At 52.8% G+C, this 121,539-nt stretch overlaps 4 protein-coding genes across 10 annotated transcripts; 3 read left to right on the forward strand and 1 right to left on the reverse strand.

Moving 5' to 3' along the window:
• Positions 1–24,386: 24,386 nt before the first annotated feature.
• On the forward strand, positions 24,387–68,536 carry SEMA3B (semaphorin 3B). Of its 3 annotated transcripts, none has more exons than XM_030570697.1 (18): positions 24,387–24,541; positions 42,303–42,444; positions 49,206–49,363; positions 50,037–50,099; positions 55,079–55,198; positions 55,535–55,628; positions 56,204–56,323; positions 58,750–58,895; positions 59,308–59,422; positions 59,622–59,691; positions 60,274–60,418; positions 61,429–61,648; positions 62,244–62,335; positions 62,997–63,038; positions 63,899–64,056; positions 64,795–64,850; positions 65,277–65,419; positions 66,065–68,536. In XM_030570697.1, exons 2-18 carry the CDS (start codon positions 42,351–42,353, stop codon positions 66,497–66,499), a joined length of 2,271 nt encoding a protein of 756 aa, XP_030426557.1. In that variant the 5' UTR covers positions 24,387–24,541; positions 42,303–42,350; the 3' UTR covers positions 66,500–68,536. The 3 variants fall into 3 exon arrangements, with proteins under 3 accessions (XP_030426557.1, XP_030426558.1, XP_030426559.1); XM_030570698.1 differs by lacking the exon at positions 24,387–24,541 and adding an exon at positions 30,672–30,875; XM_030570699.1 differs by lacking the exons at positions 24,387–24,541; positions 42,303–42,444; positions 49,206–49,363; ... (4 more) ...; positions 58,750–58,895; positions 59,308–59,422 and having other exon boundaries at positions 59,604–59,691; positions 65,280–65,419.
• A 3,551-nt stretch (positions 68,537–72,087) lies between these two features.
• On the forward strand, positions 72,088–98,840 carry LOC115654316 (2'-5'-oligoadenylate synthase 1-like). Its single transcript, XM_030568407.1, has 6 exons — positions 72,088–72,300; positions 93,855–94,149; positions 94,373–94,548; positions 96,135–96,367; positions 97,210–97,354; positions 97,954–98,840. The coding sequence occupies exons 1-6, from the start codon at positions 72,136–72,138 to the stop codon at positions 98,437–98,439; spliced, it is 1,500 nt and encodes a 499-aa protein (XP_030424267.1). The 5' UTR covers positions 72,088–72,135; the 3' UTR covers positions 98,440–98,840.
• Positions 75,365–89,607, reverse strand: LOC115654319. 3 transcript variants are annotated; one of them, XM_030568412.1, is made up of 5 exons: positions 89,259–89,607; positions 89,113–89,167; positions 88,977–89,030; positions 88,562–88,660; positions 82,221–82,900 (listed from the first exon to the last, which is right to left on the reverse strand). In XM_030568412.1, the coding sequence occupies exons 1-5, from the start codon at positions 89,274–89,276 to the stop codon at positions 82,890–82,892; spliced, it is 237 nt and encodes a 78-aa protein (XP_030424272.1). In that variant the 5' UTR covers positions 89,277–89,607; the 3' UTR covers positions 82,221–82,889. The 3 variants fall into 3 exon arrangements, 2 of the variants coding, with proteins under 2 accessions (XP_030424272.1, XP_030424271.1); XR_004001164.1 differs by lacking the exons at positions 82,221–82,900; positions 88,562–88,660; positions 88,977–89,030 and adding exons at positions 75,365–75,582; positions 75,912–76,050 and having other exon boundaries at positions 89,259–89,349; XM_030568411.1 differs by lacking the exon at positions 82,221–82,900 and having other exon boundaries at positions 87,824–88,660; positions 89,259–89,311.
• Positions 76,154–77,953, forward strand: LOC115654317. 3 transcript variants are annotated; one of them, XM_030568410.1, is made up of 6 exons: positions 76,154–76,424; positions 76,505–76,624; positions 76,710–76,793; positions 76,935–77,021; positions 77,110–77,173; positions 77,270–77,358. In XM_030568410.1, exons 1-6 carry the CDS (start codon positions 76,185–76,187, stop codon positions 77,284–77,286), a joined length of 612 nt encoding a protein of 203 aa, XP_030424270.1. In that variant the 5' UTR covers positions 76,154–76,184; the 3' UTR covers positions 77,287–77,358. The 3 variants fall into 3 exon arrangements, with proteins under 3 accessions (XP_030424270.1, XP_030424268.1, XP_030424269.1); XM_030568408.1 differs by having other exon boundaries at positions 76,164–76,424; positions 77,110–77,184; positions 77,270–77,953; XM_030568409.1 differs by having other exon boundaries at positions 76,165–76,373; positions 77,110–77,184; positions 77,270–77,951.
• Positions 98,841–121,539: the final 22,699 nt, after the last annotated feature.

Raw genomic sequence — 121,539 nt, forward strand, 5'->3', positions numbered from 1 at the left:
AAGGCTGCATTGGGCCTGGGACAGGCTGGGACTGGACACCACTAGCACAGGCAGCAATGCCCATTGGATTCTGCCACAGAGAGGGATGGACACCTCAGCATCAGACCTGGGCTCTGAACATTAGGGACTTGCCTTTGGGTTGGCCCCATGATAAAGATGGAGGCCAAGATTTCTAGCTGGGGCCTGGCTTGGAATCCTTCAAATGGTTCTGAGGCTCAGAGAGCTGGTGTGCCCCAGTGGCTGAACAATTGGGCCCCTGGAAGGTGTCTCAGCTGGGGACCCCAAATCACTAGCCACTCTTGGAAATCTTGGCCGGCTGGAGTGACCCCTCTCCTCCGAGCTCAGCGGCTTTGGGTGGTGGGTTGGGGCAGGCCCAGCCCTGGTCACTTCTATGCTAGTTCCTAGATCGTCATTGGGATCGCCTGGTCTGACCTAGAAGGGGAGGGATCCAACTTACAAGGCTTGGAGTTTGTTCAGTGGCCAAAGCAAGTCCCCTAGAGCCACTCATGGCCACCCGGGGTGTCTGCAGCACGAATTGCTCCCAGCACCCTGTCTCCCACGGGGGTTCTTCATCACTAGGCCAGCCTTCCCCTCTGCCATGTGCTAGCTGGGTGTGGTCCCCTCCAGACACACATCCTCTAGGCTCAGAGCTTATGTATATATTCTGGTGCTTGTGTTCACATGGGTGGGGTGTGTGTGCATGCACATGAGTGGCTTGGAGCATGTGGTGCATGAAAGGGCCCTGGCCTGTGTCTCCTCACACACACACACACACACACCACACACACTCCCCAGCATTATTTTCCTCTCTTGGTGAACAAGCAGAACCTCCGCCCCTCGATTGTTCCCCGTCCCAGTACACACAGCACAGCAGCTGGAGACGGGCTGTCACTGCGCCTCTGGGGCATGTTGCCTCCTCCACTGATGAGCCAGGCGTGGGACGCTCTGCCCTTCCGCCTCTGTGTCACTCTAACTTTGCAAGGGACCAGCATGGAATAGCCCAGTCTGTCCTCAGGTAAGGATGGTGCTGTGTGACCAACATGCCGTAGGCCTGCTGGCTACCCAATGCTTGGTCTCTCTACCAGGGTAGCACCAGGGATTGGGTGCCAGTGGGCTCAGGACAGAGAGCTCCCAAACGCATTTTATGTGGACCACCAGGCAAGCCTCAGAGGGTTGTTTCTGCAGGTGCCCTCAGCTAGATTTAACTGGTAACTGGGAAACCTCCGTAGCTCGTTCCTAGCCCCATGAGCCCCCCAGTCCCCATGCAGCACTTGCTATCATGCTCCTGCATTGCAGAGTGGCTTTGACTGGCTGAGTTATACGGGGTCCTGTGCTGCCAGAGATCCTGACCATTTGTGATTATCAGAAAGCTCCAAGTGGAGGGGCCTTAACCACTGTGTTCCAGCCAAATCCCCTTTGAGGTAACTGTATTCAGCCTCCATGCATTCCCACTAAAGGTTTAGATGGACGCAGGATGCTTCTTCCCTTCCTGTCCTAAGTGGTTGTTGCTGTGCACTGCTAAACAGCTGCTGTTTTCCTCCCCAGCAGTGGATAAATTCCAGTAGTGGGAGAAAGGACCGTACTAGATAGTGTAGAAGGAAAAGGCTTTGGGATCCTATGGGGTGGGGACATGCTAGATGAACGCATGATGCTATGATGACGCCATTAGGCCATTGCACTCACTCTGCCTTCTGAGAGACGGAGTAGATCTCACTTTAACATAAGAATGGCCATACTGGGTCAGACCAAAGTTCCGTCCAGCCCAGTATCCTGTCTACCGACAGTGGCCAATGGCAGGTGCCCCAGAGGGAGTGAACCTAACAAGTAATGATCAAGTGATCCCTCTCCTGCCATCCATCACCACCCTCTGACAAACAGAGGCTAGGGACACCATTCCTTGCCCATCCTGGCTAATAGCCATTAATGGATTGAACATCCGTGAATTTATCCAATTCTCTTTTAAACCCTGTTATAGTCCCAGCCTTCACAACTCCTCAGGCAAGGAGTTCCACAAGTTGACAGTGTGCTGTGTGAAGAAGAACTTCCTTTTATTTGTTTTAAACCTGCAGCCCATTAATTTCATTTGGTGGCCCCTAGTTCTTATATTATGGGAACAAGTAAATAACTTTTTCTCATTCGCTCATGATTTTATATACCTCTATCATATGCCCCCTTAGTCTCCTCTTTTCCAAGCTGGAAAGTCCTAGCCTCTTTAATCTCTCCTCATATGGGACCCGTTCCAAACCCCTAATCATTGTAGTTGCACTTCTCTGAACCTTTTATAATGCCAGTATATCTTTTTTGAGATGAGGAGACAACATCTATAAGCAGTATTCAAGATGTGGGCATACCATGTGGGCATACAAGGGCAATAAGATATTCTCTGTCTTATTCTCTATCCCCTTTTTAAAGATTTCTAACATCCTGCTTGCTTTTTGACTGCCACTGCACACTGAGTGGATGTCTTGAGAGAACTATCGACGATGACTCCAAGATCTCTTTCCTGATTAGTTGTAGCTAAATTAGCCCCCATCATATTGTATGTATAGTTGGGGTTATTTTTCCCAATGTGCATTACTTTACATTTATCCACATTAAATTTCATTTGCCATTTTGTTGTCCAGTCACTTAGTTTTGTGAGATCTTTTTTAAGTTCTTCACAGTCTGCTTTGGTCTTAACTGTTTTGAGCAGTTTAGTATCATCTGCAAACTTTGCCACCTCACTGTTTACCCCTTTCTCCAGTTCATTTATGAATAGGATTGGTCCTAGGACTGACCCTTGGAGAACACCATTAGTTACCCCTCTCCATTATGAAAATTTTCCATTTATTCCTACCCTTTGTTCCCTGTCTTTTAACCAGTTCTCAGTCCATGAAAGGATCTTCCCTCTTATCCCATGACAACGTAATTTACATAAGAGCCTTTGGTGAGGGACCTTGTCAAAAGCTTTCTGTAAATCTAAGTACACTGGATCCCCCTTGTCCACATGTTTGTTGACCCCTTCAAAGAACTCAGATTAGTAAGACACAATTTCCCTTTACAGAAACCATGTTGACTTTTGCCCAACAATTTATGTTTTTCTATGTGTCTGACAATTTTATTCTTTACTATTGTTTCAACTAATTTGCCCGGTACTGACGTTAGACTTACCAGTCTGTAATTGCCAGAATCACCTCTAGAGCCCTTTTTAAATATTGGCGTTACGTTAGCTAACTTCCAGTTATTGGGTACCAAAGCCGATTTAAAGGACAGGTTACAAACCTTAGTTAATAGTTCCGCAATCTCACATTTGAGTTCTTGCAGAACTCTTGGGTGAATGCCATCTGGTCCCGGTGACTTGTTACTGTTAAGTTTATCAATTAATTCCAAAACCGCCTCTCATGACACCTCAATCTGTGACAATTCCTCAGATTTGTCACTTACAAAGGATGGGTCAGGTTTCAGAATCTCCCTAACATCCTCAGCCATGAAGACTGAAGCAAAGAATCCATTTAGTTTCTCCGCAATGACTTTATCGTCTTTAAGTGCTCCTTTTGTATCCCAATTGTCCAGGGGCCCCACTGGTTGTTCAGCAGGCTTCCTGCTTCTGATGTACTTAAAAAACATTTTGTTATTAGCTTTTGAGTTTTTGGCTAGCTGTTCTTCACACTCATTTTTGGCTTTTCTTATTACATTTTTACACTTAATTTGGCAGTGTTTTTGCTCCTTTCTATTTACCTTACTAGGATTTGACTTCCATTTTTTAAAAGATGCCTTTTTATCTCCCACTGGTTCTTTTACATGGTTTTTAAGCCACAGCTCTTTTTTAGTTCTTACAGTGTTTTTTAATGTGGGGTATACATTTAAGTTAGGCCTCTATTATGGTGTCTTTGAAAAGTTTCCATGCAGCTTGCAGGGATTTCACTCTATTCACTGTACCTTTTAATTTCTGTTTAACTAACCCCCTCATTTTTGCATAGTTCCCCTTTCTGAAGTTAAATGCCACAGTGTTGGGCTGTTGAGATGTTCTTCCCACCACAGGAATGTTAATAGATATTATATTATGGTCACTATTTCCAAGCGGTCCTGTTATAGTTACCTCTTGGACCAGATCTTGCACTCCACTCAAGACTAAAGTGAGAGTTGCGTCTCCCCTTGTGGGTTCCCGTACCAGCTGCTCCAGGAAGCAGTCATTTAAAGTATCGAGAAATTTTGTCTCTGAATTTCGTCCTGAGGTGACATGTTCCCAGTCAATATGGAGATAATTGAAATCCTCCACTATTAATGAGTTCTTAATTTTGATAGCCTCTCTAATCTTCCTTAGCATTTCATCATCACTATCACTGTCCTGGTCACGTGGTCAATAATAGACCCCCTAATGTTATATTCTTATTAGAGCATGAAATTACTATCCATAGAGATTCTATGAAATGTAACCCTTCTGCCCCTCTGAGTTGGCAGCAACAAGGGCCGGGTTCAGTATCCAGGGGTTCCGTTTCAGTAACACAATGCGTAACTGGCTCAAGCCCCCACCCAGTGACCTGGGACACTCACCTACCACACCCCCCTGGGCGCCTCTAGGAGGCAATACTTCCCCTCTCACAAGCACGGAGTCTGAGTGTAGCAACATCTTTTTAATAAAGGAAGGAATCAATGCGGCATCCCATTGGAGAAACACCACAAACAGGGTTATAATACAAACCATAAACAAAAACCCACCTCCAAGTACGTTTGGCACTGTCCTTTTTCCCCTTATGGTTTTAAGTCCAATCACCCCAAAGTCCAACAACCCAAAAGTCTCTGGTCAATGCCACCCCAGAGTTCGAGAGTTTATCTGTAGAGGTCCCTCCCCCCAGCCTGGATAGAAAGGGGCACCTTACATGGTCCGGGGCCAACTGCCCTGCCTCTCTGTGGGTTCTGCTTCCGCCTTCTCTGCGAACTGCTCCGCTTTACCAGCCGCTCCACGCTGCTCCTCCAGCCGTCCTCAGAAACTGCTCCGCTCCACCAGCTGCTCTGCTCCATGAGCTGCTCCAGTCCTCTCTGCAAACTGCTCGGCTCCACTCGCTCTGTGGGCCGCTCCACCCGTCCCACAGCTACTCCGCTCTGCCAGCCGCTCCGCTGCCACCAGCTGTCCCATGATCCGCTCCAGCTGTCCCCACAACTGCTCCACTCCGCCAGCTGCTGTGTTCCACAGTATAGCTTCAGGCTCCCCCACTGGTTAGCACGGTACTCAGTGCTCTCAGCTCAGTAATTTCAGCTCTTTAGTGATTTCAACTCTTAGTGAGCTCAGCTCTTAGTAGGGGAGCCCCAGTGCTAGTGCACCATTAACCCAAAGTGAATTCAGCTCAGTAACCTGTATTTAGATTCATGAGGGAATAAAAAAATCAACTCTGACATTCTACAGTGGAGGGGGGAGGAGGGAGAGAGAGAGGAGGAGGAACTGGTGCTTCTGGCTCTACAAGGCAACTGCACCACCAGACACAGATACCTGCCTCCAACCTCTCTCAATTCACTGGGTTTTGGAACCCATGTCCCTTGTCTAGCAAGTACCACCCAACTGAGGGTGAGTCATTTGTCACCAAGCAGTCCCACAGCTCAGCAGTCTGGGATAGGGTAGGCGTGCCTATGCAAATACACTCTCTGAAATTCTTTCCACCAGATGTCAGGGTAGAGCTTATCCTGACTCTGCTTACATATGGAACATGTGGATTCACTTAAGATTTTGACTTCATTTGATTCTACATTTTCTTTCACATATAGTGCCACTCCCCACCTGTTCTGTCCTTCCGATATATTTTGTACCCCAGAATGATTGTGTCGCATTGATTGCTCTCAGTCCACCAGGTTTCTGTGTTGCCTATTATATCAATATCCTCCTTTATCACAAGGCACTCTAGTTCACCCATCCTATTATTTAGACTTCTAGCATTTGTGTACAAGCACTTTAAAAACTTGTCCCTGTTTATTTGTCTGCCCTTTTCTGATGTGTCGGATTCTTTTTTATGTGAATGTTTCTTGTCTGATCTGGCCCTTACTTTATCCTCTTCCATCCTCTCCTCCTGACTAAAACCTACAGAATGTCTATCAATAGACTCTCCTCTAAGAGAAGTCCCTGTCCGATTCACATGCTCCTCTGCAGCAGTCGGCTTTCCCCCATCTCTTTATTTAAAAACTGCTCTGCAACCTTTTTAATGTTAAGTGCCAGCAGTCTGGTTCCACTTTGGTTTAGGTGGAGCCCATCCCTCCTGTATAGGCTCCCCCCATCCCAGAAGTTTCCCCAGTGTCTAATAAATCTAAACCCCTCCTCCCTACACCATCATCTCATCTACGCATTGAGACTCTGAAGCTCTGCCTGCCTACCTGGCCCTGCACGCGGAACTGGAAGCATTTCTGAGAATGCCACCATAGATGTCCTGGATTTCAGTCTCTTCCCTAGCAGCCTAAATTTAACTAGGATGTCTCTCCTACCCTTCCCTATGTCATTGGTACCTACATGTACCACGACCACCAGCTCCTCCCCAGCACTACACATAAGTCTATTCAGATGCCTCAAGAGATCCGCAATCTTCGCACCAGGCAGGCAAGTCAGCATACGGTTCTCCCAGTCATCACAAACGCAGCTATCTACATTTCTAATAATCGAATCTCTCACTACTAACAACTGCCTTTTCCTAGTGACTGGAGTTCCCTCCCCCAGAGAGGTAACCTCAGTGCGAGAGGATACCCTAATACCATCTGGAAGGAGAGTCCCAACTATGGGAAGGTTTCCCTCTGCTCACGTTGACTGCTCTGCTTCCCTGGGCCTTTCATCCTCCTTAACAGTGCAGGTGCTGTCTGACCAGAGGTGGGACAATTCTACAGTGTCCCGGAAAGCCTCATCAACATACTTCTCTGCCTCCCTTAGCTCCTCCAGCTCTGCCAACCTGGCCTCCAAAGCCCAAACGCAGTCTCTTAGGGCCAGGAGTTCCTTGCACGGAATGCACACATATGCCACCCGCCCACAGGGCAGGTAATCATACATGCTGCCTCGGCGCAATAAACTGGATAGCCTCCACTCTGCTGCTGGGCTTCTGCCTGCATTGTCTCCTGCAGCTAACTAGTTAATGAAAGGGTTTTGTTTAAATCAAAAAAATTTAACCGTGATTGGCTCAGATGAAAGTCCATGAAGTTTGTGCCAGGATCCACAGGCGGGGGACAGAAGGGCTCTGTTACCTGGCCTGGATTCCTGTATCCCCTGGAACTGGCTCTGGGTGCAGCCTGCATACCAGGAAGTACAATGCTTGGAAAAGTTTCCTGTTGATTTCCAATTCTAAGATGGATGCTGGCAAGTCGGGCGACCCAGATCTGGGCTAACATGGGCTGGGGTGATAGAGCCCCCTCAGGCCTGCCGCCACCACCAGCCCTTGTTTCTGCTGGCACTGGGGGCGGGATGGTGGAGGGAGGGGCAGGAAGTGGATCAGCCTTTGGGTTTTTATAACCAAGAAGAGGAGCCTATGAGTTCCTCGGCTAAGGCAGGCATGTCTGGCTAGTTACTGGACAAAGAGGCGACCCCTGGAACCTCAGCAAGAGGGAAAGGGGCTCTTCTTATAGGGACTGTGTCAAAACAGCCCCTCTCTCACCCCCCAGGCCTGCTCCTTGGGTGTGTCTCAAAGTCAGGTCTCCTGACTTTAGTGTTACTGACCAGAACATGATATTGCAGCCTTTTGGTAACAGTGGTCACGAAATGAAGGCTTTTTCCCCAAAAAATTTCATGTTTTCAGCAAAAAATTGAAATGCAAAACACTTCGGCCAAAAAGGTTCATTTGGGATTGCCACTGCAGTGCCTCATGGGAGCTGTAGTTTGGTTACCTCAGGCTCCCATTCTCCTCTACAGCGCCAGGCTCACTTGACCAACTACATCACCCATGCTGCACCTCAGTCTCCCCTCTTGGTGCAAGGAGCCAGTGCATCATGGGAGATGTAGTCTGGCTGGAGAGCCCAGAGAGGAGAGGAGAATGGGAGCACGAGGCAGCCAACCCACAACTCCCACAAGGCATCAGAACAGCATTGCAGCGTTAAAAGATTTTGGCTTTGAGGTTGGTTCAGTTCTTCAATGACAACTTGCGAATGTCATCTTTCGACCTATGAGCTGAGCCTGTCTGATCTGGGGTCCCCGAGAGACCCCAGCCGTGCAGCCCACATGCCGATCAGCCACGTCCACGGGCACAGTCACATTTTCACCACCAATCTTGTAGTGCAATGAGGTTTTGTCACCTGTCAGACTGGGCAGTGGCAGGGAATTGGGGGTCTGGGATTTGCTGCTCACAGAGCTGGTGGTGTGAAACAGAACAGCACTTTAAAAGCAATCCGCTGCGTTTCATGGGAGTGCGGGGAGCTGGCCAGACGGCTCTGGGGGCTGCCTGCATCCCCTCCTCTGTCCAAGTCAACTCATGGGGCTTAGCTGGGACATGAGCTCATGGAGGTGAATTTCACCTGCCTCCAGGTGTAACTTCTGCCACCTCCCCGGCTGCTACCACACCTCAGTGCTGACCCCGGGTGCCTGCTCCAGGGCCGGGCAGCCAGGTCACTCTCACAGACCACTTGGAACTTGGCCCCTTTGTTGCATCTGCCCAGCAGGCAGAGGTGAAAGTAAGCCGGTACAAGCTGCTACGGCGTACTGGCAAGAGCCAGTACGCCGTGCTGGACTGCACCGGCTTTCGCTGCGGGGATTTAAAGGGCTCTGGGCTCCCCACCGCAGCTGGCAGCCCAGAGCCCTTTAAACCCCCCACCCACGGCTCCAGCGGCCGGGCTGGGGCCAGATTTAAAGGGCTCTGGGCTTCTGCGGTGGCAGTCAGCCCAGAGCCCTTTAAACCCCCCCTACTGCAGCTGAGACATAAAGGGCTCAGAGCTCCCTGCCGCTGCGGGCAGCCCAGAGCCCTTTGAATCCCAGCCATGGCTCCGGTGGCCGGGCTGGGGCCAGGATTTAAAGGGCTTGGAGCACCCCTCAGTGGGGGGAGCTCTTGGCCCTTTAAATACCTGCTCCAGCCCCGCAAAGCTCAGGGTTCTCCCCGGCAGCTGGAGCCTTGGGCCCTTTAATTTGCCCCTGAGCTCTGGGGGCTTCCCAGCTACCTCTGCAGCTGGGAGGCCCTGGTTGATTTAAAGACCCTGGGTCTCCCAGCCACAGCTGGTGCCCCAGGGCCTTTAAATCTTGAGAGGCCACATCCCTTCCGGATGAGGCCACGCCCCCCTCAGGACTCCAGTAGTACCGGTAAGTCCTGTATGTTACTTTCACCTCTACCACCAGGGGGCAATTAGTGTCTGATGAACCAGTGGGCTCTGTGCCCACCACCTCCAAGAGTTTCTGTCTGTTGGTTAGGGTCAGAGCAATCACCCTTGGGCCTTGCCCTGCATTTTCCAGCCAGGAGGAGAAATGGGCTGTTGATATCTGTCTCCTAACTCACCAAAGACAGCTCTGTGGGGAGAGACAATCCCGGGGCTGTTTTATTTATTTCCCTCACACCCCAGCCTGCTCTTAGGTGCCAGAGAGCGAGGACAAAAGCCTGTTTCCTGCAATCCCACTGCTGCTGGCCCCGTTTTTTTTAAGGACAAAACACTGTTTGAAAAGCAGCCGTTGTGGATAATTAATGAGTTTTTCCCTCACCGCCACTATAGCAGGAGTAGGAAAGGACTAAAGACTGGCAAGACAGACAGACAGTTCAGGAGACATCAAAAAGATTGAGACAATTTAGTTAGAGATGAGCTGTGTAATGGGGGATACGGTGAAGACATGCAAAGTTGTGAGCAGTATGGAGGACAGAGCTCCTGTTTACCAGCTTGCAATACAAAAACAGGGGGATGGTCCATGCCAACACATTTAAAACAGATACCAGGAAATACATTGTTGTTAATCTGAGGGACTCCCTGCCACATGATATTATTGAACTTTTCAAAGGATTTCAATGGGAGTAAGGTGCCTAAAAACCTTTGACATCAAAGCTATATTTGTCAGGATTTACTTTAATCTTCCCCTTGCTAAGATTCTTTCAGGAGGATTAACGCCCCCTCTGGTCAACAGCTCTTGTCCCTTCCAGCATCCCCCCTTGGAAAAGAGTGTTGGATCCCAGCAGCAAAGGGAGGCATGTAGGTGTGGAAATGCCTCCCTGCCAGCAACACCAGGTGGACCCTCAATAGCAAGGGCTCCCTTGGGAGGTGAAGGTGCATTGATCGGGCCATTGCTGTCCAGCCCCCGGCACAGCCATTCTCTGTCCCTCCTGCGCCAGCCGAGGGGAGCTGAACAAAGGTTATTTCAATATTGTGCGAGTCATCAGTCAAGCGAGTATAAATCTGTCAGGGTGTCCGCTGGGTGCCTCCGAAAGGCAGCCTCTGATGGATTCCCCCTGCGGCAGGAGCCAGTGCACCAGGCTTGTCTTTAACCTCCTTCTCCGGGTGATGGATTGCATTTTTGCTGAGGAGCTCTCCAGAGTTTTGTTCTGGCACGGGGGACACATGACAGCAGAGATGGAGGAAGCCCGCATTGCTACAGTGCCCCCTGGCACAAGCTGTGCCCTAGGCAGGCCATCAGGTTGGAGTTCCAGCTGGCATTGTCAGGGCATTCACTAGCCTGCAGTCCCAGAAGCTCAGCCATAGAGATGCTTCTGTATAGCTGGCAAGAGCAGGGCACTGCAGTGAGAAAGGTCACACTGTTGGAGTCTGGGTGAGTGCTGGACCAGGGCACTGCTGTGAGGAAACCCACAGCATCTGAGTGATGGCACATGGCACCAGAGCCAATCGGGGGGGACCAGGAGGGCCATTTGGCCTGGGCCTCAAGCTCAAAGGGGGCTTCAAATTTAGACACTTGTTAGTTTTTTTCACATTTGATAAGATTCGCAACTTGGTTTTATGCACATCCCTTTCGGACCAAATGTGACACACTCTCAGCTTAGAGCTGCAAATTTAAGCAAATAAGAGAAATGTTCAAATTATGTCTCACTCTTTTTTTGGTGCCTTATTTTGTTTTCATGTGTGGTCATTTTTAATTTTTTTATGGCTAGGGGCCTCAAGAGCTGAAAGTGGCCCAGGCCTCTCTGGACCTCTGAAAGGGGCTGCATGGCACCACCTGGCCATCACTGTAGTCTCGGGAGCCTCACAAGCACCAATGTCTTTCTCCATACCCATGTGCAGCAGGGCAGCTCACAGCACCTGAGGGCAGGCTTGCATGGGCACATGGCACTGCCCTACCAGGGGCTGAGAGTAACAGAGGAGAAAGGGCCAGAGGGGGTTTGGTGGAGCAGGAGTGTAAAACCCAAAAGCTGCAGTGATGGATTTAGGGGAGGGGCCTGATTTCCGGATGTTGCAGGAGTGACTGATGAGCCCGCCAGAGGGGTTAAATGCACGTCCAAAAACTGCAAGTACCCGGCCCCTGAATCATTTATCAGCAAAAGTCTCCAGGAGGGGGGTTGGTGAGGAGCCAGCAATAATTGGCCCCTTCCTTGTGGTGCCAGGCGATCCCTCCAGTGAGAGGTAGCTCAGAGCTGCAGCCTCCCACCCAGACACAGTGGCTGCGGCACTCGTGGGAGCTGGGCTCTGTGCTGGGGGTTTTTCTCTCTGGCCCCGCAGCCGCCTCGCACTGCTACACATGTAGCTCTGCCGGTGCCCCTCATTCCCGACTTGCAGCCCCCTGCCACTCCTGCCCTGGGCCCCCCTACCCAGCTCTTCCATTCTAGCTTTAAGCCTCTCCCAAGCACTAGACCTGGAAAAGCCCCATTAAATCTCCTCTAATCTACTGCCTTGGGCCGGAAGGATTCTTTCCTAAAGCACAATCTTAATGCCTGTCCGAATTTAAATGTCCCAAATGAGGGAGCTTTTGCCCCTTCCCTGAGGGAGAGGAAGGAGGGCGTGTGATCAAGGTGCTAGCCCAGCACTTGGGAGTGCAATTCCTGCTTTGCCATAGACCTCTTGCAGGGTCTCAAGCAAGCTGCTTATGTCTTGGCTGCACAGCTCCAGCAGAGCCCACTAGAGGGCTGCGAATCGCAGAATGTTCTACCTGGCTTGCACAGACCCTGCTGGTGTGCTCTAATGGTACCTCATTCACATTCACATGGTCCTGTTTGAAACAGGCCAATGGGAGCCGGATACCTCTTAGCACATGCCACCATCTGGGTGGTATGAACACAGCACAGGGGCACGTTTCACAAATCACGCCCCTCTAGTGGGCTTTGCTGACGCAGCATGGATAAACCCCTTTGTCTCACCATGCCTCACATCCCCATCTGGGAATGACAGCCCTGCCCTGCCTCATTGGAGTGTGTGCAGATAAAAGGTTAAAGACAGGGAGGTGCCCAGATTCTAGGGTGAGGGAGGCCAGAGAAGCCCCTAGCTAGATTGGAGATGCTGCCACAACTTCATACATCCAGGAAGGTTTTCCTGATAGTCACCTATGCTGAATTTCAACCCATTCGTCCTAGCTACACCTCCTTGCCCCAGGCTGTCGTTGCCCAAGGGGCTGCTCACGGTTCAGGGTCCTGGGGCCGTTCCAGCTGGAAGGAGAAATTGTCGGAGTCTGGTGTTTCCTTTGGTGCTGGCTTGTTTATTTCCAAGGCCCTCTCTGACCACAGGAGGAACAAAGAACAAGAACATGCAGCTGCAGGCCTCAGGAGCTAGCAGACCCCAGAGCTCCCTTTCTAGCTTTTCCTTGCTCAGAAGTGACTGCTGGGCTGCCCTGCGGTTCGCCTCTGCCTCTCTCTGTTCTGGTCTGTTCTCGGTGTCCCTGCATTCTTCCTGTTTTCATACATCCACTTCCTTCCCCAAATCAATACCCAGCAAAGCCCACAGCCCTGGGGTTCCCATAACCTGCCTTAGGTGGGCGCTGGTGCCGAATACCATTTTGTTAATTGAAAGGGCAGTTCACTCAGGGCCTCTCAGCAGCTCAGAGAGGCCCAGGCCACTTCCAGCTTTTGAGGCTCCTAGCCATAATAAAGATAAAAAATGAGGACACATGAAAACAAAATAGGGCACCAAAAAAAGAATGAGACATAATTTGAATATTTTTTTATTTTACAAATGCTTTTCTAGACTTTTTCTGTGCAAATGCACTAATTATTGAGGAAAAATTTAGATTTCGTTCAATGTCACAGTTGATATTAAGCATGCCGAGCCCATTCAAATGCTCTTGTCCCCTAGTTGAACGGTCATAGTTTTTTACCTGCTTCAACACGTTGAAGGTGCGTTCACCTGAAGCCACTAATGCAGGAAAACTGACAAAAATACGCAATGCAATCGTGGTATTGGGAAACCACCCCAGAGAGTCCAAGTCTGAGTATTTCTTGAAGCAATTCCTTTGGCTTGCAATCCAATTTAAAGTTCATGGAATATATTTGTTTGAGGAAGATGACCTCGTCACTGAGCTCTTTTGAGATTGCTTTGTTGTACTGAATTTGTTCAGCTGCAGAAAGTAGATCTTCATCACTCAATCTGTTGAACTGCCAAAGAAACCCAGGAAGGGTACAAATTAGTTGCAGTGACTCAAATCGACCTGTAAGACCTGATTGAATAAAGTCAATGATGACAAGGAAGACATTGACCCTACAATGCTGCTCGGCATCGGATTCAGTAGGTAAATTGCAATTGGCGGGGAACTCAGATGAAATGCCAATATTCTGTGCTACTAATTTGGACTCAGTCAGGATCACATCCCATTGTTCACGATTCTGTTGAATGTCATTGATTAGACTTTCAATGTTATCCCTCTAGACATCAAGTGTAGCATTGCATGCTTCAATTACCAGATTAGTTCGGTGGATCATTATAAGTAGCTTCATTCACAAAGATGATGTCAGAATGCATTCAGATTTGGACATGTGCTTCTGAATAGACTGAAGTTCACTTCAAGCCTGTGCAGTGACATTGAGAGATTCAAAATCATTTAAAGCCTTTTTCACTGAATTCAAATGCTGTGCAACTGGTTGAACATGATCAGTCTGTGCAGACCATCTAGTTTTGGACATCCCATGCAGTGAAACAGGAAGATATTGCTTTAGAATTTCCCATCTTTGTGGACTGCTACTGAAGAGATTGTACATTTGCTGAACAGTTCCAAAGTAAGTAATTGCCTCCTTGAATGATTCAGCACAGTCAACACCTACAAGGTTTAGTGTGTTGTTTCCACAGCTGGAGAAAATACAGTCTGAATTATGCTCAAGCAGAACTGCTTGTACACCTTTGTACTTCCCAGCCATATTAGATTCATTCTCATAGGCTTGACCAATGCAGACTTGAAAATCTAACTTAAAACATTCTAGAATTGCTAGTACTCGAGCAGCAATTTCTTTTCCAGTTTTTCTCATAAAATTATCAAACAAAATAAACCTTTCTTCAATTGAAAATGTTGAGCTGTCTACAATCTTAATATATTGAATAACCATAGTAGTCTGTGCCTTGTGAGAACAATCTGGAGTGGCATCAACAATGGTTGAAAAATACTTGACATTTCGAATCTCATCAAGAATTGTTATTTGTACGAATGACCCACATAGCTCAATAAGTTCATTTTGCATGCATGTGGAGAGAGAATGGACTTCCATGTGCTTTTTACTCTCTTGTGATTCTCGAACACATTTAACATGCTCTGATAAGAGTGGGTCATATTTGCTGAGGAGCTCAACTATGCCTAGAAAGTTTCCATTTGCACGATCACCAGTACATTGACTGGAGCCAAAGAAAGCCAATCCCCTCTCAGAAAGAAAAAGGATGACGTTCAGGATGCACTCAAGAAGTTTTTTCCAGTTATTAGTTTCTGTAGAGAGTTCAGTCAAGAGTAAATTCTCAACTTACCTTTCAGCTGATGTTGCCCTATTGGCTGATTTCCATGCAACATAGTTTTCTTTGTGTGATGTTGAACTCTCATGTGATGGTATTGGCTCTTTCAACTTCCTCCAACCTCCGTTGATGCTCCATCCTGATTGATCAGAGAGAACTGATGTATTGCATCCAGTTTTGCATCCAGTTTTGGGGCCCCCACTACAGAAAGGATATGGACAAATTGGAGAGAGTCCAGCGGAGGGCAGAGAAAATGATCAGGGGACTGGGGCACATGACTTACTAGGAGAGGCTGGAGGAACTGGGATTGTTTAGTCTGCAGAAGAGAAGAGTGAGGGGGGATTTGATAGCAGCCTTCAACTACCTGAAGGGAGATTCCAAAGAGGATGGAGCTCGGCTGTTCTCAGTGGTGGCAGATGACAGAACAAGGAGCAAGGGTCTCAAGTTGCAGTGGGGGAGGTTTAGGTTGGATATTAGGAAAAACTTTTTCACTAGGAGGGTGGTGAAGCACTGGAATGGGTTACCTAGGGAGGTGGTGGAATCTCCTTAGAGGTTTTTAAGGTCCGGCTTGACAAAGCCCTAGCTGGGATGATTTAGTCGGTGTTGGTCCTGCTTTGAGCAGGAGGTTGGACTAGATGACCTCCTGAGGTCCCTTCCAACCCTAATATTCTATGATTCTATGATTTGCAGCACTTTTGTTCAAAATGAAGCAGGGTGCACAACACAGAGATTGTTTTTCCATACTCCAGCACAACAAGTCTCTTGAGCAGGTCTCTGCATCTGGAAGAGTTTTTGTCATCAGACGAGCAGGGAAAGCATGATTATCAGCATCTCGTGAAATGTTACCTGGAATTTCAAAACAACTAATTTGAAGAAAAGATTGCATTTGGGCAGCATTGCTCTTGTCAATAATTCCAATGTCTGTCACAGTCAAACCTGAAGTACTCATGAATTGTTCTTGCCGCGTAAGATCTACATCATGATCTTCCTGTTGCTGTTGAGTTTCTTGATCGTACACAGGATCTTCTGCTGCATCTGTTACTGTTGGCACATCTCCTTCTTCACTACTGTCCTCATGTTCAGGTATTGGCATTGAAATATCACAGACACGGATACAGACAGAGGGATAATGTCTCACAAAACTCACTGTACAAGGTTATCCTCACAAATTTTCACCTTGACTCTGGGCCTATAGATTATGATAGCCAGCTAAGGTTCAATCAACCAGCCAGTCACTTCTTTTAGCTACCATATGAAGATAATAATGAGGAATTCTCACAGATAAATAATTCCTTAGTCAACTAGACATAAAACTATAAAGACACTAACATGTGACAATTCTCTGCCTTTTAACACACACTTGATCCAGCACCAGCCACTAGTAGTGGTTTGTTTTTATAATCAGCTGATCTGAGAGGACACGTTCATCACGGTCTAATCTTGTGCCTCAGAACCGATATATTTCTATTAATATTTATGAACATTTTTAACTCTTTAATATGATAAAATCTATATCAGTTAACAAAAAAATTATGACTTTTACCAAATCACATCTCTTATTTGTTAAAATTTGCAGCTGTAAGCTGAGTGCGTGTGTCACATTTTGGTCTGATAGGGATGCGCATAAAAACAAGTTGCAAAACTTATCAAATGTCAAAAAATTAACAAGTGTCTAAATTTGAGGCCCCCTTTGAGCTTGAGGGCCAGGCCAAATGGCCCTCCTGCCCCCCCCCCATTGGCCCTGTTCACACCCTTCTAACTCAGTCAGTTTTGAACTTGACCCATGCCAGGGTTTCACCCAACTCATTACACTGTAATTCCTCTCTCTCAGGCATCCCCCTGACCCTTCGGGTCCCTCCACCATTCCTCCCCTCTGCATTGTCAGCATCATCCCAGTAAGGATCCCGAGCCCGATAGTCCAGATACAGCAGCTGGCGGTGTGGAGCCCGGCCCTTCTGTTGACTCCTCTTGGCTTCGTGCCGTGACCTGCTGCTGTGGGCTCGTTTCTCCTGCAGAACCCAGCCAAGTGCCCTCAGCCCCTCTGCTGCCTGATCACCTTCCCCTGCTGCAACGCCCCACTGCTGCCTTTAGATAGGGGCAAAAACATCTTTTCACAGCATGGAGGTACCAGGAGCCCCATGGCACATCTTATCCACCCTCCATACTCTGGCCGGCAGTGAGAGACGGCCTCTCCGAGCAGGCCCCGCCCAGGAGGGCACTCTGACAAGGCAGCTCAGATCCCTTGAGGAAGGCCCGTCAGACTGGGCCAATCCCCGTGAGGGGGAGTGATTTCCCATGCCAGCCATCTCTTGGGGCTCATGCCTGACTCTGGACAATACCCCATGTTTGTCAGACTCAGAGCAGCCACCAGAAACTCCACACAGTCTGCCCCATGGCAGCTGGCCCTTGCAAAGTAGATGGGGCTCTCTCTCACCTGGGACACAGTCCCCTCTCCTCCCCAGATGGGAAGAATGAAGAGGGGCCTCAGCCAAGCCTCTACCTTATCCAGCCCTGAGGACAGGGAAGGGAGGGGTGCTGATGGGTTGGCAGATGGCTGCCAGTGCTGCAGGGAGGAAACCAGCTCTTGCAGCAGACCCTGAGCAGCAGGAGAGGGAAGGACTCTGGCTAGGTAGGGCTGGGAGTGACCTGCCCAGGCAGGCAAGAGGCCAGCCACCAGGAAAAGCCCTGGGAGCCAACATGAGAGTTGCTGGGAGCTGAGCCTGGAGGGATGAAAAGCCTTTTGTTTATTTAGCTGGGGTCTCTTATCCAAGGTGGTGATGGAGATGTCCAAGGGACTGCGAGGGCTCTGAAAAGGGGCTGATTCTGAGCAACCCAGCCAGAGGCCTGAGCTGTGCGAATCCCAGGATGAGATGGAAAAACTTGGTGGGGGAAACTGAGGCAGGGGCTGCTGCAGAGCCCCTCCCCCATCCCAGGGCATGAGGGGGCAATCTGGAGCCCTGTGACAGGTGTAATTGTGTAGCTGGGCTGCAGCCCATACCAAAGGAGTGGACTGAAATAAAAGAACAACTGATATTTCCACCTCTTCTGGCCCCGCATCTGGCGAGTTGCTGCTGCATGTCTAGGAGCAGTGCTTGCAGCCAGGCTGCCAGCAGGAGGCCCGAGATCTGCACACAGGGGTGCAGAAAGCTCTCCAAGCCAGCGCAGCATGGTATGCAGGTGGACAAAGACGCTCCAGCCATGACGCAGCATCCGATTAGGCCTTTTATGATGGAGACAGACCCAGAGCCCTTTGTGGCTCCAGAGGATTCAAAGCCCTTTGTAACCTTCCACTCTGGACCTGCAGCTCTGACCGGCCGCGCCAGTTTCCTCTCTGCACCTCACACTCCTTAGGGAGGGCTCTCGGAGCACAAGGCTCTCTTTGGAGGTCAGACAGCCGCGAACAAGAGACGAACAAAACTGAAGTCTCTGGAAAAGGCAGCAATTCAAGTGCCTGGCGAAAGGAGGAGACTTGCCAGAAACATACGCAGCTCTGCCAGAGTGGACCTGAAATCCCACCAGACTTGCGCCATGTTACAGGGCTGCAGCCACCTCGCCAGGAGAGGATGATGGTGAAGGAGCGGTATATTCATATCCCTGTTCTGCTCTGGAAGGGGATTCTCTTCAAAACAGCCAGGGGCGGCTCTAGACATTTTGCCGCCCCAAGAACGGAGGGTCCGCTGGTCCTGCGGCTTCGGTGGACCTCCCGCAGGCTTGCCTGGGGGAGGTCCGCCGAAGCCGCGGGACCAGCAGACCCACCGCAGGCACGCCGCCAAAGGCAACATGGCTGCCGCCCTAGCGGCGACCAGCAGAGCGCCCCCCGCAGCTTGCCGCCCCAGGTATGCGCTTGGAGCGCTGGTGCCTGGAGCCACCCCTGAAAACAGCTGAGGGGCTCTGGGATATAAATGAGTCCTGGGCAGGAGGACGACAGTCCCTGAAATCAGCAGAGCTGATGGGTGTACAGGGCTGTGAAGATAGGGACAGACAAACACCCACCCCGCTCATTGCTCCCGACAGAGCTTGGCCATGTGCAGCGAGAGATTTCCTTTCCTGGACTTCAAGCTCAGCCGTCCTTGCCATCAATGACATCTCCTGATAGCGTGAGCTCTTGGCAATGCTCATCAACACGGGCCTCATTGCCGTGTACATTCAGGAGCCGTTCCCAAGGTCCTCGGGCGTGGCAGCAGCTCCCAATATCTGTCACAGAGTCCCAGGCTCGGTGCTCGGAACCGCTCGGAGTGAAGCCAGGCAGGACTCTGGGGCAGCATGTCCCCTCGGGGAGCACTCTCACCAGGGCAAGGAGCCTTCTTGACTTCAGCGCCTCCTGGGTCTGACCTCGGATATGGTCAGGGTTGGTGTTGTGGAAGGCGCTGTGCATTTGTGGGTGGGTCTGGGGGAGCCTCTGGCCATAGGGAATTGGGGGTGTTAGGCGAGGGAGGCTGTGTGGTATGGCATAGGCCCACACCTGAGGGGAACAGACATGCTGGCAGCACAGGGCCGGGCAGGCCACTGTGTGTCTGGCAACTGCCAGTTTGTAAATAGTGCCCTCGCATTGGGCGGAGCAGGGCTGCCCCTGCCACGCCATGCCCCATTGCCTCCATGAGGGCCCACAAATATGTTTGGCACTGGGCCCACAAAAGGTTAATCTGGCCCTGCCCATTGTCCTGGCCTTACCCAGCCTCTGCCATCCACCCCTGGCACCACTGGGGTGGGTCCAGGAGCCACAGTGAAGATCTGAGGGCCGCCAAAAGAGCAGAAGATTCTGGGCTGGGGCAGAGGAGGGGTGACCAAAAAATTGAGGAGCACCTGGCCTGCTCAGCCTCCGGATGGGCCAAGAGCTGGCAGCTGCGGGGGGGGGGAGGCAGCTGTGGGCACTGGGTGGGCTCTGAAGCTGGATGGGCCGGGTGGGCGACCTTGCCTGGGGAGGCTGTGCTGGGGCTCAGACTTAGCAGGTGGCACCAGCTGGGGGACCCACGGGGCACTCGCAAACCATCCAAGAATTCTTCCCATCACAATGACTGAAATGTGCTGATAGGCAGGGTAAGGAAAATGCTGCTTAAGAACCTCTTGGGGTTTAATTGAAGGAGATTTACTGTTAAGTTATGTCGACAATTTTTGTCTTAACTTTGCAGATCTCCCTGCCTGCTGTCATTAAATCATTTGTCTGATCCCCCCACTGTCCGACCCCCCCATAACTTCCTGCAACTGTGAAAATTTAAATCAATGAATTTTTTTTAAAAGGCTTAAAAACCACATTGATCTCCTCCATCCAAATTATTAACAAAATAAAAACTGAATCCCACCAAATCCACTGCTACGGGCCCCCAACGCTGCTTCGTGGAAACCAAAATACATTGATACAAATGAAATGAACGAAACCGCGGGAAGAACCTTCTTGCTGTTTTTGCCAGCTCACATCCTAGAAAATTGCATTTCCTAATGGAGAAACCATCAACAACTGGGGTTTCTGGCATCTCTTTGCCAGCCAATCAAATTTGAGGCTTTTGAACAAGAAGTAACCTTTGCTGGAGGAGTCAAGGATCCTTTTCTCCTTATGCTTTTACAGTCAGCCTGTTCCAGTGCTGATCTCAGTTAGATTCTGACTGATTAGTTTATTTATTTATTTATTTGTTTATTTATTATGGTTGGACGGTGTATCTTCAAATGACCGAGGAGCTTTCTCCTATTCCCTGAAGTATTCTTTAAACGTTTTTTTTTTAAGGCACAAACCAGATGTTGCTCTTAACTCAAATTTGCCTCACTTCCTCTTAGGGGATGGGTTTAATTTTTGGGGGACGGGGAGGGGAGAGGAAATTCATCCATTTCTGAGTTTGAACAACTTAGGGCCCATATGCTGCCCTCTGTGGCCGGAGCGGGAGGGCACTGATCTGAGAGTCAGGACTCTTGGGTTCTCTTCATGGATCTGGGCAAGGAGGAGAGGCTGATATAATGGTTAGAGCATGGTGGGCTTGGAGTTTGGACTCCTGAGTTCTGTTCTCAGGTCCAGGAAGGGAGAGTTCTCTCATGGCTACAGCATGGGCGGGGTGGGGGGCTGTTAATCGGGACTCCTGGCGTCTGTTCCCAGGGGTGGGAGAGAAGTGGGGGCTAGTGGTTAGACCAGGTAGGCTAGGAGTCAGGACTCCTGGGTTCTAGTCCCAGCTCCAGAGCAGGGAGTGGTGCCAGTGGCTAGCACATGCACGAATAGTCAAGACTCCTGGGTTCTGTTCTCAGCTCCGGAGAAGGGAGTGGGGTCTAGTAGTCAGCACCTGTGGGACTAGTCCAGACTCCTGGGTTCTAGTCCTGGCTCCAGAGCAGAGTCTAGTGGTTAGCGTGCTGGGAGTCAGGATTTCATGAATTCTGTCCCTAGCTCCCTCGATGACTTTGAGCAAGTTGCTTCCTTGCTCCCTGCCTCTATTTCCTCCTCTGTAAGAGGGTACAGGGGACCATTCCTCCCATGCAGGCTGCCAGGATGGGCCAAGCCCTGAGCTCCTCCCACGGCAGACAGGAGAGTGATTCCCCAGGAGTCATGCTGGAGCAGGAATGAGTTCTCAGTCCTACTTCTCCTACCCAGCTGGGGCACCACCAGAGCCCCTCTTCCAGGAGCAGGGGCCTGCAGCGGGAAACAGGCGGCTCTCTTCCAGGAGGCTGCAACATCATGGCCAGGCTCAAATTTCCTTCCTCCTCTAGCTAGTTTTGGAGTTTGTTTTTCTCCCCTGCAGCCCGGCACCCAGCCACCGGCCTGCACCCATCTGTGCGGGAAGAGAGGCTGGCGCAGGAGGAGTGGATGTGGCATGCACTCCCCTCCCCCGATGACCTAAGCAGAGAAGGAATCCAGGCGATTGCTGTGCCAGGTGTTTGCAAGAGGGCTGGGCCGCTGCTTGGGAATTGCAGCTGAGTGGGACTGGCACTGAGCATGTGCGGGAGGAGCGGGAGCCAGCTGTTCCAGGAGCCATAAATCCTGGGGAGGCCGTGTGCTGAACCCTGTTCTCGGTGGCAGTGCCAGGGACCCTGTGCTGACCCCTGTTTGCTGGTGGTGGTGCCAGGGACTCCGCACTGCCCTCTGTTCACTGGTGGCGGTGCCAGGGGCCCCGTGCTGATCCCTGTTGGCTGGTGGCAATGCCAGGGACTCGGTGCTGTCCCTGTTGGCTGGTGATGGTGCCAGGGACCCTGTGCTGCCCCTGTTGGCCTGTGGCAGTTCCAGGGACCCCGTGCTGCCCCCTGTTGTCTGGTGGCTGTGCCAGGACCCCACACTTCCCCCTGTTCACTGGTGGCAGTGCAAGGGACCACGTACTGCCCCCTGTTGACTGGCTGGGAGTCAGGAAAGGACACCTGGGTTCTTTTCCCAGCTCTGGGAGTGGAGTGGCATCTAACAGTCAGAGCAGAGGACTGGGCAGCAGGACTCTTGAGTTGTGTTCATAGTTACTGCTGATTCATTATGACACTGAACGAGTCACTTCCTCTCCTGGTGCCTCAGTTTCCCCCTCTGAATACTTTTACCTCCTCTGGGAGCTCCCGGAAAGTGAGAGTCAGGATTCAGAGTGCTGTGGTGATTGCTACTCACCCGTCCCTTCCTCTAGCATTGCCAAGGCCCCTGTGCTGACACGCCAGGCATTGTGTAACTCAGCACTGGAGGCAGATGGCCCGCAGATGTTCTCTCGGTACCTCTGGAGGAGCTGCAGCATCTGCTGGGTTCAGGGTGGAGCCCTTATCTTTACCCTCCATGCTGCACCCAGCTTGGTAGCAGAAATCCCCCCTCCATGCCCCTAGTGAAGGGGTCTCAGAAGGTCGCAGTGTCTGGACTTCCTGTGGCAAATTGCTGGAAGTTCCCAGGGGCTGAGCTGGACTATGCAGGAAGGAACATGTTGGCATCGCATGGGGCTGGATTACAGTCATGTCTCGGTCTTGTGGCTCATGGCTGCTGGGCTCTGTCTGCTACCATGGGAGGTGAGTCTGGTTCTGTCCCATCAACGCTTCCATCCCGCCTGGTACCGGAGCAGAAATGGCCCATTAGCCTGGAATAGCTGCTGGAGTGGTGGCCCTGGGCAATACCTGCAGGAGGAAGAACCTCTTTGGTTGGCACCAACCGAGGGCTGTCCTTAGGACTCAGTAGGCAGCAGGCAGGGCCATTTCAGCGGCCCATACAGCCTCCGTGAGCTCTGGAGCCTGGAGCACCCTGCTGAGGGAGGATTCAAGAAGAGCCCTGGACAGGCAGGCAGGGAAGGCAGAGCCGATGAAATGAGACATGGGCAAGCACCCAGGGAGCATCTGGGATGGTGCCCAGAGGAGATGCTCATGCCCGTCAATTTTGGCGGCTCTGGCTCTGCACACTAGGGGACAGGCCTGCTGGAGCCAGGAGAAGGCGCCCAGTGCACCAAGGAGGTTGAGGCGAGGAATCTCCAATGATGAGCAAGATGGGACCTTCCACAGAGATATCTTGTCTCAGGGACGAGCGTAGACAGGCTGCGCAGAGACCCCAGTCTGTGAGCCACACATGTGCTGTTTTCTTGGCCTTGGGTCAGTGCTCTCTGCTCGGGATGATGCCAGGCCACGGGATATTGCACCATCCAGGCCGTTGTCTGACAGCTGCTGCCCTATCTGCCCAGCCTCCCATGCCCTTGGCAGGACTCACTACTGCATCTACCTTGGCCGGCACGGCTGGATTGCTGCGGAAACCGCCATCTGCTGAGCAGTGCGAGTCTAGACACTGCTGCTGAGCAGCAGGAGCTGAGACGCTGAGGAGCCCCGGGTCTTAGGGCTTCTCTGAGAGAGGTGTTCCCAAAATCAGGGAGCCTAGCCAGCGCTGTCCAGCACATCCGTGGCGGGCATGGCCCCTGTGGGGGATAATCTGTGCCAGCGGGACCCAGATTAACCCGTGTGGGTTGCTGCCCCTCTCTAGTGGCTATAGAATCTGGGAGTCTCCTGCTGCACCCAAGATAATGGATGTGGCTGTTTAGCTCAAGAAGGAGAGACTTGTGCTTTGAGATCCTGCGATCTCAGGTCCAGTCCCTGCAGAAGTCCCAGTCAGTGCGGCCCTGGCATGTCTGGCGCTGGATGAAATGTACTGGATGCCATTATTATTTGCATGGCAGGAATACCCAGGAGCACCCTCCCAGACCAGGCCCCAACGTAGCGGGTGCTGGACACCACATATAACGAAGAGCTCACAACCTATGGCTGGAGTGAGCAGGAGCAGACAGGCAGGCGGACAGGGAGCACAGGGCACCGAGGAGAAGACACTGATCATGCAGGTTCTTTGCAGCAGCTGCTGGACAGAAAGAGCTGTGGTTCTCCTGGGCTCTCCTGCTCGCAGCCTGGGCTGCATGTTGTCACCACTAGGGGTCTCCCAGCACCTTTGCCCAGGCTGAGTAGTCGCAGAAGGGCCTGCAGTGGGCATGTCCCCAGTCAGAATGGGGCTGGGCCTGGGTCCCTGGTGGGTCCAGCATGCTCCCCGCTGGGCCAGCAGTGAAAGGGTTATGTGTCCGCACGCACCCTGGGAACTCCTTGTTTAAACAAACAAACCAGGGCGGGAGGGCGTGGGTGAGGAGAAGCGATAACGTCCCTCCCCTGCAGTGCCACCTGGGTATCCCGGCCATCTGACACAGGCAGCCAGCCATGGGCAACGCTGCCAGCACACCCCCCATATCCCCTGTCTGTGCCCGCTGCCGTGCCAGGCAGACACACACCAACCCTACTCCCTGATCGACTCCCGGACCTCCCCACCCAGCCATCCGGAAATGCTGCAGTGACAGGGCTGTGGACTTTCACTCGTGAGGTATGGCCGGCTTTGCTGCTGAGTAAAGCAGGCAGCTCTCTGGGCCAGATCACAGAGGGGCAGGGTGAGCACGTCCGGGCACCTCAGTCACATATCCGGTGGGCAGTGGGCACAGCTGGTACCAACATGGTGGCTTTCTTGTAGTCTTACAGGTGGTAAAAACCACTGGCGTGGCCTGTAATCTTCCCTCTCTTAAAGCCCCCTGATGCCAGAGCACCCTCCCTCACTTATAAACCACCAGCTCTCCGAGTCAGGCCAGGGCTAGCAGAACCGGTGGGGAAATGAGAATTGTTTACCTGCCAAAAAAACAAAAATCATCTGAAACACTTTGGAGGTTTTTTGGTCATTTTCTTTTTAAAATATTTTAGAAATGTTTCAAGTTTTTGTTGAAAACCCGGAAACCCCCAACTGTGCTTCAATTGCTACAACCTCAAACAGCTGCAGTTTGCAGGGGGAGAGGGACATGGAAGATTTGACAAAAATTAACAATTTTTGTGAAAATTTCTGGCTTTGCAAAAAAAAATGTTGTGTCAAAAAGTTTGGCTGGAGAATTTTTGCCCAGATCTAATGAACTTTCTCTTTCTTTCTTTCCCATGTGGCTCACGCTGAGTCCTGAGATTTTATTTTTTTTGGTGCAAGGACAATTGCAAAGCCCAGGCTGTTCCTTTCCTTAGTTTCTCAATTCAGATGCAAAATTTCCACAACCTGGTCAGACTTTTGATGGTGCATTTGGTCATGCTTTCCAGAGTCTTTTGCCCCCTGGAGGCGATGGGATGCATGACAGCCTGTGGATGTGGTGGGCAACGGGGGGATATAAAGAGACATCACCTTTCTTCCAAGCTGGTTTTGTCTTGTCTGGCTAGCTGGAGAGCTCTTTGGGCCAGGGGCTGGTGCAATGAGGCCCTGGCCGAGTTATTAGCTTGTATTGCTATAACACCAAGAAGCTCTGGAATCCCATTGTGCATGGAGCTGTACAAACCCGGACTGGGCACTGCCAGTTGCTATCGGGCTATTTGTGGGGTACTTTCTATGCAGAAGAAGCCTGAGGGAGGAAGGCAGATCCCGGGCTGTTTTGGAAGGTGGAAGAAGAGCTGTTGAGACGCGGGGTTATGACTGGGAGTGAGGGGATGGTGGGACAATGTGCAATGCATAGCTCTCTCTAATGGGGGGTTGGTCATGCTGTGGGGTCCCCAGGGGGACTGTTCTGGCCTGTGGAGGAGGTGCCATGAGGAACCAGCCTTGGGCATGGGGCTGATGGACCTTTGCGGGTGCTAGGGAGAAATCCAAGCAATGTGTTTGCTCAGTGCTGGCCTTGGCCTCTCCCCAGAGGAGCCTCTGCGACAGGCTGAGACCTTCAGCTGGGGACATGCCAGCCAGCAGCCAAAACACAGCTCAGCCAATGCTCACTGCTCCCACCGGGCCCAAAGCGCTGGCGAGAAGTGTTTACACCTTGCTCTGAACAACAGGACCCCAGCACTCAGCAAGCAGATATGCGGCAGCTCCCACCCCATTCTTCTCTCTGCTAGGGCAGGCTGGGAGCATGGGGCTCCAGGCAATGGGACGGTTCCCCAGGGGCTCCCGTCTGCCCTTCCTCTACCCCACAGCTACACCACCTCCCCCTGACTACCCAATTCCCTGGGCATCAGATAGCTTTCCTGGCTCCTGCGCAACCTAAAAGGCCTGACCAGCTGGCAGGTAGCACCATGGCTGGTGTCATTCTGGGAGCGACAGCAGGGCAAGCAGATGCCATGCCAGGAGCAGCTTGGGCATAGGCACTGCCATCATCCCATCACTTGGTTCTTGTTGAGCTCTGGGCCAGCGCCAGGTCTGGCAGCCTTGGAGACGGAGCCTGCTACATACCCCTTGAGCGCAAGGCCACCATCAGCTCCCCCCGCCTGGCTGGCCTGAGAGGACCCCTCTGTGGGTGGAAGGGGACCAGTGGCCTGGGAAAGGATGGACCAGGACTCCCGACTCGGGTCACCCAGGCCCCTGGAAGTTGGCATGTTGCAATGACTTCATGGCGACTGCTGAGCAGGGCTTAGATTTGAACCCCACTCCCCATCTTTGCTAGCCCCTTCCTGAGCATGCAAGGAACTGCCCCAATCCAGAGGACAGATCTGCCTGCACAGCTGCTTCCACCCTGCCCCCCATTCGTTGTTTTCCCATCCCCTAGCCCATGTTTCCCTTGGAGTGCAGCACCAGCTTGGCAATGCCAGTGGCCAAGGGGTGAGTGCAGAGGTATCGATGTGACCCGGCAGCCCCCAGCTGGCCGTGGGACATGCAGAAAGGTGGGAAGTGCACAGCACCATCCACTGCACGGCACTTGCTATTCTTGGCAGCGCCGGGTGGAAAATTAGAAGCATCAAAAGAATTTTGTTTTCCTTTGGCTGGGCCAAAGCCAGGCAGCTGGGCCACAGCTGAGCAAGGAGGAGGCTGACGGATTCCATCATCTACCTCTAAGCCAATGGCCAATGCCTTGGTCCGTGGAATCTGTGACACCCCTCCCCCATGAAATCATTGCACCTGAGCAGGCTCCTCCATGCATTCTATGTCGCCTTTGCGCATGCTGGCTCTGCTGCATACGTACCCCACTGGATATATAGGTGCTCTGCCGGGCCATCGCTGGGGGCCTTAGCTTGCCAGCTCATGTTGTAGTGACTGGAGGTTCCAGGTTCAATCCCCACTCTCCAAACCAGCCCTTGCAGGAGCCAACCAGAGGAAATGGGACCGAGCTCCTGGTGTCTCCCAACAAACAGGGACCATTTGCCTCCCATATTTCTGCACCTGCAGACGGGGTGGAGAGCCACAGAGCATCCTCCCAGCTCAATAGGACAATCTCTATCCTCTGCCATCGCTAGAGGGCTTCTCCCGCCTTCCTTCTTTGGCTCGGGAGAGCAATCAGGAGGCACTGAGCACCTTGGGCTCCTTGCCTGCGGACTCGGGGATGGAGGTGGACAGCTGCTGTGCCCCAGGATTGGGTGCACGGCATTGGGCACAGCCATACAGCCACTGGCATTGCAGGGGATCCTACAGGCAGCATGGAGCGTCCATGAGCTGAGAGGCCAATCTCCAGGGAAAATGTCCTCACTGCATCAGCCTATTCCCATCCTGGGCTTCTGCCCAGCTCTGCTGATGCTCCTGTGTCCTGCCAGCAGCCCCGTCTGCACAGCCTGCCCTGGGCTGAGACTGTGCAACAGATGGATTGGATGGACCTGAGCCCCCACCCCCATACACTCAGCCCCACCACTCAACAAATTCCTACCCTGCTGCTGAATCCCCAGTGCCCCCCAAGGGTGAACCCATGGAACAACAGCCCCAAAGGCCAGCGCCCCGCAGCCTGGGGAAAAGCCGTGTCTCGGAGAGGAAGGGAAACAGAAACCCACCAAGACGCTTACGCGGCATCTGCCTGTGAAGCCCAGATCTGCAGCTTCTCCAAAGATGGGGGTGTGGAGTCTCTGCCCCCCCCCCCCCCACACACACACATAGGGCAAAATGTCTGGCCCTAGATCAAGACCAGAGTTTGAGCGTTTTAATCCGACTCAGGCCTGTGCCTACCCCACATGGGAGCTGCAGTGAAGGGGACCAGGACTGAAGGAGGCATTCAGTGAGTGGCTGTGCAGTGGGGGTGGGATGGGGAAAGGGCAGAACTTAATTTGTAATGAAATAGGGGCTGGGGCTCAAGCAATTTTTTTACTTTCATAACTAACATAAGCCCAGAGGCGCCGGGGCTCTGACCCGCCAGGCCCTGAGGTGCCAGGGCGCTGACCTGCCAGGCTTGGAGGCGCCAGGGCTCTGACTTGCCAAGTCCAGAGGTGCTGGGGCTCTGACCTGCCAAGTCCAGGGGCGCCGGGGCTCTGTACTACCAGGCCCTGAGGTGCCGGGGCTCTGAATTACCAGGCCCTGAGGTGCCGGGGTTCTGACCTGCCAAGTCCAGGGGCGCCGGGGCTCTGACCTACCAGGCCCTGAGGTGCCGGGGCTCTGAACTACCAGGCCCTGAGGTGCCAGGGCTCTGAACTACCAGGCCCTGAGGTGCCGGGGCTCTGAACTGCCAGGCCCAGAGGCGCTGGGGCTTTGACCTGCCAGGCCTAAGGTGCTGGGGCTCAGGCTTGGCACAAATTAAGCACTGGGAAAAGGTGTCCTGTCCCTGCCCTGGATGGCTAGAGGTAGTGGCTCCAGGGCGGCCCCTCAACAGTCTGAAGGAGGGTGCAGGCAGGGAGAGGAGTGGGAAGAGGCCAAGGCGTGCGTGGGGAATAGAGATGTGCTTAAGGTCACCACACTTGGATGGCTCCGTCCCGCAGCTGCAGGCCTGCCAGAGCCATTTCGGCCCACACACATACCGGAAGATCCGGGGGAGGCGAGGACTCAGGGCGAAGGTGGCGCACAACCCAGGGGCCTGGCCATGCTCCAAGGAGTCTCTGGCCGCCACTCTGAAGTTCATGGGAGGAGACAAGACTGGGCCCCTCTCTTTGCCTGTCACCCCTTCCTTCCCCCAAGGATCACGCAGGGAGCCCCAGGCACAGCCGTGGGGCTTGGCCAAGGAGGGGGCTGGACCGTGGTGGCTCTGTGGGCAGCCGTGGCTGTGCGGAGGGGCGGCTGCCAGCCCCTGGGGCACCAGCAAACAACCGGTTCTGCAGGATGCTGTGGCAGGCAGGGTGGGGGAAGGTCAGCTCCCGCCTTGGGCAAAATGCTGGTTGCAGTGGTCAGGTGCTTCCCAGAGCCAAGGAGTGAGCCACTTGCAGCCCATGGGGTGGCAAATGGGCCCTGAGCCCCTTTCCCACCCCTCTCACTTCCCAAGATAAGGGCAGGAGCAAATGCAGGGGTCAGGGCCTTGGTGTGTGAGGGGCCCTGCTGGCGGGAGCATGGCTGTGCACAGGGGCTGGGGAGTGAGAGAGGTGGGAGGGTTGTGTGGGATGGAGTGTAGCAGGGGTGTGCAGGATCTGTGTCTGGGAGGAGCTGCATGCTGGGGATGTGTGGGGGGGAGGGCTATGTATGAGGTGGATAGGTCTTGGGAGTGCATGATGAGGGTGCAAGGAGGTGTTGGGGTGTAGGGTGTGTGGATGTGTATGATGATGAGCTATGTGTGCATGCTGGATGTGTGTATGAGGACAGGAGGTGCTCTGCAGGTACAGGAGGAGGGGTGTTAGGGGTGCACTGGGGGTACAATGTGGCATGTGGGGGTGCAGGAGGAGGTGTGCACTGAGGGTGCCTTGGGGGTGCACTGGGGGTCGATGAGGGTGTGGAGGTGCACTGGAGTACAGAGGTGTGTGCTGGGGGTTGCTGAGGAGTGTGAGAGTGTGCTGGGGTGCAGGAGGAGGGATGCACTGGGGGGTTCCATGGGGGTACAAGAGATGTGTGGTGCACTGGAGGGTTCCCTGGAGGTACGATGAGGGCTGTGGGGTATGCTGGGGTGCCCTGGGGGTGAAGGAGGGGGTATGATGAGGAATGTGGGGGTGTGCTGAGGGTACGATGAGGGGTGTGGGGGTGCAATGGGGTACAGCAGGAGGGATGCTGGGGGGAGCAGGGGTGCGACGAGAGTGTGGGGGTGCAACAGGGTACAGCAGAAGGGGGCGCTGGGGGGAGCAGGGGGTGCGATATGGGGTGTGGGGGTGCAATGGGGTACAGCAGGAGGGGCGCTGGGGGAAGCAGGGGGTGCAATGGGGTACAGCAGGAGGGGGCGCTAGGGGGTTGCGGGGGATGCGACGAGGGTGTGGGGGTGCAATGGGGTACAGCAGGAGGGGCGCTGGGGGCAGAAGGGGGTACAATGGGGTACAGCAGGAGGGGGCGCTAGGGGGTGCAAGGGGTGCGATGAGGGGTGTGGGGGTGCAATGGGGTACAGCAGGAGGGGCGCTGGGGGTGCAGGGGGTGCGATGAGGGTACGATGAGGGATGTGGGGGTGCAATGGGGTACAGCAGGAGGTGGCGCTAGGGGTGCCCTGGGACAGCAGGGAGGTGCGCACGCCCTAACTTTACAGCCCCGGTTCTTCGTCCGCGTAGCTCGGCGGGGCCGCAGCCCACTGCCCAGGGAGCGTTTCCCCCTCCGCCCCTGCAGCCTGCGGGCCGGGCAGCGCCCCCTTTAAGCGCCGGGAGGGAGCCGCCCTGCCTGTGGCTGCGCTGGGCGCTCCCCTCCCCTTGGCCCCGCCGGTCCCCGGGGTTGGAGCCAGCAGCAGCAGTCGCCGCGGAGGCGCAGGCCGGGTCCGAGGAGAGGCGCCGCGTGGTGCCGAGCGCAGGGCTGCCGGGGACTCCAGCTGCGTCCTGCCGGCTCAGTCCAGCGCCCCGAGCCGGAGCCCGCCTCTGCTCCCCTGAGTTCGGGCCCCCGGGGGCCCGCGGCGAGTCAGGTTGGTCTTCTCCTTCCCCGTCCACGCGGGCTTTGCAGCGCTGCCTGCCCGAGAGGTGGCCACAGGAGGGAGGCGCAGCCCCGATCCGGGGCGCCGGGGAGGGCCCGGGCCGGGCGTTCTCCCTTTGCTGCAGCCCTCTTGGGGTCCCGCAGGCGGGCGGTGGGTGCCGGCCGGCCAGCCCTGGCGCAGTAGGCAGCGCTCGGAGCAGGTCCTGCGGACAGAGCCTTTCCGCAGAGCCGCTGGTTTCCTACTCCTGCGGGGCCGTGGACGCTGCGGGGAGCATCGGACGTAGGGATCCTGGGGGGTGCAGGGGGAGCGACGGCGAGGCTGTGTGGTGCAGTGGTTAGAGGGGGGTTGGGCTGGACGTCAGGACTCCTGGGTTCTATTCCCGGCTCTTGAAGGCGGTGTGTGCGCAAGGGACAGAGACTGAGGAGACCTGGTTTGAATTTCCAGCTCTGTCCTGCTTCCTGTGTGAGCCTGGGCAGTCACTGCCCCACTCCATGTCTCAGTTTCCCTGGCTGCGCAATGCAAGTGCCCCATGCACAGCACTTTGAGTTGAGTGCCTGTTGCCTGGATGGGGTGTGTGTTGGGGCAGGGGCACAGAATCCAGGGTCAGACTGGGGCTACCAGGCCCTCCTGGGGGCTGAGACAGAGATGTCAGAGCCAGGTGCTCCAGCCTTCAGGGCTGTACAATGCAGTTAAGTCTCAGGAGAGTGACCGGCTTTCCCAGCGTCAGCACTTCCCTAGGCAGATCCTGAGCCGGGCTTGGGGGAATGGGACGGAGACAGGCCCAGGAGTGAGCTCTGTGATAGATACAGGCTCTGCTTGTTGCTCCCCCATCTCAGTGCCACCCCTCTCTCTGACAGTGCTGTAGTAATGAGGGGCTGGGATGGTGAGGGGGCTGGAGGGAACAGAGGGCCCCAGCACTCCCAGCCGTGATCTGGAATGTCCAGTTTGGAAAAGGCTGTTGAGGCAAGATAACTGGGTCCCCAGGGGCTGATTCCGGCAGATCTAGGGTCTGAGCAGGTGTGTGGGGGGAGGCGGAAGGGGAGTAGCTTAACTCCCTGCAACACCCCCTGCTGTCTACAGTGTCCCCCTGTCCCATCATTCTCCTTCCCCCATCTGGTGGCAGGCCCCTGGGGAAGGCAGAGATGGCTGGTCCTGAGGCTTTTGGGGCTGGGAGAGTGCAGAGTAGAGGCGGAGAAGGGGGCTGCAGGGGCAAAGCAGGAGGGGTAATGCTGTGGGGGTGGGGGCTAGATAGTGGGCAGGGCTTGTAGGGTAGAGCCAGGACACCTGCTGGGGAGACGGGTTGCCCCCCACCACAGCCATCGCCCGCAGTCTCCAACCTCCCATCTAGCAACGCCATGTACTGCCTTGCTGGCCTTGATACCCTTCCTTTTCTCCTGCTTCCCACTGCAGGAGGTTCATCGAGGGGTCTGTCCCAGGCCCAGAGGGAGGCATTTTTAAGCATGCTGGGTTCACAGTTGCACCCAGTGCTGGCCTTGACAACCAGCAGCTCGTGTGGGCTCTGGGGTGAGGGGGCAGGACTATAGCCTTCCCAGCTGACTTCTGTTTTGCCTGTCACCCGATCCCGTAAAACACTTTTACAGCCTTTCAAGTGTACAGCAGTTCGCCGGCTGGCAGCGGCCTGAGCCCCGCCAGCCAGCCACAGCCGCACTGGAGTTTGCTTTAAAGGGACAGCGTGCGTCCTTTGGCCAGTGGGGAGCAGAAAGCGCATCCTGTGGGAACAGCACTGTCTCGGAAAGGAGCAATGTCTCGGGGGTGTCCCACCACCTTCCAGGAAACCTGTGACTGGAATGAGAGGTGTGTGTGACGCCTCACTCCTCTGTTCTCATGGGAGAACAAGGGTCCCCTAGCTGGATTATTCTGCACTCTGCATTGCTGTGGTGCCCACACAGGCGTTACCTGCTCGATGGAATGCATGTTATTTTGGTCAATCAGTAATGAGACCTTCCATTTCTCTAGGGAATTATATCAAAGTCCATCTATCCATCCCCATACATACACCCTCATCCACCCAACCATCCATCCATCCCCATACACACACACCCATCCATCCCCATGCACACCACACATCCATCCATCCATATACACACATCCATCCATCCATCCACCCATTCATCCATCCCCCTACACACACACACACAGCCATCCATCCATCCCACTACACACACACCCATCCACCCATCCATCCCCCTACACACACACCTATACATCCCCGTACACACACACTCATCCACCCATCCCTCCCTGTACACACACACACACACACTTCCATCCATCTGTCCATCCCTATACATACCCTTCTATTTCGCTATCCCCCCACAGACCCACCTACCATCAAAATGTGGAACAACACTACTCAATGGAGAGGGGGCAAGTGGTTTTTTTTCATGGGGGAGGGGAGTGAAGAAAATCTTCCCCACCAAGGAGGCAGAACTGGAATGTGGTTTGACCGGGACACTGGGATTAGCACTTACAGGATCACAGAATTTTTTTAATGACTGCGATAGGCCATTAGTCTTGGCGGAGGGCTAATAAGTGCTCACAGATCTCGCAGCAGGGTTTCTTTGGGAATGGGCAGTGATTCTATCCTCTAGGGGCAGTTCAGTCACCCACCCAGCCACACATGGCATGCTGAGAAGCTGTTGACTCCTGTGACTAAGGACACAGCTGGGAACAGAGTGAGAAGCTGGCAGCATGCCCTGAGCCTTCCCTACCTGGCTAAGGACCAGTTATCAGGGAGTCCCTGGAAAATGCTTTGGAACTGCTCTCCACAAAGCCAGTCAGGAGCAGATTGTCTTCAGGGAAAGCAGCTCACACAGCTTCCACTTCCCTGGGTCTGACCTTGGAGCATTCAGCATCCTCTGCCACTCCATGCGCTTCCCACAGTGAGTCCGCCCAGGCGGGATCCTGGGGAAGCCACAGGGTCCTGCGCCCCAACTTCGCAGTCAGACATGACTCTCAGCCAGCCAGTAAAACAGAGTTTTATTAGATGACAGGAACATGGTCTAAAACAGAGCTTGTAGGTACAGAAAACAGGACCCCTCAGCCTGGTCCATTCTGTGGCCCAGCGAGCCACACAATCCCGTCTGCCCTCACTTCCCGTCCCCAGCCAGCTCCAAACTGAAACTCCCTCCAGCCCCTCATTTCTGGCCTTTGTCTCTTTCCTGGGCCAGGAGGTCACCTGATCTCTTTGTTCACCTTTAGCTATCCCCTTGTAGGGGGGAAGGGCCCTGGCCATTTGTTGTCAGGAGACACAGTGTCAGTGATTTATGCACACTGGCCTTTATCTCACCACCTAGAGACTTAAGAAATGCATAGGGGAAACTGAGGCACCCACACAGTATTCAGAGGAAACATTAAAAACAGTCCCACTTCGTCACAATGCGTCACCCAAGGCAGATCATGGCTCCCCGGCTTGGTCAACTGGTGGGGGGTGTACATTGCTCTGGGATGGGCAGCAAGCTGCGTCTCTTACCTACAGTCCACGGATCCTAGCCCTGCACCCCTGAGAGCAGCTTCCAGGCAGTGAGGGCACAGATTGATCTCCAGCATAGCAGAATGATGCAGCCACGGCTTCAGCCCAGGGCATGGAATGGCCTCCAGGTGGCAGGGGGTCGTGGCACGTGGCACAGATGGCATGATGGAGCATCGCGGTGCTGGGCCATGGTGCTTTGATTCCCTGAGCGAAAACCACGAGGTGGCCACCTGCCTGCCCAGCAGCCACTTCACTAGGCTCAGCCCTGCCTGGCAGAGGAGAAGGATGTTACATATGTGTAGATGTTATCTTCCTAAGTACTGGAACCAAGGAGTCCTGGTGCCCAGGCCCCTGCTGTAACCACTAGACTACACTCCCCAAGCAAGAGATGGGGATAGATCCCAGACTCCGAGGAATCCTGGCCCCCAGCCTCTCAAATCCCCTCCCCCTCCCAGAGCTGGGGAGAGAACCCAGGAAATCCTGGCTCCCAGCTCTCCCCCTACCCCAGCAGGCAGCCCCCGGCACTGCGGCCTGCCCAGTGCCTCCCCAGCCAGCTAACTGCACCTCCATATGGGAGCCCTGATGACTCGGGCTGCCCCCAGCACAGTCCAGGGGACTGATGCTATGGGGAAAGAGGCCGGGTTTTCTTGGCTTCATCTTCTCCTTCTCCTCCAGTCGAAGGAGGCAGCAGCTTCCAGGCAATCACATGGGGAATTTTCTGCTTTTTGATCTAAAGCGAAGAGAAAGCTGCTTTGGCTGGAGCAGCCCAGCCCGGCAGGGTGTGGGACAGCAAGCATGGGGGGAGCAGAATCCATTCCAGGGGGCTCAAGAGTTCGGATCCAGTGGTTTTTCTTGCACTCATTCCCCATGGACTCCCAGGGCAGAGAGCTCGCTATTTGCCTGATTCGAATGCAGACCCGTGGCCCCTGGAGTAGCTCCAGGAGATGCCCTGTGCTGGCTCCATAATTGCTTTGCGAAGTTGATGTCACTTAATCATAGCCAGTGTAGGGAAGCCATTGCACAGGCTGCTTTGGCTGTGATGCCACAGTCTGTTCCCCTGGCGGAGGAGCAAGACAGGACTGGGAAATAATTCCTCAGGTGTTGTGGGGGAGGGAAGCCAGGAGGAGCAAACTCAAAGGGGGATTCACTCCTAGGTGCGGGGGTGGGGCCTGGCAGCCCTGCTCTGCTGAGCTTCTGACTGGCAGAGGTTAGTGGGCCTCATTCTGCTCTCCTTTGCACCCACTGACCCTCATGGACTGCCCAGGGGCAGGATAGAGTAGCATTTAGCCTCTTCTGTGTCTAATCAAATGATATCGGACAGATATTCCAGCCGTGCTGGGGCTTGGGCACCAATCCAGCAAGCATTCTAAAGTCACTCACATAAGAACAACAGCCAGCCCTTCTTGTCCATAGCTCCCAAAGGTGGGGGAAACTGAGGCACAGAGCAGGGACGTGGCTTGCCCAGATCACATGGCCAGTCAGTGGTCAGACTGCCTCAGTCTGGTCTGCTCCTCATGCATGGGGCCGCAAGTCGCAATTCATTCCACAGGGCTCTTGGGGAGAGGAAGTATGTTCTAGTGTTTAGAGCACTAACAAACTGTGGGAGACGTGGGTTCAATTCCCAGCTCTGCCACAGACTTTCAGCTACTCTCTGTGCCTCTGTTTTCCCTCTGTGAAATGGGGCGTGAGCCCTACCCCGCCCTGCCCTGTTCAGTAGATCCGTAAAAGGTGGTGGGTTAAGCTGCTCAGATGCTGTGGTTGCTGAGGGTGGGGTCAGCCGGGCAAATAGCCCTGGGACTGAAATATTTCAAAATCATCTTTTTGTCCTGACATTGCATGTCATACGGATTATTGATATTCCCCAGGTTGTCTCATGAAACACACTCCTCAGTCACGTGCTGCTAACGGCGCCGAAGATCCTTCAGCCCAGGCAGACCTAGTTTGATCTCTTGCATAATGCAGCCAGAGAACTGAAGGGGTAATGAAATCCAGACAGGTTATTTTTCTGCTGGAGGCCACGGGGTGGTGCTGTATGTGTGGCTGGGGGTGAGCGGGGCATTTGCGGGAGGCAGACAAAGCAAACCTAGGGCAAGTGCTTCCAACCATAAAACTTTGCTCAAGAAAGAATTAAGGCTGGAAGTGTGGTTTGGGGGGCCCAGCAGACTCCCCAGTGCAATATTACTCTAAATTTGACACCATTATGCTAGAAACTCTGGAAATGAACAGCCAAGCCAGTGCCTGCCCCACCCAGCCCCCTCACCATCCAATCCCGTCCCCTCATTCATCCTACTCACATGACCTTAACTCTGCTCCCTGAAATTTGTGAAGATACATGCAAAGGTAGAAATAAACAGTGCCTGGAAGATCATTGAGACTTATATCCTATTCAAGGGAGCTGCTCCCAATAAGCTGTGGCCCACACCCTGCAAGCAATCTTCGTATGTTCACTTCCCCAGGCAAGGCCCATAAAGTTCCCTGCTAGCAAAAAAGTGACATGCAAGGGTTACTCTGCAATGTAGTTAAAAATACAGACTTGCAAGGTCAATGGGCGTGTACGTAAAACCTACATGACCATATAATCGACACACTTCGTAACAGCAAACAGCTCATTCACAGAAATATTCTCCATCCACACAGCAGCCTGTGACATGAGAGAGAACTCTGGCCAACAATGTGCGCCCACTATATTCCTTCTGAAATTAATACATGTTTATTAAGCAACATGTAACCCACTGCAGCGTATTGCAGTAATGGAACAGAGCAAGGGGGCAGGTTTCACCTCATTGAGCAGTGTGTGTTGGGGTACTGTGCAAACAATCGAGCATCGTCACTCTGCCTGAATCTCTTTATTGTGCATTTCCAGGTGTTGACATCTGAGGGCTTTTTCAGGGATAGGATCTGGGTAGAGAAAGTGTAAAGAGGTTTCAGGAGAACATTACAGCCTCTGGCTTCTGCTTAACCAAACTCGCTCAGTTTGAACGGAGGGTTGGGTTGGGGAATTTCACGTGGCTTGTCTTATTAGTGAGAACCAAAGATTAAAATCAAGTGCTCTTCCAACATTCACAGGCAAGCTCTGCACCAGTACCTCTGGGTCTGATGCCATGCAGAGGGGAGAGGCTGTTTGCTGGCCTCTTGTATGGGTTGTGCCTGGGTCCCCATGAGGGAGCTTGGGCTATTGCTGCAGTCCTAGGCAGGGCCGCCTGGGGGGGCGCAAGAGGGGCAATTTGCCCCAGGCCACGGGCTCCGCAGGGGCCCCCACGAGAGTTTTTCGGGGCCCCTGGAGCGGGGTCCTTCACTCGCTCGGGGGCCCCAGAAAACTCTTGCGGGGCCGGGCCCCGGCGCTTCTTCCGCTCCCGGTCTTCGCTGGCGGGGGAGTCCTTCCCCTCCGGGGCGGAAGGACCCCCGCCATCACATTATCACCGAAGCGGGACCTTCCGCCGAAGTGCAACCCGGTCTTCGGCGGTAATTCGGCGGCTGGGGGCCCTTCCATTCAGGGACTCGCTGCTGAAGTGCCCCGAAGACCCGCGGCGGGGCCCCCCCGCCACCGAATTACCGCCGAAGAGCGGGCTGCACTTCGGTGGCAGGTCCCGCTTCGGTGGTAATTTGCCGGCGAGGGGCCCCTGCCGCTGGTCTTCGGGGCACTTCAGTGGCGGGTCCCAGAACGGAAGAGCCCCCCGCCGCTGAACAGGGCCGGTTCTAGACATTTCGCCGCGCGAGGGGCCCCCTGCCGCTTGCCGGTCCCACAGCTCCGGTGGACCTCCCACAGGCATGGCTGTGGAGGGTCCGCTGGTCCCGCGGCTCCGGTGGACCTCCCACAGGCGTGCCTGCGGATGCTCCACCGGAGCCGCGTGACCAGTGGACCCTCCGCAGGCACGTCTGCGGGAGGTCCACCGGAGCCACCTGCCGCCAATGGCCCCAGACCCCCGGAATCCTCTGGGCGGCCCTGGTCCTAGGGGGTGTGGACTGGTGGATAGAGCATTTGGCTGGGACTCTGTAGACGTGGGTCAACCATTGACCTGCCCTGAGTGGGCAGGTCACGTCTTCTTGCTGGGCCTCAGTTTCCCTGCGCGTCCTTTATCTTGTCCCTTTAGATTGCTGGCTCTTTCTTGGCCCAGTGCCCAAATGTTCCAGGTTGCTGTATTGCTGTGATGCTCAGTTGATCTCAGCTTATCAGGGGAAGCTGCGTGTACTCAGACCAGAGAGGAATGTGTTCCTTCGCTATTTGCTTTATGGCCCCACATCACGCTGAGCTTAAAGTGGCTTTAGTGGGAGGCTGGGGAGCGCCAGCGGATTCCCAGATGCACGATGTGTTCTGGTTTCAGCACCGCTGCAGTCACGTATCAGAGCAGCCTCCAACCCTTCCTTCCCTTCTGCCCTCCAAGCCGCCCTCTGTGGTGTGTGGGGCGGGGGTAGGCTTTAATCCACACTGGAAACGTGGGGCTTTCAGCTTTCTCTCTAGAAGACCTTAAACATGTGGGGTGAAAGCTGGGGGCTGTGTGGCCAGGATTTCACCCTTAGCGTCTTTAATGTGGGTCAAGTTACGAGGAGGGGCTTACTCCTGACTTACAAGGAGAGGCTGAGGGAACTGAGGTTATTTGTCTGCAGAAGGGAAGAGTGAGGGGGGATTTGTTAGCAGCCTTCAACTACCTGAAGGGGGTTCCAAAGAGGATGGAGCTCGGCTGTTCAGTGGTGGCAGATGGCAGAACAAAGAGCAATGGTCTCAAGTTGCAGTGGGGGAGGTCTGGGTTGGATATTAGGAAACACTATTTCACTAGGAGGGTGGTGAAGCACTGGAATGGGTTACCCAGGGAAGTGGTGATGACAAAGCCCTTGCTGGGATGGTTTAGTTGGGGTTGGTCCTGCTCTGAGCAGAGTGTTGGACTAGATGACCTCCTGAGGTCTCTTCCAATCCTAATCATCTATGATAAATCCTCTCTCTTCCTTGTCCCCTCTGTGACCCCCAAAACACCCCACTTGCTCCCCTTTCATTCCCCCTCCACACTCCTCCAGTCTCCTGCTGTTCTAACCCCACTAGACCCTGGCCCTCTTTGCCTCTGCCACCATCTTTGTGACCCCCCTGCTTCACCAGCAGACCTCGGCCCCTCTGGATTTGTCCCCTAGCCTCTTGTTGTTTCCCCCCGCCCTCCACCCCCACACACACATGAGAGTGTAGCCAGGGGCAGCAGCAGCAGCTCAAGTTCTAATTTTAAATCCTACTGTGTAGACATCTTTGCTGATCTCTCTCCCCACCCCTCAACCTCCCTGTGGAATTCTATTGTGGAGAGGGATTTCAAGGGGATTGCTTTGTGTCAAATCAGAGCTGTGACAGGAAGCTCCTGGCTTTAGCTTGAATGATGTCGCAGCTCCATAATGCAGTAATGAAGAGGCTAATGCATATGTGCGCCATTGCCCTCTGCTGGATGACATCAGAATTGCACCCCTATATGTCATAAGCCCTAGATTGTGTGCCTTCAATGGCGATTCTCCATTAGCTCTGGGGGTCCCCACTGAGCTCAAAGTGGGTACAGAGGGGTCTTTCTGCTCTGATTCACTCCTTCCTTCCAGCCCATCTGCAGATGTGGCATTTCCCTTGGGGAATACAAAGGTTTCATCATCCCCTTTGGTTTTGCATGGCAGTTTTCCACTGTCCTTTGCATAGCCACTTCTGCAATGCAGATTTGCATTCCCGACTTGGTCTCTTTGTCTCTCGCTGCTTGGAATGCAAAGACCTTTTGTTGGCTGGTTTGCGTTTAGTCAGCACAAGGAGCAGCGCTGGCCATGGGGAACCAGCAGGGGGCACTCAACGACACAAAACCTGGCTGTTGTTGTAGGCCCTACTTCAAAGGAGACAGCTGAGAAGTGGCTGACATTCAAATATGTAAATAAATAAAAATAAACTCAGCCCAAGTCGCTAATACAAGGTCAGATGCTGGAGTTCTCAGTGCTGCTACGTTAATCCCGTTGCAATTTTGCCCTATTGTGTTAGGTGCTGTGCAAATGGGTCATGAGTGACTGCCCCTGGCCAAAGAACATACCGTCGAAACAGTTGAGGGCTAGGAATTGAAGTGACTTGCCTGGGCTCTCACAGTACGTCAATGGTAGAGCTGGGATTAGAACCAGGTGTCCTGACCCCTTGTCTCCTGCTCTGCCTGCTGGATGGCACTGCCTTGCTAATTGCTCTGTTGTAACTGAGCTGATCTTCGCAAGGGGGGTTCACAGCAGCTGGCCAGGAAGCAGTTTCCTCAACCCGCAAATAGTTTTGAGAGTTGACATTTTTCCCCCCAATCGAGTGAGGAGGAAAAGTGGAAATCTCGGAAATATTTGCAAATTGAAACACTGATTTTTTTATCTTTATTTTTTTCCATTTTGGGTCAATCGAAATGTTTTCTTTAAAATATTTCCTTGTCCCTCTCTACTTGGCACTGGTGAGGCCCCAGCGGGAGTACAGTGTCCAGTTCTGGCCCACAGGAGAGCAACAAAAATGATTAATGGGTTAGAAAACCTGACCTGTGAGGAAAGGTTAAAAAAACTGGACATGTTTAGTCTTGAGAAAAGAAGCCAGAGGGGAGAACCTGTTAATAGTCTTCCATTACGTTAAGGGCTGTTATAAGGAGAATGAGGATAGATTGTTCTCCGTTGCCACTGACAGTACAACAAAAAGTAATGGGCTTAAGCTGCAGCAAGTGCGATTTTGGGTTCGATATTAGGAAAAACTGTCTAACTATCACAGTAGTTCAGCTCTGGAACAGGCCTCGAAGGGAGGTTGTGGAATCCCTGTCACTGGAGGTTTTTAAGGACAGGTCAGACAAACCCCTGTCAGGGCTGGCCTAGGGTTACTTGGTCCTGCCTTAGCGCAGGGGGCTGGAGTTGACGGCTTCTCGAGGTCCCCTCCACTCCTGCATCCCTGTTTCCATCATTTTTAATCTTTGTTTTTAGTCTAGTTTGCTTCAATTTAGAAAGGAAAAGTGGTTTTGAACCAGCACATTGGAATTTTTCATTTCAAAACTGTCAAAACAACCCGATGGCAAGTTTTGAAACTTTTTTCCGAGCTGGGAGATTGGCTGAGCCCAGCCCTGCTTCGGGTACAGTTCCAGTTTCAATGAATCGGCATCTTCTGACAAAACACACTGAGTCACAAAATCCCCGCCCAGCCTTAGTGCTCAGCCTTGTCGGTTCCGCGTAAGCCCAGCTCAGCTGGGCTCCACATGTGCAGAACCCAAGGGGGGCTACCAGCCCAGATGAGGCAGTTCTCAGCAGGCCAGATGCAGATCCTGCCAGGAGGCCACATGGGCACGCTCCAGTGCCAGATCCGACCCACCTGCTGTCAGGGGCAGCTCTAGCTTTTTAGCTGCCCCAAGCATGGCAGTCAGGCAGCCTTTGGTGGCTTGCCTGCGGGAGGTCCCTGGTCCTGAGGCTTCGGCGTACCCACAGCCATATTGCCACCAAAGCCATGGAACCAGCACACCTCCCGCAGAAACGGCGCTGAAGGCTCCCTGAGTGTTGCCCTAACGATGGACGGCAGGCCGCCCCACCTCCCGGTTTGCCACCCCAGGCATGCACTTGCTGCGCTGGTGCCTGGAGCCGCTGCTGCCTGCTGTTTACCAAGCGAGTGCCAATGCACCCGGATCAGAGAGGGGCTGGCCTGGGTGTAAACAGCTGCACAAGGTGCAGGGTGAGCGAGTCTCCGTCTTGGCCCCTAATCCAGAACAGAAACCCCTCCAGCTGCTGGCTTTGGGTTGGATGGATCAGGCCCAAGTCCCTCCCGGCCACCTGCCCCACTCCAGGGAGAGCAGGAGGAATGTGTGTCTTGCCAAGGGTCATTCCTCCTCCCCTGAGGCGGACTCTGAAATCACCCTCCCCCCCACGCCTTGGGGAGGGGGCTGTAATCTGAGCTCACTGTCTCTCTCGCTCCTCTGCCTTTCCAGCTGTCTGAGGCTCAGAGTCCAGCCTGCGGAGGAGCTGGAAAAGTGACCATGATCCTCGCACTGCTGCTGCAGCTGCTCTGGATCCTGGGCGGATGGGGCAGGATGGCTGGCCCCCACCCAAGGCTCAGACTGTCTTTCCAAGGTAAGCGCAGTGTGGCCCAGGCGCTGTCTGGGGAAAGTGGTCCCGTCCGGAGCACGCGGATCCGTGGGATCCCCATCCTGCCACCAGGCCTCAGGGGGAGGGGAGGGTGAATGACCCAGTTGGATCAGTAGGTGTCTCTGGTGGGTTGCACCTCCCCGCACCCTGTGAGATGGGCGGTCGCGCTGAACCCTTTTGGCATATCTTATCCAAGCTGTATCCAGAAACGTGTGCCCAAGTTAAACAATACGGGACGCGGTGATGAATGACAGATCCTCGCAGGACAGTTTCTGCCATCAGCTGCCACTTGCATAAATCCTGTTGCTCCGCTGGCTGCCAAGAAGTAGAGGCCATATTCTGATCTCTGTTGCGTCAGCAGGTCCAAATCCTGAGCTAGCCAGTGGAATTACTCCGGATTTCGGTCAGGGTAACCAGGATCAGGTTCTGACTCCACGTTTTGTGAATATGGTATGTTAAAGCCTCCAGTCCCAGAGACAGAAGAAGGTATATTTTCCTGGAAACGAAAGCTGCCCTCTCATAGCTGTCCTGCCATGCCCTGCAGCATGTGGGGTGGCATTAGGGAGTGGCATTGTTGCAGGCTTTGGTGATCGGTATTCAGGCTGGATTCCTAGCAGCAGCCTCGGGAGCTAGATCCCCAACAGGCTGAGCCGGGGGTAACTGTACAGTGACTACAGCAGAGCTATGCCAGTTGGTGCCAGCTGGGGATCCGGCCCCCAGGGCTTGGCTGCAGCTTATGCGGGTGCCCCCGGCTCTGGGTGACCCCCAGCAGGCAGAGTTCTGGGAGGGATTATGGGGCTTTGGGCTGAGCTGTGTATGGCACTGGGAGGGCTTTCTTGTGGGGTTCTGTCTGGGATCAGAGCCAACCTACACGGAGCGAATGCTCTGTCCAACCTGGGCAGGTGGGGGCTTGCAATGAATTCTTATTACAGCCATGCCAGGCCGCCCGGCAGTGTGTTGTGCCCTTCACCCCTGCCAGGCTGACACTGGGCCGGCTCCATACCTGGGCCAGGGGCTCCAGCTGACGCTGCAGAGAGAGCATGGGGTGCAGAGATGCTGCATCCCCCTTGGTGGCCCAGGAATGCCGACGGGCAGGCAGCAAGTCATCCACAGCACTCTGTCCCCGCACGTGTGAACTCTGTCGGTGCTGCAGGCCAGTCCGGGAGTTGGATGTCTGCAGCCTGGCTGGAGGGCCTGGCCCGCCCCATTCATTGTGGATGGTTGATGTTGCTGGGGGAGCAGTTGCCTTCCTGTCTGGCGGTGGGGGCAGGGCTATAACTTGGGTCACCTCCCCCATTGTCCCCTCTCCCCCCCAGCTTCTCAGGTAGGATCCGGATTTCGTCTCAAGGAGATGAGAACTCCCCCTTTGCCCACACCCCAGCCTGTGATTGCCCCATCTTTGGAAGGTCTCAGGGTTACATTTTCAAAGCAAGAGGAACGGGAGTTACCCCCAGCCCAGCCTGTACACCCTGCCCTGCTGGGACATGTATATGTCTCGGTTGCTGGCTGGCTCGAGGAGGGGATCTGGACCTTTTCATCTCTGGGTCCCCAGTTCTGATCCAGCCCTGGAGCCGGGGGACTGGCTGGCCCCAGGTTTGGGAAGTGTAGTCCTGAGCCGCTGCTCTCTGATTCACCCAAGGTGCGAGTGACCCCCGGCATTTCCCAGGGGTTAATGACCATGTGACGTGGGTTCGGGGGTGGGAGGTAGCAGGTGTCCCCTAGCCCCTACCCTTTAGGCAGCCTTGTCCCCTTGCTGGAAGCCCCAAACCCAAGCAACTGTGGGGTGGAGACATCTTCCCCTCTTGCTCCTTATAGGACTCCCCTGGGGCAGGTGGGGGTGGGGCTGGCCCTGCTGCTCCAGCTCTCCGGGGAGGGGACTGGAGGGCTGGAGCCGGCTCCTCTCAGCAGCAGGAAGAAAGAGGCCTTCACGGGGGTGATGCTGTGGAATGAGTGGAAGCTGTGCAGCCTGCCTCCCACCCACCCCAGGCACAGCTCCCGACAGCCTCTTGCTGCCCCATGACAGCTGACCCCGGCTCCGCCAGGAGCCCAGGGTGCTTCAGGAGCTTGGGCACGGCAATGGGCTGGGCTGCAGCAGTGCCTGGCCTCAGTGCGGATCCCCCACGCAGCATGCCAAGGGGCCTGGTGCTCGCTGGCCTTGGCACTGAGGCGCCTCTTGGCTTCAGGGGCCAGTGCGGGCCCTGGTGCCCTTGGGGGCTGGGGAGGGCTCTGATGCCCTTGTGAACTGCTCTGATTTCCCCCTCCTCCCCGCACTGGGGGCTGCCAGGGAGGGTGGCATGAGGTCATTGTGCTAGGGAGCACCCCTCACCCCAGGGTACCCTGCCAGTGGGCAGATCAGTCCAGTTCTGACCCCTTCCCACGGCCAGGGCAGCACACAGGAGCTGGGGTGCAGCCCAAAACAGGGCTCTGTGTCCTCCCTCCTGGGAGATGAGGTGGCTGGGGCAATCGGTGGCAGGGTGCTGCTGCACTGAGAGCAGAGGCCTCCGAGAGGCCTTTGCCCTTTCCACTAATTTGTCCATCAGCCAGAAGCTCATTAAAGAGGTATGTGGGGGCGGGGAGGGAGCTGCCTTTTGAGCAGTTTCCAGAATAGTTGCTAAGCAGCAGCGTGAGGTTGCTGGGTTACCTCACGTGATGCCAGTCCTTGAATGCTCCCAGTCAAGTCCCTGAGCAGCCGGTGTCAGGCGGGATTGAACCAAAGGGGAAATGGCCAGCGTGGGATGGTGAAGGGTTCATTGTGAGATGGGGGGAGCTCCTGGCTTCTCCAGCCCCAGCCTCTCTCAGTCGGGGGCGCTGCAGGGAGTGGGGCAGGAGCACTGGCTGTGGGGCCTCAGTCTCTCCCAGCAGGGGGCGCTGTAGGATGCGGGCAGGGGTGCTGGCTGTCAGTGTCCCCAGTCCCACTGAAGTGTGTTTGCTCCCAGTTCCTGTATCCACTGCGTTACTTTCACACCAGGTTTCAGCAGCGTGTCACTGACCCCTGGATTGAACCCGCACCCCCATCCCCACTTCAGAAGTGGGCCCAGCTCGGGGAGCAGCAGTGCCTTGTTCCCAGGTGTCCCGCTGCTGGCCAGGGGCCATGGCGGCCAGGCTGAGGGTCCCTCATACTTGCAGCTGGGGCTGTGTCTCCCCACTGGGAGGAGACCTAGCTGGGCTAGCCCGTGGGCAGCCAGGCAGTGCGAGTCCATGCCTAGCCAGCAGTGCTGTGCTGGCCCCCAGCTCCAGAGCCTGGGGGTAGCTTGTGGTCCCTCCCAGCCATACTGACTAGAGAGGAATGTGAAACTGACCGGCCTGGCTTCGCTCTCCTGGCCAGTTAGCGCTGAGAGGCCGTGGGGCCAGTTAGCGCTGAGAGGCCCTCGTGTGCTGGCAGCAGCGGGAACCTGCCCACCTTGTGCAAAAGGTAAAGCCACGAGAGGCAGTGGGATCCTAGGCACAGGTTCCTCCCTGTGTGCCCTTCCTCGCCACTGCATTGAGTCCTCTCCTCCTTAGGCTGGCTCCAGGGTCCTGGACGGCAGGAGAGGCTGCGGGGGTGCAGGCAAGGCCTGGGCTGGTGCAGCAGCAAGAACGGGTTAGAGCGCAGGGAGGGATGTGCTGGCACAGTGGGGGAGGAGGCAGGAAGGGGTAGCCTGGGAGCAGGGGAGGGGACATGGAGTAGGGGGGATGGACGGACCGATGGGGGGGGGGTGGCCTGGCAGCGGGGGAGGGGCAGGGAGCCATGGGGGAAGGGGAGGGGCTGTTGCTGCAGGGGAGGAGGATATGGGGTGAGCTGGCTCAGTGAGGGAGGGGGAGAGAGCAGGTGGGCTGGTGCCGCAGGGGAGGCGGATGTGGGGTGAGCTGGCAGGGTGGGGGTGGGAGAGGGGGCAGAGAGGGGGTGAACTGGTGCTGCGGGGGAGAGGGCAGAGACCTGGCTAGGCTCTGGCCCCTGAGCCATGCTGGGCTGTGTGGTCCCTGCAGGCTCCTCTGGCACAGGCAGCCGGTCCCCTGCAAGCTGCTCTCCCTCGCCTCCCCACAATGGCCCTTTTGTTCCTGCGGTGGCCAGCAGACCAGGCACTGTGGGGCAGAGAAAGGGCCTCTTCTCTGGGGAACAGCCGGTTGTGCTGTGCTGCTGCTGACGTGGTGAAGCTGGCAGGGGGAGGGGGTGCCAGGACAGAGGATCCAGGGACGAGCCAGGGATGCAGAGGGAAGCAGCAGCCCCTGGGCACCCCCTTCACCCCATGCACCCTCTGCCCATTTCCTAGATTGCCCCAGCCAGGGCAGGCTGAGCAGGGCTGTGAGGTGCACAGCTGCCACACCCCATCTTCTGGGATCATGGCATCCAGCTGACTGCCCCCCCCACAGGGATCTGGGGGTTCTCTGTGCTGGGGTGCCCCATGCATTCAGAGCCACTGGTGTCCAGTCCTGCTCAGTGCCTCAGTTTCTCCTCCCCAGTCTATTTAGATTGTGAGTGCTGGGGACTGACTCTTGCTCAGGGTCTGGCACAATGGGGCCTCTAACTGCTTCCCTAAGGCACAGCACTGTGCCCAAGTGCCTGCTGGGCAGGGAAGCCCTCTCACCAATGCCGTGGTCCCTGGGTATCCTGACACCAGTCAGCATTACTTATGGGGCACCTGGCCCTGAAGGCTTAATTCCTTCTGCAGGAGACTTAGCTGGCTAGCGCTGGGGAACAGCAGTGCCAGTGTTGGCAGCACTGGGACCAAATCCAGGGCTAATTCCACAGCCTCTGCCTGCCCTGGCATTTAATCCTGCCAGGAGACAGCTGGCTTGGCCCTGTACTCCCTAATCCAGGACTCCAGCCTCTGTATTAACCTCTTCAGTGCTGCCTCAGGCATGGACTAAGTACAGCTCTGGGGCTGCGGGCCGGCCTGCAGACATTACCAGCCCCAGCGTGCCTGAGCTGCACACAGCCTGCGGTATGAGATCCTATGGAGAACAGCGGGGGCTAAATGGGAAACATTAACTCTTCGGGTGACATGAGTGTTGTTGGGTCTGCCCTCTGGGAAGGGAATGGGGTCTAGTGGTTAGAGCGTGGGGGTGGACGTTGGGAGGACTCCTGGATTCTATCTCTAGCATTGGGAGGGGAGTGGGATCTAGTAGTTAGAGCAGGGCAGCTGGAAGTCAGGACTCCTGGTTCTGTCCCTGGGAGGGAAATGGGGTCACCTTCCTAGTGGAGGAGAAATTAGTGACACGGAGCATTGGTTGTGTTGTTAGGGTGACTTGTTTACGTGCATGCCCCAGTCTTTGAACAGAGATGGTCATACAGCATGCAGGGCAGTCCCTTCTCCCAGCGATCTCAGCCCAAGGGCAGCGCTCGGCTCCCAAGAGCAGCTCAGCCTTTAGAAGTGACTCCAGTTAGAGCAGACCCTCTCTCTTCCTGCTCACACACTCTTCTGCTCAAGCTACCTCTACGCGGACCCCTGTATTACTACAACTCATGTCTTCCCAAGACTCAAAACTTGCTCGCACACTCAGAGAAAACAATCAGAAGCCTTGACATCAACACCTGCTGATGCCGACTCCAGCGGTGTGACAGTGTCACCTTCTGGTGGTGCACATATCGCTGGGGAGGTGGGCTCAGTGGGTTAATGTTCATTCCCGGGGAGCAATGTCCCCATATTCATTGCCAGTCAGAGGGTGCTGCCTGGCCCCATAGCAGCACAGTGCTCATTCCAAAGCTTCCAGAGGGCTGGTCTGGCTCCCACACAACTCATGTGCAAGAGACTTTTTTCCTGGGTCTCTTCCCCAATTGTCAGAGTTGGAAAAGCACCAGAAATGGGGGTGATGTCTCTGATCCCATTGGAACCCCCAGAACTTTGGGAGGGCAGCAGCCCTAATGGGCATCCGCCGTGTTTATTTCACTCCGAAGAGAGCAATCCACCAGTGGTTAGAGTAGGGGACTGGGGGTCAGGATTCCTGGGCTCTATTCCTGGGGGGGAAGGAGGTCTGATAGGATGGGTTAGAATGGGGGTGGGGGCTGAGGACCAGGACTCCTGGGTTCTATTCCTGGCTCAGGGAGGGGAGTAGTGTCTTGTGTTTAAAGCAGGGGACTGGAAGTCAGGATTCCTGGGTTCTTTTCCCACTTGTGACAGTGTCCTTGGCTATGTCCACACTGTGATAACTTAGAGCCCAGATCAGCTGGCTCAGGCTCACAGGACTAAAAGCAGTGTGACATTCAGGCTCCAGCTGGAGCCCAGTTTCTGAGATCCACCCCCTTGGTGGAGTCTCAGAGCCAGCCCAAATGCCTACACCGCAATTTTCCAGCCCCGCAGCCCAAGCCCAAGCCCAAACCAGCTGCCCCAGGCCAGCCCCGGCCGCAGTGCAACTCTTTTACTGCAGCGGAGGCACACCCCTGGTGGCCCAGCTCTCAGAGGGGCGGTGCCCATGGCTGCATGCTGGCTGCCCTGCTCTGAAAAATTGGGCCCCGAGCACTGTTCGAAACTGACCGTGGTGGCAACCAGGGCAAATCCTGTGTGGCAGGTGCCAGGAACCAGATGATGTGCGCATGGGGTTTGGGATGGCGCTGTTCTCTGGGCCTGTGCTGGCATCTCTGACACTGGCCATCTCCAAGGCTCAGATCCACAGGGGTGCCTAACTCTCATGGGAGGGTGGGAGTCTAAATACCTTTGAGGACCCAGGCCCAGGGTCTTTGCATTCCATTCCCTTGGCCTCTGATCCCTGAGAGAAGCTGAGAGCCAGGGCAGAGCGGGCCTGATCCCAGCCCCCATGTCTCCCCGCAGAGTTAAAAGTGCGTCATGGGCTGCGCACCTATGGGCTGGAGCGCTCCTGCTGCTATGAGGCACTGCTCCTGGACGAGGAGCGGGGTCGGCTCTTCGTTGGCGGCAAGAACCACCTGGCCTCCCTGAGCCTGGACAACATCAGCAAGCAGGACAAGAAGGTGACAGGGCTGCACAGCGGAGGGTGGAGGGATCCAGGCACCCACTGGGGGGAGGGGCAGTGGGCAGAGGCACCCACTTGGGAGGCAACATTGCCAGCATTCCAGCCACCTCGCCTCCCTTGTGAAATAGCCCATAGCAACCTTCCGGCTTGAACGCCGCGGGGGGGCGGCTGATGCCTTCGCTGCTGAGACCCTGCGTCCCCACAACAGCTGCTGGAGGAGCCCCTGCTCCCAGGACGCTGTGCAGCTTGCGTTACATGTCTTGAGTGTGCCGGTGCTCAGCTGGGCAGGCACAGCCCTGCCCAAAGAGACCCTGAGGACTGGCACGCTCGACCCATGTCCCCAGGCTGCTCTGGCTGCTGCTGTCCCAGGGCATGGGATAGAGTGGGGAATTGGGAGCCCCTCTGCATGGGGCATGATGGGGCACATTGTCAGGGCAGGGGCCTTGTTCCGCCTCCAGGGATGCTGCCCCTCAGTTCCTGGTGTGAACTGAGTTGGGAGGGTCTCGGCCTCATGCTCCGCAGGCTGATTCCCCCCCCACCCCCGAGCCCAGCACCACAGTTCATGCAGGAACTCGGGGCTGGGCTGGCAGGGGGCTGTGGGCTGGGATTGAGGGGTCCATGGGGGGAGAGGGAGATGCCTCTCCCTGATCTGTTCCGCTCTCTTCCCGCAGATCTACTGGCCAGCGCCTGTGGAGTGGAGGGAGGAATGCAACTGGGCCGGCAAAGACATCAATGTAAGTGCTCCAGCCTGGCTGAGCTAGGGGTGATTTAACTCGGGGGGTGGGCAGGCCTCCCCACTGACCCCGGAGTGCCCCTGCTGGCTGTGAAGGGGTTGCCAGCCCCCCATGCCCTGCAGGGGTTTCTAGCCTGGCCTTTGAGTTGGGCACCTTGGAGCGGCTCCCCACAGCGCCTTGTCGCAGCGATGGAGCCCTGCTCCAACCGCCCTTCCCTGCACTGGTCTGTTTGGGGGTATCCTGTGTGGTGCCCAGTGCAAAGAGTGGGCAGCCCAGCCCAGCACTGCCCCATGGGAGCCAAATGTGTTGGGGAGGGTCAAACCTGAAGTGTTTGGGGTCTGCCCACCATTCAGTGGAGACGGGACACCCTGTTCGTATCTCTCCTGCTCCGAGGCAGGGTGTGGGGCCTTGCGGAGCCCAGATCTCTTGGCCACAGGCTGCCTGGGGTCCCGTGACAGGCTGGGATGAGACCACATCTGACTCGCAGGGGGCTGGCCAAGGGGCACATGGACAGCATGGAGTGAGCAGGCTGCCACGGGCTGAGGCCACTGCCCTCAATGGTTCTGCAAGCCCCAACGGTGAAGGGCTTCAAAGACTGGGCGATGCCAAGGCACCCAAAGTGGCCCAGCCAGCGTGCTTTTGGGAGGGGCCCCTGTGGGGCTGAGAGTGACACGGCCCCCCTTCCACTGATCCCCACAAAGGGAGGTTCTTGGTCCCCATTGGGCAGGGGTGAGTCCCTGGGGGGCAAAATGGGTTTTTCCCTGCCCCCTTGCCTTGGCACTCGGAGGGCCAAGCCAGAAGCTGCCCACCAGCCTTTCTGTTCTTATTGGGCAGCATAGGCCTTGCCATCTGGGGACCTTGCCCCACTCTCACCGGGCCACTGCCCTCTCTGGAGATAGACAAGGCCTGGGTGCCAGGACCTGCCCCTGGCTCAGGTAGTGGGGGGTTCCCAGAGCCGCTAGCACACAGCAGCGGGGCCTGCAGGGGGTGTGGGGAGGCACAGCACTGCTGGGGGGCCAAGGTCTCTTTGGGGAGCCCCCTGGGCTGGAGGGAGGAGGGAAGAAACATCCTGGCAGGCTGCTGGGAACTGTCCGGGGGTTGGGAAGTAGTCCTGGCCAAAGGGGAGATCAGTGCACTGATGCAGGGGGGCAGCAGTGAGCAGTCAGCAGGCTGCGGGACACGTCATGGGTGTCGAGTCCCCCTGAGCTGAGAGATCCCCCAGGGGCCAATTGCTGCAAGGCTGGTCCCAGGCTGGATCGGGCCCAGGCAGGATCAGATCCAGGGAAGCCTGAGGTGGGAAGGCTGATCCAGGCAGCTGGGAAGATGCTGGGTGAAATCCCAGCCCCACAGCAGTTAGAGGCTGAGCTCCTATGGGGTGGGGATGGGGGGGGTGCGCAAGTGACTGTTTATTGAGCATTTAACCCCTTCCCAGCTGGACACCTGCCTGCCACTTTCCAGCACAAACTTTGCTCTTCAGAGCCTTGGCCATGCCCAGCAGAGGGGGAGGGGATCCCGGGATCCTCCCCAAGGCCCCAGTACCAGCTACTGACGAGTGCTACCCCTTCCTCCCCCCAGTTCATCAATCAAGTGGCTGGTAGAAACAAGGGCCGATTGTTTGCCTGGCTGGGCAAGTGCTGGGACTGTCTGCCGGGCTTGGGCGGGGGTGGCGTTCAGAGCAGATGTGCTGGTCTGAGGGTCCCCCGCCTGGAGCAGGGGTGTGGGTCACAGTCCCAGGCGCTCCCCGAGGGATGCTTTGTGTTTTCCTGCCCCAGTGCACTCTGGAATGCCTGGTGGCATTGTGCAGGCAGGATGTGTCCTCTGGATGGATGGGTGGGTGGGTGGCTGTCTCTGTGCTGAGCTGGGAGGGAGGTGAAGGAGATCGAGGAGTTTTTGCAGCCTAGGCTCCTCCCAGGGACCTTGGGCTAGTCGCTGCCTCCCTCTGGGCCTCAGTTTCCCACCGTGAAATGGGGATAATATTTCCCTAGCTCCCTCTGCTGGTGTCCCTCAATCCAACCAGGTGGGAGGCAAGAGGGCCCCGGGCAGGGGCAGGCTGAGGGCAGCCAGGTGGCAGGAGGGGCCCAGGCAGGGTGGGAAGGGGCAGGCAGGGCTAGGGGCAGGTGGCAGGAGGGGCCCAAGCAGGGTGGGAGCAGGAGGCAGGACTAGGGGCAGGAGGTGACCAGGCAGGGTTGAGGGCAGGCAGCAGGAGGGCCCGGGGCTGGGGGGCGGGCGGCAGGACGACTCAGGGCAGGTCTGCGGATGGGTGGCAGGAGGGGGCTGGACAGGGGCAGGCAGGTGGCAGGAGGGGCCTGGGCGGGGCTGGGGCCAGTTGTCACGGAGTCACCGGGCGATGCTCTGGAACTGCTCCCTACCAAGCCAGTCAGGACTTTGGGGAGCCTCCTCTCCCTTGGAGCAGACTTGTTCAGGGCAAGAAGCTCATGCGTCATCATCTCCTGGGTCTCTCCTTGGAGCATTCAGCATCCTCTGCCCTTCCGTGCGCTTCCCCCAGCGAGCCCGCCCCAGCGGGGTCCTGGGGAAGCCACAGAGTCCTGCATCCCCACTTTGCAGTCAGACGTGACTCTCAGCCAGCCAGTAAAACAGAGGTTTATTCGATGATAGGAACAGGGTTTAAAACAGAGCTTGCAGGTACCGCGAACCGGACCCCTCGGCTGGGTCCATTCTGGGGGGCAGTGAGCCAGACCCCCACGTCTGCACTTCACTCCTCGTCCCCAGCCAGCTCCAGCCTAACAACCCCCTCCAGCCCCTCCTCCTCTGCTCAGCTCCTTTCCAAGGCCAGGAGGTCACCTGATCTCTTTGTCTCCAACACCTTCAGTTGGCACCTTTGCAGGGGAGGGGCCCAGGCCATCAGTTGCTAGGAGACAGAGTGCCAGGCATTTAGGTGCACTGGCCCTTTGCTCTGCCAGATACTTAAGAACTGCCATGGGGACACTGAGGCACCAATACAGTACTCAGAGAAAACATTAAGAACATTCCCAGTTCGTCACACCAGGTGGCAGGAGGGGGCCAGGCGGGTGGCTGGAGGGACCAGGGCAGGGCAAGGCTGGGGGTGGGTGGCAGGAGGGGTAGGGTGGTGCTGCATGGCACACTGGTCTGGCTGGACATGGCCATGGCAACTTCACTCCCATCTGGTTTCCTATCGGCAGCACTGAGTCTGGCTCCTGCATTGGGGCGAAAGGGCAGCAAACAAGCAGCCTGAGGCTGTTTGTCTAGGGGCTTTGACTGGCCCCTGCTAGTCCTGGCCCCACTGTTTACCCAGTTGCTGCCCCTAGAGGAGATGCTGGACAGGAGTAGCCTTGCAAGTGCTTCTGCTCCCGCTCGGCTCTGCCTTCTGCCAGGGTCCCTGGGGCCAGATCCAGCTTCCGGGGCTGGCTGGGGCCCTGTGCTCCCCCACCCCCTGCAGCTGGGGATAGTTGTCGGAAGTGAGGAGCACCAGCAGAGCTGGGGGAGCCCAGGGCTAGGACAGCAGGGGGCTGTGGGTCGGGAGTGAGGAGCATCAGCAGGGCTGTGGGGGGAGCCAGGGGCTGCAGGTCAGGATTGAGGAGGAGCACGGCAGAGCTGTTGGCAGATCTCTGGACTGGGCAAGCTGGGGACTGCGGGTCAGGATTGAGGACACTGGCAGAGCTGGGGGGCAGCAGAGAAGGGGTCCAGGACTGCAATATCAGCTCAGCTCCAGACTGGAAGTGTAGAGTGGGGGTGCCCAGCCCAGGTGTTCCCTTCCCTTGTGTTCTCATTAGTGTTACTCATTTTCCAGGAGCTGTCAGACCCTCACTCTGAGTCATGTGAGGATCTCCTGACAGCGCCCTCTCCTGGCGCCACAGCCCTGCCCACGGCACCAACATGGCCATGATAAGTGGCAACTAGTGGAGGCTCAGACATATGTGCCCAGGCCCTGGGTGGCACCATCTGTGCCATGGCCTAGTGCCCTGATCTGTCCCGCCTGCAGCTATTAGCCAAGCAGGAGAGACTGGGGCAGCACCTGGTGCCCCCCCCCCGCTCCAGGAGCAGTGCCCTTCTCCCCCTGGCCTGGCTCGTGGGGGCTGGGGTCATGCCCCAGCCGGGCCAGTGCCTGCCTGAGATGGCAATTCCAGACGGGCAGGCCCTGCCGCTCACCAGGCACCAGGCCCAGGTGACTCAGGGCTGGGATGGAACATCCCTGTGCACACGCCTGGGAACAGTGAATCACTGCCCGGGCCAGGCCAGGGGGGCAGTGATACAGGCGAGGCCCCTCTTCCCTGGGGGCAGCTCCAGGGGACCTGGGGGGGACCAGCCTGGATCCTTGTGCCCCTGGAATGGCTCAGGGCAACCGCAGAGGGGAAGGACCAGCCTGGATTCCCATTGCCATTTGCCCTGGTGTATGAGTCCACGTGTGGGAGGCCTTGGCCTGGGGGCTTCTTGTGTGTGGCAGGAGCTCCCCCACAACCAGCATTCCTGCCCCACTCACCACAGTGCCCCTGCTAGGCAGGCTGGGGCTGCTGGGAATTCAGTGTGTTTCTGAGACAGGTGCCGGGGGTGAGCAGTCTTTGGGCCGTGCTGCAATGAGATCCTGTTGGCCAGGGACACTAGCACCCCCAGAGGCGAGGCAGGGAGCAAACATCCCAGCCTCCAACTCCTGGCCATGGATCCCAGCGCTTGGACCTTGCATTCCAGGGGCCAGAGCAGAGGGGCCAGGGGGCCGGCTGGAGCCCTGGGCTCAGACATGTTGTTGGCCAAACCCACCCAGAAACCCCAAGGGGTCTGTCGCTCTGGTCTCAGCCCTGTGAGCTGTATCCTGGGGGGGGCAGGGGGAGCAGTGGGTCCGGGGCAGCCGCTGCCCTGCCCAGAAGGACAGATAGCGGGGAGCCCACAGAGAGCTGGGCAAAGTGTGGACCAGGGTGGTGCCAGCTATGGGGGCACAGCAGGGAACACGCCCCCTGCCAGGCCCCACCCCCTCACTCCCAGCTCCCCACACCCCTGTCTTTCAGGCCGAGTGTATGAACTTCATTAAGATCCTGCACCTGTACAACCGCACCCACCTGTATGCCTGTGGCACAGGCGCCTTCCACCCCACCTGTGCCTTTGTGGAGGTCGGCCAGCGCATGGAGGTAGGGCCCGGCAGCACCCCTGCTAAGGGGCAAATGAGAGATGCTCTCCCAGCCCCAACACCCAGGGCTTCCCCTGCCTGCCACCTGCCCTGCAGGGGCCCCGTCTGGGGCAGATGGGACTGCTCCCCCTCATAGAATCATAGAATATCTGGATTGGAAGGGACCTCAGGAGGTCACCTAGTCCAACCCCCTGCTCAAAGCAGGACCAATCCCCAACTAAATCAACTAAATCGGGATGCGGGGGGGACTGGTTCTGTTAGCAGCCCTGGCCCCAAATGCCCCCTTCCCCCACACCCCGCCCCCCCATTGCTGACATGCTTTGTTCCCTCTCTCCAGGAGCCCGTCTTTAAGCTGGACCCTGCAGCCATGGAGGACGGCAAAGGGAAGAGCCCATACGACCCACGGCACGTGGCTGCCTCGGTGCTCGTGGGTAAGAGCCACGGCCCTGAGCTGGCACGTGGGGCCCTCCGTATCGACTGCTGGACCCTGCTGACTGCCACGTGCCCCTGCCTCTCCCCACAGCACCCCCTACTGGGAGAGGCTGGGGCCGGAGCAGCTGGGAGCTCCCCCCACAGCCAGCGCTCCTACCCAGCTCCCCACAGCGCTCCCTGTTGGAAGAGGCTGGGCTGGCTGAGATGCTGCTGGCTTGTGCCCTCTGGGGGGGGGGGGCGAGGACGAGATGCCAGTTCTGTGCAGAGCCAGGACATAAGAGCCCCTGTGGGTCACCGGGGACTGTCCCAGCAGAGGAATCTGAGCCTTGAACTCACCACTGAGCTGGGGGGGAGGGGTGAGCAGGGCCTTGTTAACCCCCTGATCTGCCGGGGGTGCCCCTGTAAATTCCCCCCCTCCAGTGACATCTGGTGAGGGGGGTGGAGCAGTTCCCTTGGCTGTCTGAGGAGCAGGGTGCTCAGCCTTTCCCCTGGCGATGGGGGGAGGTAGGCGGGGAGGACTGAGCAGGCCCGTGCCTGTGTTTAATGCCCCCCACCTCTTTGATCCCTGCCCTAGGGGAGGAGCTGTATTCCGGGGTGGCAACCGACCTGATGGGCCGTGACTTCACCATCTTCCGCAGCCTAGGGCTGCGCCCGTCCATTCGTACTGAGCAGCATGACTCCCGCTGGCTCAACGGTCAGTGCCAGGCCTAGGGGGGAGTCTGGGGAGGGGACTGCTGCCCAGGGGTGATCCCTCGGCTCGAGGATGCTGGGCCGCATCCTGAGTATGATGAGTTTGGCAGCCTCAGCCAAGCTCCTAGTGAATTTCACTCCCTGTCACAGACTCATCTGGGCCCAGCTCCGGCCCAGCCCCCTGCACCGTTGACAGGGGAGGCTCCCAGATCTGAGCATGCCAGTCTCTGGGCACAGGTGGGAACAGTGACATCAGGGGGAAGGCAGAGCCGGGCCCTGGGTGTCTGTCTCCGGGGGGAGATTTCAGAACTCAGGAGCAGGTGTGTGTTCTGTGTTCCTGCCTGATATTGGGGGCCCTGTGCCCCTGCTTGTCCCCTTGTGCATGCCTCTGATTGGGGGTCATTTCCCAAAGGCTGGGGGGCACTGGCAGGGCTGTGGGGGGGACCCCAGGGCTGGAATAGCTGGGGCTGCAGGTCGGGAGTGAGGAGCACCAGCAGGGCTGATGAAGACACTTTCCTGGCCCTAACCCTGTGGGCATCTGTGCTCCGTTCATCCCCTTTGGCATTTCACTGACTCACCCTCTGAATCCCACCACCTGTCATGCTGGGATAATGAACTCCTCGTCCTGCAAGAGCTTCTGGCCTCATTCACCTTTGGGGGGCCTCATTCCCACCCTTCCCCTGGCCATGCCTGACCCTGGGATTTGCTCTTGGTTCTCTCCCAGTGTCCCCATCCCTGCAGGCAGTGGCTGGGGGGCAGGGCTGGCTTTAGGCCTATTCCATCAATTCCCCCGAATCAGGCCCCGCGCCTAAGAGGGCCCCTCACCCTTCTCTGGCTAGAGGCACCTTTTTAAGTTTTACTCACCCAGCGGTGCTCCGGGTATTCGCGGCAGGTCCTTCACTCTCTCCGAGTCTTCGGCAGCACTTCCTTCAGTGCTGCTGAAGACCCGGAGTGAGTGAAGGACCCACCACCGAAGTCTCGGAGCACCGCCCAGTGAGTACAAGCCCCACATGTTTTTTTGCGTGTTTTTTTTTTAAGTCATCCTTGCTGGGGCCCCGTCGAAACTGTTCGAATTGGGCCCTGCACTTCCTAAAGCCGGCCCTGCTGGGGGAGCTGCCAGGCTGGGGCTGCCTATGGACCCAGCCCATGGTCATCCCCAGCCCTATTCTGCCCGGAGGGTGCCATCGCCTGGAAATGGGCAGCACCAAGAATAGCAGCGCCCCTGGGAGCGGCTCGAGATCACCCTGAGACAGTGCAGTGAGCTGGCACCCCCAGGCTCTGCCTCCAGGGCACCAGAGCTGGGCTGGACTGGGTGCAGGAATTGCTGGGCAGAGCTGTGGGGGGGAGCCCATGACTGGACTAGCAGGGGGTTTAGCTGGGGGTGGTGGGCTGGGAGGCTGTGGGTTGGAACTGAGGAGCATCACCCGTCTGCCCCGTACCAAGTATCCCTTCTCTCTGGCCCTGAACCTGCTCTCAATGGCTGGGCTGATGCTCCCTGTGGGAGCTGGTGGATCAAGGCTGCCACCTAGTGGCATGTGACTGCAGGGCCCTCTTTGAGTGCAGGGCAGTTGTGAGGCAATGGAGCTGGGATGAGGGGTGGTCCAGCTGCATGGGCATGGGGATCCCCTCAGCTGCACGTTCCAGGGGCAGGGGAATGAGAATGTCCAGGTGGTGCCCAATCGCAGCCTGGTCTGGTGCGGCTTGGACGAGGGGGGTGCTGGGGGAGCATGGAGTTGCCTGTGGCAAGGGAGGTGGGGGGTGCCCTCTGGCCTCCCCTGAACCTCCACCAGACAGGCAGGGGACCTGGGCTGCAGCTCCGACCCCAGGCCCCGTTCACCGCCAAGCCAGTTTCAGGCAGCACTGGCTGCAGGTGCTCTCTGACAGTCAGGGCAGGGCCTGGCTGATCTCCTGGCAGTGTGGAGCCCATGGGGCCTCTGGTCTGGCTTAGGCTGTTAGCTGCACTGCTGGGGAAGGGAGGGCCGGGGCTAGAGCAGCGAGTGTCAGGACTGCTGGGTCCTGTTTCCTGCCATGCCACTAATTAACATCCCTTCTTTGTACCTCCGTTTCCCCGTGTGGGTTGGCACGCAAATCAGATATCAAAGCACTGGCAGCCCTGACATAGAATCATAGGGTTGGAAGGGACCTCAGGAGGTCATCTAGTCCAACCCTCTGCTCAAAGCAGGACCAATTCCCAGATTTTTACCCCAGTTCCCCAAATAGCCCCCTCAAGGATTGAACTTACAACCCTCCGTTTAGCAGGCCAATGCTCAAACCACTGAGCTATCCCTCCCCCCGATAACATGGGCTGAGTGCAATTGTTACTCTACTTTCTGCCTGAGCGCCCGTGCTGGATGCCATGGGTGCCCCGTGCTCACCTCATGCCTCCCCCTGCCTGACCCTCCCTTCCTCCTCATGTTCTGCCTGGCCCAGAACCCAAGTTTGTGGACGTGTTCTGGATCCCGGAGAGTGAGAACCCGGACGATGACAAGATCTACTTCTTCTTCCGCGAGACGGCGGTGGAGGGGCAGCAGGGGCTGGGCAAGGCCAGCTTCGCCCGCATCGGCCAGATCTGCAGGGTGAGTGCTCACATGCCCACCTGTCCCAGCTGGCACAATGGGGCTGGTCCCTTTCACTGCACCCCTGGGGGGCCGGGAGGGATGGGTGTGATCCCCACCTGTGCTCCGCCTGCACAGCAGCTACACTGCGATTGGAGCCGAGCCCCCCTGGCATGTGGGCAGCGGCTCTGCCAGCCAGGCCTGTGTGATCGTTCCCCAGCTGCTCTGGCATGAGCCCCACTCTGGGGACAGCTCAGTCGGGCTCTCCCATGCCACTGCAGCAGGTCCAGCCCAGAGACGGAGAGTCCATTGTCTGTCGTGCCCTGGGACCTGGCAGTGCTGGCGTTCTGGTGGATGGAGAGGCTCCCTGGGGGTGGGCATCCTGCTGAGCCCCCTGCCCAGCCCCCGCTCAGCCTGTCTGCCCTCCCCACAGAACGACCTGGGTGGACAGCGGAGTCTGGTGAACAAGTGGACAACGTTCCTGAAGGCCAGGCTGGTGTGTTCAGTGCCAGGCAGCGACGGGGGCGACACCTTCTTTGACGAGCTCCGTGAGTGGCGTGGGGTGGGCACCAGCTGCAGGGCCACTGCCTGGGTTGGTGGGGGGCTCTGTGACAGGGCATGTGGGGAGGCTGCGTGCTGGGGGGGAAGGCTGGTCACATCAGGCGGGGGGAGGTATTGATGGGGAGGACTGTGTGCGGGGGGGGAGGGCTGATCAATGACATGCCCATCCCCCTCTGCCACTCACAGGTGACGTCTTCCTGCTGAGGACGAGGGACACACAGAACCCCCTGCTCTACGCCGTCTTCTCTACCTCCAGGTATGGCGAGGCCCCCCCAACACCCGCCCCCTCCCAGCTCCACGCTGCCCCCGCCCCGCATGCCCAGCCCCCCCCAGTTCCATGCTGCCCCCCAATGCCCAGCCCCCCAGCCAGCTCTGCACCGACCCCCAGCTCACCTGCCCTTCCCCTCAAGCACCTGCCTCCCCACATGTCCTCCCAGCTCGCTATCCTGCCAGCCAGCTCCGCACTGACCCCTCTGCTCACCCGGGCCCCACTTCAGTGCGCCCAGCCCCTTCAGCCAGTTCATCCAGCCTCCCTCAGCTCATCATTCCCCCCCCAACTCAGCCCCCCTAGCTCACCCAACCCCAGCTTGCCCATCGCCCCTCCCTCCCCGAGCCATCTCCACGCCACCCCTCCGCGACCCCTTCATCAGAGCACCCATAGGTTCTGTAGCTGGGCCTGGTGTACGGGGGTGCTCAGGGCCAGGGACCCCCAGTCCTTCCCTTCCTGCCCCATGCCCACTCTGACCCCTTCTCCCTGTGCCCCTTGCCCTTCCCCCACTCGATGCCCCCTTTGCTTCCAGTGCCCCCCTCATGCCCTTGCCTGTTGCTTTCCCCGCAGCTCGGTGTTTAGGGGCTCCGCCGTCTGCCTGTACAACATGCACGACATCCGCCGAGCCTTCCTGGGGCCCTTCGCTCACAAGGAGGGGCCCAACTACCAGTGGGTGTCGTACCAGGGCCGTGTGCCCTACCCTCGCCCGGGCATGGTATGTGCTGTGGTCCCCAGCTGGCCGGGAGGGACACAGGGCAGAGGGCTCCCCCTGCAGCCAGTGGGGATCAGGCACCTCCCCCAGCGTCGTCCCTCAGCAGGGCTATGCAGCTGCCCGAGCCTCTTGATACCTGCAGCCCTGCATCCTGCCCCCATCCTGGACCCCTTGAGCTTGGGGCCTTGTGCCTTGGTGCACACACACACACAGCTCTGCCAGCCTGACCTGGGGGGAAGAGTCCATCCTCCCCCCACCAAGAGGCCTGTGAGGACAGGAGGTGGCCAGCTGAGAGAGGGGCCTGGGCAGCAGGGAAGGCTCAGCTGCTGTCAGTGCTCTGCAGGAAGCAGCAGAGCCAGGGCTTTGTGCCAGGTCTCAGCACCAGTGGATTTGGTAGGGAGCTGGATGCCCAGCTCAGAGCTGGTCCATTGGCCAAAACAAGCCCCCACCCTCACCCAAAGGGAAATGACTGAATTAGCTCTGGCCAAGGGGCCCGGAAAGGATGAACCACAGGGGCTGCGGATCGGGATTGACAGGCACCAGCAGAGCTGGCGGGGGAGGAACCAAGGGCTGGGATAGCAGAAGGCTGTGGGTCAGGGTTGAGGGGCACTGGCAGAGCTGTGGGGAAGCCCAGGACTGGGATAGCAGGGGGCTGCAGGTCGGGAGTGACAGGCACTGGCAGGATTGTGGGGGAGCCCAAGGCTGGGCAAGCAGGGGGCTGTGGGTCAGGAGTGAGGGGCACCGGCAGAGCTATGGGAGGAATCCGGGGCTCGGAGGGAAGGGGGCTGAGGGTCAGGAGTGACAGGCACTGGCAGAGCTGTGGGGGAGCCCAGGATTGGGATAGCAGGGATCTGTGGGTCAGGAGTGAGGGGCACCAGCAGAGCTGTGAGGGGAACCCGGGGCTCGGAGAGCAGGGGGACAGTGGGTTGGGAGTGATGAGCAGCAGCATCTCATGTGCCGTGGCCCGTCCCCACATTTTCCCCAGCTGACTTCGCCCCTCTCTGCCCTCTCAGTGCCCCAGCAAAACCTTTGGCACCTTCAGCTCCACCAAAGATTTCCCCGACGATGTGATCCAGTTTGCCCGCAATCACCCACTCATGGCCAACCCCGTGCTGCCACACAACCAGCGGCCAGTTTTCCTGCAGACCAGCGGGGACTACACCTTCACCCGCATCGCCGTGGACCGGGTGATGGCCGCCGACGGGCACTACGACGTCCTCTTCATTGGCACAGGTGCACCCACTGCCCCTCCCAGACCCCGGTCACTCCTGCCAGCCCCAGATTTCCCTGGAGCTGTCGCAGGCGGAGCCCGGGACCTCTAATGTTCCGCCCACGCAGCACGTGCCCAGTGAGCGCCTCGGCTGCCCCAGCTGCCCTGAGGCCCTCCCACAGCGCAAGGAGCTGGGCGTGTGTAAGGACAAATAGGGGAGCGACAGTGGCTCAGTGACTGAGTTTCTGTTCCCTGCCATGGCACTGGCCTGCTGGATGAGTCCCTTGCCCGCTCTTGCCTCAGTTTCCCCTTGGTAAAATGGGGATAACGATACTGCCCTGGCCTGAGAGCTGTGGGGGCTGAGCGTAAGGGGGTTATGCTGTCCTTGCTCACACTAAGCCATGACTATGACCCCTTGGCTTCCCTGGGACTGCCTTTGCCAGTCAGGGCCCCCTTCTCTCGATGCCCACTTACAGATCTGGGAGGCTGACCCTGGGCAGTGGGGTCCTGGGCCTGCATCTCTTCCCAGCCGGGTGTGAGTGTGTGGGAGCTGCCCATGGGTGGGACATCTCCGCTGTGGATGTTGCCATACCGTCACCCCCTCCTTCCCCCCTGCAGACGTTGGCACGGTGCTGAAGGTGGTCTCGGTGCCCAAGGAGAACTGGCAGAACAAGGAGGAGCTGCTGCTGGAGGAGCTACAGGTGTTTAAGGTAGGACAGTGGGCAGGGCAGGGAGGTGCCAGGGGCCTGATTTCCCGCGCACACGCACATGCACACACCTGTCTTGTTGCAGGCTGGCGAAGTCATGCCCCCGCCTCTCCCCCCCCACCTTCTACCCCTCTTCCATGCTTGGGACCTGGCAAAAAGCAACCTGAGCCATGGGCTGGAGCTGCTTTGCCTGTGCGTATCCCTTTCCCCTTCTGAGTGGTAAAGGCTGGTGCCACATCCTAATGAGATGGGGCTGAGGGAGCGGTGGCCATGTGGTGACCAGCCCCCTCGGCAAGGTGTGTGACTGGGTGCCTGCCACATGGGCCCATCCTCCTCTATCCATGTTGGGTAGGGCCGGCGGTGCCGTGGGCAGGCAGCCTGCCACCCACGTTAACCAGCATCGCCAGCCTGACTCAGCAGCTGGAGCCAGGACTTCCGGGTTCTATCCATGGTCCTGTGCTCTCAGGTGCATCACTTGGCCTCTTGGCGCCTTGCCCATGGAGCGGGGCAATGGGGCTGATACCACCCCCAGAGAAGTGCAGTGAGACCCCCACAGGCATGGCCTGGACAGACGGGCAAAGCAGCAATGACTGGGCTGTGCTAGGAGCCTGGTGTTTGCCTGGACTCCCCCTTAATGTGCCTTGTGCTCTGTTTGTCTCGGCAGGATTCGTCCCCCATCACCAGCATGCAGATCTCATCCAAGCGGGTGAGGAGTCCGGCGGGCATGGGCAGCATCTGAGAGGGTTGGAGAGGAAGAGATGGGCATGGGGAAACAACTGTGGGATGTGCTGGCCATGGCACTGTGCCAGGTTGCTGGCTGAGGTGCCAGCCATGGCTCTGTGCTGGCATGCCAGTTATACCAGGGTGCCAGCTGTGGCACTGTGCCAGTCATGCTGGGGTGCTAGTCGTGGCTGGATCCAGGGGAGGCACTGGACTCATCTGTGTCTCTGAAGCCCCTGGCACTCAGTGCCCTGGAGCCAGCCATTGTAATAACAAGGGTAGGGCCTGCTGGGGATTAGCTCCGTATTCTGGCACAGCGTTGTCCTTGTGCCACTGGAGACCGAGGAAAAGTAGTCCTGGGTACAGGGGCTGGAGGAGGTGTAGGGAGACTGACCCACGTGTCGGCCCATTACTTGGAGAACTCAGGGCTGCCCTGGTGACATGTCCAGGGCAGCCAGTGCAGGTGGGCGCCGGCCTGGGCAGCCATCTGCCCCTCCCCCCAGCGGGCGTGCTGTGCCGGGGACCTCGCTGCAGTCCCCACAGCTCTCCCTTGGCCTCATCTCCTGCAGGAGAGCTAGGCTGGCCCTGACCTGCCGTGACCCAAATGCCCTCAGATGCCCTGGCACGGGCGCCCAGTGGATGAGGCTGGGCACTGTGGCCACCTCATTCCCAGGGGAAGATTCTCCCCTCCTTTCCCCAGGCTGGCACCTTCTGAGACACAGGCCCCATGGGGGCGGTGACCCCCTGGCCACATGCTGCGTGGGCACCTTCCCGGGGATGTGGTGCCGTGGCATGCGCCCGGGTGCTCGATCCGCCCCCGACCATCTGGCCTTGCCTCTCCAACAGCAACAACTCTATGTGGGCTCCCCGACGTCCCTCTCCCAGCTGCCCCTGCACCGCTGCGGGATCTATGGCAAGGGCTGTGCCGAGTGCTGCCTGGCCAGAGATCCCTACTGCGCCTGGAACGGCACCAGCTGCACCCGCTACATGCCCAACACCAAGAGGTATGGCCCCATCCACTCCAGCCACATGGGGCCCAGAGGCTCCTCGCTCAGATCATTTCCTCGCTGCTCCTAGAAGTGCTGAGCCATGGGGAGGATACCATGGGACCGGAGAGGAAACTGGGGGACCGGGGAGAGGCATGCAGGGGATGCCAGCTGCATCAGAGCTGCCCCCTACACTGCAAGGCTTGGGATGATGTCTGGGGTAGGGTTGGCGCTGTGGCGATCTTGTGCCAGCCTTATCCTGGGCCTAGCTGAAGTGGTAAGATCCAGCCCAGGGCAGGAGGCCCCTGTTCAGTGCCACAGGCTCCCAGGGTGACTTTGGCCTCAGTTTCCCCATCTGTGCAATGGGGAGAAGAGCCTTGCCCTGCCGCCCAGAGGCGTGTGAGGGGAGCGACATTAAAGAGCATGAGGCACCCAGATACTAGGGTGATGGGGGGCCTGGTAGGAATCTTGGTGCTGCCAGCAGTCAGCACAGCAACATCCTGTTCAGAACAGCGACAACTCCTCGCTAGGGACTGGCGGGAGAGACTCCTTGGCCCCATGTCACAGAACTGTGGGGTTCTGCACCCAGGGTCCAGCGGGTGCCTGACGTAGGGTGCTCCTGGCGGGTGTTGGGAGAAGGGGGCTCACTCCCCAGGTACGAGGAGAGGCTGCCAGAACTTCTGTGCTCCTCAGAAAATGTCTGTCAGTCCCCCGCTGTGTCCCAACCCTGACCCCTCTCCCTGCTCTTCCCTACAGGCGTTTTCGGCGACAGGACGTCCGGAACGGAGACCCCAACACGCTGTGCTCTGGAGGTCAGTGTGCCCACTCCCCACCCCTCGGGTACTAGCTCAGCCCTTAGCCCTCTGCATGCCCATCCTCCCAGAAAGAGACGTGCCCGGGCAGTGCCACTGCTGCCTGCTCATGTGCTGCAGGATGTGGAGCAGGGCACTCCCCCTCGTCACACGCCTGGCATGATGAGACATGGGCACAGGTCATGGCCGTGCCTCTGCCCGCTCAGCGCAGACACCTGATGGGTGATAGCTCATGCCTGCTGCATGGCCCATGGCTCTGGAACATGCCAGCCACACTCTTCCTGGCCCAGCCACCCTGATGCATTCACTTGTGCCTCCTCTGTGCCATGTGACCTAAAGGCTCGGGCATGTTTGCTTGTTCTGGCCCCATGGCACGGGTGCCCCGGTGTGTCTCCCATGCTCATGCTCTCTGTGGCCCATGCCCAGCAGATCCCCACCAGAGCAGCGTGCCAGAGAAGAAGCTGTACGGGGTGGAGGGCAGCAGTGCCTTCCTGGAGTGCGTGCCCAAGTCCCTGCAGGCCCGGGTGTTGTGGACCTACCAGAAAGCCAGCGACACCCCGAGGAAGGAGGTACAGGGTCCCTCATCCCTAGGAGCGGGGCTGCTTGTCCTGACCCACGTGCCGCACTGATACCGGGGCATCGGACTGGCTGTGCCCAGGCTGGTCAGAGCCAAAAGACACAGGCTGGCATCTATCATACCCTAGGCTCCTGGATCCCTGTGCCCTCCCGGCTGGGCTCCAGAGCCCCCCTCCAATCCTCTGCCCCTTCCCACCCCACTCACTGCTGTGTATGCATGACACATGGCCACCTCCAGCCAGACCCCTCCCAGTTACATAGACCCTCCAGCCCCACCACCTCACTCTCCCCTCCTGATCCCTCCCTGGCGCAAGTATACCCAATCCAGCCTGGCCCTGCCCTGCCCCGCCCTGCTCCAGCTGTCTGGGCCCATCCTTCCCTTATGCCAGCTCAGTCAGCTCCAGTTCTGAAGCGAGCTCTCAAAACCTATCAGGCATCACTGTGCTCTGATGCCCCTTCAGGCCATCCCAGCCCAGCAGCACTGGCGCAGCGCATGGCCTGCTAGCAACAAGCCCTGCCCCTGAGCTACCCAGCCCCACCTGGGAGGCCAGGGTGGTACACTGAGGCACTGCACTTTGGCCCTGGCGCTGGTCCTGCTCCTCCAGCTCCAGCTCTGCCTTGTCTCCCCGGGTCCGCAGGTGCAGCTGGACGAGCGGGTGCTGCTGACGGAGAGGGGCATCCTCCTCCGCAGCGTGACACGCAAGGATGCCGGGCTTTACCACTGCCAGGCCACAGAGCACGGCTTCACCCAGACCCTCCTCCGCCTCTCGCTGGAGGTGATCGGTGCCCGGGAGGAGGCACCCGCCGAGCCAGCCAGCAGCAAGTTGTGGTACCAGGACTTCCTGCAGCTGGTGGACCACCCCAACCTCAGCACCATGGATCAGGTCTGCCAGCAGTTGTGGGGCCGCACAAGCCACCAGCCCAAGAAGAAGCCTCCCCGGCCCCCCCCGCTGAGCATCCAGGTGAAGCCCCACAAATGGAAGCATGTGGAGGAGATGCGGAAAGCCCGCAAGCGACGCACACACGAGCTGCCCCGTGCTGAGAGGGGACCCCGCAGCGCCGCCGCCTGGTGACCCGCCGGACTCCTGCTAGGAGGCGGGGGGAGGGAGGGTGGGGTTGGGGGAGACCGGCGAGCTGAGCCGGCCATGGGTTCCCTCTGCACATAGCTAGGTGGGGGCAGCCGCATCCTTGAGACACCCTTCTCCCCAGCCAGGTGCGGGGGGAGCCCCCAGGGCCTGCCCCACAACCAGAGACGGGGGCCCAGGCCTCAGACCAAAGGCTTTGGGAGGCCAGCGGGAGAGGAGCAGGGGCCGTGCGCCATCCAGACACCGAAGAGGCCTCCTGGATCTGGCCGTGTCCCAGCCTGGATCATCCCCCGAGGGGCAGATCAGTCCAGCAGGGACTGGTTTTTTTCGATTGGCCCTTGGCCCCTGCCCGACATCCTGTAACCCAGCCCTCTCCAGAATCCAGAACCTCCCGGAGACAGTTCCCTGCACACCCGTTTGGCATGTGCTGGAGGGCAGGGAGGCTGGTACCTGGGTTCCCCCTTCTCCCCTGGGGACACGACCACTGATGTATTTATTAACGGACTGTTACTGATGAATGTAAACCCGCCTCAGGCTGCACCCCAGCTCCAAGTGGACTTGGGGGCAGTAGTCTGGTCCTAGGTACGTGAGCACATTCCTGGCTGCTGGCTTCTGGGACGGGCGTGTGTGGTCCCATGGTGCAATGGGGGGGCACAGCAGGCAGGAGATCAGAGCCCAAGCCTCTCCCCTCACTTGGGACGCTCCCTGATTGGAATTAGGGGCAGGGTGCCCACCTAATGAGGCAGCACAGAAGAGATCACCGTGTGGTGGGATGGCTCCAGATTCCTGCAGGGTGGGGGGAAGGAGGAGTGAGTGGTGGGGAGTGGGAGCATCTGTGTGACCCCAATGCCTCAAGTCTTCAACCCGATCCCAAACCCAGGGAGAACTGATCCATGGCCCATGGGAAGCATGGGGCGTGCCAGGCATTCAAGGCCAGGAGCCAGCTGGCCCTGAGGCCTGAGACACAGAGTGCTTCCCCACGACCGCCATCCCAAACCTGGCTCTGTGGGATGGGAATAACCGCAGGCCTTATGGAAGTGGGAGCTGGGTCCAGACCAGGCACTTTCAGCCTGGCTCTGGCAGTGCCTAGTGGCCGTCTCTGCTACTGGCCATTTGGGTGGCTGGCGCTAAACAAGCAAGCCCATCGCAACTGGCCTCCCTTGTTGGGTGTCACCACCGGAAGCCTGAGGCCTATCTGGGGATGGAGAGCAGCTCTCACCCGAGATGGGGGTCAGGGGAGGGAGCTGCCCTGGGGTGGGTGGAGGCGGCTTTCCTAGTTGCTCCTGGCCAGGGACAAGGCATTTCAGCTCCAGGCTGCATCCGTGCAGTACCTTTCACCAGCTGGGTGGCCCAGCGGGCTTCAGGTGACCAGGAGTCTGCCACTGCCCTGCCAGGGGACCTTGGCCAAGTGCCTTCACCTCTCTGGCTTCTCCTCCCCCTGGCCACGAGGCCCAGGGAACAGCCAGCGCATGGAGAGCAGTCACCGAAATGCTCCAGGTACGAGCTGCGTGTTATGACGTTAAGTCTGAGCCCTGGTTGGCCATGCCCACACAGAATGGAGTGCATGGCCCAGCAGGCACAGCAGCAGGTCATCAAAATGGGGCCTCTCTCCCAAAGATGAGATTTTAGCCCAGATCTGCAGAGGTATTTAGGCTCCTAACTCCTGTTGTAGTCAATGGAAGTTGGGCTCCTAAAGACCTTGGAGGATCTGGCCCTTGGGTGGATTTGTTGGTCGCATAGCCCCTTCGAAACCTATCAGTCTGGGTCTCTTGCCTTTCCTCTCTCCTTTGGGTGTGACGCCACTGACCCTGCTGTGGAGACGCAGGGGAGCGAAGAGGAAAGTGCCGCTTAGGTCTTCAGGAGCCAGCTCACGTGGATGCGACAGCGAGGCAGGAAAATAGGGGGTGGAAAGAGAAGGAAGGAGGCGGTCACAGGCCGGGCAGGCCAGTACAGCCCTGATGCAGGAGAAGGGAGCGTGGCACAGAACTGGATCCAGCCCAGCGGGACTATATTGTATTAACACAATAAAAGCAGTTGATGAACCCTTGTGCTGGTTTTCTGAAATGGGCTGCACCTGCTTGGGCAGTACTTTGCCCCTGCTACAGGTAGCTGAGCCACAGAGCCAGGCTGAGGAGCCTGGGCTACTGGAGCCATATGTAGCCAGGATCAAACCTGGGGCCTCGGGAGCTAAGAAGCCAGTGCCTTTGGTGGACGCTCCTGGGCTCAAACAGGCTCTGCTGCTCACTGCAGGCTGGACCAGCAGGCAACAGGTGTACAGTAGTGTATGTGTAGCAGAGGGCACTATTATAGTGTGCAGAATTGGCTGAAAAGGCTGGGAGCTGGGCAGGGGACAGGAAGCAAAGGGACACCCCAGGAGTGATGGCTGGCTGGATCCTGAAGCTCAGTGGGCATGGTGCCTGCATGTGGCCAGTCCCAGTGGCTCTAGCAGGCCCTGCTCTGACTGGGGATCCTCTCTAGCTGTCTCCCCACAGGACAGGGTCATCTAAGTATGCAGCCTCTCCAGGGTTGGGATCACACTGGGGGAAAGGAGTGGGTCGACTGGCACCCAGCTCCTCTGCCCATCAGCCTGGAGGGCTTTGGGGAGGCTGGAGGCACCCCTCACATTTGTCCCATCTCACCCCCCACATCCTTGTTGGACCTCCCATGGTACCCCTCACAGCTGCCCCTCTCCCCCCAGTGGCCCTCACAGCTGCCCCATCTCTAGCCATTCCCCTCACGGCTGCTCTCTCTTGCTGTGCCACCACCTTCCCCCTACAGCCCCATCAACCCCTCCCCAGTCCACTGCAGGTCCCCTCGCACACCCTGTCCATTAGCCCCTCGCCCCGGCCTTGCTGCCTGACCCTGCTCTGGCCTGGGCAGGGTGCCTGCATGGTGACCTTTGGGTGGAGGGTGGGATGGTGGCACCCAGTGGGTGGTTGGGTGACTCACAGGGCAGGCAAAGCCCTGTCACAGCGGTGCAGCCCAGCCCAGGGCTGCACCTTGGGCTCTGTTCAGTTCCCCATTCGCCCAGGCATGGCTGGGACAGCTGCACGGCCTCAGCGCCCTGCCGGCAGGACACGCCCCCCAGCTCACCTAGAGCACTAAGAGCTCTCCCCTTACCCCCCACAAGCTATCAGCCCTTTGATGCCTGTGTCTGGCTGCTTCCCCTGCTCCCTGGCTGTGAGAGCTGGCAGCGCCAAGGTCACCAGCTCGCAGCCATTAGAGGAGGGAGGAGCCGCCTGCAGCACTCATTGACCAGTGCTGAGCTTGGGCTGTGGCCAGGAGGCAGCCCAGGCCCCCTGCCCTTCCCCGGTGCCAGTGGGGGTGAGGGTCTGTGCCCCGACAAGCAGCCAGAACTGTCGCATGCATTGGAGGGAACTGGGGGCACGAGACACAAGGGTTGAGTCTCCTTTGCACTACAGCCCTTGTAGGCTCCTCTGGCAGCACTAGGAGCTGTTATTGCTCACCTCCCACTGGGGCTCCCTCAGCTACTGGCACCTCCTAGCCCTGGGGCAGGCAGCTCTAACTGGCAGGGGGACAGGTCCCCAAAGGGCCCCAGAATGGCCACCTCCTGTCAGTCCTGCGTGCCGGGACTCAGAGGATGGGACTGGGGGACTGGGGCCAGAGTGGGATTCTGAACTGGGGGTAGGAACCCAAGGGCTGGGCCTGGGGCAAAGGGAGGCACAAGGGCCCATTGCATGGGCACCACCTGAGAGCAGCAACAGGCCTGGGCACATGCTGCCTGGCACCACCCAAGGCCTGACTGACTGTGACAGCTTCCCATGCGCTAATCTCCGCGAGTCTCCTCGCCGGGCCAGGGGTGATGCCAGTGCAGGTACATCAGCCTGGAGCAGCGCCCTGCACTGTAGGAGGAGATTGTGGGAGCTCCATCACTGGCCAGTCTTACACCCAAATTGGCTGGTTTTCCACAAGCTCTGCCCTTGATGTTAGTGGGGGGCAGGGTTCTGGCCTGTGACAGGGGCTAGGGGTCAAACTAGCTGATAGCAATGGCTTCTTCTGGCCTTGCAGTCTTTGATTTGCCCCTCTCAGGGCCCCAGGACATTGCAGGGGTGAGGAATCACCGAGGGGCAGGTTTGCCCCAATCTGCCCCTTCCTGTCTCTTTGGCCCTTCACGCCCAATCAGCATCAAGCTACTAAAGGTAGCCCCCTCCCCCCACTCTACACATACATGAAATCCCCCATTTCGCTTGGGCTTTGTGTCTTCTGCTCTCCGGTGGGCAGCGCTGCTGGGAGCTTTCTGCTGCTCCTTGAGCTGGTGACATAATCTGCACCGCTCAGTTTCCACTTCCAAACAAAGCAGGCCAGGCTGCTTCCTTGTCACCTGCTGCGCCACCCCCTGCCCCAGGCCAGGCAGGCTGGGAACTTCCCACACAGGGAAGAGATGGAAACCGAATCCGATGCCCCTGCCCCAGTGCCAAGGAGTGATCCCCGGCTTCCAGCAGCAACCCACACTGGCCCCTCCCTTGTCACCCAGCTGGGCCTTTGCAGTTTCGTTTCTCTAGTGAATGGAAAATGAAACTTAGCAGATCAAAACCGGGGAAACCTTTAGCTCTGCTGCTGCCAGTTAAGGTTGCCTTAAGGGGCAGCTCCAAAGTGCTCACCTCGGTGCTCCTCTGCCCTGGCTCCCACACTGGGGTGCGATGTAGGTGCCCCCTCTCCCCCAAATCCTGCTGTTCTTCCTTCAGCCAGGCTTGAAGATGCCCCTCAGAAAGGGGGCGGGTAGTCACTGTCTGGGTCAAGGGGGAACCTCACTACCATTTAACAAGCCCTTTCATAAAGGAAGGGGCCGGCCTGGCAGGCTTGCTGCTGGGGACGAAGCGCAGCAGTGGGGAGGCTGCCGTGAGGCTGCAGACAGACGGCTCCAGGACCCCCTGGCACTCAGGGGTGTCAAGACAGCAGGCAGCGGAGTGACATTAACAAGACTCTGGGCTGTGGGTTCATGTCCCTGCCCACGGCTCTTCATTTGGTTCTCCCTGATTCCTAGATTCCAGGGCCAGAATGGACTCTGCCCTCCTGTGCAGCATAGGCCAGTGACCTGCCTCAAAATAACCCTGGGTGCAGCTCTGACAGCAAAGCATCGGGTCTTGCTTTAAAAATGGCCAGGGATGGAGAAGCTACCACCCCTCTTGGTACGTTGTTCCAATGGTTAATTGCCCTCCCTGTTAATTACCGTCCCTGGGGCAGTTACCAGAGGGTCCCTGTGTCACAGCCTGGGAGCATGAAACTGACACGGATGAGGTCAGTGTCACTCTTGGGTGGGGTGGGGGAGATAGACACTCAGGTTAGGGGCTGGCATGAAGGACAGCGCCCACAAGCAGGGCCTAGGGACAGCCCCCTCCTAGGAATCCCTGCAGCTGGGGATGGGGGAAGTGCATTGGGCTGCACCTGGAACTGGGGATGAGGACCAGCCCCCGGGCATCTCTCCTGGCCATGCCCAGCAGGCGTCTGGTGGACAGTTCTAGTCCTGGAGCCCAGGCCACCTTAACAAGCTCAGTCTGACGTCATCCACAGGGAGGAGATCAGCAGGGCTGGGCTTTGCCGGGGTTGCTTAAAAGCAGCAGCAGCAGCAGAGGAAGGCAGGGACAGGGAGCAAAGCAGCAGAGATGGAGCTGTACCAGGTGCCCGCAGGCTCGCTGGATGCCTGGATCGCGGAGCATCTCCAGCCCAGCAAGGAATTCCAGCTGCAGGTGAAAGACACTGTCCGGAGGATCTGTGATTTCCTGAAGGAGACGTGCTTTGACGACATCAAGGTGTTCAAGACGGTGAAGGTGAGTTTGTTCTGGACTAGCTTCCGGTCTGAAAGAGCTTGTCAGGGCTCCTTTAGTGCAGGTAAAAGCCTGGGTGCCTACACTGTGATCAGGGCAAGCTGAAACCACCAGCTGGATGGGCCAAGGGATGCCAAACAAGGCTCCCACTTACAGCTGGCAGCAGAGGGCATTATCCCATAACCACCCTCGCTTCCCAGTTGCCGGTGGGGTCAGCTAGGAACATAGGAGCTGCATTGTCAGGTCAGAGCAGTTTTAGCCCAGTAACCTATCTCTGACAGTGACCAACACCAACTGCTTCAGTGGAAGGCACAAGATTCCACCTTGTGGACAATTATAGAATTATTTGCCTATAGGGGAAGTTTCTTCCTGACCACAGGCTGTTTATGCTCTGAAGCATGAGAGTTTGTCTCCCTTGTACGGTGACATGTTTCAGAGTGGTAGCCGTACTTGTGGCACCTTAGAGACTAACAAATTTATTTGAGCATAAGCTTTCATGGGCTACAGCCCACTTCATTGGATGCATGCACTGGAAAACACAGTAGGAAGATATATATATACACAGAGGACATGAAAAAATGGGTGTTGCCATACCAGTTATAATTAGAGTAACCAGGTAAGGTGGGCTATTATAACCAGGATAAAAAAATACTTTTGTAGTGATAATCAGGATGGCCCATTTCCAACAGTTGACAAGAAGGTATGAATAACAGTATGAGGAAAATTAGCACAGGGAAATAGGTTTTACTTTGTGCAATGACCCATCCACTCCCAGTCTTCATTCAAACCTAATTTAATGATGTCCAGTTTGCAAATTAATTCCAATTCTGCAGTTTCTCGTTGGAGTCTGTTTTTCAAGTTGTTTTTTTGGAGTATTGTCACTTTGATGTCTGTAATTGAGTGAGCAGGGAGGTTGAAGTGTTCTCCGACTGGGTTTTAAATGTTATAATTCTTGATGTCTGATTTGTGTCCATTTATTCTTTTGCATAGAGACTGTCCGGTTTGGCCAATGTACATGGCAGAGGGGCATTGCTGTCACATGATGGCATGTATCACATTGGTAGATGTGCAGGTGAACGAGCCTCTGATGGTGTGGCTGATGTCATTAGGTCCTATGATAGTGTCCGTTGACTAGATATGTGTGGTGTGTGCTTGCTGTGAGTATTTGCTTCAGGTTGGGGGTTGTCTGTAAGCAAGGACGGGCCTGTCTCCCAAGGTCTGTGAGAGTGAGTGATCGTCCTTCAGGATAAGTGTAGATCCTTGATGATGCACTAGAGAGGCTTTAGTTGGGGGCTGAAGGTGATTGCTAGTTGCATTCTCTTACTTTCTTTGCATGCATCTGATGAAGTGGGCTGTAGCCCACAAAAGCTTATGTTCAAATAAATTTGTTAGTTTCTAAGGTGCCACAAGTACTCCTGATCTTTTCTCCCTTGTACATTTCCCTTTCTGCTGAAAACAAATAGGGATGTTCTAGTTATCCTTCGAATGTCTAATCCTGTGGAGAGGGCTGACAAGCTCATGGCCTCATTTGAGTGAGTTCCACAGGTTAACTATATGCTGTGTCACAAAAAAATACCTTTTCAGCTGTTTTAAATGTGTTACCTTGTAATCAGCACTCCCTTTACCAATAACAGGACAGGAAGTTTGCAAAACCTCTCCCCAGTCCCATTTATTATGTCCCGAAAAATTACACTGAAAAAGAGTTATTGAGATTGCAACTCAAACATAAGGATGTGCCAGAGGTAAGGTGGCCTGTTTAACCTCATTTTGGCCCCATTGTGCATATGTATTACAATACAGGCTTTAATGACATGATCACATATTATTTTTCCCATGGGACCCTGCCTCATTCAGTGCACAAGGTGGACTTGCTCTACGGCTGAATCAGGGCCAGGTAGTAAAGGAGACTGTTGTCTTCAGGACTTTGCAGCAGATGGAAGATGTGCAATGAATGGGGCAGAGGGTTCCAGAGAGAGAAAGGAAGGTCTCCTGGGTAAGACAGTTGAATGCTGCCCTGGAGAACTGGACTCTATCCCTGCCTCTGCTCTGGAGTTCCTGTGTGATGCTGGGCAAGTCACTTAACCCAAACTGTTCCCAAAGTGTGCATTCTTCATTTTTGGGGTGCCCAATTGGAGCCCCCAGGGTCTGATTTGCAGAATTGCTGAGAGTAGTAATAAGCTCGATAGTATTCATCACCATGCAATTTTGACAGGTTTCCACGCCCCTTTTAGGGCTTATGTCCCGCCTTCCCACTCCCCGTTTCGGTTGGCGCCGTCGGCCATTTTGAAAAAATGTGTGTGTATGTGTTTGACTAGGGGAAGTGTATTAAATATCAGGGTGGATTAAGAGAAAAGTTAAATAATATTGAAAACTAGGTTTATAAAGGGAATTTACTAAGGCAAAACCTGTTTGGTAAGCACAGGATAAAAAAGCATTGAAACTATTCAATACCAATGTAGGTTAAGAAAAAAACATTATAAACTAAGTTTAAAAGGATAATTAAGTGATGCAAAACCTGTTTTGTAAGGATGTGTGTGTGTGTTTGACTAGGGGAAGTGTATTAAATATCAGGGTGGATTAAGAGAAAAGTTAAATAATATTGAAAACTAGGTTTATAAAGGGAATTTACTACGTCAAAAACTGTTTGTTAAGCACAGGATAAAAAAGGGATTGAAACTATTCAATACCAATGTAGGTCAAGAGAAAAACATTATAAACTAAGTTTAAAAGGATAATTAAGTGATGCAAAACCTGTTTTGTAAGGACATAAGCAAAAACTATAAAGAAATACTTAAAAACTAGGTTTAAAAAAAATTAACCAAGGCAAATCCTGTTTGGGGTGCCCTGAGTAAAAAAGTGAATAAAAAGGGATTGAAACTATTGAATGCCAACATAGGTTAAGAAAAGCTTTTTAATATTAAAAGCAATACAGCTAGGTTTAAAAGGGGAATTGACTGAAGCAAAACCTGTTAAGTAAGCACATGGCCAAAAACTATAAAGGGGTACTAAGAAAAAGGCATTTAAAAACTAGGTTTAAAAGAAAATGTACTAAGGCAGTGTAATAAAAGTGAATAAAACGTATTAAAACCAGTCAATACCAATGTAGGTTAAGAAAAAACGAGGTTTAAAAGGAAAATTGACAAAGAGAAAGCCTGTTCGGTAAGCCCAGGGTAAAAACTCTATAAAAAAGTGGCTAAGAAAAATACAATAAAGCTCAGGGTAAAATTAAAAAATGTTTACCTTTGCAGTCTTTTTGTAAAACGAGGCAGCTTTTCCGGTTTAACCCTAGTAAATAAAACACATTAAAACTAGTTAATGCCAATGCAGGTTAAGAAAAAACGAGTTTTAAAAAGAAAATTGACCAAGGCAAAGCCTGTTTGGTAAGCCCGGGGTAAAAAAGCATTCAATATCAGTGTAGATTAAGAAAAAAGAGCAAAGATAGAGAGCACGCGGCGGAATCAGAATGAGACAGAGAGAGAAGCAGGCAGAGCGTGTTTAGTAAGCACAGGGTAAAAAAGCATTCAGGTTACAAGACAAGAAAGAGAGCTCCCTCTGCAAAGAGCAAAGATAGAGAGCACAGGGTAGGATTAAAGAGAAAGAGAGAGAATTGTTACCTTTGCCCGTCTTTCTGTAGAATGAGGGAGATTTCCTGCTTCTGACCCTCTCACACTCGTTATCAATTCCTTTGGATCGGCCCAATCGGAGGTGGTTTTACAGCAGCGTCATAGAATTCATTTCCCGAACCAACCAATCCTAGTGGTTCAAGAGTTTAAGCAAGAGCCTTTTAAAAACCGGTTATTGTCTACCAATCAGCATATGTTTTTGTGTATAAAAACACGTGATTTTGCGAGCAGGTTTTTCAACACAGAGAAACTAAACACAAAGTCATGTCCCTGTACAAAACACCTACAGATGCCAAGAAGCCGGAATTGCCCCTGGGTGCGCCAGACCGTGTTCAGAAAAGAAGGCTCCTGTACAGTTGTTTTGCCAGCGAGAAAGGGTTGTTGTCGAGCCCTGTGTTTTATTCTGAAAGAGAACTGAAAAAAGAGGAGCCACAGCCGTTTGTAAAAAATCAAGTGCGAAAAAATTTGTTGTCAGATTTGGAAAAAACAGAACTAAAGGCAGAAGTAAATCTTTTTTTTTTTTTTGGTAACAAATTACAAAATGTTTTATAAAAATAAAGGGTTAAATCTTTTTGTTTTTATAGGGGGGAATGGAAGAAGAACCTATATATGAGGACATGGCAACCGAGGAACAGCCGCAGGATAGCGATGTTGAAAACCAACCGATAGACCCCGAGTTGTGGAAAGATGGCGATATTGTTACGGTATAAGTTTTATTAGTTGTAAAAAAATATATATAAAAAATTATTGTATTTACACTTTTAAAAAATGACTTTTGATTTTTAACAGATAACCAAGCCTGGGCCGTACAAGATTACTGCTTTGGTGTGTAACAAACTGCCAACAGTTGCAGAGACAGAAACACCCGAGGAGGTAAAGACAGCTTAACTTATTTGAAATATATTTATATGTATGACACTATGTATATGTATATGTATGAAATATGTATATATGTATGCATATATATGTGCATGACACTAATTAAGCGTTAATATACGGTTGGTTTAATAATAGGCTGCTGAAACTATGATTGATGAAGATGATTCAGAAACAAAGGACACAAACGGGGTGTCAATGGTAAAACCCAAAGAACATGACAAGGTAAAAGTTAAATAATTTAAAATATATATAAATATAAACATATATAAGAGTGGTAAAATAAAACTATATGTTTTGTGTTTAATAACAGGAAGATGATATGGGGTTCAACGGTGCGTCAGTCGAGGATGATGATAATTCAGAATCAGACGAGGGTACGACCGAGGTAGCACAAATAAACTCTAGGCTTTTTTATTTTAAAATTTTTGCATCAAAAAACTTAAAATATGTTTTTACAATGTTTTTAACAGACATCTTCAGAGGATGAAAAGAGGCAGCCTCTAAGCAGAACAGTCGTAATATGTACCTGTTGTTTTTGTGTGAAGCAAGATGTTAAAAAAAAGTCTGTAAAAAGTGAAGAGAGTGACCAGAAAAGCGGTGAAGAAAAAGAGGATGCAGTTATGGTTGATATTGTTAGAGCGGTTGTAGTAAAAGCCTTTTACCACTGTTTGAAAAAACAACTTTTGGAAAACTGTGCAGCCTGCGCTGTAAATAAGTCCAACCCTTTTAGTCACCCTTGTATCTTTTGGGATCGCTCAGAAGTATTTTACCAGCTTAGACGTATTTCTTCTAAACTGAACGCAGCCCAGCTGGTAAATGTAATTATAGCTGAAGGCTACAAACTGAAAAAGCTTAACATAACCACTGAAACTATAACCAAAGTTGTTAAAATGATTAGGGAGGTTGGAAAATCATCTGACCCGGTGGCCTTGCTGGTAGACCTGTCAAAAGAGGTGGCCCCCTATATTGGCCGAGCGGTATGTAGCAGGGTTCGCCAAATGGATTATAAAACTTTTTACATGCAAGGTTGTGACCCTAGAGGCTTAAAAAATATATGTTAATTAAAATGCATTGTTAAAAATGTATTACAATTTTTATATTATTTTGCTTAACCGTTAAAAATGTATGTAATTGTATCGTATATTACTTTACTGCTGCTTTAAAAGTCAAATGTGTATAAACGTTGTTGTGTTAAATAAAAACAAAAGCAGAAACAAACTTTTGTGTATACAGTGTTTTAAAGCAAGACGGGGTAAGCATGGCAAAGCTGCTAAAGAAAATTTATTACTCACCCGAAAAAGTTGGCAGTTTTGGGGGCATAACACCCTTATTTCAGGCCGCTAAAAGACACCGTAAAAGCTTAAGCAAAAAGCAGGTTTCCGCCTGGCTTGCGGATCAAGATGCTTACGCTTTACATAAACCTGCAAGGCTTAAATTTAAAAGAAATAAAACAGTGGTGTCTAATGTGGATACGCAATGGCAGGCAGATTTGGTTGATATGGCCGCCTATTCTAAAGACAATGACAACCGTAAATATATTTTAACAGTGATAGATATTTTGTCTAAATACGCCTGGGCGGTAACCCTAAAAAATAAAACAGGAAAAGAGGTGGCAGAGGCGTTTAAAGCTATTTTTTCAAAGGGGCGCGTGCCTCAAAAATTACAAACAGACCGAGGAAAAGAGTTTTTAAACAAAGCTTTAAAAAATTTGTTTAAGCAATATGGAGTACACCATTTTGTTACCAATAACGAAGTTAAAGCGGGAATTGTGGAGAGGTTTAACAGAACTTTAAAATCAAAAATGTGGAGGTATTTTACCGCCCGTAACACCTTTCGCTACATTGATGTGCTGCAGGCCTTCATAGACGGTTACAACAGAAGTTATCACAGAACTATCAGAGGGCGCCCAATTGACGTGACACAAGCTAATGCGCTAAGCGTGTGGAAAACCGTCTACGGGGGTAGTTTTAAAATAAAGAGGCAACGTGTGGTTTTTAAAAAAGGGGATCACGTAAGAGTATCTAAAACGAAGGGCACTTTTGAAAAGGGGTATCAGCAAACCTTTACCGATGAAATATTTATCGTGTCACGGGTTTTATTAAGAGGACAAAGACCGGTGTATGCATTACAAGATTATGAAGGGGAGGAAGTTGCGGGGTCTTTTTATCCTGAAGAATTACAAAAAGTAAACCCTAACCAGGACCGCCTTTACAAGGTAGAAAAAATTTTAAAAAAAGAAGGTCGGGGAAGAAACAAATATTTCTTTGTAAAATGGAAAGGTTGGCCTAAAAAATTTAATAGTTGGGTTAAAGCGTCTCAAGTGCAGGACCTTTAATAAAAAATGACTGAACAAAGTTTTTACATGACATTACCAAGCAACGCCTCAGCGGGGGCTTTTCCTCAAAATACTAGTTCCAATTTTACAATACAACTAGCCAAGCCTTTAAATTTAACAGGGCGTTGGGATGTCGCTTTATCGGAAATTCATTATTGTCACTCTTGGAACACGCTTCTTTTCGATACCGCATTTACGTTAGCATCGGAAAAAAAAATTCGAACCTACTACTTGGATGCCGGCTATTATTCGAGCATTCACCATTTAATAGAAGTCATCAACAAGAATATAGACAAAGATGCCGAAAAACCAAATGCGTACGTTATTTACAACCCTGTGACTAGAAGGGTTCAGCTAAAACCAAACGATGGAAAGTACTTTTTTTCCACGGGTGGTAAATTGGCAACAATACTGGGAATGCTTTCAAATCATCCGTGTAGGATTGCACCGTACCCCGCAGACATTACGGGGGGTTTTAACTCTTTATATGTGTACACCGACATAGTGGAACATCAGTTAGTAGGGGACTACTATGTGCCGCTGTTGCGCTGTGTTCCCATCCGCGGTAGCAACAACGAATTTGTTACAATAACGTATGACAAACCGCATTACGTCCCCGTAAGTAAGCAGCACATCGGAACCATTACTATTGAAATAAAGACGGATCAAAATAAACACGTTTCATTTAGTTTTGGAAAGGTAATTGTTAAACTACATTTGCGTCCCAAAAAAGCTGAAGAATGGTAACTATGAAAAACTACGGGGACCCCTTTTTGTATAGAAACTACTACAAAGCCCAAGCTGGCTATGGCTTACCAGGATATCAAGGATTACCCGTTATGTACGGGGCAGGTTTAGGAGGAATATTTCGCAGCCTTTTTAGAAAAGCCGTGCCACTTTTAAAAAGAGGTTTTGACATTATTAAACCCCACATGAAAACAGCCGCGAAAAATATAACCAGAGACGTCGTAAACCACGTGTCTAGCGCAGTTATAAACAAAATAGGAGCACAGGAAGGTTCCGGTTTAGTGGTAATGAGAAGAAAAAGAGCAGCGTTGCGCCAGCCCTTTAAAGGCCCACCTAGACCCTTAAAAAAAAAAAAAGCTGTGAGAAGAGGTCTTAGCCATATACCAAAAAGGCGTCCTAAGAAGAGGAAGCGTCGCGTTACCCGCGATAAAAGGGATATATTTTAAAATGGCTTTTATTCATTGTGGCTCTGACGAATGCACCAAATCGGAGCTGGATTTATTTCAAATAGCCCCCACACAAACCAGTATTGAAAATAGCTTTTATGTAGAGGTGCCTCCTTTGGCCGCTTTAACGGTAAACGCCCCTCTTGAATTTTTTATTTCGGGACATGGGGATCATTACTTAGACCTTAACAACACGCTGCTGTACGTGTGCTGCAAGGTGATAAAAGAAGACGGATCAGACATTGATGATGATGCCCGGGTGGCCCTAACAAACTACCCCATCGCCACTCTTTTTAACCAGCTGGATGTTACTTTAGGCGATCGTCTTATTAGCCAGAGCAACAATTGTTACCCTTACAGAGCCTTAATAGAGCTAATTTTAAACTACAGCCACGACACCCTCGCTACGCAGTTTTCGACAGGCGGCTTTTATAAAGACACGGCAGGGGGCCACGAAAGCACCCTTTTGGTCGGCCAGGCCAATGAGGGGTTTATACGCAGGGCCGAACTAACGGCCGGCAGCAGGAAGCTGGATTTGTTGGGACCTTTACACAGCGATTTGTTTTTTCAAGAAAAACTACTGCTAAACGGCGTGGATTTAAAAATCAAACTAACACGTAGCAAAGATGTTTTTTGCCTCATGAGCGGCACTGCCAACGAGAATTATAAAGTACACATTATTTCGGCGTCCCTGTTTGTAAAACGTGTAAAAGTAACCCCGGGGGTTCGTTTGGGGCATGCTGAAGCTTTAATGACCGCCAACGCTAAGTATCCCGTAGACCGGGTAAGCATAAAGGTGTTTAGCATACCGGCCGGCAGTCGTGTCAGTAACCAGGAAAACCTTTTTTTGGGGCAGCTACCCAAGCAGCTAGTAATCGGTTTTATAGATAACGACGCCTTCAGCGGCAGCTACGTTAAAAACCCTTTTAACTTTAAACATTATAACATTAATTTTGTGGCCTTGTATGTGGATGGCGAACAGGTGCCAGCAAAACCCCTACAACCCGATTTTGAAAATGGAAACTGCGTGAGGGAGTATATGCAGCTCGTGCAGGCTACTGGAAAATATGTAAAAGATCGATCGCTCTTAATTAACCGCGATGAATTTGCCCAGGGCTATACGCTGTACGCCTTTGATTTGACCCCGGATCAGGAGTGCGCCGACCATTATTCTTTAATTAAAACTGGAAACCTGAGAGCGGAAATTCGGTTTGCAACGGCTTTGCCCTCTACGGTTAACATGATAGTGTATGGGGTTTTTGATAACGTGCTCGAAGTAAATCATAGAAGAAACGTTCTGTTTGACTATATGTAATCATGAACACTGTGCAGCTACGAGATATTTTATCAAAGGACCCTTCTTTTTTAGATGTTTTTTCTAGCGATTTGCTTCCGAAAAGTTTTGTGTCCGGAAGACCTTTGGGGCTTATTGTTAACACCCACCCCCATAAGTTACCCGGGGAACATTGGCTGGCCCTTTATTTACCGAAACGTGGGCCCGGCGAGTTTTTTGACTCCTACGGTTTTTCCCCAGACAGTAACTTTTTCCCTAAGTCTATTATGACTTTTTTAAACCGTAACTGTAATGAGGTTGTGTTTCATCAGAGACAACTACAGGACCCCCTAGCTGTAACCTGCGGTTATCATTGTATTTTTTTTTTAAAACAACGTAATAAGGGTTTATCTTTTGATTGTATTTTAAAATTGTACTCCGATGATTTACCAGAAAATGACCGCTTGGTGGTGCGATTTGTAAAAGGAAAAAGACCCGGCATGCCCAGACCTGTTTTAAGCATGTTTCAACATGTTCAAACGTGTTTATCTTGTCGTGTGTTTAAAGAGGTGCATCAATAAAACACAATTTTAAATTTTGTTTACGTCTTTTATTTTACATTGTTAGCCAGTCGATTTTTCGTTTTTTAACAGGGACGCTTTTAAAAGGGGCGGCGTTACTTATGGCCTTGACCGGCTTTAGCCCTATTTTTAGACGCTCTAAAAATTGTTTATTGGTAACATGCCCTACGACGGTCGTAGGCACGTTTAGCTCTGCCAAGGCTTTCATAAAAACATGCCACCCTTTAGGAGTCCTCTTGTTAGCGAAAGAATAAGAGCCGGTTACCCCTCTGACTAAATCAAGCATGTGAGACCCCTCAATCGCCTTCCCCCGGTACACAAAACGGCCGTTATCAGCCCAAGAAGACACATCTTTACGCTGTTTAAGCTTATTTAACAATATTTCAGCTTTTTTTTTATAGCGAGGATTTACCCCCTCCAACACCTCCTGAATAACAAAGTCCGATACATCCCCCTGAACGTTAGGAGGTTGAAGCTCCTCTTGCTCTTGCTCTTGCTCAGGGGAAAAAAAAAGGTTTATTTTAGTCTTTTCCATCTCACCACGCTTGGCCAATACCAGGTATCTTTGCAGGACCGCCTCGTAGAGTTTAGCCTTTTCGTAGTCGGATAAACCGGTTCTTTGAAGAATGTCTTTCATTTCTGAATCCAATTGGCGACTGGTTGTGGTTCTGATATTTTCTTCATCGCTAGAAGCCCGCTTTATTTGTTCTAACTGGTGGCTAGGAATAAGGTACATTTTTTCGGCGTGTTCCATTATCTGTTAATTAAAAGGCTTGACAGCAGGGGAAGTGCAAAGCTTAACAAAGGGCCAATAAAGCCACCGGTTTGTTTTACAATAACCTTTTTTCTTTTTAGGGATAGCTTTTTATCGCTTAGCTTTTTAATAATTTTTCGGTTTTTTTTAAGGATGCTTATTTGTCGAGGTTTTAGAGGAATGTTTCCTTTTAAAGTGTTAAGCGCTATTTCTGAGATGGCCGCTACTAGGTCGTCAGACGCCGTACAGAGAATAGCCTTTCTTTGAGGCGGCTTGGCTTTGATAAGAAATTTTAAAAGAGCCAGGTTTTTTTGCACACGGTAAGACATGTTTGTTCGGGTGGTGATTTTTTTAAAATGTAGGATTAATAAATAATAACTATTTTTTATGGGTTTTTTTTAAGGTGTATGCACAGGGCCAGTCTGGGGGGAAAAGACCTGTTCTTAACCTGAGGTTTTCGGGCGTTGAAGCGTTTAAATCCACCAGCAGATACCCGTAGGGGTTTTTGGTAGCGTCCTCAAAAGCCTCCAAAAAAAATTGTGTTTTACCAGGGTACATTTGCCGGGCCAAAGTGGTGACTTGTAGTTTATCGCGGGGGTTTTTAAAAAGAACCATATATTTAGTATTTAAATTAATTGTACGGCTTTTTTTCCCCTGACAAAACATATTTTGCACAATGTACATAATACTTAAGTTTTTGTGGTGTACGTATTTTGTAAAGGCTTTTTCAATTTCACCACTCTCAGAAGCAGACTCCATTAAATCATCTATAATAACCATATTCACTTTATTACTAGGAAATAAATGTTCATCATTAAAAGTATTAGGTAAACCTTCCAAAAATGTAATACATGAAAATTTTTGCAGCAACTCTGTATACAGCGGTTGCCAACAGCTATAACACCACACAATATTTTCAGGCATACATGATAACAGTTTATGACCATTTTCTAACAACTGTTTTATAAAATATGATTTTCCAGAATTTGAGGGCCCACAAAGCAAACAGGAAAAGGGATGAACAAACTGAACGTGGTTTTTCATAATAATTAATACCCGTACGGCAAAGTTTTAAAAGCCTCCTCGAGAGCTCTTTTGTCATAAATGACTTTTTGGGTTTTTTTAAGAGTTCTTGTTTCTATTAACCAGTGTTTTTTTACCCTTACGATTCCTGGCTGCTGTATTACGATTTCTTTTGGGTCCTCTCCCGCGGGGTAATCCCAGACGAGTTCTTTTAAGCTTTCAAAATTAATTTTTTCACTGTTTCCTGAGTTAAGTGTGATTCCTTTTAATTTCATAGAGGTTTTACCGCTGGACAGTTTGTACCCGTATGTTTTAGGCCCCGCGGACACAAACTCCACAATGTGTTCATCTGGGGGTATTTCGCTAGTTAAATCTCCTAAATAATCCCCTAGGGGTGGATTCCACTCCCCTTCTTTACTTACAAAAATTACAGAATCCGTATCATGATAAAGACACCGCTGCTGTAAACGATCTAACAAGCGGTAAAGCTCTAACCGAGCATAAGCGGTGGTAAAGCACGCTATAAACACGTTAGTGTTGCTGGAATGGGTGCAGTGTTCTTTTGCGTACTTCCAAGACACTACGGCTGTATCATCATCGATAAACTCGCACGATGACACATCGTAATAAGGTACAAAAACGTACTTAAAGAGCTCGTCCGGGTCCGTTACTATACTAGTGTTAGTCAAATTTGTTCGCTGACCAAATTTTCCCCACAAGGAATTTAAAAACAGCTTTGAAATTTGTCTTTTTGCGGGGTTTACCTTAATTTTGTTTAGACGCAGACACACACCTTCTTTTTCACGGTACTCTTTAACGTACTGTTCTTTTTTAAGCTTGTCCGTACACCAGTGAGGAAACCCCGAGGCCTCTTGTTTTTGTCTTAGGTGTGTTTTAATATAGTCTGAAAACAGGGCATCTGAAGAGCGGTTAAAATGCCAGACTTCATAAATTTCAGCGATTTTGTACCCTTTGTTTAAAGCCTCCACCAACTCTATTGTGCACCAAGTACCTGTTAAAGCCCTCTCCTCCTGACAGTGCCCGCAGGGATCCTTTTGTTTTGTTTCTGCACAAAGGGCGCACAGGGGAAACATTAGTTTACCATCAACCCTGTATGGTAACACGGGAAAATACAAACCTCTTGGAGGGTACACTTTAACCTTGGCTATGCCAAAGTACTGGCCGATATCCCCAAAACCCTCATACACAATAACGGGATGTCCCACGGGGTACTGTTTAGTTTTGTTAACAAATGGGTAGAGGCTGGTAAAATCGTAGTAATGAACCTGCTCCCCGGGCTGCGGTTTGTAATAAAGGCAAATGGCGTTTGTTCTACCACCGTAAAGGGCGTCTCTAGGAACCAAAGGCTGTGGCAGCTTTTTTTCTCGTAAAAAATTTTCCACCCGGTTATCGTTTGCTAGCATGGCCTGCCACTCGTGTTCCCACACGGTCCTTACCTCAAACCCCTGGCTTTTTAAAAATTCAGCCTTAATAATGGTTCGGTTGTACAGCTGTCCGTAGGTTGCCTTAAGCAACGGGTTGTAATCATTTTCGCAATAGCAAATGGGGCACCCGTGAAAAAAACACCCGTTGAATTCAAAGGCCGTGGGTTTACCAGCTATAACGGCGTAACCGTCCAAAAAATAGGACCCAGTTTTAAACTCGCCACCCTGCAAAGCGTGTTGAATGTATATATTTTCAGTGTGGGCTACGTACATCAACCACTGAATGGCCGGCGTGGAATATCTCTTCTGCTGTTTGTGGTAATTGTCTAACGGCAAAAGCGCTATGGTTTGCGGCTTTAAAAAATTAAACCGGTACATGGCCATGCAAACCGAGGCCAATGTGAGGTGCTGAAAGGGATCTATACACTTAGTAACCACTTCCTCATTATCCTTTCCGGGGTTTTTAACAATTTGCTTTTCTGTCATTTTTATAACTTCGTTTCTGAACCGGTCGCAAGCCTCTCGCAAAATTTCAACATCTTTTTGACAATAATAGCGTAGTTCTTTTTGAAGATCAAAGCTGTTTTGGCGGTTGTGTTGGTACCAGTTTAAAAATTCTTTTTTTTCTTCAGGCATCATGTAGTCTACTCCAAAGTACTCTATTTCGGGCATAGGTCCCACATAGTTTTGATTTTTAACGGTGTTAAAAAAGTGCGGAAAGTACCCCTTCGCTTCCTCAAACCCCATAGCTTTGGGTAACTTGCTAAGTTTCATGGGGAGAAAATTTAAAGAATCTATAAATTTAATGGCTAAGTTTACCACCGTCACGCAAATAAGTTTTCCCCCTTGCGTTACGGTGCTAACAGCCATTTTTTCTTTAATTAACTGCCTCAGAATAAAATAACTATCGTAACCTTTAGCGTTATGAGCAATAAAAGTGTATCCCTTAAAGCGCTTGTCTACAAAGGTTAAAACAAACTCGCTAATGCATTCTTCCCCCTTAAATTCCCAGCTAGTTTCTTTATTTAAATGCAAAGCATAAACATAATTTGGCACGTGTACCCCCGTTTCCTGCATACATTCAAAATCATAAAACACATAATCCTTTCCCTCTTCTGGAGACCAAATATTACGCATATAACACTCGTGACCCTCTATGTTGTCGGTTTTTTGATGGCACTGGGGACACTTTTTGCTTCTACACTGGTGATTTTTAACCATGTAGAAGCCGCATTTATCGCAAAAAATTCTGTTTTTACAATCAACTTTACCGCTGGTCGCCAAAGCGCTGTGCCTTTCTAAACAGTCGTCAGACCTGCAGAACAGCTTACATTTGGGGCATCTTTTTTTTTCACCGGCCACTTCGAGGCACTCGGCGCTATTACACGTACGGCAGTGGTTTTTACAGGCGTGCTGGTGTTTGTGGCTATAGGGAGCGTAACAGTAGTTGCACAAATACGGGGCGCCTATAAAGGCTTTAATATTTAAAATACCGTAAAAATGTTTGTTATGTAACAAAACAAAAACAGTTTGGGAACGCTGTACACCCCCAGTTGTAAAAAAACACCAATTTCCATTTTCATAATACAAAACGGTAATAGCTACCCCCAAGCGCTCTTCGAAAGAGCTCACGTCTGTCAAGCTAATCATTTTTTGGTCCGAAAACCCCAACTCCTGATGAAGGTGTTTGGCCCCCTCTAAAAGCTCTGCATCTGTAAGTTTTTTATCTGATAAAAGACCCAGCACGCTACCGGCAAAACATAAGTTGTTACCCTGATTATTTAAATCAATTAAATGTTTTCTTTTTTTTTCAATAATTTTACTGTACGTAATAGTTTTTAGGGGTCTTACAGACCCAACTCCACCAAGCCTGTTTCTAATTATTGTAACAACCAGGCGTAAAGTTCCGGACCCCACAATCTCTGCATTACTTTGCAACACATTAACGATGTTATTTAAAAAATCTATGGCGTTTAAATTTTCCCAAGGCCTCCGTAAAGAAAAGAGCGGGTGATTTAGCCCCGGGGCATCTAAGCGTAGCTGTACAAAATCTTCAGGACCCACCTGATTATTAATATCATCTAGCAAATTTTGAATAGCAAAGTCGATGGCCGCCATGGCTTCTGTGAACCCCGTTATTCTGTCCAAATTAGCAAAACGAAATTCCTGAAAATATTCATATGCGTTAAACTCTCTTCGGGGTCTTATCCAATGTCTTACACGCTCCAAATACACCTCTGGTGGTGTATCAGGAGCGGGGGAATCTGGACCTTCAGAAGAAGAAGAAGGGGTGGGAGGGTCTATTTCCCTTTCTTGGTTGGGGGGTTGTTTTTTTAAAATAGCTTTGGCTTTTTTTATTCTTTTTGCCAAAAGCCTTCTTAACATTTTAGATTTTTTCCATTTTTTTTTCCAATCCCTTTTTACATTTTTAGGTTTCATGTGTAGTCACCCTCTTCCTTCCCCCTTTAACGCGCTTTCCACCTTTTCAATTAGTGCCCGGGTGTCTGCTATTTTTTGGTCTAAAACAACCCTTTCTTCTGGAAAATTTTGTTTTTGAAATACCTCAAGAATTAGCTTTGAAAACTTTTTATCTATTAAACGCTTTAAAGATGAACAAACACTAAACAGCTCGTTACAAGCAGCAACTGATGCGGCCAGCCCCACAGGAAGATTATTTGTAGCAAGGGTTTTGCGGGTTTCGAGAGCTTGGGGGTTAACTTCTTCACCCTGCTCGAACCCACCCCTGGACACGGTTCCTTCTACAGAGTTGTTTATTTTTAAAGCTGATTGGGTCGGGGAGGCACAGGTCTGTTGAAAACGAGGGGCTTTACCGCCTCCGCCTCGCTTACCAAGGTTTTTGAAAGTTGTAGAGGTAGCTTTGGGCGGTTCAAAAGCGGGGTGTCTGAGCCCCTTTCCCCCCGCCCTGAGAACGGATGCTGTTTTAGAGGTAGACTTTTTGGCCTTTTTTAATGCCGGCTGGTTTTGTTCAATAAGGGATTTAGACGTACAGGGCTGTTCAAAATCGGTGTGCTTAATACCCTTGCTTCCGACTGCAGCTGCCTCAGAGGGAAATTTTTTGCCCCTCTTTAAAGGTTGCGGGCTTTGGGCAATAAGGGATTTGGACGTGCAGGGCTGTTCAAAATCGGTGTGCTTAATACCCTTGCTTCCGACTGCAGCTGCCTCAGATGGAAATTTCTTGGCCCCTTTAAGCGCTCTTCCCTTCAACATTTCTTCTTGAGGAATAACGCTTGATAAGTCTGCCGATACACATAAAAATGTTTTTTAGCACGGGGTTTGTTTTTTTTACTAACAACAACAAACATGTCCCCCAAATGTATATATATTTTAAAAACGTTTTTGCAATAAGGGGGCTAAAAACCGTGTTTAAGTATAATGTACAAAATAAAGCGCTCTTTTAGTTTACATTCCCCCTTGGGGCTGTACAACGGCAGTTTTTGTACAGTAAAACCTTTAAGGGTTTTTTTCCCTAACAATAACAAACAACCCACTAAAATGCACACTATTTCCAACGTCAATTTTAAAAAAACCACATATTTAAAAAACAGTTCACACCTTCGTCTGTAATTTCAGGAAAACCTATTGGGGGGTTTTGACTTCCATCTTGTTCTAAATTAAAAAAATAAAAATTTTTAAAACCTTTTTTTTCTTAAAAATAAATTATACTTGTGTAGCATATTAATTGGCTTACCAAAATTTAAAGCTTCTAGCGCGGCATCTGGAATGTCAAGAAAAAAGTTCTCGTCCTATTTAAAAGAAAAAATGTTGGCTTTTAACTAAGCATAACGCTGTTATAATATTTTGGCGGCCCATACAAATTATAGTAAGGTTTCTTACCATGTTGTTGCTCCTCATAACGGTAGAAGTCTTGTATTAGCAATATTTCTTTAACAGCCTTGTTCAGTTTTTTTTGTCCCCCTATTTATAGGTTTAAACCTGCTTTTTTAAAAAAAAGGTTTTGCCCCCCACACCCAAAATTAATATTTAAAAAGGCGTTTCTTTAAAAAAACAGGGTGTGTAAAGGGCCCTTTTCTAGGAAAAAAGGCGGGTGTAGTTTTGGGGGGTGCCACATACTTTAGCTTTAATGGCTAACAATGTTATTTTTTATAGTCAAGGTGTTTAAACAGTTAATAAAAAGCCTTTGTAAATGGTAATATACCTATTTACAGCTTTGTAACCAAAAAGTTTTTAAAAACTGCAACCTGTATTTTTTAAATATGTTATACGTCCTTGGTTTTTAAAACAAAACTGCTAATTTAAAAATAAACCACCTTAAACTTTTACAAAACTTATTTTACATTGTTAATAAGTTAAAAATTAGGTATTACTTTAAAAACACATTTTAAAACGGTATATAGCTTTTGTTACAGGGTTAAAAAAAAAGCCGAAGGCTCTGGCTGTTTAGATAAGGGCGGAGGAGGGAGGGGGGGGGGAGTTGTCTTAGTCGGTTTTTAAAAAAGGCGGGAAGGTTTTTGGTTACACACTTTAGCTTTTAAACTTTAATGGTTAAAAAGCTTAGTTTTAATAGTAAGTAAGTTAGTATGCTTTTTAATACCTATTTTGCTTTAAATGAAGACCTTCTTACGTTTTGTTCTTTTTATTTTTAATTTACTGACTTACAGAGGCTGTTTTTGCTGACAGCCGCTCTGCTGCAAAAGCCTGCTGTTTTTACTTTAAAATGATTCGCGTTAGCCTAAAATTAAAAAAAAACCTTTTTTTGTTACAACACGTTAGTTTTATAGCCCTAAACTGTTTTTGCACACTTACGTGTTATTAAAACACCCATGCCTAAATAAAGGCTATGGGTCTGCAGGTTTCCTTTTCACTTTTATTTGTTAAATAGTGAAAAAAGCAATCTTCTTCTCTCTAATCCAATGGTTAACAAAATACTTTGCTTCTTTGTTTTTCTAATTTACTGGTTTACAAAATAAGGGGTTTATAAACTGTTTGTTACTAAAAAACCTAGGATGCTTCTGCATACTTTTTATTACAACACATACAAAAGAATTGGTTTTTTTATTCCTTTGCAAAACTTAAGGTAACTTTAACATGTGTTAAAATGGTGCATTAGTAAAAGCTTATGGTTTTAACTTTTATAAAAACCCTTTGTAAAAGGGCTACGTGGCGGAAAAATGCTAGGGGTCTGTCTCTTTAGATAAGAAAAAACAGTTGGGGGTTGGTGGTGGGGGGAGAGAGGCATCTGGATTACAAATATGGGGACTATAAACCGCCTGATACTAAAAAACCTAGGGTGCTTCTGTATAATTTTTTATTACAACACATACAAAAAATTGTTTTTTCGAGTCCTTATCCTTTTGCAAAACTTAATGTAACTTTTTAAAGAGTTTGAAAAAGAAGCAGCCTTCTCTCTGATTCGCTGACTCACAGAGACTGCTTTGCTATGTGTTGTTCAGCTTTTGCTACAGGGTCTGGTTGATTAGATAAGATAAGAGCAGGGCTCTCTGCTGCAGCTTCACAGTTTTTACTAAAAAATAAGCAGCGCTAGTCTAAAACCTAGGGAAAAAAACTTTTTTTTTTGTCACTATACATTACTTTTATAATCCTAGACTGTCTGTGCATGCTCTTTTTTTATTTAAACACCTATACCAAAGGAGAATGCCTTCATTTTGGCATGTCTTTTACCTCTCTTTGTTGTTAAAAAGTGGGGAAAGAAGCAATCTTCTTCTTCTCTCTAATCCAATGGTTTACAAAATAAGGGGTTTATAAACTGTTTGTTACTAAAAACCTGGGGTGCTTCTGCCTGCTCTTTTTTATTACAACACAAATGTAAAAGAAATGTGTTTTAGGTTTGTCTTTTTAAGCCATTATTCCCTTTGCAAAACTTAATGTAGTTGTAACTTGTGTTTGTTAAAAAGCACGAAAAAGAAGCAGCCTTCTTATCTCTGATCCACTAACTCACAGAGGCTGCTTTGCTAACAGGCGCTTTGCTTCTTTGTCTTTCTAATTTACTGGTTTACAAAATAAGGGGTTTATAAATTGTTTGTTACTATTAACCTGGGGTGCTTCTGCATATTTTTTTATTTTATAAATTGTTTGTTACTATTAACCTGGGGTGCTTCTGCATATTTTTTTATTACAACACATACAAAAGGGATGTCTCTTATTCCTTTGCAAAACTGAGGTAACTTTAACATGTGTTAAAAATGGTGTATTAGTAAAAGCTTATGGTTTTAACTTTTATAAAAACTCTTTGTAAAAGGGCTACGTGGCGGGAAAATGCTAGGGGTCTGTTTCTTTAGATAAGAAAAAAACAGTTAAAAGGGCAGGGGGAGAGAGGAGGGGAGGGGGAAAGGAGGGGGCTGGCTCTTGCTTAAACTCTTGAACCACTAGGATTGGTTGGTTCGGGAAATGAATTCTATGACGCTGCTGTAAAACCACCTCCGATTGGGCCGATCCAAAGGAATTGATAACGAGTGTGAGAGGGTCAGAAGCAGGAAATCTCCCTCATTCTACAGAAAGACAGGCAAAGGTAACAATTCTCTCTCTTTCTCTTTAATCCTACCCTGTGCTCTCTATCTTTGCTCTTTGCAGAGGGAGCTCTCTTTCTTGTCTTGTAACCTGAATGCTTTTTTACCCTGTGCTTACTAAACACGCTCTGCCTGCTTCTCTCTCTGTCTCATTCTGATTCCGCCGCGTGCTCTCTATCTTTGCTCTTTTTTCTTAATCTACACTGATATTGAATGCTTTTTTACCCCGGGCTTACCAAACAGGCTTTGCCTTGGTCAATTTTCTTTTTAAAACTCGTTTTTTCTTAACCTGCATTGGCATTAACTAGTTTTAATGTGTTTTATTTACTAGGGTTAAACCGGAAAAGCTGCCTCGTTTTACAAAAAGACTGCAAAGGTAAACATTTTTTAATTTTACCCTGAGCTTTATTGTATTTTTCTTAGCCACTTTTTTATAGAGTTTTTACCCTGGGCTTACCGAACAGGCTTTCTCTTTGTCAATTTTCCTTTTAAACCTCGTTTTTTCTTAACCTACATTGGTATTGACTGGTTTTAATACGTTTTATTCACTTTTATTACACTGCCTTAGTACATTTTCTTTTAAACCTAGTTTTTAAATGCCTTTTTCTTAGTACCCCTTTATAGTTTTTGGCCATGTGCTTACTTAACAGGTTTTGCTTCAGTCATTTCCCCTTTTAAACCTAGCTGTATTGCTTTTAATATTAAAAAGCTTTTCTTAACCTATGTTGGCATTCAATAGTTTCAATCCTTTTTTATTCACTTTTTTACTCAGGGCACCCCAAACAGGATTTGCCTTGGTTAATTTTTTTAAACCTAGTTTTTAAGTATTTCTTTATAGTTTTTGCTTATGTCCTTACAAAACAGGTTTTGCATCACTTAATTATCCTTTTAAACTTAGTTTATAATGTTTTTCTCTTAACCTACATTGGTATTGAATAGTTTCAATCCCTTTTTTATCCTGTGCTTAACAAACAGTTTTTGACGTAGTAAATTCCCTTTATAAACCTAGTTTTCAATATTATTTAACTTTTCTCTTAATCCACCCTGATATTTAATACACTTCCCCTAGTCAAACACACACACACATCCTTACAAAACAGGTTTTGCATCACTTAATTATCCTTTTAAACTTAGTTTATAATGTTTTTTTCTTAACCTACATTGGTATTGAATAGTTTCAATGCTTTTTTATCCTGTGCTTACCAAACAGGTTTTGCCTTAGTAAATTCCCTTTATAAACCTAGTTTTCAATATTATTTAACTTTTCTCTTAATCCACCCTGATATTTAATACACTTCCCCTAGTCAAACACATACACACACATTTTTTCAAAATGGCCGACGGCGCCAACCGAAACGGGGAGTGGGAAGGCGGGACATAAGCCCTAAAAGGGGCGTGGAAACCTGTCAAAATTGCATGGTGATGAATACTATCGAGCTTATTACTACTGCTGAGTGCTCACAGCAGGGATTGAAGCCAACGGGAGCTGGGCTTTGATGGTACAACATGCTATATAAATGCTCCATCATCTGTGGGGCTGGCCAAACTCTGACACACCTGTACTGAGCATGTACAAAAGGAGATATTTCAAAGGTTCTTAGCTTGGGCAAAGTTGGGAGGATTTTCATGGGCATGGCAAAAGGCGCATCCCTGAGACGCAGGTCACCCCGCTGCCAAATTTCAAGGCTCTGCCCTGTCTTCAGTGACCAGAAGATGCGAGGAGAGGGCCCCCCAGCAGTGTACACTACAACACAGGATTCATCCCAGGAATATTTTCTATCCCATCCTAACACTTCTGGTTTGTTTCTGGATGCCCAGCAGGGGGGGTTGTGCCAGAGAGGTGACCTGGCTCAGTGGGCGCAGGAGTGCGGACCCCCGTACGGCTCAGCGCCCTGGGATTGTTGAGAGAGTAGCACAGTGAGCAAATGCTTCTGTTCCTTGGCAGGGCGGCTCTGCAGGGAAGGGGACAGCCCTGAAGAACAACTCAGATGCGGATCTGGTCCTTTTCCTCAGCTGCTTCTCCAGCTACCAGGACCAGATGGAGAACCGTGTGGCTGTACTCGACACCATCAAGCAGAAGCTGAACCAGTTCCGACAAACCATTGCCTTCAGCGTTGACATGGAGGTTTCCCAGCCAACGGAGAAGGGCACCTGCCCACGCTCATGCTCCATCACCATCCAGTTGAAGAGGCGGGGGGAATCCATTGAGGTGGACGTGCTCCCGGCCTACGATGCCTTAGGTAGGGACTGTATCTTTGCCCCTCACTCAGCCTCCGGGGATCCAGCAGGTTTTGGGTACTCAATCCTCTCAACATACTCATGGGCCCCAGGGCTTATCCTGAGAGAGCTCACGGGAATGAGGGTGCAACCTATGTATGGGACACAGGACTAGCCCAAGGCCCATTGGGACAGGACTCCCCTCAGATCTGTGTGTGGTGACCCTTCCTCCACTCTCTCCCCCAGGGCAGGTGACTCCTGGCATCAAACCTTCCCCCCAGGTCTACGAGGATCTGATTCGGGCCAGAGCCGGGCCCGGTGAGTTCTGCACCTCCTTCACTGAGCTGCAGAGGGACTTCGTGAAGCGTCGCCCAGCCAAGCTCAAGAATCTGCTGCGGCTGGTCAAGCACTGGTACGAAGAGGTGAGGTGCCTGCCCTGCCCCAGTCAGTGATTCCCCCCTCCCCAGCCCATGCTCCTTCTCACGCTCTGCCAGCCCTGGGGTTACCGTTGCATGTTAATGCGGGTTCAGCTGGAGAGCTCTGGACTGACAAAAAAACCTCCCACGTGTTAAAAACCCCTCTGGAATAAAGCTACTGAAGGTGATCACAGGAGCCCCTCCACCTGCCAGCGCTTCTCAAGTCTTTCCAGAAGATCACTTTGCTTCCCAGCATTTTGCTCACCAGAGATGGTGGGTGTCTCGGCTTAGGCTGGTCTGTCCTAGCTCGCTGCTCTCCTGGATGCTCTTGGGGTGGGCTGCAGTGGCTGGGTTCCATCACCCCGTCAAAGGGCCATGGGTGTCACTGGAGGCAGAGGGGACACTGGACTAGATGGATCTTGGCTCTGATCCAGTCTGGCGAGTTTGCTGAGTCCTTCTCTAGGAGTCCCAGAATATCTGTCCAGATGACTGATCCCCAAACTGTGGGGCACCCCCGCTCAGGGGCACACAGAGGAACATTCAGGGGAGACACCGCAGGGCCCAGGCCAGCCTCCACAGAGGGCAGGGAGGGAGCACCACCCAGCCCCACTCTGCCCTCAGCTCCAGCTCTGCCCCAATTTCGTGGCTCCACTCCTGGCCGCAGCCCCAGCCACAGCTCTGGCCCTGGCCTTGGCCCCCAGCTCACGCATGGGTGCAGACAGATTACATTATGAGTAAGGGGGGTGCGACATGAAATGTTCGGGGACCGCTGGTTTAGATGGCTTGGGTCACTCTGAGACAAGCGCTCACAAGATCTTCTGATCATCGACTGGACGAGAGATTAAACAACAGAATTGTTGGCCATCTTGAACAGAGTCTGACTAGGATACAGAATCCATTAAAAATCATTCAAAAACAAAACAACAATTTATTTATCGATAGAGAGAGAGAGATAAATTCCTCATTGGAAGTAAATTTGTGTAGCTTCATAACAACCAAACACTCAAACATCCAATCTCACATGTCTCATCCTCTAATCTCAGGGCAAGCAACTGAACAAAGAGCAAATTTCAGATAATGATTTAACAACCGATTTGCTGCTCACTTGAGTGGAAATGACACTAACCTGTCCAATGACACTTTACAGAATGTGGGGAGAAGAATTTTCTTTATCCTAATAAACACCTGAAATGAGTCAGTGCCTGATGCCGCAGCCTGTGGGGACTTCACAACAGCAGTGGAAACAAAGTGTGGAGCCTTCCATTTCAGAAGCACAGACCTCTGCCACCTGAGCTAAAGGAGAATCCCCACTAGATGTTAGCAATATATGGCCTTGACACACAACTGAGCAGGTCTGAGTACACATACACATACACACACACACACACTCTGTCTCCAGCTGGTACATTACACCCCAGCTCACCTTGTCTGGCCACTGCTAAGTAGTTGAGGGTTCTGGTGAGCATAGGACATGGGCAGGGGAGAGGTCAGGGGAGGGCACCCACCTGACCATGCAGCAAGAGGGATTTGAGGCCCCGGTACTCCCACCCCATCCCATGTCTCAAGCCGGCTTCTCCCCATCTCCTTAACAGCTTTCCAAGACAACGTCGGGCTTGCCGCCCAAGTATGCCCTGGAGCTGCTTACCATCTACGCCTGGGAGAGCGGCACCAAGGGGGCAGAGAAGTTCAGCATGGCTGAGGGGTTCCGCACGGTGATGGAGCTGCTGTGCCGATACCAAGAGCTCCGCGTCTACTGGACCAAGTTCTACGATCTCCAGTCTTCCGTGATAGGGCCCCATGTCAAACGGCTGCTGCGGGAGCCGTGGTAAGACCCCTGCATCTGTTCCGCTCGTCTCTGTGCGGCTCACTCACGTCTGGCTGCAGCTCGGCCTTCCTTCCTACGTGGGAGGGAGACTGTCATACCTGGGGACATGCGAGCAGAGAACTGGCAGCTCTGCTCAGCCTCTCTCAGCCCTTCCACCACCATGTGCAGCCAGGCTGCCTCTGGGGGCGTAGGCCCAAGGGGAGCCCCAGCCCCATGGAGCTCACTAGCCAAATCCCATTAACTGAAGGGAGCAGGATTCCACCCGGCAGCATCCATATGAGCAAGGAAGGGTGGGGGGCTCACAGCTTGGCACAGGTCTGTCCCCCACTCTGCCACCAGTATCCTGTGCCTCAGTTTCCCCATGGGCAGGGTGGGGGTGGCGACACTGACAGGGCGAAGGCTCGTGAATGAGTGTGTGTGGTATCCAGCAACATCTCTGGGCCGGCACTAGAGATGGGTGCAATAGTATCACAGGTTCTAGGGCAGCAGCAGTCTCCAGCCCCTCAGCTGCCCAGACCCTGGCTCTTCCAGGCTGGGTGACCCCGGACCATACTCACCCTCCCCCATTGCCCCATCCTCAAGCCCCTGAGACTCTGGCTCCAGTCGGCCAAGCCTGAGACTCCCTCCTCCAGCTCCCCTCTGCACTCCAGTGCGGTGCCTGAGCCGGGGCAGACAACGTGGGCAGCAGGCAGCTGGGATGTGTCAGCAGCCTGGACACAGAGCAGGGCCCGGCTCATAGGGGAGAGAGAGCGGGCTGGGGCTGGCAGCAGAGCCTCTGGCCACGTGAGCAGGCGGCTCTGCCTAGGAGCCATCAACAGAGAGAATCTATTGTGTGTTCGCAGCCCCGTGATCCTGGATCCAGCCGACCCGACGGGAACCTTGGGGCAGGGAAAGAACTGGGACCTGCTGGCAAGAGAAGCCGCCAAGTGCCGGGACCAGCTGTTCTGTAGGAACGGCCTCGCCCCCATCCGCTGCTGGGACGTGCAGGTACCAACTCCTCACAGGGCCCCTTCCCACCTCAGCCTGTGATGAGCTCGTCCCTGTTCAGAGCCTCCACAGCATGGAGTAGCTGGGAGCTCCCCCACAGCCAGTGCTCCTGCCACACTACCCACAGCGCCCCCTGCTGGGAGAAGCTGAGGCTAAAATTGCTGCCCCTGCCCACAGCCAATGCTCTTACCCTCTTCCTACAACACCCCTTGCTGCAGAGGCTGGGGTTGGCATAGCCGGGAGCTTCCCACAGCCAGTGCTCCTGCCCCGCTACCCGCAGCGCCCCCTGCTGGGAGAGGCTGGGGCTGGAGTAGTTGGGAGCTCTCCCCACAGTCAGCGCTCCTGCCCCACCCCACAGCACCCCCTGCTGGGAGAGGCTGGGGCTGAAATAGCTGGGAGATCTCCCTCCCCTCACAGCCAGCGCTCCTGCCCAGCTCCCTGCTACAGAATCTGATGAGCCCAGAACTGCGGGAAGCGTTCGTGTTGATATTCCACTCCCCAGCAGAGGTTGCTATGCCAGGGTGCCATTAGAGGTTCACTGCTGCCCCACCAGGACTCTCCAACCCCCACCTATCCCCATCTCCTTGTCTGTCTTCCAGCCAGCCAGACCCATGCAGGTGATGGTCAAGCAGCTGTCAGGGGACAGCCTGGCCCTGTGCCTGAGTCCCTCCACTACCATATGGGAGATTAAGGAGGAGATCGAGCATGTGTGGGGAATCTCTCCCTACACGCAGCGCCTGGCCCTGCAGGAGCCTGGCCTGCAAGACCAGCTGCTGCTGGATGATCAGACCCTGGCATCACACAGCATCTTCTACGACACCACGATTATGATGCTCACGACCATGACCCAGGAGATTGAGATCTTTGTGAAGGACCATAACAGCAGAACCATCCCCTATGGCGTCTGCGCCAGTGACACCGTCCTGGACCTGAAGAAGAAGATCGAGGATCGCACAGGTGTCTCCGCCAGCCAACAGCGCCTGACGTTCAACAGCAAAGAGCTGCAAGACGACTGCACGCTCGCCCATTACAGGATCCGGAGCAAGAGCACGGTCTTCCTGCTTTTGCGCCTCAGGGGTGGGTAAGATGCTCACTGGGACCTGCACCCTGGCAGAGAGAGCATCACAGTGGACTATGTTTCCCAAGATTCTTTGCATGATAATTCAGGACTTTTTGCTAATGCCCCCCACATTCCAGAATCAGCACCACGTCCTTCTGTAGTGCCAGCCCATCCCCACGCCTCCTACTGCACCCCTGGGAGCTCTTTCCTGCCGCTCCGTGGCCCGTTTGGGGATGTACTGCCCCCAGTGCAGAGCTGGGTGCTGGGCGCCCACCAGACATTGTTCATTAGCCCCGTTGTTGTAGTCCTCTTCCTCCTCCTTGTCCTGACTCCACTGCTGTGTGTCACCATCTCCATTATTATGTCGTGCCAAATCCCGACCAGTGTGTGCCGCTTGGAATCCAAAATAAACAGCTTCCACTCATAGGCAGTGAGTTTGTGTTCTTTTGTGGTGCCCGGGCTCCAGGAATATTCAGGGCTAAGGGCCCTGCTCCACCAATATTTGGAGCTGGGTCTCTCCCCCGGCCCTGCCTGGAGCAGGGCCCTGCCTGGAGCAGGCCCCAGCCCCCGCCTGCCACCCCTCCCCCCCGCACGTTTCCGCCCCCCTCCCCCCGCCATGTCCCTGCTTGGAAGAAAGCGGCTCACACCTCTCTCATGCCTGCTTGTGCTGCCGGTGTAGCACATTCCTACGTGGAGCGGTGTCCTACACTACATCTGCTCCTGGCATCAACTGCTGTCTGCTGCCCCAGGGTACTAGTGCCCCCCATTCACTAATGGCATGGCAGGCTGCCCTTACCCTCCCCTTCCACCCTTGCCCTGAGCCTCTCCAAAGCCCCAAACTCCTCAGCCCCAGCCAGAGCCCTCATCCCCCCGCACCCTAATCCTCTGCCCCAGTCCTGAGCTCCCTCCTGCATCATGAACCCCTCATCCTCAGCCCCACACCCCAACCCTCTGCCCCAGCCCTGAGCCCCCTTCCACACCGCAAACCCTCAGCCTCACAGCCCTCATCCCTGAACCCCCTCCTATCCCCAAACTCCCTCCCAGAACATGCATCCCTTCCCACACACCCCCTCCTGCCCCCAAACTCCCTCCCAGACCCTGCACCCCTCACAGGGCTGGCTTTAGGAAGTGCGGGGCCCAGTTCGAACAGTTTCGACAGGGCCCAGGAGGGATGACTAAAAAAACCAAAACACACACATGTAAAAAAACACGTGGAGCTTGTACTCACCGGGCGGTGCTCTGAGTCTTCATCGGCACTTCAGCGGTGGGTCTTTCACTCACTCCAGGTCTTCGGTGGCACTGAAGGACCCGCTGCCGAAGTGCCGCCGAAGACCCAGAGCAAGCCAAGGATCCGCCACCAAAGTGCCTCCGAAGACCCGAAGCGCAGCCAGATGAGTAAAAATTAAAAAGGCACCTCTAGCCAGGGAAGGGATTCTCACTGGGTGTGGGGCCCTCTTAGGCGCGGGTCCCGATTCAGGGGAATTGGTGGAATAGGCCTAAAGCTGGCCCTGACCCCTCACCCCCCCTCCTGCACACCCACCCCCTGCCCCAGCCCGGAGCTTCGACTCAGCACCCAAACTCCAGCCCAGAGCCTGCACTCCAGACCCCCTCCCCCACCCAAACTCGCTCCCAGAGTCTTAGGCAGGTGGGGAATGGAGTTTGGGGGGGAGCAGAGTTGCGGGGGTGGGTTCTAGGCACCACCAAAATTTCTACAAACCTCCCACCCATGCTTCTGCTAATCCCAGCTCCTGGGTGTTATGTCCATGGGATGTGGGTCCAACCTGCCCTGTGCATACAGCCAGGGGTTATGGATTCAGAGATTCATTTACTGAGCTCATCTAGTCTGACCTCCTGTGTCACACAGGCTGGAGACCTGCCCCACATTAATTTTTCCAGCAGATCCAGCAACAGTTCTGTGACTGAGTCGTGGACCCCCCATCCGACCCAGCTACAGCAAACTTGCTGAGTTGTCTCCTCCAGCAGCTTTGTTCAACGCACACAGCCCCACCTGCTTCCTCAGCAGGGCAATGCATTGTGGGGGAATCTGGGCTGCACTCCCATAGTGCCTAAGTGGAGACAGCGTACCTGGCAGATGGAGATACACGGCAGCACCACGGTGCACACTGGGATATCTGTGGCACAGGGAGCTGGGAGTGTGTCATGGACATGGTTATGGGGGGGAGGCTCATTTACACGCCCGGCTGAGCTGTAATCAACCTGCTGACATGTTACCGAGTGCCCACCTCTAGGCTGAGCTGGAAAGGCACAATCCAGGAGGAGTAATATCCTGTATCAAGCCAGGAGGGGGCGCTGTATGCAAGGCAGCGGTTGTGGGCTCAGTGAGGGAACCAGAGGGCTGGAGGATGGAGACTGTGCCCAAGATAAGAAGGACTCTGGCCCAGCCAGCACAGAGGTCTGAAAGAGGGATTTTTACACCATGTTTCAGCTCAGCCAGCCTGTGGGACAGCCAAGGTTGCAGGACGCCCAGATGATGTGGGACAGGCCAGGCCATTAATGTTTATAGAATCAGGGCAGCATTCGCAAGCTGAGCACAGTGGGTGGGCTGCATTCCCTTTGGTGGAAAAGCCCATCAGCCATTGGGGCGGTGACTTGTTGCCTCCTAGGATGAGTCTTCATAGACAGCCATTCACCTTCATGGAGCATCAGGGTTGGAAGGGACCTCAGGAGGTCATCTACTCCAACCCCTGCTCAAAGCTGGACTAACCCCCAAATGGCCCCCTCAAGGATTACACTCAAAACCCTGGATTTAGCAGGCCAGTCCTCAAACCACTGAGCTATCCCTCCCACCAGCTCCCAAAATGCCACCCTCTCGGCTTGAGGCTGGTGACCGAGGATGTGGGGGAGGCTGCCTGTGAGGGGGAGAGCCCAGCGGGGCCCCATTGAGATTCCAGGCCTAAGGCCAATGGGGATAGGCTGGGAGAGCCATGTGGGGTGGGAGTCTTGGGAGCCACGGGGCAGGGTACTAAGCTACTGCCCCCCAGAGGCTGGGGTCGGAACAGCTGGGTTGATATTTTAGCAGCACCCTGAGGGCTCGCCAAAGACCTTTGTCCTGTTGCCAGGCCTCTACCGCTTATTGCATGGGTGGCTGGGCCCCACTGCAGGCTCCAGCCAGCAGTGCCCAGGGCTGCAGCACCTACCTCTGAGAACATGGGCATGCAGCACTCCCAGGGATCCTACCACAGGGAGGTGCCACGTCGCCCTCCCTCAGCCTCAGTTCCCCATCTGGACCTTGGGGATAGTGACGCCGCCCTGCCTTTGTACAGTGCCTGGAGATCAATTGGTGGAGATGGGTATATCAGGCCCTAGTCTATTTATTACACCTCCGGCGCTCCTGCTGCCCCAACGGTGCCCCTCATGTCTGCCACATCTCCCTGCCATCCCCACATCTACAAGGCCCTTCCCAGTCACCCCAGCACCACATTGCCCCCAAGGTTCCCCTCACAGCCACCTCAGTCCATCCTGCCCCACCCCTAGTCCTATGGGGCCCGTCACAGATGTGCCATCTCCCCTCCCTCCCAATACCCGTGTCTGCCCCCATCCTCCCTCCCAGCCACCCCATCTCCCTCCCTCCATCTCACCATAGCCTCCCATCTGCTTCCTTTCTTCCTCTACATCCCCTCCCCCCATAGCCCCATGCTCCCACCAGCATGGTCCCCTTCCGGTGCCCTCCATCCCCCCCCTACCTAGCCCCACCTTTCTCTGGGTAATAACCCTCTGGGGGTGTGGCACGGTGATAGAGTCATCCAGTGGCCAGCTGGGTGAAGCCCCATGCCAGGCAGGGCCCTGTGATGACACAGTGACCCTGGTGTTGGTGTCACTAGGCATAACCATAGGTAACTCGGGAGAGTGGACGATCACGAGTGTCGGTGAAGCCCTCCTGCTCAGGCCTCAATGAACCAATGTTCCTCCATGTTAAACACTTTGTGTAACCTAGTGTAACCTAATGTACTAATACTGCAAAAATGTAGTGTTAGCAGTTAGTTTTGGTTGTAACAGCCAGTTCTCTGCTGTAATACATTGAAGCTCGGCTAAAGCCCGCTCAAGGCCGTTTCAAGATACAGTATACATGTCTCAGCAGCGGAGAGGGGGAGGAAGGGGGAAGACAAAAGATTGAGTGAGAAAAGATACTGCAGCTGGATGAGAAGGGAGGGGGGAGTGAGAGATCAGCTAGTTAGCAAGAAAAAGTTCTCAGAAAGCAACTGGGATATAAAAGGAGGAAACTGCTTGTGTTCGGTGTGCGTGATTCAAGGCGTTCGTCTCCTTGCACCACTTTGAGATCTCAAATAAACTTTGTTTGCTTCTCCACCCTGGTGTGTTTATTGGCGCGGCACTTTGGGCGATGGACCCCCCCGCTGTTGCTTGGCCGTAGGCACTTAGATGCCGGCAACAGTTCTTGGCGCCCAACGGTGGGCTCGAGGCTAAAATTAGCCTTGCCCAGATCCCTCCTGGTGGTCAACGGATCACAGCGACGACCGACGCCTAGTGCACACCGGTGACTTCACCGGGGGCCTCGGCGGAGACACGGTGTGAGCGACCCCAGAGGGCACAACGGTGCAACGCGCTCGAGTAGTGGAGAAGCAGTTGTGGGCGACAGTGAGGAACCGGTCCCTTGGATAAGGTAGGAACAGTCCAGTAGTGTGGACTTAGGCCCGAGGTTGGGGACGCCCAGTCGTTGTAATTCCCATTAGACGATAGAGCATCATATAATGGGTCAAGGGCATGATATGGGGTGCCAGGTACGGTGTACACCCTTAGAATCCATTCTAGTGAATTGGAAGGTGTTTGGCTTGGATCCGATGACTAAGAATAAACTGAAAAAGTTCTGTACAGTAGACTGGCCTCAATATCAACTAGAGGACCAGAAAAGGTGGCCACCGGAAGGATCACTTAATTATAACACGATCCTCCAATTACTCCTGTTTTGTCAGTGAACGGGTAGCTTCTGAAGCTGTTTGTATGGAGAGCTCTTGTAAAAAAAATCCCCCACCATAGCTCCTGTTCTTCCCCCTGTCTGGCGGAGTGCAAGGATTCAAAAGCAGGTTAGGGATAGTGCAGGGACAAAGGAGGGACCTGTCTAGAAAAGGGAGACCCTATGTCCTAGTGCACTCTCTCCCTGTTGTAGCTAAAAAGCAAGATCAGATGCAGAATGGTACTGGAGGCCAGTATAAGTGACTGTTACCGGAAGTAACCCAGAGTACCCTGTGAAGCAAAAGCTCGTGACCAGGACTACTCTAAAGCAAGCCCGGTAACTAGTGGATCTTTAGGAGGTCCGACCCATGGTGGGCTGACTCGGCCTGGCATCGTCCGGTGAGGAAGCTACCTGGGTCTAGGAGCGTGTGTACCCATCTTCCCTCCCCTTTTCCTTTCCGTGTGGGCTACTGACAATCTGATCATCTCACTGGATTCAATCAGAGTAAGCATCTCCCAGAGACTAGCCGATGCTCTTTGCTGAAGGGAGGTGTAGGAGGGTCGTGGCCATCCTCCTTAGCCTCTCCTGTGTGAGTACCCTGTAGGGAGAGATCCTTAGTTTAAGAGCCGCTAGCTCGGACAGGGCACCCTCCCTGTGTGTGTAAGTGGAAAATGGATGGGGGGCAGTCTAAACATTCCACCTCACCCCGTAAGGGTACCCCCGCATATTACATGTACGTACATTATGGTTCATCAACCTGCAGGTATTTAGAGAATTGGAATATTTACAGGCGTGAAAATCCATCTAAACAATGCCAACTAGAAGGTACTTCAATCTAGATAAGATCATACATCTAAGAGGAGCGTTTAATCACCAAAAAGCCCTGACACAGCATGAGCAAATTTGTCTGTTGAGGAAAGGAACAGGTTAATTTGAAATTCAGCTTGGCCCAGGGATAAAAAGAAAGTTGCTCTGCGTTCAAGGTCAAGAATCAACACAGACTATGCTAAGTACAAAGAAAAACTGCATTCGTCCCCAGCTGGCTGTGAAGGAAAAAAAATATAGACAGAGGCGAACCAAAGGCAATACAAGTTACGGAACTGAGATTACATTTGCAAAGCTTAACTGTCCAGTAAGATTCAACAGTGCGCCTTTGTGACCTCTGAGCCAGTGTGGCTTGGTGACACCGAAGAAGCCACAGGCAGCCAACCTGGACTGGAATCTCTGAAAGAGACACCGCAGGAGATTCCAGGGTGTAAGAGAACAGCCCTCCCAAGAGCGGAAGCATGTTGGAAATTCTGGACAAGCTGTATACAGGATAATCTCCCGTCCACCTCTCCCCCTTCTCTGAACATTATACACAGAAGTGGCCAGTCTGGACAAAGGTGTGTGAGTATGAAAGGGGCTTAGGGCTTGGGGCATTAATGTTTTTCCTGAGTGATGTGGGAGCGTTCCCAACACTCTCCGTTGTTGTTCTATTATTTTATTAATGAAGCTTTAAAATTCAGTTATATGGTGTGTTTTCTTTATCTTCCCCCAACGATCCTGAAATGTCAGCCTGATCACCTGACACGGATAGATTGGTAACAGAAATTTGTCACAGTTTGGTGAGCAATTAAAAGGGGGGAGCCCTGCAGAATTTACACCATCTATTTGTTTTACCCTTGTTATTTTCTGTTTGCTTTGCTTGGTACTGTTGGTGTTATATGTTGAAAACTGCATGAGTAAAAGTGAGCCCTAACAGGATAAGGAAACGCTATCTGGTTCTGGTTCTGTTCTGTTTAAGCGGTCACTGTTGTTTTTCTGCTCTGTTCATTTGGGCGTTAAGAGTGTGGGCGGAACTGAACCTCTCATTTGTAATTCCTCGGAGTGGAAGCCATGCGTGCGAGGAAGCTCTGAGGTCAAATTGAGATCCTTCTGTCCCGTCCCCTGTAGTGGTCAGTGTATAGAAGTGGTGTGACGATGCGGTTCTGGCAGGACCCAACTGAGAGTGCCAATTCAGGACCAATTGCTCAAACAGGGCAGACACAGCCCACGGCTGGGTTTTTTCCACCTCTAAGGCAAACCAAACGAGCCAGACAAAAATGACTTCGGTTTCACCCCACTGGCTAACCACAAGTCACACAAGCAATTTCCTTAGACACTCCAGTCTCCCAGTATCACCACCAATGCCACCCATCCTGGGGATGAATGGTTATGAAAACCAACACCCCAGTAAAAGAAAAAGGTTCTCTCGATCCCAAAGGACCAAGCCCTAGACCCAGGTCAATATACACATCAGATCTTACCCACAAATCACGCTGTTGCCAATCCTTTAGAATCTAAAATCTAAAGGTTTATTCATAAAAGGAAAAAGGTAGAGATGAGAGCTAGAATTGGTTAAATGGAATAAATTACATACAGTAATGGCAAAGTTCTTAGTTCAGGCTTGTAGCAGTGATGGAGTAAACTGCAGGTTCAAATCAAGTCTCTGGAGAACATCCCCCGCTGGGATGGGTCATCAGTCCTTTGTGTAGAGCTTCAGTTTGTAGCAAAGTCCCTCCAGAGGTAGGAAACAGGATTGAAGACAAAATGGAGATGAGGCATTAGCCTTATATAGGCACTTCCAGGTGTAAGAACACTTCTTTGTTCTTACTGTGGAAAATTACAGCAAAATGGAGTTTGGAGTCACATGGGCAAGTCCCTGCATACTTTGCTGAGTCACAAGGCGTATCTGCCTCCTCTCAATGGGTCAATTGTGTAGCCGATAGTCCTTAATGGGCCATCAAGCAGGCTAAGCAGAGCTAACACCAACTTGTCTGGGATCTTTCCCAGTAACACAGCACAAGTTTGAAATATAGACAGTATAGAGCCACTACTTATAACTTCAACTACAAAATGATACAGACAGCATAATCATAACCAGTAACCCATAACCTGGTCTTAGACACCTTATATGACCCCCTTTACATAGGATTTGGTGCCACTATAGGACCTTGGTTGCAAACCATGTTCTATATGGTCCCAGTTTATATCAATAACGTCACAAGTGGAAAAGCCTGGCTTAGACTGTAAGTTCCTCTGCTCTGTGTAATTCTCTTTTCTGTTTAAGTGTCAGCAGACAGATGGATGAGTCTCTGGGTAAACCCTCTAAAGGGGTTTGGATTATATGTTAAATAAATGGCCTTTGCCCAGTGGGCCATGTGTTTTTATCCAGGCGGCAAGCCTCACGAGGAAGGACTCGGGTAGTCTTGTGAGTAAAAATGTTTAAGGGAAGAGACCAGGAGGGGTGGGGTCTAGTTGAGAAGCCCACCCTCCTAGCTAAACTGGTAGTGGAACAAGTTGGTGCCCATGGAAAGGACGGTTCAGCAAGAAAAGCAGGATCGGGCCCGGGCGGGCAGGCAACAGACAGAGAGATTGGAAAAGAGGTTGGAAAACTTTAAGGGTGTAGTGGAAGGAAGGAGTCAGTAAGTGTAAGCATGGGGATTTCAAATACCCAGGACTTACTTGGAATGGTGATTTGAGTTGATAAAAGTGGCTGTTGGGAGACAAGCAAGTGATTTAAGGGAGAGTGAGAAGTTAACTCTGTAGTTGCTGGAGGGAACAGTAGTTGAACTTTGTAAAAATGCTAAAGAAGAAAGTTCTTGGTGTCTGTGAAATGTTTGTAAATAAATTCAGGCAAAGAAATTATTGGATTGCAATCATTTGATTTGGCTATGAACAATTTAGTTGAATTAGCTGAAGAATGTATACAGTGTTAGATAATTGAAAACCTGGGCTGCCTATGAAACAAATACAAGAAAATATGGGGTAATTCCTCTGTTTTGCCTGAAGACAACAAGGGTATTTGTATATTTTAAGCGATGATTGTCTGCCCAGAAGGGGTAGACCTCTGGGTTTTTTTGTCTTTCAGATAATCAGAGAAAACTGATGCCAGCTGAACAGCATTCGACGTACCATGCATTTATTGGCACAATAGGAATTATGTTTTGTGTTCTATATTCTGTCCTGTGGTGTTTGTCCTGTGGCTGGAATTGTTGTGTTTAAGATTTTCATAGAACAGTCTAGTTTAAAATCAAACAGAAAGGTTAAATTAAAATGCAGATATTTGTTTTATTCAACTTGGAATACAAGGTGTTTGGATAAATCAGGAGAATGTGGTATACTAAAGTCTAATGCATTTCCTTAAGTAAGAAAAAGAAACTTCATTGGCCAAATTGTTAATTGCAAAAATTGTTATTAAAATTTGCATACCAACAGTCTGAAAGCAAGGACATGAAAAGTTAACCCACTTCCCATATTGTACATGGAATTCTTCTGGCTACCTTAGATTTCTAGCCAGAGGGCTGGGGATGGTGGGAGGCTATTGGATTAGAGGTTGTATTGAGTGAACTCCTCAAAGTGGGTGTGCTTGTCCTGGCTTGTTGCTCCAAAACTCTGTAATAAGGTTACTGTAGTGGTAGGGTATGTGTGGTATACATTGAATAATAAGACTAATGTACTGTATAATGGCAATGTTTATGTGTTCATTGTAGGGAAAAAGGTGTGTGAGTGAAAAGTGGAAGTTTCCTTTGTAGGTTAAAAAAAAAAGCCAAGAAGGGAAGAAGGACAAAGAACAGAATGAGTTAACTGAAAAAAAAAAATAGCAAGCTCAGGCTATAGATAAGACACTGACTCCATTCAAGGACACTGCTCACAGTTAAGACTTGGCTAACAATCAGGAAAAGGAGGGCTTAAATTTGCCCATGCAGCTATGAGATTTGCAAAACACTGCCAGGCATAATGACCCTAGCAGCCCTGCCACTCCTTGGAACCAGGAGACGGGATCAATGTAAAAGTCCACCAATGAAAGACTGCTCTGGCTCCACGCTGGAAAGGCCCTTATTAAGTCCTGCTGACTACCAACACCGCTGCGAAGTGCCAAAGACTGACTGCCTGTACCCATGATTCTCACTGCAAAAAGACCCCTCCACTTCGGGAGAATTCTCCTACTAATGATTAGCCTATTTCTCCTTCTAGCTCCACTGTGCCTTCTGGACAGTAGGGAAAAAGTACAAGGTGAAGTGCTAGTAACCTCTCCCTTGTCCACTGACAGATCTAATGTGCCTTTGAATTTTTCTAGAAGAATCACAACCATTGCAGGGTGACGTGCTGGTAACCTCTCCCCTGTAGGATGCTGCACCATGACTGTTTTGGGAAAGAAAAAGGAACACTCACTGCACTGAAATTGCCAAAGTCCAGGAATTCCTGACTAGAAAGGACATTAAGAACTGACCCTGGTGAAGAAACAAAGAATTATACACTGGCGGGAGGACATTTGTGGGACCCATGCTTGGGAATGTGGTATTGATTGGGTTTTGGGGTTTATTCTACAGGCTGCGCCCTGTGTTCTGTATAAATCCTTCAGCATGTATTGCTCTCTCTAATTGGATTTTAAATAACAAGTACCCAAAGAGTTTGTTCTGACACTAGAAATGTTACCCGTATTGAAATCATTCCAGTGACTAATAATGTAACCCCCTCCTATCCTATTAATGTTAATGCCTTTTGACAGTACCTGAGAATAGTTAAATAACAAGTGTATTATAGTACTACACCAAGGAAAGATGGTATTGAATATCACTGAGGCTGGGAAGGCATTGCAGTGGGATCTAGTATGAGTAGGAATTCGGGATTTCCTGAATGACCAGCTGATGGCCATTCGGAGTGATCTTGAGTACCAGACTTGGCCCACCGCCCTTACAGATGCATCAGGAATACCATCTGATCTGTGATCATGGAGACATACGTGGACACTTCCTGGGTGGAAGTGTGGCTTCACAGGGCGGGGTGTGCGCCCTTATAGGGGATGAATGCTGTACTTATGTCCCAGAAAACACACAGGATAGTAATAAGCACCTCCTGTCAGCCAAACAGGCTTTTGAACAGTGAAAAGTCCATGAAAGGGAACCCACTATTTCTGATTCCCTCTGGGGCTGGTTACCCAACCTGGGGGGACTAGGGGGAGGTATTGTTCGCCTCCTGCTCACTGGTGTGGTGTTGTGTTTCGTTACTCTCCTTTTGTTTGCTTGCTGTAAAGCACTTCTACATAGAATTTGTACCTCCAGTTCCCCAGGAAATCCCGCTATACTCCCTCATTAATGACCCCAGCTCCCTAGAGCTTAATTGCTTTTTGTCCTCAAAATATGAGAAAACTCAGCCAAAAGTTTGTTGAGTATTCTCAAAGGAGGGAGTTGTTGGTGTCACTAGGCATAACTGTAGGTAGCTCAGGAGGGTGGAAGATCACGAGTGCCGGTGAAGCTCTCCTGCTCAGGCCTCAATGAACCAATGTTCCTCCATGTTAAACACTTTGTGTAACCTAGTGTAACCTAATGTACTAATAGCTGCAAAAATGTAGTGTTAGCAGTTAGTTTTTGGTTGTAACAGCCAGTTCTCTGCTGTAATACATTGAAGCTCGGCTAAAGCCCGTTCAAGGCCGTTTCAAGATACTGTATACATGTCTCAGCAGCGGAGAGGGGGGAGGAAGGGGGAAGACAAAAGATTGAGTGAGAAAAGATACTGCAGCTGGATGGGAAGGGAGTGGGGAGTGAGAGATCAGCTAGTCAGCAAGAAAAAGTTCTCAGAAAGCAACTGGGATATAAAAGGAGGAAACTGCTTGTGTTCGGTGTGCGTGATTCGAGGCGTTCGTCTCCTTGCACCGCTTTGAGATCTCAAATAAACTTTGTTCGCTTCTCCACCCTGGTGTGTTTATTGGCGCGGCACTTCGGGCGATGGACCCCCTTCCCCCCCCCCCCCCCCGCTGTTGCTTGGCCGCAGGCACTTAGATGCTGGCAACACTGGGACTTTATATTTTCCTCTTCCAAGCTCATCTCTCACCCAGGCAGGGTGCTCCTGGCCCCCATGGGAGCAAAATAAAATCAAACTCTCCATGACAGCGTGTTCTGGGGTGGGGGGAGCAGGCGATGGGCTTTGGGAGGAGGGGTATTGCTGAGCACTGCTCCAAAATAACCCCCGAGAGCAGATCTTTCAGGCAAATGGCCAATCTGGATTTTAAAATTGCCAGTGATGGAGAACTCCCCATGCCCCTTGGTTAATTCCAATGGTTAATTACTTTTACTGTCCAAAACCTACGCCTCCCTTCCTAGCTAAATTTGTCCAGCTTCAGCTTCCCCATTGGATCATGTTAGACCAGAGGTTCTCAAACTGGAGGTCAGGACCCCGCAGGGGGTCGCGAGCTATCAGCCTCCACTCAAACCCTGCTATTCCTCCAGCATTTATAATGGTGTTCAATAGATGAAAATGTGTTTTTATTGTTTAAGGGGGGGGTCATGCTCAGAGGCTTGCTATGGGAAAGGGGTCACCAGGACAAAGTCTGAGAGCCCCTGCATTAGACCTTCCTCTGCAGTTACACCAGCCTCCGTGTGATGGAACTGTCGCTCACACGACTACTTTCGGGACAGCAAAATCAAACGATGGAATTATTGATAACTTAGTGTCTGAGACCAGGCCAGGGAGGTGATTCCATCTTACATCACCTTTGGCTCTTTTCTCACACATTAACCAACTGCCCAAAGAAACAAACCCAGAGCCACAAAGGTGCTTAGGCTCCTAACTTCCATGGAAAACAAGAGAAGTGAGGGGTATCTTATTCAAATGAATAATTCACAGAAGCAAAAAGGAAGCAAAGAAAATCCAGTGACTTCAACACCAAAGAGGAGGTGAATGCATGTCACCGTATCAACTGGAAATAGACTCATAGACTCATAGACTTTAAGGTCAGAAGGGACCATTATCATCACCTAGTCTGACCTCCTGCACAATGCAGGCCACACAAATGACACTGGAGTAGGTCGAGGACATGAAATAAGTCATTTAGAAGGGAGTGTAAATTCTGAGTCAATTGCAAGAGCCAAAGGGGCATCAAATGACCTGATGTCACACAGCATGGCATCTGCACTGGTGTAAGTTCAACAAAAACCCACGACCAACCACCGTTATTCTCCAGTGCATCTGTCATAAACAGATAGCTAAGGGTTAATGTCTCTTTCACCTGAAACACCTGACCAGAAAACCAATCAGGAAACCGGATTTTTTCAACTTTGGGTGGAGGGAAGTGTGTGTCTGAGTCTTTTGTCTGTCTGCCTGTTTCCTCTGAGCTTTGGAGAAGTAGTTCTATTTTCTAGTCTTCTGTTTCTAAGTGTAAGGACAAAGAGATCAGATAGTAAGTTCTATGGTTTCTTTTCTTTGGTATTTGCATGAATATCAGTGCTGGAGTGCTTTGATTTGTATTCTTTTTGAATAAGGCTGTTTATTCAATATTCTTTTAAGCAATTGACCCTGTGTTGTATCATCTTATACAGAGAGCGCATTTGTTTGTATTTGTGGTTTGCATGTTAAGCGAGAAGACTGTTGAGGGTCTTTTGTCATGCAATAGCCCTCCCATTAGGTGGCAAGTACCAGCACTTATATGCATGCAAATAAAGTGGTTTTTCTGGTTTCCCTTAATTGAACATTAGCTAGAGAGAGAAAGGGAAAAAAAAAATTCTCTCTGGTTCCCTTTTAAAACCAAACTGTTTCTCTCTGCTAAAAAGCCCTTAGCAGAGAAAAGAAAAATATAATATTCCTACTGGCTTCTGGATTCTGTCTAGATCCCACCGCTGCTACACCATGACATAACCTTATTCCCAGATTCTGGACCTTAGCGTCCAAAATATGGGGGTTAGCATGAAAACCTCCAAGCTTAGTTACCAGCTTGGACCTGGTACTGCTGCCACCACCCAAAAAATTAGAGTGTTTTGGGGCACTCTGGTCCCACTGCAAAACCTTCCCTGGGGACCCCAAGACCCAAATCCCTTGAGTCTCACCACAAAGGGAAATAATCCTGTTTCCCTTCCCCCTCCAGGTGCTCCTGGAGAGATACACAGACACAAGCTCTGTGAAACTACACAGAGTGATTCCCCCTCTCCGTTCCCCAGTCCTGGGAACAAAAAGGACTTTCCTATTCCCCCAGAGGGAATGCAAAATCAGGCTAGCAATCCAACACACAGAACTCCCCTGATTTCTTCCTCCCACCAATTCCCTGGTGAGTACAGACTCAATTTCCCTGAAGTAAAGAAAAACTCCAACAGGTCTTAAAAGAAAGCTTTATATAAAAAAGAAAGAAAAATACAAACAAATGCGCTCTCTGTATAAGATGATACAACACAGGGTCAATTGCTTAAAAGAATATTGAATAAACAGCCTTATTCAAAAAAAATACAAATCAAAGCACTCCAGCACTGATATTCATGCAAATACCAAAGAAAAGAAACCATAGAACTTACTATCTGATCTCTTTGTCCTTACACTTAGAAACAGAAGACTAGAAAATAGAACTACTTCTCCAAAGCTCAGAGGAAACAGGCAGACAGACAAAAGACTCAGACACACACTTCCCTCCACCCAAAGTTGAAAAAATCCGGTTTCCTGATTGGTTTTCTGGTCAGGTGTTTCAGGTGAAAGAGACATTAACCCTTAGCTATCTGTTTATGACAGCATCATTGTCACCGGACTGGCCCCCTTAAGAGACTGCAGAGTCCAATGCACCTGTAACTGATTAGCTGCCCCCAAGTGGGTTTAAGAGACAGCATCTCAGCCATATAAATGGAAGAGAGACAGTGACAGGGTCCGTCAAGAAGGGGGTAGGGGAGTTGGGTGAGCAGCCTGAGGAGGAAAGGGGAGACCAAGGGAGACTCAGGAGCAGCAGAGGGGCACTGATGAGGACTGGCCAGTGTTGGGGAACCCTACTGAGGTACAGGGGAGCTTGTGCAGAGACCCCTGGGAAGAAGGAGAAGAATCTTCTTCTGAACCAGAAGCTGAGGGCTGACACAGGAAGGGGGATCCTAGGATCAGGGTAGGACCTCCAGGCAGGGAGGCCAGGATGGGGGACTGCTGGGGGAGTTCTGTGGCAGGAGACCTCGCCTGGGGGAACTGGAGAAGCGTCATGGGAGAGGCAGATTTCTGAAGTGGGTGCTGAGAATGTGTCCCTTTTCTGGCTGCACCCAGGGGAAACTGAGGCAGGCGCACTTGCTGTGCTGCTGGAGGGCACTCCACACCGGGCTGCCTTTTCCCAGGCTCTTATGACCCAGTGTCACTTTGACGAATCAATGATAAGAGTACAGTACTCAACTGAGGTACACCCTACAAATCCTAGTGTAATTCACCAGCCCGACTCAAAGGAACAGTTCTCCATGGATCTGTACAGATGTGAATGAGGGAACAGATGCCAATCCACTTCTGTGCCGCTCCACCTAAGTCTTTAAACCACGTAGAGGACCTCATTAAACCAAGAAGGCAAAAGCACCATAAAACCAAATGCCCTTTGCCAGACCAAGCAATGATGTCTCTGGACTGCTTTCAGAAAACTGCTTTTCATGTTGCTTGTGAGATGCAGGAGACCTTCGCTGCTCCTGAGCCCCGACACATTGGGCAGTCCAGTTCCTCCACTGATTGCGGTTGCTCACTAGTTGTCGTCCTTCTTCACAGGTGATGCCAGCGCATTCAGCATGGACACTCTTCTGCCATGTCTTCCTCACGTTCGTTTCCTTGCTGGGGTGGCCAGTTAAAGGCTTGCTTAGCAGGTCTCCCATCTGCCATCCAGTGTCTAGGTCCCAACCGCACAAGCCTTTTTTGTTGATGATATTTTCTAACCTGTCCTGCTCTGCAGCTCCCTTCCTCTCACGCTGGTTGTTTTGTCTTTCCACAAAATGTGTATTTGCAAATGCACCATTTGGATCATTCGGGCACTCCAGGGTCAGCACTAGCACTTAGTCCATATGCAATGTAATGATTTCCACGGGCTGTTGGAAGAGCTTTGGGGGAACATGGGGCTACTTCTAGAGGCAGGAGCAAGTGAACCTAGAAGTTGTATCAACCCAGCAGCTCAGGAAAGGTGGAGAAGCAGCAGATCACTAGCGATGGGCTTATAATTATTTTGAGCTTTGATGGCATTGGCTGGTGTGAATTGCTGGAGATCCCTGACTGGAAAAGAGAACAGTTGTTCCAAGCCGCAGGGAGCAAACCACCCGTCTGTGCCATGGAGCACTTTCATTGTCTGGTGCCTGCTGGGCGCACAAAAGACTGATGACAAAGCATGAATGGCAGGTTGGGGAGAGAGACACCTAGCTGCTGAGCGTTGGGAGCAGCTGTTGAATGAAACCACACAGGAGTGAGGGCATAGGCGCAGACTCCGTGGGTGTTCTGGGGCTCAAGTGAAAAAAATAGGGGGTGCTCAGCATCCTCAGGGCCTGTTTAAACTTTTGCAAGCCTTGGTGCCCAGACTGTGGCCCCGCCCACTGTTCTGCCCCAAGGCCCTGCCTCTTCTCCCCCAAGTCCCCACATCATGTGGGCCACATGAGAGGGGGAGGAGCAGGGGGGGAAGTAATTTAAAGGACTTGCCCATACTCAAATCCGGAGAAGAGGCATGGCCTCCACCAGAAGAGGCGGAGCCTTTAAATCCCCAGGCCCTTAAATCAAGATTTAAAAGGCCCGGGGCTAGGGCTGTGGGAGCCCTAACCCCTTTAAATCACCCCCTGAGCTCCCAGCTGCAGAGGTGGCTGGGAGCCCTGGGGTTTGGGGGCAATTTAAACCGGATGATATAAAGGGCCCGGGGCTCTAGCTGCTGCTACTGCAGCAGAGCCCTGGGCCTTTTAAATTGCCACCGGAGCCCCTAGGCTCCTGTTGCCACTACCCTCCAAGGCCCTTTAAATCATCTCCGGAGCCCTGCTGCTGAAGCCCTGGGGTAGCGACGGCAGGGCTCCGGTGGCTACTTAAAGGGCCCAGGGTGGTAGAGGCAGCGGGAGCCCCGAACCCTTTCAATAGCCACTAGAGCCCTGCCGCCACTACCCCAAGGCTCCAACAGGCTCTGGGGGCTATTTAAAGGGCCCAGGCCCTTTAAATTGACCTCGGAGCCCTGGGGTAGCGGCAGTGGGGCTCCAGTGGCAATTTAAAGGGCCCGGGGTGGTAGTGGCAGCAGGAGCCCTGGGCCCTTTAAATCACCACCCGAGCCCCACAGCCACTACCTCATGGCTCTGGCAGTGGGGCTCTGGCAGCAATTTAAAGGGCCCTGGGCTCCAGCCCTTTAAATTGCTGCCTCAGGAAACCGGTCCACCCCGGTATGGCGCACCAGCTTTTGCCGGCAGGGGTGGCAGGTTTGTAGAAATTTTGGTGGTGCCCAGAACCTGCCCCTGCCCAAACTCTGCCCCCGCACCTGCCCAAGACTCTTGGAGGGAGTTTGGGTGGGGAAGGAGGTCTGGGATGCAGGAGGGGTGCAGGGTGCAGGCTCTGGGAGGGAGTTTGGGGATGGTAGAGACTGTGGAGGGAGGGAGTGCAGGTTCTGGGAGGTAGTTTGGGGATGAGAGGGGGTGTGGAGGGAGGGGGAGCGGGGGTGAGGACTGGGGGGTAAGGCTGGGGGTGGATTTGGGAAGTGGATGGGGGTGAGGGGTTTGGGGTGTGGGAAGGGACTCAGGGATGAGGCAGAGGGTTACAGTGCAGGAGGATGAGGGCTCTGGCTGGGGCTGGAGATGAGGGTTTTGGGGTGCTGGAGAGGCTCAGGGCTAGGACAGAGGGTTGGAGTGCAGGGAGGATGAGGGCTCTGGCTGGGGGTGTGGGCTCTGGGGTGGGTCAGGGCTGGGGATGAGTTTGGGGTGCAGGTAGGCTGCCCTGGGACTGGAGCCAGAGAGGACTTCCCCCAGCCCTCTCCCTGCTGGCAGCAGCGAGCCCCGGGGTAGGGACCCCCTTCTCCCCCCCCCGGCAGCACACTCAGCCCCCCATCACTGCATGTGCTCCTAGGGCCCCTCTCAGGTCCAGGAATCCCCTTTGCCTCCCCTGTGGTGGGTACCATGCCGGGGGGGGGGGGACTGCTATCACATGTGCACTTCCTCCCCGCTGCCACCCCTCACTGTAGCCTCACTGGGGCTGCCCCTTGCCCAGTGTGGGGCGAGAGCAGTGATTGCGGGCAGTGGAGGGTCCCACTGGAAAATGAAAGGGTCCAAGGGGGAAATGCAGACTGCCCTGTCATTAGTGGGGGGGGGGCACTAGGACCCCGTGGCGGCAGTTAATGCAGACAGGCAGCGTGGAGCTGCAGGGGAGGGGGAGAGACAAACGCTTTGCTCCGGGACCCAGGGAGGTGTATGGTGGCAGCAAAGGGGGGCCAGGGCACACTCAGGGGAGGCGCGGGGAGACAACAGGTGGGGCCAGGGGAGAGACCCGGCCCTAAACATTCGCGGAGCTAGGCTCCCGGACCCTCAATTTTGCTGGAGCCAGGAGGAGTCAGAGGGGGAGAGAATGCTCCACTTTCTTGCCGGTAGCTACTGCACCTTTTCTTACCGGTTCCCCTTACCGGCTTACTTTCACCTCTGGGTAGGAGGCAGAGAGGAGCACCCACCAGCAAAACAAAAGTCAGCGCACGTGAATGAGGGGGTTGTTGTGTGGATGGGGTTGTGGTGCTGGGAACACTCCAGCTGTTCCCAGCCCAGAGAGAAATAAGGGATGTGTGTGGAGGGGGAGATAGTGAGGATGTAGCAGATGAAGGAGAGATGTGGGGGCCATGGGAGACATTCATCCACCCCTATCCATGCCCCCACTGATGCCCACAAAAAGGGTTAATTATATGGGGGAAATATCTCCGTCCAGCCTGTGGTCCCCCAGCACTTAGCGGAGAGGATGAGCACCCAGCGGCAGAGGCAATGCCAGGATCAGCCAGCAGGGGGAGGCAAAGGGCAGCATCCAGCTTCCTTCGTGTGCCCCGCACTGGCTGCCGATGGAGCACGGCATGCTGAGACCTGCAGCCTCCCTGGGCCTGAGGGAAAGGGAGGGCAGCGGTGGAGCTCCCCAGAGCACACTTGGCGTGTGGCAGGAATGAACAGTTGACTGGGTCTCAGCTTATCGTGGAGGGGCAATGACCACAGAGCTGACATCACAGCAAATCATTTCCACTGAACATGAATAAATGTTCCTAAAAGTGGCATTGCCACAGGCTCAGCTTTGGGTGGGCCTGGGTGCTAATGGGATGGGCTGTGGCCCCTCCGTGGCTACGCCCCTCTGTCCCACTGGTTGCATTGCATTCTGCTTTCTCTTGCAACCGAGCCTGCATCCGATGCTCACTTCTCACACTGCTCACAGTGCTCACTTCTCACACTGCTCACAGTGTTTAGAACAGCTGTCTATGAGATCGAGCCCGCTGCATGTGAAGCAGACCCTTGGCACCAGCCTGCATCCAATGCTCACTTCTAGGGTATTAAATGGGAAATCAGTGGGACAACCCACTCCATGCAAGCAACAAGGCAGCTTGGGGTAGCTGCTAGGTAGATGGCCACTTGATGTCCAGTTTGGGGATTACTCAACTCCACAGTCTGCTCAGGCTGACACCAATCATGGGACTGCACATGAATGGAAAACAACACAGCTGCATGGTGCAGCCCTCTAACACCATTCTGGTTGTGAAAAAAAGATAATTGCAGCTAATATCAGCAATAAGAGAAGGATCCAGTTCTGATCTGTGCAGCATGGCCAGCCCCACATAGGCTAAAATCGTGAGTCAGGTCCCTGCAAAAATCATGAGTTTGGCTTATAATATCATGATATTTACAAAATAATAGATGCTGTCTTTTTTTAATTTGCCTTCCAGTGTTGGTGTGCTTCGGGGTCACATTTTCAAGCTTTTTCCTGCAGCCACACATGCTAGAAACATATTTTCATTTAAAAAAAGAAAGCTGAGAGTCTTTCGTAGTCATCTGCCTCCAGGAGCTGGGGATTTAAGAAAAATACCAAATGTCTCATGAGCCTCGCACTAAAATCACAAGAACTGGCAACACTGTCTATAGATAGCATCAGCGGGAAGGCTCCTAAGTTTTGATCCATTAAATTAAGAGGCTTCAGAGTGGTAGCCGTGTTAATCTGTATCAGCAAAAACAATGAGGAGACTAACAAATGTATTTGGGCATAAGCTTTTGTGGGCTAAAAACCACTTCATCAGATGCATGGAGTGAAAAATACAGAAAGCAGAATGTACATTATAGCACATATTCTGGCCTTGCACTCTTTGACTTGCACTTCTAGGGACTCCTGGGACATTACAGGGGTGGGGAAACACTGAGGGGCAGGTTTGCCCCAATCTTCCCCCTCTGATCTCTTTGGGCTTTCACACGCAATCGGCATCAGGATGGTAAAGGCAGCCCTCTCCCCCCACCCCACACATTGGAGTGCTGAAAAGGGGCCTCGAGCAGTGATGGCTGAGGCCTGGGTATTTCTGACCCACTCTATATGTCTCCCACTGTATTCTTGCCAACAAGTTGAAGTATGGATTGGATGAATGGACTATAAAATGGGTAGAAAACTGGCTAGATCGTCGGGCTCAACGGGTGGTGATCAGCGGATCCATGTCTAGTTGGCAGCTGGTATCAAGCAGAATTCCCCAAGGGTCGGTCCTGGGGCCGGTTTTGTTCAATATCTTCATTAATGATCTGGAGGATGGTGTGCGCTGCACCCTCAGTAAGTTTGCAGATGACACTAAACTGGGAGGAGAGGTAGATACGCTGGAGGGTAGGGATAGGATACAGAGGGACCTAGACAAATTAGGGAATTGGGCCAAAAGAAATCTGATGAGGTTCAACAAGGACAAGTGCAGAGTCCTGCACTTAGGACGGAAGAATCCCATGCACTGCTAGAGACTAGCGACTGAGTGGCTAGGCAGCAGTTCTGCAGAAAAGGACCTAGGGGTTACACTGGATGAGAAGCTGGACATGAGTCAACAGTGTGCCCTTGTTTCCAAGAAGGCTAACGGCATTTTGGGCTGTATAAGTAGAGGCATTGCCAGCAGATCGAGGGACGTGATCATTCCCCTCTATTCGACATTAGTGAGGCTTCAGCTGGAGTACTGTGTCCAGTTTTGGGCCCCACACTATAAGAAGGATGTGGAAAAATTGGAAAGAGTCCAGCAAAAGGCAACAAAAATGATTAGGGGGTTGGAGCACATGACTTATGAGGAGATGCTGAGGGAACTGGGATTACAGTAACTCCTCAGTTAACATTGTAGTTATGTTACTGAAAAAAGTGACTTTAAGCGAAACAATGTTAAGCGAATCCAATTTACCCATAAGAATTAATGTAAATGAGGGGGTTAGGTTCCAGGGAAATTTTTTTCACCAGACAAAAGACTATATATATATATATATATACACACACACACACACAGTATAAGTTTTAAACAAACAATGTAATACTGGTGCACAGTGATGATGATTGTGAAACTTGGTTGAGGTAGAGGAGTCAGAGGGTGGGATATTTCCCTTACTGCTAAATGATGAGCTAGCAATTGGCTGAACCCTCAAGTGTTAACTCTCTCTCTACACAAGGCAGCAGGAATTGAGGGAGATATGCACATTTCCCTTAAGTACACTGCTTGTTAATTAGATCAGCTTGCTGAGAGGCAGCTGCTGCAAGCTCCCTCTACCCTCAGTCCTGGTCTGTCCCCCCTGCTCTATGGAAGATGGGGTAAGCGGGGTGCAGGAGGGAGGGGGACACCCTGACATTAGCCCCCCTCTTGCTCCCACACAGAAAGCAGGAGTCTCAGGGAGCAGCTCCAAGGTAGAGGGCAGGAGCAGCATATAGCAGTGTGAAGAGGGACACAGCTGAACTGCAGGCAGCTGCTGCACAGGGAACTTAGGGGAGTGTGGAGATGATAGGGGCCTGCTGGTCCACCCTGGTTCCATGCCCCACCAGCTAGCTACAACAGGCTGCTCTCCCTGCAAGCAGTAGACAGAGCAGGCAACTGCCAAACAACGTTAGAAGGGAGCATTGCACAACTTTAAAGGAGCATGATCAGCAATATAACAACGAAACAATGTTAACCGGGATGACTTTAAGTGAGGAGTAATTGTATTTAGTCTGCAGAAGAGAAGAATGAGGGGGGATTTCATAGCTGCTTTCAACTACCTGAAAGGAGGTTCCCAAGAGGATGGATCTAGACTGTTCTCAGTGGTACCAGATGACAGAACAAGGAGTAATGGTCTCAAGTTGTAGTGGGGGAGGTCTAGGTTGGATATTAGGAAACACTGTTTCACTAGGAGGGTGGTGAAGCACTGGAATGGGTTACCTAGGGAGGTGGTGGAATTTCCTTCCTTAGAGGTTTTTACAGTCAGGCTTCACAAAGCCCTGGCTGGGATGATTTAGTAGGGGTTTGATCCTGCTTTGAGCAGGAGGTTGGACTAGATGACCTCCTGAGGTCTCTTCCAACCCTGATATTCTATGATTCTATGAAATCCCCCCAGTTTCACTTGGACTCTGTGTCGCCTGCTCTCCGGTGGGCAGCACTGCTGGGAGCTTTCTGCTGCTCCTTGAGCTGGTGACATAATCTGCACCGCTCAGTTTCCACTTCCAGCCAAAGCAGGCCAGGCTGCTTCCTTCTCACCTGCTGGCACTGGCTGCGCCACCCCTCTGCAACAGGCCAGGCAGGCATGGGAACTTCCCAGACAGGGAAGAGATGGAAACCGAATCCGATGCCCCTGCCCCAGTGCCAAGGAGTGATCCCCGGCTTCCAGCAGCAACCCACACTGGCCCCTCCCTTGTCACCCAGCTAGGCCTTTGCAGTTTCGTTTCTCTAGTGAATGGAAAATGAAACTTAGCAGATCAAAACCGGGGAAATCCTTAGCTCTGCTGCTGCCAGTTAAGGTGGCCTTAGGGAGCAGCTCCAAAGTGCTCACCTCGGTGCTCCTCTGCCCTGACTCACACACTGGGGTGCGCTGTAGGTGCCTCCCCTTCCCCAAATCCTGCTGTTCTTCCTTCAGCCAGGCTTGAAAATGCCCCTCAGAAAGGGGGCGGGTAGTCACTGTCTGGGTCAAGGGGGAACCTCACCACCATTTAACCAGCCCTTTCGTAAAGGAAGGGGCCGGCCTGGCAGGCTTGCTGCTGGAGACAAAGCGCAGCAGTGGGGAGACTGCTGTGAGGCTGCAGACAGATGGCTCCAGGACCCCCCTGGCACTCAGGGGTGTCCAGACAGCAGGCAGCAGAGTGACGTTAACGAGACTCTGGGCTGTGGGTTCATGTCCCTGCCCACGGCTCTTCATTTGGTTCTCCCTGATTCCTAGATTCCAGGGCCAGAATGGACTCTGCCCTCCTGTGCAGCACAGGCCAGTGACCTGCCCCAAAATAACCCTGGGCGCAGCTCTGACAGCAAAGCAT

Source organism: Gopherus evgoodei, chromosome 7, assembly GCF_007399415.2.
Source record: "Gopherus evgoodei ecotype Sinaloan lineage chromosome 7, rGopEvg1_v1.p, whole genome shotgun sequence".
Classification (NCBI taxonomy): Eukaryota; Metazoa; Chordata; order Testudines; family Testudinidae; genus Gopherus; species Gopherus evgoodei.

Coding starts and splice junctions, on each gene's coding strand:
- LOC115654319 (XM_030568411.1), bottom strand. Junction 89,031..89,112: donor GCTAGAAGCTTTAAATTTTG/GTAAGCCAATTA, acceptor TTTTTAATTTAG/AACAAGATGGAAGTCAAAAC. Junction 88,661..88,976: donor TCCTGAAATTACAGACGAAG/GTGTGAACTGTT, acceptor GTGTATCGGCAG/ACTTATCAAGCGTTATTCCT.
- LOC115654316 (XM_030568407.1), top strand. CDS start 72,136: ATGGAGCTGTACCAGGTGCCCGCAGGCTCGCTGGATGCCTGGATCGCG. Junction 94,549..96,134: donor TCAAGCACTGGTACGAAGAG/GTGAGGTGCCTG, acceptor TCTCCTTAACAG/CTTTCCAAGACAACGTCGGG. Junction 96,368..97,209: donor CGGCTGCTGCGGGAGCCGTG/GTAAGACCCCTG, acceptor GTGTGTTCGCAG/CCCCGTGATCCTGGATCCAG.
- LOC115654317 (XM_030568408.1), top strand. CDS start 76,185: ATGTCCCTGTACAAAACACCTACAGATGCCAAGAAGCCGGAATTGCCC. Junction 77,022..77,109: donor AACCCAAAGAACATGACAAG/GTAAAAGTTAAA, acceptor GTTTAATAACAG/GAAGATGATATGGGGTTCAA. Junction 77,185..77,269: donor CAGACGAGGGTACGACCGAG/GTAGCACAAATA, acceptor TGTTTTTAACAG/ACATCTTCAGAGGATGAAAA.
- SEMA3B (XM_030570697.1), top strand. CDS start 42,351: ATGATCCTCGCACTGCTGCTGCAGCTGCTCTGGATCCTGGGCGGATGG. Junction 61,649..62,243: donor CGTCCTCTTCATTGGCACAG/GTGCACCCACTG, acceptor TCCCCCCTGCAG/ACGTTGGCACGGTGCTGAAG. Junction 65,420..66,064: donor GCGACACCCCGAGGAAGGAG/GTACAGGGTCCC, acceptor CCGGGTCCGCAG/GTGCAGCTGGACGAGCGGGT.